This window comes from Globicephala melas, chromosome 14 (assembly GCF_963455315.2).
Source record: "Globicephala melas chromosome 14, mGloMel1.2, whole genome shotgun sequence".
Taxonomy (NCBI): domain Eukaryota; kingdom Metazoa; phylum Chordata; class Mammalia; order Artiodactyla; family Delphinidae; genus Globicephala; species Globicephala melas.
Window position 1 is genome coordinate 54,343,811 of NC_083327.1, and position 144,179 is coordinate 54,487,989.

The window sequence follows — 144,179 nt, forward strand, 5'->3', positions numbered from 1 at the left end:
CTTGGTCAATAAACTCTAGCCACACGGACCTACTTTCAATTTTCATAGCTTTCAAGTTTCATGCCGGGCTTTATGATCAATTTGCCTACAAGGCCCTTTCCCCATCAGTTTAACTAACTCCTACTTATCTTCCACCTCTCAATTAACTGACATTTTCTCAGGGAAGGCTTTTCTAATGCTGTAGTTTAGGCAAGGTCTCCTGTTATATACTCCCAACATCCTGTGTCTTTCCTTCAGAGCATTTAATAGAATATAATTAATGATCTGTGTAATTACTGGCTTAATATGTTTCCTCCCTATTGACTGTAAACATCTTTGAGGGCATTTGACATTTGTTAAATAAATTAAGGAATAACACGAAGGTATTGTACCTATTGAGACCCTTTCCTGATCCAGTAACTGTTTACTGCAGGTACTACTCATGTCTGGGAACAGATGACCCTAGATTTCCTCACAGTTGGATTTGCTAACAATGAACTTTCCAGCAGAGAGTATAACCTCTACCGTCTCCCTTGTCAAGAACAGGTTAGAGACTGAAAAAGAGATTGTTTTAATTTTTTTTATATTTTACTTTTTTGTGGTACGTGGGCCTCTCACTGTTACGGCCTCTTCCGTTGCGGAGCACAGGCTCCGGACGTGCAGGCTCAGCGGCCATGGCTCACGGGCCCAGCCGCTCCGCGGCATGTGGGATCTTCCCGGACCGGGGCACGAACCCATGTCTCCTGCATTGGCAGGCGGACTCTCAACCACTGCGCCACCAGGGAAGCCTGAGAGATTGTTTTTAGAGCACCAGGAGAAAGAGTCAACCTTTGAGAGGAGGAGGGAGTGATGGTGTGATGTGGAGAAAGGTGACACTCTTCTTGCAGAATGATTTCTATTTTTCTTTTCTTTCAGTTAAAAATAAGATAAACTGTTGAAAACAAGGAAGAAATATGAAATAGAGGGTTGTGGGAAAATGTAGGACTGAAATACCCATAAGGCAGTAGGAGAGAGATGGCTTGGGAAAAATAAAAGAGCGGCAGGCACTGAGGCCCTGATAAGCTTGATGGTTGCCCCTTGTGGCGACATACTAACTTTCAGAGGTGTAGGATTTCCTCTAGTTTGCTCAGTAGATGAGAGAAAAGAAACCAACATGTTGATATAAATCGGAGATTTTCCTAGGTGAATGTCATGGCTAGGTGCAAGAACCTCCCCGTCCTCCTAATATGTGTTACTTAAATCATAGAAGAAAGTCTAAAATTTAGAAAGCAGAGGAACGAGGGAAGAACACACCTCATCACATGAACACACATACCTGTAGCACTTTAGTATAATTATTTACGCCCTTCGAATACATGGTTTTATTGTTTATATAACGAAAATCAATGAATCTATAAAAAGGTATATTTTTTCATATGTAAGATAACCTTTACAATAATAAAACTATGTCTCAGGCATGTGAAAAATTTAGATTTACAATACTTTAGTGAAAATGATTGGTAGGTGCCCCTGATCCCTTCCCTCCTTTTGATAATATGCAGAATGCCCTGTCTTCTTAATCTCATTCCTCTCTTGCAGCCAGTTTGAAAATTAGCAAGTATCTTTGGCCCAGATATAATCTTGTAAGTAAATGCTTTTAGCACAGTTTTCAAAATTGCTCTCTTGGACTGGAAGAAAAAGCAGAGTAAATATTCTCCATGTTCAAAGCTTACAACGTGCTCATTCAAATATCACCTCTTTGAGAAATGTTTAATTAGAAGAATTATTTTAAAATTATGCCGTAAAAAGATATGAGTCCAAAAATTAGAAAGTTTCTTGTTTTCGTTTTTCACTGTGAGCTAACCAGAAGAAAAAGACCAGTGAATATTTGTCGAATAAATAATGAAAAAAGGCAAATATCAACATAGCTTAAAGATGCAAAACCCATCTGACAGACTATAAGTCACTTACAACTACTTTTCAATTTCAAGGTTATTTCTGGGAACTTCCTAAGTCCTTGATTTCACAGATACTCTTTGACTTACATAAAACATGAAATACAGTTTTCTGGGAGGTAGTTTGGATGCTATCCCTTTCCTCCTGTGACTTTAGAAAGAAATTCTTTCCAGGATTTCAAGTTTCGGTGAGGAAGGAGGTTTTTCTGGCTATGGTTTTCTGGGAGCTGTGAGAGCATGCCGTCCTCCAGGTGCTGCAGATTCTTCCTGTTCACAGAGCCGATATTATTCAGTCCTCTCCACCTTCCCTCTGCACTAATAATCAGGCTCAGAGTTACTCTCTTGTAACAGGGCATAGCATGGCCAAAGGTGGACTTGGACTGAGTCAGGTTCTTGAGCTCCAGCCCTTGTTCCTGCCGTGTTCTTCTTATGTCTGTTCAAGGAAAGGATTGAAGGAGCAATGATCACTATCATCTTCCCTGCCTCAGAAATAAAATGAAAGGGGACTTATCCCAAATTAGCGTTAGACTGCTCAGTGCCTAGTTTTATCAAAAACATTTGAAAGTCAATACGTACTATATATATATATTTTTTTTTAAAATTTCAATAGTGTTTTACTTAATCCAATTTTTACAAAATATTATATCAATATTTAATCCATACAAAAATTAATGAGATATTTTACATTCTTTTTCTGGGGTAGCAAGTCTTCAAATTCTGTGTGTATTTTATACTTCTAGCACAGCATTAGTGGTTTTCTCAAAATGAAGACAAGAAAAATAAATTTAATGGAATATATTAAGTTATTCATTAATTATGCTTGCCTTTGTTTTATTACTCATCACACCACCAGTCTATAAATAGAATCCTGGACATGTGTAACAGTAATTGAATTCAGCCAACTTTGGTGTCTCTCAGATTTTCAAGTTATATGAAAACCATAGTTTTACAGGTATTTTGCAATTTTGTTGTTATGAAGGTATGTGACACATAGAATATGGGTTTCCATTTTGTACAATTGCCCCAGGCCCCATGAGGGTTAGGGGTGGGACTAGTTTCTCTCCACCATATGACTAGGTGCAGTGGAGGAGAACATCCTTAGGCAGCCATAGACCCCTCTGTGACAGCACTTATCACTGAGCTTTCTTATTCCTAAATTCTTCCTACATTCCCTCTATTCTCTTCAATCTGTCCCCTTCAATGAAATAAATATTTACTGACTAAATAAATTCATGGGATGTTTTTATTTTATAATCTAGAAGGACTTTCACATATATCATCTAGTTGGCATATAACACACTATGTGAGGCAAATAAGGAAATGGGCTGAGGAAGTTTAAGAGACGGGGGTCAAAGTTTGATAGTTAGTCACCCAGGCTCCTCATTTTAAGTTCTTGCTCTTTCAACTTCATTTTGTAGCTTCATTTTGGATCAGGAGAAGTGGGAGTTGGGGAAGCTTTTCAGGCAGAGCAAATAACATGAGCAAAGGAGCAGAAAATGGCTGTTTGGTTTGGCTAACGCTCACTGTGTGTGTTCAGAAAAAATAGAAGATGGGAGACAGAGCAGGGCTGTGGTGATGAGGCCTTGGATGTCAGGTTTGGGATTTTGCATTTTACTCTGAGGATTGCGTGCTGTATATATATTTTTCGAGAAAGTAATTGAAGTAAAGAAACCTTATTTTTATCAGTAAAAATGCTGTTTATTTGCTCTTGAGATTAAGCTGATTTTCATCTTAGTAGGAACAGGAGGAGAGAGAGAAGTCGTTCACTTTGCACTTGCCAATGATAAGCTCCCAAGGCCCACGCCTTCCTTCATTCCCTGTGTGGGAGGAAGCACCTAATCCTGGCCAGCTGGCTCCTCTGTGTGCACTGGGCAGGAGAGTGACAGGCTTAGACAGGGTGGATGCATCAGCTCCAACTTTACCACCATTTTTCTGCCAAATGCCCAAACAAAGGATCCACATCTTTGTACAAAGGACAAGGCATTTCTTTTTTCGATTGATAGATACTTCTATGGACTCCTTGTTTTCAAGGCAATGGAGAATTATTTGTTTAGATTTTTCTTTTAAATTCTCAACACAGCATCAGAACCATGCCTTTAAAACCTGTGTAAGATCATGTCGTTCCTTTGCTTAAAGTCCTGCCAGGGCTTTCTATTTTGCTTGGAGTGGAAGTGTAAGCCTTTAAAACATCTCAGCCGGCCTTACACAACCTGGCTCCCCATGACCCTTTCAGTCTCTTCTATTTTTCTCTCTCTTGCTCGCTCTTCTCCAGCCACACTGGCCTCTTTACTGGGTCTCTCACTCACCAGACACTCCGCTGCCTCAGGACATTTGGTCTCGTTATTCCTTCTACCTAGAACACATTTCCCCCAGATACCTACAGAGTTCACTCCCTCGCCTTCTTATGATCCTGGCTCAAATATCCTCTTCCCAATGAGCCCTCATTAATCACTCTGTTTAAATTGAATCCCCATTCCAGCACATTCTGTCTTCTTTCTAGTTCATTTCTCAACCTCTTACTTCCCACCTGGCATCCAAAATCTTTTCTCTGTATGTTTTTTCTTGGTTTTTCTTCCTTCATTAAACTGTAAGCGCCAAGGGAAGGGATTTTATCAGCTTGTATTCACCCAGACCCACAACAATGCCTAATACGTAAAGGTGCTTGATAAATATTTGTTGAACGAAATAAATGAGATCTTTTATTCTCTGAATATCGTGCATAGCATTTCTTTGGGTCTTCTAGCTTATTAAAATGACCTCTAATCTTCTTATGGATTTCTATGAATCTAGAGGAATTTCTTCATCCCCCTGCGTATTTTGGGTTACAGTGTTAGAAGCTTCATTCTTGTTTTATATTCAGGACTGGCAATGTCATCAGGGTTTTAATCAGATGGAACAAAGATGACCTATTTTATGTAGGTCATAGAATGGGGTTTGGCAAATCCTGGGAACTTGAAAAAAAGTCTCCATCTGCTGAGTGGGACAGAGGCACCATATGTGGTCAGAAATACTATTACTCAATCTGTCTAGTTTGTCAGAAATATTATTACTCTGTCTAGTCTGTCATTTCTACATGTACGCATTTAATTTGTGCTATTACAGTATTGTTTTATGCTTACTGACTGCTAACTTTGGAAATGCTTCAAAGCATGTATGTTTTTCTCTATAACCATGTTTTAATACTTGAGGGCAAAGGCCCAGGTTACTATGATGTCTAAACTGGTGGTGTGTGCAGAGGCTCAATAAAATATAGGTTAACTCATATTTATGGTTCAGTGATGACTGTCTTTTAATTCTGAGAGTCAAATATGCCATAAAAATTATAATCATATTCCATGGGTATCAATTATACCAAGCTATTCAAGACATACATAAGAACAAATAAATCTTGCATGTTTTTAAAATATCAAGATATGTGGAATCAGAGAATAGAAGAAAAAGAATAAGTGAAAGAATAACTTTCCATTATGTTGCTTCAACTTTTATCTCCAGTTATTTAAGCATTGAGTACATTTTCAGAACGCTAATTAATCTTATCCATCCTGGTGTGTCTTGTTTCCATATAGCGTTATAAAATTAACAGGCATAGTATTCATAAGAACAATTTTAGTGAATCCTTCAGACTCATAGATTCTCCCTATGCTTCAGTGACAAAGAGTTTTAGAAGAGGGACAAAGTTGTGTTTGAGAAAGAACCAGTGCTATACACCTTTATTCTATTGCAAGATGGAAGCTAGTCAGCTCTGACCTGGAAAAGAAAGACAAAGAAGCAATGTCCCCTAACCCCAGACTGGAATCTATTGGCTGTCTTAAAGTCTCACCCAGTAGACTCCAAACCCATGTCACTGTTGTGCCATTCACTTCCTCTCTGCCATGCCTCTTCCCAGTTTCCTGGAATCTCAAGGATTGAGAAACAACACTGCCTCAGAATATGTTCAAAGTCCCTGAAAACAAAGTCTATTTATTAAGATAACAATGACCTAAGTTTCTTAACCAGAAAAATGGTCCTCAGAATCTTGGGGCATTTCTACAAAGAAACAGTTGACATGAATGGATATCCTTTAGCTACTATCAAATACAATAGGAGCATCTAGGAAGGGATTTTGACAGTTGATACCTATAACATTTTTGCCAAGTTTAGTGGTCCGAAAATATATACTGGCACAGTATGGCAGTTCCGAGTTCCTAGAAGAAATTTCTTAAAAATATAAAGAACGTTTTTTACTCATATACTTTATTGAAGCCTACTGTCATTTTCTTCAAAGATAAAATGTCACTGGCTTCTTTCAAAATTTTCATTAGTACCCATTGGTTTACTTAATAAAGTATAAACATTTTAGCCTTATTATTCCAGTCTCTCCTGAAGCCTCCCCTCCAGGCAACCTGGTCCACTCACTGTTTTCCAAATTCCAGTGGAGGCCTCAGGAATTCCATTTGTCATGCCTTTGCCAACAAAGTTGTCTTTCACTTAACATGACCTATGTGCTTAGGTCCAGTCAAATCCAGCATCTGTCATAAATGCTCCCCTCCAGTTTTGATTTTCTAGACATTTAATTGCCTAGAATATTCAGAATCATGAATGTGATGTCAGACTTTATCTCTTACTAGAATTGAAATCTTAGGCAGGTTCCTGTCTCCCTAAATCCCAATTTCTTCATCCATTGTATGGTGGTAATAATAATAAATTCAGAGTTTTAGTGAAGGCCAAACTTTGTACACTTTAATAAATTATAGAAATATTGAGTATATCATAATTTTTGTTTAATACCATGTATTGTTTTAGTTACAATTTTATGTATTGTATTTTTGTATTGTATTGTATTGTATTTTTTCTCCATCTACATCCTGAATTCTTGAGAATGCTGTATAGTTCTTATACTTTGTCTTCTCAATACTCCTGGCCAAGTACTTTTCTATTCTATATAAACAAAGATACTTGTCAACTGATGGGGTAGATTTGATACGGTGATAAAATGCTTCCAGAGTATCTCATGTTAAATATCTTATTAGTTGGTTAGCAATATGTGAAAATAGCGCTTAATTCTTTGTTGTTGTTACTTACAGGGGACGTGGGGTAATTTAAAACAGAATTGTGACAAAGAGGAGCTAAGTTCTGTATATTAATTAAAAAATTATATATCCCTCCATTTTATCTCTCTGCCTGAAAACCGATGCTGAATTTGATCAAATGTAACTTATTACTCACTGTTTTAACTTTAAAAGCTAGAACACTGACTTGAATCTCTGACTACAGAATGACTTGTAATTCAACCTGCTGGGGGCTGGCTGTGTATCAAAACACAGTGGCTTTAATTAGATCTTTCAAACAGCTGACAAAAGTGGAAAAGCTGGGGGTGGGGTAGGGAGAGAGAAAAGATGCTTTGTTTTAGGGACCTATTTTTTTTTAATCCATTGATCAAAGGACCTCAGTGGCTGCTTCAGAGACTCAAGTCAGTGGAGTCTCCAGGGTTTACTTTAGTCGGTCTCTAGGGTAAACAGGACAGCCTGCAGCAGAGAAAGAAAAATATGTAATGCAGCCAAATAGATTATTTCAAAGTCACCTTTCAGTTATTATTTGAAGTTGAGCAATCTGTTTTTCTATATGAGGATACAATTATCACAAGCGTTCATTAAGGCTTCAAACCATGGTCAAAGGTAACGTGAGATTCATCCAGTATTCCTTCTCCTCTTATCTTCGGTAGCTTCTATTGACTTGTCAGTGATGGCTCACTGTCAAGTGATGGCTTCCAATGAGGGCAAAACGTGTGGGCTCTCTCTATAAAGAGGAAAAAACATAACAGGACTATTTTTTTCATGATTCCCAGTAGTTCTAAATGCGTTAGAGGATTTAATTGGATTAAGGAGAAGGAATTGTTCAAGTCACTTTAAAAATCATAGGAACTGCGCAGTTGCTTGAAGAATGAGGGAGAGAAAAACTACTAGATTAAACATACTGTGTTATTTAGAAAAGTAATTTTTAGCAACTCAGCAACATCTATCAAAAGCTTTAAAAGGTTCATTCTTATTTACTTAGAAATCTTATTCCTGATAATCTTTCTTTTTAAAAAATATTTATTTATTTATTTAGGCTGCGCTGGGTGTTAGTTGTGGCATGCAGGATCTTCGTTGCAGCATGTGGGATCTTTTAGTTGCAGCATGCAGTCTTAGTTGGGGCATGCATGCTGGATCTAGTTCCCCGACCAGAGATTGAACCCGGGCCTCCTGCACTGGGAGTGCAGAGTCTTACTACTAGACCACCAGGGAAGTTCCTCTGATAATCTTTCAAAAGAAAATAATGTTAAATATGCAGGAATAAAAGTTTTATCCACCAAAATATTAACTGCTGTATAAAATGAACCATAATGTAGCAATTAAAATATTACCATTAAAAGCGATACTTGTAAATAACATAGGATAACGTTAAGAGAAAAAAGTCAGACACAAAATTATGTTTATATGGTACAATTAAAGCTATAGAAACAAAGTGACATATAAAATATTATAAAAGAAAATATACCAAAACGCTAAAGGGATTATATCTACGTATAGGTAGTATCAAGATACCTCCTTAACTTTTCTTATAATATTTAAGGGAAAATACAATTTAAAAATAAGAGGCTTATTTCTTTTTGTTGAAAATAAGGGAAGAAATCTTCCTCTCTTCCTTTTTCTCAGAGCATTTACTTTAGAAAACTTGTAACTGTAATTTCTCCTCTTTTTGAAATATATGTAAATCCTTTTGGAGACTAGATAGTCCTTTGTCAGCTTTATGAACCAGGAATGTATTCTCTCAAAGATCTGGGAACCATCTCTTTGAAATGTAAACATCAAACTTTTCTGCCCTGTGAGGACACAGTGAGCAGAATGAACCTGGAAGTCTATGAACCAGGAAGTGTCCTCACGAGACACCAAACCTGTCCAATCTGCCGGCCGCCTTGATTTTGGACTTCCTAGCCTCCAGAGCTATGAGAAGTAAATGTTTTAAGTCTTCCTGCCCCCTCCACCGCCCCATCACATACAACAGGAAACATAAACATTGAGGAAGACAGCATCCCTATCTCCCAGTCTCTGTGGATGGGCAGGAGCCTAACTTTAGTGGGCACCTGGCTCCAATTTGCAAAACTACCTTCTGTCATAAGAACGTGAGAAGTTTGTTTTCCCTCTGGATAGGTCAGTTAGCTAACACAGTTGGCCACCCCCAATTACCAGGTGAATTTAGGATGAACTCTACGTGCCAGGCGGTGCTGCCCGGTCCTCCCTTTGAGGATTAGTTATTATTACCTTGAAAATAGATGTTCTAGAGTCTGTCATACAGAGTGAAGTAAGTCAGAAAGAGAAAAACAAATACCGTATGCTAACACATATATATGGAATCTAAAAAAAAAATTAGTTCTGAAGAAACTCGGGGCAGGACAGGAATAAAGACGCAGACGTAGAGAATGGACTTGAGGACACAGGGAGGGGGAAAGGGAAGCTGGGACGAAGTGAGAGAGTGGCATGGACATATATACACTACCAAATGTAAAATAGTTAGTGGGAAGCAGCCACATAGCACAGGGAGAGCAGCTCGGTGCTTTGTGACCACCTGGAGGGGTGGGATAGGGAGGGTGGGAGGGAGAGGCAAGGGGGAGGGGATATGGGGATATATATATATATATATATATATGTATAGCTGATTCACTTTGTTATAAAGCAGAAATTAACACACCATTGTAAAGCAATTATACTCCAATAAAGATGTAAAAAAAAAAAAAGAAAATAGGTGTGCAATGGACTGTATCAGCTTGGCTATATAAGAGGGTAAGACTCCTTTCTGTCTTCGCAATCTCTTAGCAGGTTACCTGTGATGTGCGTTATAGTCTGGTTTAACACCTATTCAAAAACAAAAGTGCTGTCTTTCTCTATTACTTTTTTGGGTTGGGAAAACATAGTGTTTTTAATTATATTTCTCTAACAATTTCAAATTTTATATAATAAGCATTATTATGAATACAATGGAAAAAATAGTTTATTTTGTAATTAGCTTCTATTTTGTAATTGATTTCTTAATCTTTTTGTTAACAGTTTATAACTACTTTATTAGTGTATCCTACTCTAAGCTATAAACTCCTTTTAGCTCCAGACTGACTTTTCCAAGTCAAAAGAATTCTTTTGATTGTTCCATTTTCTTCTGAGCTGCATGTTGTAGGGTTTTAAGCTTGAGAAATACATATCTAGCAGCAACTAGGAGCTCCACCAGTCTCCCGTGGAGATCAACTTAAAACCTCCTCTGCTTTTCAAAGCAACCAGTTTATTGTTAGTCTGGTTAGCCCTTCCCTTGGTCTCTGTTTTCTGGTTTAAAAATATTTCTTTTTTCTTTCTTTCCTCTATTGAGAATCAGAAAACAACAAGAAATGTTTTAGCATGTGTGTCCCAAATATTGTGTTCTATCTACCTACCTATCTATCTATCTATCTATCTACCTATCTATCTACCTACCATCATCATCCATCATCTATTTATCTATCTTTGTGTTAACAATCGGTTCAGAGTAGAATAAACCAATAAGGTGATTATGAACCGATTGTTGTTTAGCTGAAGTTCAAATTTAATTGGGCATGCTGTATTTATAATTGTTAAGTATAGCAACCCCACATGTATGGTCATCATAAATATGCTTATTGGAACAGTTTTCCTCAGGATGGTAATTTCTTAACCCGGGTAAGGGTCATTAACTCAGTATTTTATAGTCTATTATATAAAATAAGTTAATAGATTAAACACAATTCAGCTAACAGATAATGCTTATATAATTTAAATGAATAGAAAGTGATTTATTTATAAGATAAAAATATTTTTTCTTATACTTTAGAGGAAAATTAAGTTAATTTTCTAATTAGGACACTAGAAGATAAAAATCATTTGAAAGACTAAATAAAATACATCATATTTTGTTTATATATTTTAAAATTTGTTTCTCTTTACACATATCTGTTTCTATAAAATTTTGAGTAGAAAATACAAATGTATTTGTTATATATAAGTGAAATCCCATTATATTTTTCCATTCTACGGTATAACAACATTTTTTCCTACAGTCAAAAGATTAAGTGCCTATTTGCTACTAAGTCCTCTAAACTTCTCTAAATTTTTCTTTCTCTTTCCCTGGCTGCTACAGTTCACAATTATAAGGAGAGACACCTTGAGATGGCTGGTGTCAGTAGCTCATTTCCTCCCCCTTTTGGTAGCTAGCTAGATTCTGGTCTGAGTCAGCCTGATGAAAGAACAAGCTGACAGCAGTGCCTGAGCTCTGGGGCTCCGCCTTTCCCACAAGGCTGTTTTTAATGTCCCATGACATTATTAAAATAAGCTCCCCTTGTTACACTTTCAATCAAGTGGCCATTTCCTACCCCTCTTTCTCTATTAATATGTAGAATAGTAGTATCATCTTTCTCCTAGAGCCCTTTCTATGATGAGAGAGTCCTGCTCTCCCCTCCTCAGCTTGCCTCTGTGAGCTATGCAGGGTATGCAGGTCAATGGGATCGAGTGTGCCCTGCTGTTGTTGAGTGTGCCTGACTGTATGTTTCCCCAGGACAACCACTTTACTTTTATACCTCTGGTTGCTAATGTTGTGTGTGTCTGTGCCCCCATTGCATGACATGCACTGCCTGAATTTGGGGACAGTAACAGTCATGTGATTTAGAACTAGATCTGTCTTTTCATTTAAATAATTATGGAAGTTTTGTTTAATAAGCCATGAACATTTTAGAGTGTAAATTACAGAGTTGGAGAAGAGATACCAGGTGAATGAATATATTTTCAGGTTTTGTAAATTAAATTAGGATGACCTGGGTAAGAGGTGCTTGCTTAGGGCACAAATGTGAAATGCAGTTTAAAGGCTGATCCTCAGTGATTTATTAATCTTCTCTTTTTTTGAATGGATTAAATACTTTTATGGTGTTCAATACCATAAAAGAAGAGCAGACTTATTCCTTGCTCTTCTCCTTCACACAAACAAGTTAATGTCCTGAGTACAATTTGGGAAAACCCCCCACAAATTTCTTTGTTCTCTTACTAGCAGTTTGAAATTTCTATGTGGTACTCTGTGCCAATTTAAGCCTATAAACCCTCTTTGTCACTTTTACTAAAATCTATAAGTAAATGATCCTGCTACATATTGGTGATAATTTCATTTTGCTCTAAAATATTGGGGTTAAAAAATAAAGTTTCCCGACAGGTGCCATGTACTATCATTTTTCCTGTTAAGGCACTTTAAATCAAATGTTTAATTTTATAATAAGTTCTGCAGAAGCATTTTGGATTTTCCCACTTGCCTTTGTACACTCTGCTGTGTATGGTCAGGGCTGGGAGACTACACATCTTAAGCTCCTTTGATACTGGCAGGAGATCAGGATGATAAAGGGAAAGAGAAGCTTCTAGCTCCCACCCAGTGGTAACTGCTGGTGTTATTGTAATGGTAGTGGAGGTGAGGTGATTTCAGACTCGACAGTCCAAATGGAAGCTGCACTTTTCTATATGAAATGGTCCTTATTTAACATCCTAGAATCAGCCCTGACAGAGCTTCCAACAGCGCAGCATCAAGTGTGTGCTCCAGGCTAGGAACATTAGCTCTTAATCTCTAGGTATTACATCTCCTTTCTTGCTCCTCTAGGCCCCATCATCAGTTGTTCTTCCAGAAATGCCAGTACCTTTGTTATCAATTTCCTGTTCTTTTGTGTTTAGATTCCTACCATTGTTTCTGTTTTCCTGACTGGCCCCTGACTGATAAAGTACTGATACGAAGCCACTAGAAATCCTACACTACAAACAGGACATCTGTCTTTGACACCAGAATGAAGAGGTACCTTAAGAATTATGCTCTTTTTATAGCAAGGTATATGGTTTTACAAAAGAATGATAAAGTACATTCATGCTTTGGAAATGTAAATAGAAGTTTATATTATAAACTCAACACAGCTTACTGGAATGTATATTTACTTTGAGATTTGTGTTTAAAAAGACAATATTTTCTTCAAGCTTAAAAGTTTTGGGCAGAAAATTTTATTAGTGAATTCTACCAAACACTTGAAGAAAAATTAATACCAATCCTTCACAAACTCTCCAAAAAATAAAAGGAGGAGAAACACTTCACATCACATTCTATGAGGCCAGTATTACCAATATTACCCTCATACCAAAACAATGTATAAAGATATCACAAAAAATCTACAGACCAACATCCACTATGAATATAGACGCAAAAACCCTCAATGACAAAATACTAGCAAACTGAAGCCAGTAACATATAAAAGGGATTAAACACCATGACCAAGTAGGACTTATTACAGGACTTCAAGTTTGGTTTAGCATATCAACTCAATCGATGTAGTCCACCATATCAATTGAATAAAAGACAAAAATCACATGATTATTTCAACAGATGCAGAAAAATCATTCAGCAAAAGCCAACCCCCTTTCATGATTAAAAAACAAAACAAAACACTCACCTAACAACAACAAAAAAACCCACTAAACTAAGAAATAGAAGGAAATTTTTTCAAACTGATAATGAAGAACTGTGACAAGCCTATAGCTAACATCATACTTAATAATGAAAGACTGAGGCTTTCCCCCTAAGATTAGAATAAGACAAGGCTGTCCACTCTTGCTGCTTCTATCTAACATTGTTCTGGATATTCTATCCCAGTCAATTGGTGAAGAAAAAGAAATGAAAGACTTCCTGATTAGAATGGAGGAAGTATAACTATGTCTATTTGCAGATGCTATGATCTTGTATGTAGAAAATCCTAAGGAAACACCCCACCATACACACACAAATATTAGCACTAACAAATGAATTCAGCAAGATTGCCAGACACGGGATCAATATATAAAAATAAATTGTATTTCTATACACTGTTAATGAGCAATCTGAAAATAAAAAGAAACAATTCCATGTACAATAGCATCAGAAAGAATAAAATGATTAAAACTGATTTTAACAAAAAAAGTGCAAAACTCATACCCTGGAAACTACAAAACATTATGGAAAGAAATTAAAGAAGATAGAAATAAATGAAAAGATATCACATGTTTGTGGATCAGAAGACATAATAAAGATGGCAATAGTCTCCATATTGATCTACAGATTGAATATAGTCCCTACCCAAAACCCGGCTGCATTCTTCTGTTGCAGAAAGTGATAAGTTGATCCTAAAATTTATATGGGAATGTAAGGAGCCCAGAAACTTACTCTAAAGCTACAGTAATCAAGACAATATTGTACTTGCATCAAGATAGACATACAGATTAGTGGAATAGAACTGAGAGTCCTGAAATAAATCATTTATTTTTATCAGTTATGCTGGGGAAATTGGGTATCCACATCCAAAATAATATAGTTAGAGCCTTGCTTCATGTCATATACAAAAATTGACTAAAAATCAATCATAAAACTAAAAGTAAGCTAAAAAGCAACATACTTATAGAAATATAGAAATGAATCTTGATAACCTTGCATTAGGCAATGGTTTTTTAGATATTACACCAAACGTGCAAGTGACAAAAGAAAAAATAGATAAATTGGACTTCATCAAAATTAAGAACTTTTATGCTTCAAAGGACGCCATTAAGAAAATTAAAAAAAAAACAGAATAGTAGAAAATATTTGCAAATCATGTATCTGATAAGGAACTTGTGTCCAGAATATGTAAAAAATTTCTAAAAGTCAACAAACTTAAACATTGGGAAAGAATTTGAATAGATAGTTCTCCAATGAAGACAAACACATAGCCAATAAGCACACATAAAGATGCTTAACATCATTCATCATAAGGGAGATGCAAATCAAACACACGGAGATACCACTTCACATTCAGCAGGACAGCTAACATAAAAAATCCTGACAATATAAAGTGTTACCAAGGATGTGAAGATATTGGAACCCTCGTACATTGCTAGTGAGATTGTAAAATGGAGAAGCCACTTTGGAAAATATTTGGTAGCTCCTCAAAATGTTAAACGTAGACTTACCACGTGAGTCAGAAATTCCATAAGTAGCTATCTGATCAAGAGAAATGAAGCATATATTCTCACAAAAACCTGTACCTGAATGTTCTGAGCAGCATTATTTATAATAGCCCACAAACTGAAACAACCCAAAAGTCTATCAACTAATGAATGGTTCTACATTGGTTACAATGTAACCAATGAATGGTTCTATATATGGTTAGAACACAAAATGTGTTCTAACCATACAATGGAATATTACTGGGAAACAAAAGAAGTGAAGCACTTACGCATGCTACAATGTGAAGGAACCTTGAGAAAATTATGCTAGGTAAAAGAAACCAGTTATAAAACGCCATATATCATATGATTCCATTTATATGAAATTTCCAGAAAGCCAAATCCATAAAGAAATTAGATTAGTAGTTGCCATGGGCTTGTGTGGGGCGGGGGAGGGGAAAGGGAAGTGTAAGGGATGAAATGGACAGTAACTATCACTAGTACAGGATTTCTTTTTGGGGTGATGAAAATGTTCTACAATCAGATGGTGGTGATGGCTGTATAATTCTGATAATAAACTAAAACCCACTGCATTATGCACATTAAAATGATGAACTTTATGGCTTATGAATTACATCTCAATAAAGCTTTTACAAAAAGAAATTGCTTGGGGAAGACTTCTTGTTCTAGCCAATGTGAAGTAGCCCAATTCTTCCCAGGTCGTTTTTCTTTAAACACACTGGACATAACACAGTAAACAAACATGAGAAGTCTCTGAAAGCTGGGATAAAGATGGAAGAGGGACCGGTTACCCCAGGATGTGAGGCATGGCGCGGGATTCAGTTCCTTGGTTTTTCTTTTGGCCTTTCATATAACTCAGACAGGGCACCGGGGAAGCCTGCAACCTGGACCACCAACAGGCACAGGCAAAACAAACTCCAAGCAAAGCCTATTTGTTCTGGTCAAAGGACCAGGAAAAAGGCAGCCTAACAGAACATAAAGACTTCTTGACAATACCCACTGTACTCCAGCAAAATACCACTACAGTACAATACACTGTCCACCTCACTGACTGCACACCCTCCGTGGTTTTGGCAAAGATAAGTGGGGAGCCAATCTACCTCTTACTCAGTAGAGGAAGGTGGCAATCCTCTGGTGTTTCTTCCTGGGTAGTAGTGTTAGTGGAGTCCAGCTGGAAGCTGAGCCTCTACCCCACTACGGCATCAATGAAGTAGAATGAGGAGGTGCAAGGTGCGCTAGTCTTTAGTCTGCATACCTGTTGTCTCCAGGGCCAAGTGGAGAGCCAAGTCTCCATCCTTGTCTGGCATCAAGATGGACAGGTGGTATGAAGTGGGCTGGATGGCACTCTGGTTTCCTCCACTCTGGTGGAGGAAAATGCAAACAAAAACCACAGGGAAATGCAAACAAAAACCACAATGAGATATTACTACCTATTAGAACATTTAAAATAAAAAATATAATAATAACAAATATTGGGGAGGGTGAAAAGAAACTGGATTTCGGATACATTGTTTTTGGGAATGTAAAACAGTACATCCACTCTGGAAAATGGTTTTCCGGATTTTATAAAACTAAAAATACACTATTGTACTACCCAGCAATTGTACTCTTTTTGGACATTTACCCCAGTGAAATGAAAACTTATTTCACACAAAAACCTGTGAATGTTTAGATCAGTTTATATAGCATAATACTGAAAACTACTCAATGTCTTTAAGTTGATGTATGGTTGAACAAACTCTGGTACATCCATGCAGTGGAATACTACTCAGCAATAAAAAGTAGTGAACTAATGATATACGCAACAAACCAAGTGGACCCCCAAGGACATTACGTTTAGTGAAAGAAGTTAATTTCACAACATTTCATTGTATATGATTCCATTCATATAGTGTCTTTGAACTGATAAAACTAGAGAAATGGAGAACAGGTTAGTGGCTGCCAGGGCGCAAGGATGGGTGTAGTGCAGGAAGGAGGGAGACACAAACACGCAGAGGCAGCAAAGGATGTTCTTTTGTGATGATAGAACAAGCAATTATTTTGATTGCGGTGGTAATTATACAAATTTGTACATGAAAAAAAGTGCATAAAACTACACACACACACACACAAATGAATGCAGGTTTTAAAACGGTAATATCCTAATGTCAATTTCCTGGTTTGATTTTACACTAGAGCTTTATAAGATGTCATCATCAGGGGAGGCTGGGTAAAAAAGGATGCATGGGGGATTCTTTGTTCTATTTTCTCAACTGCCTATGAGTCTATTATTACTTCAAAGTAAAAAGTGTAAAAAGCTGTGTTTAGTACATGCCAACTCAATGAAAAGTAGATAATATGATTTTCTTTGTTGGTGAATATTTCGCTGCTTTTATGTAAGCCTAGAAAGCATAACCTGCTTAGGCACGATTGTTGATTGGAAAATTTGGTACTCCCGTGCTGAGGGAATAAAGGGCTGATAACATTACCGTCCCAAGAAATTAATCTGAACATGCTACTAGGGGAAGAACAGAGTGTGCTAAGGCACTGGCTGCTAGAGCAGAAAAGCTGAAAAGCGAGATTTCGTCACGTGTCTTCAGAGACCTGCACAGCCAGTCTTTAGAGAAATTATTTAGTTACTGCAAGTCAGTGTTTTCAAACTTTAGATTACATGCCACGTAAAGTCATTGATTCCAAAATGGAATTTAAGAATTTCTAACAATTACTGTCATTGTGTATTTTGTTTACAAGTGCTTGATTCCTTCTAAGTTCTACTTTCTGCCAATAGCAAATATATATACTAAAAAAATCTGTACTGTGTGTTATCATTTTTTCTCTTATATATTTAAAATGTAGTAATTTTAAAATTGTATTCCCTACAGGAAATACACTTTGTGATTTAATACAGGAAGTTTGGATCACAAGCTGAATATTGAGTAAAATAAAACAGATGATTTAAAATTTAGTACATCCAGAAATCACCAAAGTTCAGATAGATGAGTTTTTCCAGTGAAAATGATGGTGAAAAGGTCATAGACCATTCTCTTTACTGCTGAACTAGTACTAGGTAGCTGCCATCTAAAAATAGTAGGATGTACTTAGAGGCACATTTGAAATAGGAGCTATAATATCGTGGACCTGCCAAAGGTCTAGTCCTTTATATCTTTCAGTGGATAAAACCCTGAGAATAATTGCATAAACCATCACTATTCTTGTGGTTAATATTAAAATGAACTGTTCAAACAACCAGAAAATGTCACACCAACAGAGAAAAAAAGTATTAGGTAGGAATGAAAAGCACAATTGAAAAGTCAAGATTTCCTGATGATTAAAGTCTATTTAAAGAAAAAAATCCGCAACCTTGGTGAAGCTCCATGCTATAGCTATGGTTATACCTGTTTGGGGCTTAAAAAGAAACTGACAAGGTGAAAAAGGTACAATTATTAAATGATGTTCAATAGTTCTAACACACCAGAAGTATATCCTGGAATGACTGATTGAGAGACGAACATTAACTTTGCTCTTTATTTTAACTGAAATCATGGACACTAATAATTTGGCAATTTAATTAATCCTTGCCCATTAATATTATATGGATGATTTAGAGTAAAATAACAGTAAAAATAAATTTTAAACTATATATGAGATTTATTTTTAATGAATGAAAATACACATTGATGAGTGTATGCAGAGAAACGAATCTATGATGTTGACATTGATGGGGAAGGTCACTTTTTACATCCTGCATGAATCAGCAGCCCTGAAGCCGTGCATCAATAATATCTCCTTTCAAAGAGTTTGTTTTTTGCTTTTCTTTGTGTATTAGTGGGTTGGAAATAAATGCTGAATTTTGTTGAAAATTAACAAAACTAATTATTTAGATGCTTATCTTTTAGATAAATTTATAAGGAAATGGGAAATGAGTCTGAAAACTTGCACTTTGACATGTATATGTGCTGGTTTAGACAGAGAAAAATGCTGATCAGATTTTCAATTTAGTAGAATTACTCTTTTTTAAATGGAGAATTAAAAACTTGTAAAAATGGCTAAAATATGGGTTAAAATGATGAATCACAGCTTTGGCTAATGATAAACAGCAGTTCTCAGAGTTGGCTTATTTAGCAAAAACTTGTTAAGACTGAATTCTTTGTGAAAGTGAAATTGTGAAAGCTTTCACTGGGCGTGATAAGACTGCAGCAGAATTAAAGTGTGAGAGTTGTAAAGAGTTGACCTTATCGACAATGAAATTTTGGAAATTTTAATTCAATGACCTGTGATAAAAGTTAGTCCATATACTGTTTTTTTTTTTCCCTTCACAAAGGCCCTTCAACTGTTTTTCTCCTAAGACAATAAAAGAGACAGCCTTACAATATTTCATATAACATGTCAACTTTTCAGCTAAAAGATACTTAAAATTTCTACCAGCAGTCAATTCAAACATAGAGGAATACTATCTCTTTGGTAGTGATTTTGTATCTTGCCTCAATGATTATGCTTATAAAGTTTACAAAAGAGTGAAAAAAATGATCTCAATTTGTATGCACATTTTAAGTGCTAAAAATATGGTGACACTATGACAAGAAGAGAAATGAATATACAATGTAAATTCAGGTGGCTCAATTTTAGGAAATAAATAAATTCAGTCCAGTGGTAATTAAATAAGGAAGCAGACAGGAAAACCTATTTTGAAGTTCCTGATAGGAGGTGATTAAAACACTTCATTCTGTTATTGTTAAACAGTTAACAAAAATTTTTTGTTAATTTATTCAACAAACATTTATTGAGCTTACTCTCTGCTGGCACCTTCCTAAGCGCTTGGCAAAGGCAAGCAAACAAAATTCCTGTTTGTTCAAGGACTGTAAAAATTTTCAAGTTACAACCCCCCCAAATTAAATTTTAGACAACGTCAGAGACCTTTGGGTAGTGATTTCTTTTCTCTGCTCTTAGAGAAGACTTCCTGGAAATAGTCAAAGAACACCAGTCTAGATGCTCTCTTACTTCTCTCAATATCTAGGTCGTTAATTTGAGAATCAGAAGGGTGCTTGAGTTAGTGTGGAAAAGTGAGCTGATGGCATTGGGTGACCTCGTGGCACAGATCAGTGTGTGGGAACCTCTTCCTCCCGACACAGAATGGAATAATCCTGTGGTCAGAAACTTCATGTTCTCAGACCCTGGCCTTTTTTTTTAACTGGACAGCAGTGGATCAACACTGGATACTCTTGCTCTCAGGTACCTTTGCCTCTGCTCCATGAAATCTACCTCCTTTCCATTCAGAGAGAGCTCAGAGAAGTTGATTACGTTTCACCTTCTTTAGTTATAATAACATTGCATTTCTTTTTCTCTAAGACTGTATTCTATTCTCAGATGCAATCTGGGTGTTACCTATGCTGATCCACTTCATATATACAGTAATTTTCTAAGAAGTTCTTCTAAAAATGGTGTTACTCTTTGATGATGTGCCTATTTTTATTTTTTATTGAAGAAAAATGTCACTTTCAATTTCTGGGGTATCTAGTTTTGCTCTTATGGTCTATTATGTGCAGATACAGATGGCTTATTTTATTTATGAGATAATCTAGGTAAATTTTTAGATTCTGGCAGCAGAGTCACAGGAAAATGACAATAAAAGGAAGGTGAAAAGAAGAGAACATCAGTCCATACCTCATCACCTTCACTTGTCTTGCAAAATCAGAGCTCAAGTTGCACTGATCCTCCATTTATTTTAGTTTCTGGTGGTTACACTCTTAATTCCCTACAAATGGGTCCTTCACTTGCTACGCAAGTCTTCTTGGCTCCCAACTTCAGTAAAGATCTGGTACACTGGTGAAAACCTCTCCATTCTTATTTCCAATGGAAATTTCCCTCCAAACATCTAGTTTTATCTCTCAAATTTCCTACATGCTGGTTCCCAGGACTAGGCTTCTTGATCGAGTATCTTGCTCTTGCTATTTGCCTTCTCTGGACACTTCATTCCTACCCTGGCCCTGGACTCAGTGTCAGGTCTCTGATGCTTTATGAGGAATCTCCATGAAGATGAACACCTGTCTGACTCCTGAGCACATCCACCCTGGAGTCCTTGATATTGTACTTTTCCCAGGCCCTCAGTTTGCCTGGGAAAGCCTAGTGGTTGCTTTTGCTGTGTTGAAAATGTCATGAGTTCATTTAGCTTTGGCTCACTGGGCTACACCACTACCAGTTTCCGTCATAATGAAATGGTGACAAGCCTGGTCTCAGCTCCTCTCTCCTTGCCTGGGATTTCCCTGGAAGAATCTTTATCCTCAATGATTTACCTCCTGAATTTAAATGTATAAGAGACGGAATATTGTCCCCTTTTACTCCTTTATATAACTTCCTTTTAAAAATAAGTTTTTCTGGCTTTCATTGCAAATTAACTCTTTTACTCTAGGTATCATTAACTCAGAGAATCCTTTACTGGGTTAGTTTTAACACAAAAATTTTTTGCAAAGACTGAAATAAAAAATTTTATAGTTCAGGTTGTATAATTTGGTGCTACTTTGAGGCTGAATAGCATTATGTGGAAAAAAAAATGCAGATCCCAAATAGCTAGATTAAATTTGTTGTGATTTTTATAAAATTACATGAGTAAATAATTTAATTGGAGAATAAGGCCTCAAAAATAAATTGATGGGACACAAGTAATTTTAGAGTGAAATTATAAATTGGAAATAACTCCATGCAGCAAGGGAAATGCATGCATTTATCCTGGAGTACACATAAGTCATGTAGAGTGAACATTTTCTGTGATTCTTTTGAAGATTGAAGAGGTCAGGATTCAATTGTTGCTATAGATGAGAATTGCTTTGGATAGTTATTGGGATACTTACTGGTTTTTACCTTTAACATTTTGACTTACATATAAAAGTTATACAATATCAGAGCATAAGAATCAAAAGTTAAATTATTTTCATAAAGTGAGATTTCATGACCTCTTGAATAATATCTCTTGGAAGAACTGAAACCATACATATCATGAATGATGAATTTTGGTTAAGATCACTGGAAGACAAAATTAAGAGAAATTCTCAGTCACCATTAAAATCCAAAAGGAGGGGTTTCAGAGAGCTTCCAGATTGGTGCAGCAGAATGCCTCCACAGGCCACAATTCTGGGCTCCAAACTACAAGAGGACTGAAGTTTCTTTTTTCTCGACCTCACCCTATGAATCTCTTCATCTGGCTGTTGGTTCCTGTGCTTCAGTATCCTCGGTAATAAACCATTCATCTGCCGTGTGGTTGACAGGGTCTTGGTACTCTGGCCGGGTGTCAGGCCTGTGCCTCTGAGGTGGGAGAGCCGAGTTCAGGACATTGGTCCACCAGAGACCTCCTGGCTCCATGAAATATCAAACAGTGAAAGTTCTCCCAGAGATCTCCATCTAAATGCTAAGACCCAACTTCACTCAACAACCAGCAAGCTCCAGTGCTGGACACCCTATGCCAAACAACTAGCAAGACAAGAACACAACCCCATTCATTAGTAGAGAGGCTGCCTAAAATCATACTAAGTTCACAAACACCCCAAAACACACCACTGGATGCAGTCCTGCCCACCAGAAAGACAAGATCCAGCCTCATCAACTGGAACACAGGCACCAGTCGCCTCCACCAGGAAGCCTACACAACCCACTGAACCAAACTTACCCACTGGGGGGAGACACCAAAAACAATGCGAACTACGAACCTGCAGCCTGCGAAAAGAAGACTCCAAACACAGTAAATTAAGCAAACTGAGAAGACAGAGAAATACTCAGCAGATGAAGGAGCAAGGTAAAAACATACCAGACCAAACAAATGAAGAGGAAAGAGGCAGTCTACCTGAAAAAGAATTCAGAGTAATAATAGTAAAGATGATCCAAAATCTTGGAAATAGAATGGAGAAACATTTAACAAGGATCTAGAAGAACTAAAAAGCAAACAAACAGTGATGAACAACACAATAAATGAAATTAAAAATACTCTAGAAGGAATCAATAGCAGAATAACTGAGGCAGAAGAACGGATATGTGACCTGGAAAGTAAAATAGTGGAAATAACTACCGCAGAGCAGAATAAACAAAAAAGCATGAAAATAATTGAGGACAGTCTCAGAGACCTCTGAGACAGCATTAAATGCACCAATGTTCGAATTATAGGGGTCCCAGAAGAAGAAGAGAAAAAAAAAAAGAGAAAAGAAAAAAAAAGGGATGAGAAAGTATTTGAAGAGATTATAGTTTAAAACTTCCTTAATATGGGTAAGGAAATAGTCAAGTCCAAGAAGCGCAGAGAGTCCCATACAGGATAAATCCAAGGAGAAACATGCCAAGACACATATTAATCAGACTATGAAAAATTAAATACAAAGAAAAAATATTAAAAGCAGCAAAGGAAAAACAACAAATAACATACAAGGGAATACCCATAAGGTTAACAGCTGATCTTTCAGCAGAAACTCTTCAAGCCAGAAGGGAGTGGCAGGACATATTTAAAGTGATAAAAGGGAAAAACCTACAACCAAGATTACTCTACGCAGCAAGGAACTCATTCAGATTTGACAGAGAAATTAAAACCTCTACAGACAAGCAAAAGCTAAGAGAATTCAGCACCACCAAACCAGCTTTATAACAAATGCTAAAGGAACTTCTTTAGGCAGGAAACACAAGAGAAGGAAAAGACCTACAAAAACAAACCCAAAACAATTAAGAAAATGGTAATAGGAACATACATATCGATAACTACCTTAAATGTAAATGGATTAAATGCTCCAGCCAAAAGACATAGACTGGCTGAATGGATACAAAATCAAGACCTGTATATATGGTGTCTACAAGAGACACACTTTAGACATAGGGACACATATAGACTGAAAGTGAGGGGAAGGAAAAAGATATTCAATGCAAATGGAAATCAAAAGATAGCTCGAGTGGCAATTCTCATATCAGACAAAATAGTCTTTAAAATAAAGACTATTACAAGAGACAAAGAAGGACACAATATAATGATCAAGGGATCAATCCAGAAGAAGATATAGCAATTCTAAATATTTATGCACGATATCAAAGTAGGAGCACCTCAGTACATAAGGCAAATGCTACCAGCCATAAGAGAGGAAATTGACAGTAACACAATCAGAGTGGGGGACTTTAACACCCCAGTCTCACCAATGGACAGATCATCCAAAATGAAAATAAATAAGGAAACACAAGCTTTAAATGATACATTAAACAAGATGGGCTTAATTGATATTTATAGGACATTCCATCCAAAAACAACAGAATACACTTTCTTCTTAAGTGCTCGAGGAACATTGTCCAGGATAGATCATATCTTGGCTCACAAAACAAGCCTTGGTAAATTTAAGAAAATTGAAATTGTATCAAGTACCTTTTCCAATCACAAAACTATGAGACTAGACATCAACTACTGGAAAAACAATCTGTAAAAACTACAAACACATGGAGGCTAAACAATACACTACTAAATAACCAAGAGATCACTGAAGAAATCAAAGAGGATATCAAAAAATACCTGGAAACAAATGACAATGAAAACACGACGACCCAAAACCTATGGGATGCAGAAAAAGCAGTTCTAAGAGGGAAGTTTATAGCAGTACAAACCTACCTCAAGAAACAAGAAAAATCTCAAATAACCAACCTAAACTTACACCTAAAGCAATTAGAGAAAGAAGAACAAAAAAAACCCAAAGTTAGCAGAAGGAAAGAAATCATAAATATCAGATCAGAAATAGATGAAAAAGAAATGAAGGAAATAATAGCAAAAATCAATAAAACTAAGAGCTGGTTCTTTGAGAAGATAAACAAAATTGATAAACCATTAGCCAGACTCATCAAGAAAAAACAGTAGAAGACTCAAATCAATAGAATTAGAAATGAAAAAGGAGAAGTAACAAATGACACTGCAGAAATACAAAGGATCATGAGAGATTACTACAAGCAGCTATATGCCAATAAAATGGACAACCTGGAAAAAATGGACAAATTCTTAGAAATGCACAACCTTCCAAGACTGAACCAGGAAGAAATAGAAAATATAAACAGACCAATCACAAGCACTGAAATTGAAACTGTGATTAAAAATCTTCCAACAAACAAAAGCCCAGGACCAGATGGCTTCACAGACGAATTCTATCAAACATTTAGAGAAGAGCTAGCACGTACCCTTTTCAAACTCTTCCAAAATATAGCAGAGGGAGGAACACTTCCAAACTCATTCTACGAGGCCACCATCACCCTGATACCAAAACCAGACAATGATGTCACAAAGAAAGAAAACTACAGGCCAATATCACTGATGAACAAAAATGCATAAATCCTCAATAAAATACTAGCAAACAGAACCGAACAGCACATGAAAAGGATCATACACCATGGTCAAGTGGGGTTTATCCCAGGAGTGCAAGGATCCTACAATATGCGCAAATCAATCAATGTTATAAATCATATTAACAAATTGAAGAAGAAAAGCCATATGATCATCTCAATCGATGCAGAAAAAGCTTTCCACAAAATTCGGCACCCATTTATAATAAAAACCCTCCAGAAAGTAGGCATAGAGGGAACTTACCTCAACATAATAAAGGCCATATATGACAAAGCCACAGCCAACATTGTTCTCAATGGTGAAAAACTGAAACCATTTCCACTAAGATCAGGAACAAGACAAGGTTGCCCACTCTCACCACTATTATTCAACATAGTTTTGGTAGTTTTAGCCACAGCAATTAGAGAAGAAAAAGAAATACAAATTGGAAAAGAAGAGTAAAACTGTCACTGTTTGCAGATGACATGGTAACTATACATACAGAATCCTAAAGATGCTACCAGAAAACTACCAGAGCTAATGAATGAATTTGGTAAAGTAGCAGGTTACAAAATTAATGCACAGAAATCTCTTGTATTCCTATACACTAATGATGAAAGATCTGAAAGAGAAATTAAGGAAACACTCCCATTTACCATCGCAACAAAAAGAATAAAATACCTAGGAATAAACCTACATAAGGAGACAAAAGACCTGTATGCAGAAAACTATAGGACACTGATGAAAGAAAGTAAAGATGATATAAACAGATGGAGAGATATACCATGTTCTTAGAGTGGAAGAATCAGCATTGTGAAAATGACTATACTACCCAAAGCAATCTACAGATTCAGTGCCATCTCTATCAAACTACCAATGGCATTTTTCACAGAACTAGAACAAAAAATTTCACAATTTATATGGAAACACAAAAGACCCCAAATAGCCAAAGCAATCTTGAGAAAGAAAAATGGAGCTGGAAGTTCAGGCTCCCGGACTTCACACTATACTACAAAACGACAGTAATCAAGACAGTATGGCACTGGCACAAAAACAGAAATATAGATCAACGGAACAGGATAGAAAGCCCAGAGATAAACCCAAGCACATATGGTCACCTTATCTTTAATAAAGCAGGGAAGAATGTACAATGGAGAAAAGACTTTCTCTTCAATAAGTGGTGCTGGGAAAACTGGACAGCTACATGTAAAAGAATGAAATTAGAACATTCCCTAACACTATACACAAAAATAAACTCAAAATGGATTAGACCTAAATGTAAGGCTAGACACTATAAAACTCTTAGAGGAAAACATAGGCAGAACACTCTATGACATAAATCACAGCAAGATCCTTTTTGACCCACCTCCTGAAGAAATGGAAATAAAAACAAAAATAAACAAATGGGACCTAATGAAACTTCAAAACTTTTGCACAGCAAAGGAAAACATAAATGAGACGAAAAGACAACCCTCAGAATGGGAGAAAATATTTGCAAATGAAGCAACTGACAAAGGATTAATCTCCAAAGTATACACGCAGCTCATGCAGCTCAATATCAGAAAAACAAACAATCCAATCCAAAACTGGGCAGAACACCTAAATAGACATTTCTCCAATGAAGATATACAGATTGCCAACCAACACATGAAAGGATGCTCAACATCACTAATCATTAGAGAAATGCAAGTCAAAACTACAATGAGGTATCACCTCACACCGGTCAGAATGGCCATCATCAAAAAATCTACAAACAATAAACACTGGAGAGGGTGTGGAGAAAAGGGAACCCTCTTGCACTGTTGGTGGGAATGTAAATTGATACAGCCACTATGGACAACAGTAAGGAGGTTCCTTAAAAAACTAAAAATAGGGCTTCCCTGGTGGCGCAGTTGTTGAGAGTCTGCCTGCCAATGCAGGGGACACGGGTTCGTGCCCCAGTCCGGGAAGATCCCATATGCCGCAGAGCGGCTGGGCCCATGAGCCATGGCCGCTGAGCCCGCGCGTCCGGAGCCTGTGCTCCGCAACGGGAGAGGATACAACAGTGAGAGGCCCACGTACCGCAAAAAAAAAAAACAAAAAAAAAAACTAAAAATAGGACTACCATACGACCCAGCAATCCCACTACTGGGCATATACCCTGAGAAAACCATAATTCAAAAAGAGTCATGTACCATAATGCTCATTGCAGCTCTATTTACGATAGCCAGGACATGGAAGCAATTTAAATGTCCATCGACAGATGAATGGATAAAGAAGGTGTGGCACATATATACAATGGAATATTACTCAGCCATAAAAAGAAATGAAACTGAGTTATTTGTAGTGATGTGGATGGACCTAGAGACTGTCATACAGAGTGAATTAAGTCAGAAAGAGAAAAACAAATACCGTATGCTAACACATATATGTAGAATCTAACAAACAAACAAAAATGGTTCTGAAGAACCTAGGGGCAGGATCAGAATAAAGGCGCAGAAGTAGAGAATGGACTTGAGGACACGGGGAGGGGGAAGGGTAAGCTGGGACAAAGTGAGAGACGGGCATGGAAATATATACACTACCAAATATAAAACAGCTAGCGAGTGGGAAGTAGCCGCATAGCACAGGGAGATCAGCTCGGTGCTTTGTGAACACATAGAGGGGTGGGATAGGGAAGGTGGGAGGGAAACGCAAGAAGGAGGAGATATGGGTATATATGTATATGTATAGCTGATTCACTTTGTTATAAAGCTGAAACTAACAGACCCTTGTAAAGCAATTATACTCCGATAAAGATGTTAATAAAAAAAATTAAGAGAAATTCTCAATGAAAGCAAAATAAACAATTCCATTGTCATGCATAAAACATAAGTGAAAAGGAACTATTCACTCTTTGCCTTCCTCTTCTCTTCTTTGGGAAAAGAACCTGAACTAAGAGTCGAAGAGCCACCTATTTATTTCTAAACATTATCTTGGGAAATATTTATTCTATTATCTTGGCTATTTAATTTTTCCTTCTGTAATGAGAAATCACAATGGCTGCCTTGAAGCTTGTTGTTAAGAAGTAAATAAGTCAAGGCATATGAATGTGCTTTGCAAACCATCAAGTCCCAGATGCACATGGGTGTACAAGGAGGCAAACCACTGGTGTTTGAATCTGGCTGGGTTCCTGGCCCTATAACCCTGGCAGCCATGGAGACCTCTCCAAGTTTCGGGTTTCTCTCCTCTAGATGAGAATGCTCTGTGTGGTTTCTAAGGTCCTTCCTATTCTAGATTCTTCTCTCATTTCTAGACTCCATCACAGCTTCATATAAGCAGAATTTTTTTTTTTCAGAATTTGCTGGTCTTACCTGTTGGATTCATGAGATCATTGTAATATATGTCGGATTTTAAGTCTTATGATTTTTTTTCCCACTGAGACAAAGATGAAAAAATGTTGAGTAGACACTTGCCTTAAAACTCCTCCCCCAAGTTTTTTTTCTTTGCTTTGATTTTTTTGCTTCATGAAGCTCATTTTTTGAAGGAGCATATCTTCTGAGCTATAGTAAAATGAGTAAGTCATGGTTCTAGATTCTGATAAAGGTACTTGTTATTTAAGAAGAAATGTGCAGAATTTGAAGTAAAATCGTACTATATTAGAAATTGTAATATGCCTAAAAATAATTTAACTAATTTCATCACATAAAAGAAAATTTCAGAGGAGTATTCCTTTTTCAAACAAAACTTAATCGGATTCAATAAGCAGAAAAATGGGCACAAAATGGTGTCAGTACATGAGAAACTAGATGTGTTGGCCTACGGCCGGGTGTAGGAATCAGGCAGGCTTTGTCTTTAGACTCTACTATCTAGAAACATTTTAGGAGAAGCTAGGTTGAACTGTGTACATATTTGAATTTAGACTTTAAAAAACTCTCAGCTGGAGTTTCACCAGAAAAGGAGGAAAATAAAAATGTTCCTCACGTACACCGATGCCACAGCAAGTGTTTCCCCACCTATTTTACTTGATAGCTTCCAATGACTGAAGAGATTTTAGTATCAAGTAGTTGTTTGTCAGCAACTGTGCCTCAAAATAATTTAAAAAATCTTTGTAGGAAAGCAGATTCTCCTTTTTTAGGTCCAGATGTTTTCTCAGGATGACATGGAGTCTGGCTAAATCCTCTATGTAGAGGTAAATCACTTTTTGTGCATGTTAATATCTCATCATCTTCGTTGTCTATGTCAAAATAAATGAAAGTTACAGATAATTTTTGATCAAATGAATTATGCAACATCATTTATATTTGGCTTTGGGCATAAGGGAATATGGAGAACTCGGGCAAGGGTTGTGCACGCGTGTGCACACACGCACACCCACAGAAACTCAAGCACTCTTCTCTGCCTCATTCTTATTCCTTTCTGAGATCAACCTATAATATCAATAACCCTCTATTGAAATAATATAAGATATCCCACCCCCAAAAAGTCTGCCAGGGAAAACTTCTAATCAAGTGCTCCTGAAATGTTTACAAATCCCTTAAATCCAGCAATGATGGCATAATAAAGGGTATGTTGAGAAGAAAGTGCCCATCCAAAGTAGAAAAACCACTGGTTAAAAATCACGATACATCAAACATGTATTTTCAAGGATAATTTCCATTTAACTCGTAGGTTTTTCCATAAAAATTGTAAAATATTTAAAGAGAGAAAACAGAACATTCAAATAATCTTTGTTTTAGTTTTTCCGTCTTTACAATCAAGGAGTTGGACTAGATGCTAAGTTTTTTTCAGCTCTAATATTCTATGATTTTTGTCAACACAAGATGTTAAAACGTGTTCCCCTCTTTCATTCAAATGGTTAGAACAAGTGGCATAAAATTGTGATGCCTGACAATATTACCCTTTTAATTTACAGATAACAAAGGCAAGTTCCAGAGAAGTAACATGACTACCCAATGGTGCCCATCCACTGGGGTATGAATCAATGTCACTGCTTCCAAATCTCCCTAATCATCAAATATTTTGCTTTGTTTCATTAAGGACTCAAGATTCCCTCCCCACCCTTGGAAATTCTGCTTTAGTAATTATGGGGTGAGGTCAGGATCTAATTTAAAAAACAATCTTCAATATTCTGACTTGTAATTCAAGTTAGGAACCACAGATCCACATCAGACTACCTGGAATGCAGTGAAGGAGAGGAGCAGCTATGTCACACAGCCCTTGGGCAGGCTCTCCAGTGTTACACAGCAGAATCTTCCTACCAGGTCCATCATTTTATGCCATAGGCTACCACCTCCCCAGTGTTTTCTCCCTTCTAGATGAAAAGCATATTATATGAGTGACATCATTTGACGTCCAGGTTACTTTTCTCTGATAGTCTTCCTATGGAAAAGGATATTCCTGAAAGAAACAAGAATTAAAAGACTGGATCTATAGCCTTTACTTATCATCTGCTCCAACCTCACATTCTAGAAGTTTAATTCTGCTCAACTCCTGGAAGCTCTCCTATTGGTAAGTATGAATCTGTCCATCATCATGCAACAGTCTTGAGCCTTTAAGGCAGTCTGGGATTTGAAAATTAATTACTTTACCTCAAGTCATGGTATAATGAAGTGAATCTCTCTAAATTGTTAGAATGTATCACAAGGAGAAGGTTCTTTGAATACTTTTGCCGTAAGAATTCCTTAACCTTTTTGCTAGTAAAAGAAAAGCTTAAATAGACTTACTATCTAATAATGTAGCTGGTTTTACAGAGACAATGGAGAGCAAAGTTGCTTCTAAGACCTTTCATGTAGAATTCCAAGCACCTCAACATTCATATTTCTGTCAGTTCTCAATATAGATATAATATGCTCACTCTTCATGAACCGTGGCCCAAAAAAAGCTTCTGCCCCTTATGCTGCCCCATGGATGCCAAAGGTTAGTTTAAGGCTTTTTTAATGTAGTACACTATAAGAAATATAATTCAGCTCTCAATGAAATATCATTCCTGATTTTCTTTGTTAATAAAAAATTGAATTAGTCTCTTATCTACTAATTTTAGGGGAAAGGTTAGAAAAAGGAAGAAGTGAATAACTTACCTCTCAATATGTAGGACTCCAAATAAAGTAGCTGAACAAAAATTTACTATAATTTTACCAAAGAGTAGAATTCAGCATAATTGAATTTCTTTTAATATCCTATTTAAGGTATTTTGTTACTGAAGTTGCCAAAATGAATTCACGGTTTAGTCACGTCGTTTATAAAGCAGTCTTAGGATGCTGGCTCTGAGGATCAAGTATACAGGGAAAGCCGCAATAGACTGCTGAATGATATATCAAAGCTTTTGTGAACATTTTATGTTTGCTTTAGAAGGTTAATCTGTTTAAACCTGTGACACTTTTATTTATTTAAAAGAGTAAACAAGGAGATCAATGGTATTAGTCTATCTTTATATGGGTTAAGGAACTATGAGTCGTCTGTAGAAATCTACTAACGTTAGATATATGTATAATTAGTTTTGTATGTAGTTGAGACCAAGGAAGTGGTTAGTTAATATAGGTACCTCAAGAGCCTTAAGTGGATACCTATTAAAAGGTATAAAAAATATAAATAATACTGTATATTCTTAAAAATTTTAAATAAACACAAAGAATATATAGGTATACATGTTATAATTTCAAAGTCAACACTAGCACATAAGTTTTTCTTATCTAAATACATACTGATACTTCCTATATCAACACATGCACCTACAAAACACACGGCCATGCAAATAACCTTGCTTTCTGCCACTTGCAAGAAAGTTGGAATATACAATATAGTACATTGTTTCAACTTAAATCATATTGGCAAATTAATGAGGATGGCATTAAAAAATTCTGATCTAAAAAATCAAAATACAGGAGGATAATTGTTCCATAGATTAAAAACACTGAAGACTGATGGGAAGTTAAGATTTCAATTGTCCCAGTAATCTTGAAAAATACAGAAGAGACAGAATTGGTTGTAAACACTCAGAATACTCTGTTTGGCAACTGGGACTTTTGTAATCCAGCAATCCAGGCCAGAGACTCAGACCATCGATGCTTCTGATCGCAGAGAAATGGGAAAGTTGTGGACAGTTTTCCGCAAGGCAGGGGGTGCCGATGGAGATCTGGATGCCCACCTGGACGGGAGACGGCGATTTGCTGGTCTAGCAGGTCGGGAAAATCCTTTTCCATGTGAGCATTTCACTGCCACGGACTCCTTAAGACACAAATGAAGACATTCATCTCACTATTCAGGCACCAACGATGAGCTTAATATATTATGGATCCCAACTACAGGATTAATGTATTGTATTACCGTGTTTACAAGCAAGAAAAAGCATTGAAAATTAAAGAAGCTATTCCTGGTCTTGAATGTTTTAATCAAAACAATTCACTTTTAATATGAATATGGCATCTGATAATCTTGTAGATCTCCACACTGACAAGTTTTAATACAACTGATTTCTTTTTAGAACTAACTATGAGTTAATGTTATGTTAGAACTCAAAAGTTCATGTTAGATAAAATTGATATGATACAACTAAAGTTTTTCTTAGTGGAGTGTTAGGATATTTTACTGGGTTTTTTTTAAAGATAATAATTTAAAGAAGAATTAATTTATGTCCAGTTATTTTATGTCAAGTTGATATTTTTAGAGATCATAAGCAAAAGACACACAAACCACCAAATGAGTTGTCTGATGCTATCTTTTTTTTTCACTAAGAACCACTGTTACTATCTCTAAAAACTTTCAAAATTATCATCAAAATACTTTAAAATATAACTACATTCTATTTGCTAAGAAAGAGTTGCGATCTATCTTGGGTATCTTCCGAAGACTGAAAACTTTTCCCTTCTCTTCCCTTCGCTTTCTTTCATTTCTTCCTACTTCTCTTTCTTTTTATTTTAATAAAAGAAAGCATTCTAGGAAGAAAAGCATTCTAGGACTCTTGCCATTAAGAAACAGTTAAAAAGCTTTCATGACACATTTTGTACTTTGATTCTTATTGACCTTCTTAACAAAGCCTGTGCTCTTTCACCTGAGACGGGCAGTAAGGACAACCTTTATTTCTATGAAAGTAACATGCATTTGCTTTTTCTCTCCTTGGAGTCTTATTTCCTGGGGGTTCCTGGGGGGGAGGGATGTGTTCCTGGGGGGGAGGGATGGAGAACTACTCTTAACGATCGACAGCAGAGAACCCTTCCCAAACCTCCTATCAGTACAAAAATAGGAGATATTTAGTAATATTTGTTCATGAGAATTTTGGCTGATTATTGTATATGTGGTTTCATTTCCCATCTGAAGCCACAGGACCTTACAGGTATTTATAGGCTCAACTAAAAAAAACAGAAATAGAAAAGCAGGATTAATTATTTGTACTTTGGGCAAACAGGCAAAGTTTCTGATAAACTATATGTAAACTGATACTTTTGTAGGGCTTGAAAGCCTCATAAAAATAATTTCTTACACAAGAAGGAGGCAACCTGCCTCGTTTAAAACAATGGTGCATATACATCGCACTACGTAAAACCAGGATTTTCAAAGCACTGGCTAATTATAACAGTATGTCACCTTGTAACTTTTTATAAATCATGCATAAAATGTGCTGATGGATAGCTCTTCATTGTAAATACAAATCTCTTCAACCTCTTTTTCTCCTCTAAAATTATACTCTTTTGCAAGCAAACTGGAATAAAGAAAGGATAACAGTTTATTTAAATACCCATTTTTTTTGGGGGGGCAGGCAATTTCCACACAAAGAATTTATACAAATAATAATGACCTTAAATTTTTTTACGCTATACTATCATTTTTCTTTCCACATACTGCCTTTTAGCTCCACAATAAGAGAACTGCATAAGGCACTATTTTAAATGATTTTTTTTCACCCAAACTCATATTCATGTGACTAATCCCCTGAGGAAGAACATGAATCAAATTCTGGGAATGACTGAACCAACCATAGCTAATAACCGAAAAGTGCAAGTTATTTATAAATACCTCCCATGTACTTTTAAAAATATAAACACTTTAACAGGATAAGATTCTATAAATGAACAGATGCACATTCAGAATGTTTTTTCAAGAAAGAAACACAGCAAACATTTGATCTTTTTGAGGTTCTTAAGAATTTAATTTATTAGATTGTGTTGTGCCATTTCAGAATTTAAATAAAAGTTATAATGTGCTAAACCCAGACTTAAGAACTGTGCTTTTAAAAGTTCATGTTGAGTTACAACTCTAAGGTTTATATTTATTCACAAATGAAGGGTCAAGGAACTAAGAAGATGTCAAAACACGTGCCTACCTTCTATTTATATGAATGGGCAACTGACTGAACTCTGAGCCATTGCTAAATATGGAAGCAGTTCTACCAAAATATGTTAAATTTCTTTCTCACCTCAGTTACCTTTTTCCGATCTGCTCCTTGCCTCACTTGCTGTGCTCCACACACAGCTGGCTTTTGCTGAAGCTCTTGTTCTATTTGGAGCTTTTTAAAATGCTGACTTAATGTGGCTCCACCACTGACCTCAGAATTACATTTGGTCCAATTAGCCTGGAAGCATTTAGAATTTTGCAATGTGGACCCCGCTGATGTCTCATAGGTTTTCAGCAGCTTTTCCACCACACCATAATTTGACCTGGGATCAGCTGACCTTGGTCGGCCAGACAAATTACTTGGTCTCCAATCATGCTCGTGGAGCATATTCCGGTAACTGCTAGGGCTTATGTGTTCCTGCATTTGTCTGAATAGGCCTGTTGTGGGTTTTTTGGTGGAATTATCATGCACATTTTCCCTGGGCACAGGCATGGGGGCACTGGTTTTCAGAATGTCAGAAACACAGTCACTTTCTGAGATGTTATCTGTGCAAGAAATTAAAGTATCACAGGGCTGAAGATCTTCAGATGGTTCTGAGTAGCTTTGACTTTGCTGTACTGCATGACAATTTCTATTTGTTCTAAATACGATTCTGTTAAATTCATCAGTCTTTGCTGCCAGCTTTTCATTCCTAGTAGTCCTTTCAAAGCCACAACTGAAACTTCTCAGCGGGCTGCTGCTCTGTGTCACCAAGGAGCTACAGACATTGCTTATGTGAAGATCAGGATGACATTTAGCAGGGTGATCTGGAATCACCTTTTCATATTTTGGCTTATTGGGAATAGAGCAGGTTTTCTGAAACCATGGTGTAGAGGGGCTATTTTTTGCACCAATCCCAGTGTCGCATGACCACACGGTAAGTCCAACATTTTCATTACATGAAGGCTTTTTATCTATTTTGGTTTCTGGTGCCAAAGAAGAAACTGTGATACCATCTTTCAAAGTCTTCCTTTCATTTAGACACAGCGTAGGCATCTCGTCGTGCCTCCACAGGAAATGAGGGTTGCAGTTCTTTTTGCCTTGACCTTCTTGGGCCACCCAGCCATTGTGGTCTGAACTTTCCTTCAAACTTTCATGGGCTTGTGCAGAACATGAGCTGGGAAAATTTCGAGATGTACTTCTTGGAGGAGGAACTGGTGGGGTTTCATTTCTTTGCAGATCAGTTTTATCAATTCCACCTTTTTTCTTAGAATTGTTTTGGAAAACATCAGTACAGCTCAGATTCTTTCTATTTTTCTTTTTCTCTTTTTCTAAACTGGTTGGAGTAATGCACTGGTTGTTGTTGATTGTGTGATCTCCATAAGGCATATTAGTTACAACTGGTGTTTCCTGGAGAAAAGAATCTGACTTCATCCTAGACAATTATAAAACAGGGTATATTAGTGATGACTTTATTTATGCTAAGCTTTTTTTTTTTTTTTTTGCAGTACGCGGGCCTCTCACTGTTGTGGCCTCTCCCTTTGCGGAGCACAGGCTCCGGATGCGCAGGCTCAGCGGCCATGGCTCACAGGCCCAGCCGCTCCGCGGCATGTGGGATCTTCCCAGACTGGGGCACGAACCCGCGTCCCCTGCATTGGCAGGCGGACTCTCAACCACTGCGCCACCAGGGAAGCCCTACGATAAACTCTTAAAAGACACTGGGGCTAAAGCAATGGATTCTGTTATAGGAAAAGGAGTCACAACTTCCTTAAACATTATTTTTATATAAATCCCGTAGTACAAAACTTCAAGTCCCTTTACTGCAGCATAAAGGCCACCTCTCAGTGTTGTATGCAACACTATATACATAGTCTGACCCAAGCTACCTTTTTAACTGTGTCTCTCATTTTTTTCTATTACCTAAACTTCACCTACACTCAGACTCGACTGTGTGTAGTCTCTTGGGTGTCTGCTATTGGCGTTCCCACTTCTATAGGTTTTCTCTTGCCATTTCCTTATATCCACTTTGCCTACTGAATTCCTATTTATAACGTCTTCTGAGCTCAAACTCCTCCCCTTGAATTTGAAATAACATTCTAAGTAGTGTGACAGAAATCTGAATCAAAGTGCAAATAGACATGAGCAATACCAAATGGAAGGTGTTATTTGGGCATAAAAGAAAAGTGATCATCTTTTTTTTAAATTTTATGAGTAAAGGACATATAAGCAAAAGAGAGCTGCAGTACAAATAGTGTGGCTATTCAAGGAACAGTGAGTACTCTGGTGTGGATGGAATATAAAAAAGTGGGAAAGATGACGGCAAATAAAAGAGAAATATTAGGTCAAACTGTAATGACTTTGAATTACATACTAAGGATTTTGAGCTTGTCTCGAAAGGCAATAATTGGCAGTGAGAACTTTATACCGGGTGTGGTTTGTAAAAACAAATGGGCAAGTAAGAACTATTGAAACAAAAACCTAAATATTGCAAGAATGTGGGTTCACAAATTAACATTAATTAATCATATTGATACATATAAATCATATTTATATCTCTTCAACTTATATTACGAGATAGCTTACAATAAAGCGCAGACAAATACCCATTAGCAGAGAGTAGCAGGCAAAAGCTCAGTGGAAAAGTGGAAGGCAAAATTATGTAAAAATCATGGTTGGGTAAGAAAATCTGTTGTAAGTCAGTACAAAAATTCTCTCTGAGCTTCCAAAAAACTAAAGAAAAATAAGGGTCCACATTCCTATAGCTTCTAAGAGAAGTATACTGCCCCACTAGGAGATCAATGGTGATCTTAGAACAATCCATCTTTACTTAACTTGTAGAGAATTCCAATTTATTTTTCAATTTGGCTAAAACCTACCCTTACAGTTATAAGGGTGCTTCTGAACTGAAAGAGCATGTTTTACAGCACTGTATAAATATGTATGTGTGTACATACTTATAATATGTTATTCTGAAAATTATGAATGCTTCCATTATATATATAATAAATGTAGAAAAATAAATGGCTCAAAATGTTTCAGTAGAACATCATTATATAATTAAGACACCATTGTTAAATTTGACATAGTTTAAAGATGTATTTAACTAGATTAACCCAGGATACTCTTCCACTGGCCAAATACTCAAAATAAAAAAGAACTCCATTGGAGTATACTTGTTAATTTATTATGGTTAGTATAACTTCACTAAACACCAAAAAAGTAAAGTACGCCTAAGAGTCAAACTACAAAGAGAACTAGAAGATTTGCTTTAAGAATTAGTGAACAGAGAAACATACAATTTAAGTTTTTATCTCCTAAGATAACGTATTTTAACAGCATTATTAATTCTCACTAACAAAGTGTTAGATGCTAAAGGAAGTTTGGATTCATTAACTAAAAACAACATTCTTTTTGATTTTCCAACATAAAAATCATCATAGATGTACCAGCCTACCTTCTGTGGTTAGAACGCTTTCGAATTTCCTCTTGAAAGCTGCATAATTCTTCACTAACTTTGGCAAGTTCTTCAAGAGCCTTTATACATATAAGCAATAGCATGTTAGCCCTTTGAAATGTAAATATGTCTTTAGAAACAGTTCTAGGCCAATCCTGGCTTACTTACTGTGTTGAGGGCACCAGAGCACCTCTTGTTCTCTTCCTCAGAAGTCCTCAGGTCAGGCGGGGTCTCACATTCCTTTTGGTTGTCTGCGGCCACAGAATCCATTAACCCTACTTTTGATTTTTTGATTGTTTTTTGTTCCTTACACATTTGATTTCTTTCACTGAGTAAGCTCTGCTCTGTTTTACCTTTCTTCCCCAGACCATCCCTGTGATTCATCCCTGTAAATTCACATTGTCTTGAATTGGGATAATTTGGAGAAGATTCCATCATTTTGTCTTGAATGGCCTTTTCACGATCAAGATCAATAATCGCACGTTCACTCATGTTGATTTTCCTCCGAAGCTTTACTTCATGGCAGAGCTGTAAAGAAAGCAAAGATAAAAATTTCCCCCTAATCCGCTCTCTCAATATTTTTGATACTAAGCATATTGTTCTGAGTTCTCTTTGCCATATTACTATATACTACCCCATGGTATTAATGCTTATGCTTCCAAATAACATTTCTAAAGTCTGGATTAGCTGGAACAACTTTGAGGAACCATAAAGACTACTTTCAGTAGGTCAAAGCATGGATGGTAATTTCTATTCTTCTGAGTAGAAATCAACCCATTCAAAAATGAAACAAACCTGTGTTTATATATAGATATCATGATGATACAGAAGCACTGTTAACAAAATTGGAATGACTCGAATCAATTACTGGCAATGCTCTCTAACTGCTTTCAGAGAGAAGCAAGAGTTTAACTAACATTAAGGTCATATTTTAAAAATATATGATCCTATATGCCAACATTTAACTATCTAAATAGGTGACAATCTCATATAGTAACTCAGCTAATTCTGTCCCTAAGTAGACATTTTGCAATCAAAATATGTTACTTTTGGAAGTTACATTGTTGAGGGACAGGTAATTCTGAGACTTTTTTTTTTTCCGAAGGCTACATACATTCAAAAAATGTTTCCTGTCGTAATTAAAACAAATGTGACCCTGTCCTAGGTAATACAATAGAACTCTAAGGCGTTGATCATCTATTAGTCTATGCTAAAGTGGGCCCCAAATTAGTTCTTGAGAGTTCAGTTTAACATGCAGGCTATTACTGGCTTTCTCTTCAGGCTTGTGTTCTGGGAAAGCTTGTCAAATTCCAAAGACATTCAGAGAACTATTAAAGCAAATGACTCTACGTTTTACAATCACAACGTATATCTGCACTACATCTAATATTCAAAGAATAACAGAGAACTTCTGCTCCCAGATCCTTGTCCTGGCCGTGAGCCCCAGCCGAGCCCTAGCCATCCCCCGCCTCTGCAGGATACCCTCCAGCTTTAGCAGCCGAGTGGCTTACAGGGTCTTGGTGCTCCGGCCAGGAGTCAGGCCTGAGCCCCTGAGGTGGGAGAGCCGAGTTCAGGACATTGGTCCACCAGAGACCTCCCGGCTCCATGAAATATCGAACAGCGAAAGCTCTCCCAGAGATCTCCATCGCAACACTAAGACCCAGCTCCACTCAACAACCAGCAAGATACTGTGCTGGACACTCCATTCCAAACAACTAGCAAGACAGGAACACAACCCCACCCATTAGCAGAGAGGATGCCTAAAATCATACTAAGTTCACAGACACCCTAAAACACACCACCGGATGCGGTCCTGCCCACCAGAAAACCAAGATCCAGCATCATCCACCAAAACACAGGCACCAGTCGCCTCCACCAGGAAGCCTACACAACCCACTGAACCAAACTTACCCAGTGGGGGGAGACACCAAAAACAATGCGAACTACGAACCTGCAGCCTGCGAAAAGGAGACTCTAAACACAATAAATTAAGCAAAATGAGAAGACAGAGAAATACACAGCAGATGAAGGAGCAAGGTAAAAACCCACCACATCAAACAAATGAAGAGGAAATAGGCAGTGTACCTGAAAAAGAATTCAGAGTAATAATAGTAAAGATAATCCAAAATCTTGGAAATAGAATGGAGAAAATACAAGAAACGTTTAACAAGGACCTAGAAGAACTAAAGACCAAACAAACAATGATGAACAACATAATAAATGAAATTAAAAATTCTCTGTAAGGAACCAATAGCAGAATAACTGAGGCAGAAGAACGGATAAGTGACCGGGAAGGTAAAATAGTGGAGATAACTACCACAGAGCAGAAAAAAGAAAAAAGAATGAAAAGAATTGAGGACAGTCTCAGAGACCTCTGAGACAACATTAAACACACCAACATGAGAATTGTAGGGGTCCCAGAAGGAGAAGAGAAAAAGAAAGGGACTGAGAAAATATTTGAAGAGATTGTTTCCTATATTCCTTCCCTAATATAGGAAAGGAAAGAGTCAGTCAAGTCCAGGAAGGGCAGAGAGGCCCATACAGGATAAATCCAAGGAGAAACATGCCAAGACACATATTAATCAAACTATCAAAAATTAAATACAAAGAAAAAATATTAAAAGCAGCAAGGGAAAAACAACAAATAAAATACAAGGGAATCCCTATAAGTTTAACAGGTAATCTTTCAGCAGAAACTCTGCAAGCCAGAAGGGACTGGAAGGGCATATTTAAAGTGATGAAAGGGAAAAACCTACAACCAAGATTACCCAGCAAGGATGTCATTCAGGTTCCACGGAGAAATTAAAACTTCTACAGACAAGCAAAAGCTAAGAGAATTCAGCACCACCAAACCCGCTTTACAACAAATACTAAAGGAACTTCTTTAGGCAGGAAACACAAGAGAAGGAAAAGACTTACAATAACAAACCCCAAACAATTAAGAAAATGGTAATAGGAACATACATATCAATAACTACCTTAAATGTAAATGGATTAAATGCTCCAACCAAAAGACATAGACTGGCTGAATGGATACGAAAACAAGACCCGCATATATGCTGTTTACAAGAGACCCACTTTAGACCTAGGGACACATACAGACTGAAAGTGAGGGGATGGAAAAAGATATTCCATGGAAATGGAAATCAAAAGATAGCTAGAATGGCAATTCTCATATCAGACAAAATAGACTTTAAAATAAAGACTATTACAAGAGACAAAGAAGGACACTACAAAATGATCAAGGGATCAACCAAAGAATAAGATATAGCAATTGTAAATATTTATGCATCCAAAATAGGAGCACCTCAGTACATAAGGCAATGCTAACAGCCATAAAAGGGGAAATTGACAGTAACACAATCATAAAAGGGGACTTTAACACCCTACTTTCACCAATGGACAGATCATCCAAAATGAAAGTAAATAAGGAAATACAAGCTTTAAATGATACATTAAAAAAGATGGGCTTAATTGATTTTTATAGGACATTCCATCCAAAAACAACAGAATACACTTTCTTCTTAAGTGCTCGAGGAACATTGTCCAGGATAGATCATATCTTGGGTCACAAATCAAGCCTTCATAAATTTAAGAAAATTGAAATCATATCAAGTATCTTTTCTGACAACGCTATGAGCCTAGATATCAATTATAGGAAAAAATTTGCAAAAAATACAAACACAGGGAGGCTAAACAATACACTACTAAATAACCAAGAGATCACTGAAGAAATCAAAGAGGAAATCAAAAAATACCTAGAAACAAATGACAATGAAAACATGATGAAGTTTACAGCAATACAATCCTACCTCAAGAAACGAGAAATCTCAAATAAACAACCTAAACTTACACCTAAAGCAATTAGAGAAAGAACAACAAAATAACCCCAAAGTTAGCAGAAGGAAAGAAATCATAAAGATCAGATCAGAAATAGATGAAAAAGAAATGAAGGAAATGATAGAAAAGCTGGTTCTTTGAGAAGATAAACAAAATTGATAAACCATTAGCCAGGCTCATCAGGAAAAAAAGGGGAAGACTCAAATCACTAGAATTAGAAATGAAAAAGGAGAAGTAACAAATGACACTGCAGACATACGAAGGATCATGAGAGATTACTACAAGCAACTATATGGCAATAAAATGGACAACCTGGAAGAAATGGACAAATTCTTAGAAAAGCACAACCTTCCGTGACTGAACCAGGAAGAAATAGAAAATATAAACAGACCAATCACAAGCACTGAAATTGAAACTGTGATTAAAAATCTTCCAACAAACAAAAGCTCAGGATCAGATGGCTTCACAGGTGAATTCTATCAAACATCTAGAGAAGAGCTAGCACCTATCCTTCTGAAACTCTTCCAAAGTATGGCAGAGGGAGGAACACTCCCAAACTCATTCTACGAGGCCACCATCACCCTGATACCAAAATCAGACAAAGATATCACAAAGAAAGAAAACTACAGGTCAATATCACTGATGAACACAGATGCAAAAATCCTCAACAAAATACTAGCAAACAGAATCCAACAGCACATTAAAAGGAACATATGGGGCTTCCCTGGTGGCACAGTGGTTGAGAGTCTGCCTGCCAATGCAGGAGACACGGGTTCATGCCCCAGTCCAGGAAGATCCCATATGCCGCGGACGGGCTGGGCCTGTGAGCCATGGCCATTGAGCCTGCGCATCCGGAGCCTGTGCTCCGCAATGGGAGAGGCCACAACAGTGAGAGGTCCGCATACCACGAAAAAAAAAAGGGAACATACACCATGATCAAGTGGGGTTTATCCCAGGAATGCAAGGATTCTTCAATATATGCAAATCAATCAACGTGATCAACCATATTAACAAATTGAAGAATAAAAATCATATGATCATCTCAATAGATGTAGAAAAAGCTTTTGACAAAATTCATCACCCATTTTGATAAAAACCCTCCAGAAAGTAGGCATAGAGGGAACTTACCTCAACATAATAAAGGCCATAGATGACAAATCCACAGCCAACATTGTTCTCAATGGTGAAAAACTGAAATCATTTCCACTAAGATCAGGAACAAAACAAGGTTGCCCACTCTCACCACTGTTATTCAACATAGTTTTGGAACTTTTAGCCACAGCAATCAGAGAAGAAAAAAAACAAAAGGAATCCAAATTGGAAAAGAAGAGTAAAACTGTCACTGTTTGCAGATGACATGATACTATACATAGGGAATCCTAAAGATGCTACCAGAAAACTACCAGAGCTAATGAATGAATTTGGTGGTGTAGCAGGATACAAACTTAATGCACAGAAATCTCTTGCATTCCTATACACTAATGATGAAAAATCTGAAAGAGAAATTAAGGAAACACTCCCATTTACCATTTCAACAAAAAGAATAAAATACCTAGAAATAAACCGACCTAAGGAGACAAAAGACCTGTATGCAGAAAACTATAAGACACTGATGAAAGAAATTAAAGATGATGTAAACAGATGGAGAGATATACCATGTACTTGCATTGGAACAATCAACATTGTGAAAATGACTATACTACCCAGAGCAATCTACAGATTCCATGCAAACTACTCTCAAACTGCCAATGGCATTTTTCACAGAACTAGAACAAAAAATTTCACAATTTGTATGGAAACACAAAAGACCCTGAATAGCCAAAGCAATCTTGAGAAAGAAAAACTGATGGTGGAGGAATCAGGCTCCGGGACTTCACACTATACTACAAAGCTACAGTAATCAAGACAGTATGGTACTGGCACAAAAACAGAAATATAGATCAACGGAACAGGATAGAAAGCCCAGAGATAAACCCAAGCACATATGGTCACCTTATCTTTGATAAAGGAAGCAAGAATGTACAATGGAGAAAAGACATCCTCTTCAATACGTGGTGCTGGGAAAATTGGACAGCTACATGTAATAGAATGAAATTAGAACACTCCCTAACACCATACACAAAAATAAACTCAAAGTGGATTAGACCTAAATGTAAGGCCAGACACTATAAAACTGTTAGAGGAAAACACAGGCAGAACACTCTATGACATAAATCAAAAGCAAGATCCTTTTTGACCCATCTCCTAGAAAAATGGAAATAAAAACAAAAATAAACAAATGGGACCTAATGAAACTTCAAAGCTTTTGCACAGCAAAGGAAACCATAAAAGATACGAGAAGACAACCCTCAGAATGGGAGAAAATATTTACAAACAAAGCAACTAGCAAAGGATTAATCTCCAAAATTTACAAGCAGCCCATGCAGCTCAATATCAGAAAGACAAACAACCCAATCCACAAATGGGCAGAAGACCTAAATAGACATTTCTCCAAAGAAGATATACAGATTGCCAACAAACACATGAAAGGATGCTCAAAATCACTAACCATTAGAGAAATGCAAATCAAAACTACAATGAGGTTATCAACTCACACCAGTCAGAATGGCCATCATCAAAAAATCTACAAACAATAAATGCTGGAGAGGGTGTGGAGAAAAGGGAACCCTCTTGCACTGTTGGTGGGAATGTAAATTAATTCAGCCACTACGGAGAACAGTATGGAGTCTCCTTAAAAAACTAAAAATACAAGTATCATATGACCCAGCAATCCCACTACTGGGCATATACCCTGAGAAAACCATAATTCAAAAAGAGTCGTGCCCCACAATGTTCATTGCAGCTCTATTTACAATAGCCAGGACATGGAAGCAACCTAAGTGTCCATCAACAGGTAAATAGATAAAGAGGGTGTGGCACATATATACAATGGAATATTACTCAGCCATAAAAAGAAATGAAATTGAGTCATTTGTAGTGAGCTGGATGGACCTAGAGACTGTCATACAGAGTGAAGTAAGTCAGAAAGAGAAAAACAAGTACTGTATGCTAACAGATATATATGGAATCTAAAAAAAAAAAAAATATATATATATGTGTGTGTGTGTATATATATATATATATATATATATATATATAGTTCTGAAAAACCTAGGGGCAGGACCAGAATAAAGACACAGACATAGAGAATGGACTTGAGGACACAGGGAGGGGGAAGGGTAAGCTGGGATGAAGTGAGAGAGTGGCATGGACGTATATACACTACCAAACGTAAAATAGCTAGCTAGTGGGAAGCAGCCGCATAGCACAGGGAGATCAGCTCGGTGCTTTGTGTCCACCTAGAGGGGTGGGATAGGGAAGGTGGGAGGGAGACACAAGAGGGAGGAGATATGGGGATATATGTATACGTATAGCTGATTCACTTTGTTATACAGGAGAAACTAACACACCATTGTGAAGCAATTATACTCCAATAAAGATGTTAAAGGAAAAAAAAAGAATAACAGATTTACTGCTGCTCGATACTTACCCAAATCTCAGATGAGTGAAGCACTATAGCATAGTTAATGCCTGAAGGATATGCCATGCATTTATGCCCTAAATACTTATAAATCTGTAGTTGGATGAAGTCACGATAGCATCAAATTGCAGCCATGAATCAACTGCTTTGGCCCCTGTAAAATTATCTGTACTGAACAGTTGTGGCCATTATAATTTTGGCAGAATTTGAGGGACATCATAAGAAGCAACCCTCAAAACACCATGCTAAATCTAAGGATGCTATTGGTAGCACTGTCCTCTTTTAGAGGAGTCATGGGTGGACACAAAATTGCTTTAGTTGCAAAATCAGGGACGAAAGTGCTATTTCTGGGAAATAGGTTTGCTTTTGTTTTCTGAATACTGAGAAATATGCATTTGATCATTTTTTGTTACTTACTAGAAAGACAGATTTGCTGCATGCATTTCACAAAGGATCCTTCCTCTTGTCTTCATCTCATCTTTCTCTTCTAGTTTTGGAATACTTTACCTTACATAGAATTTTATTTGACATCCTAAATTCTCTTGGGGACTTAGGTGAAGTATGAATAAACAAATATCATTATATTATTGATGGAAAACCATTTATTTTGTAAAAGGAAATCTGTGTTACTTGGTACCTAGCTGTTTTCAATGGTTATCTGATCAAAGGAGACAATCAGGAAAGATGGCAATGTGATAAAAAAAAAATTGCCAGGCATCTATTAACTCTATTAAGGGCATCTATCTGGATTAGTCCAGGTTTCAAAGATCCAAGTACGTACATCTTTGTTTTGTAATAGCAAATGCAATGATTGTGGATAGTCGCTGAACAAAGAATCATTAGCATCTTAATACCCAACATTGATCCTCTCACTAAGGACATTTTTACTTGGAATCACAGAAGTTATATGCATGCACCGGGAAATGTATAATTTTCTAATATATGGCTTAATAAGTTGTGTCTGATTTAATACACAGAGCTTAGTGATAAATACGAAAGAAATACAGTCTATTATGCTTGTGGCATGTTACATTTTTTCCAAGTGTTGATTTTTAATTTTAGTTAAAAATATTGTCTTGATTTTCTGTGATATGTGAAGACAATTTCCTCCTGTTCTCTACTCCCAGCTTTGTAGCCTCTAAGAAGGTACATTCTTACAGGTACAAAGCTGGGAGTGGGAAAAAATACATACATACTATGCCATTTTATATAAGAAACTTGAGAGCATCCATGAATTTTGGTATCTACGGGGGCTCCTGGAACCAATCTCCCATGTATACTGAGCGACAAGTATATTAGTATGATAAGGGGAGCACAATGCTAGTATTCAGGTATTGAACAGCATCATCTCTGGGTTGGTAGTTTGGGTAAGCACATTATCTAAACATATTCCCAGGTATGGTGTTGTATACTGCAGGCAGAATGACATAAACAGCAGAACAGCTACTATCCAAGATAAAGAAAAAAATATTCCAGCCCTTCTGTCAGTATTTCTATGGACTATCACCTATGTTTAACGCCTGCTAATTGATAAGGCTAATATTTTCCATAGATGGAATCTACAGAGCTGTCAGAATAATTATTTGACAATAACAAATTTAACCAGACAGCAGAACATCTTAGCTACATGGCTTAAACAACTGGCTAGACTAATCCTGACTCCCTTAATTATTTTGCTTGGATGCTAGAATTATCTGAGATTGTTATTAACTGGACCTTCCAAACCTTTGGAAGCCAATGAGCTCAGGTTTCGAATTGGAGTTGTGGATTTTGATTTGACCTAGCCATCTCCCTGTTGATCCAATCTGAGCCTCTGGGTGGAGAAGTTAAGAGAGCAAGCAAAACGCATTTTCCAAACTATAGAAGGATGAGAAGTAAATTCTCCTTTCAATCTGTAATCATCTGCTACATGCCTGCCTTCTCAGCTCTATTTTAGAAGAGTCACATGGCTATTCTTTTTTGTTTTTCCTTTTAGCATGCCAATTTGTATTTTATTTATAACCAATTATAGGGCTGTTAATAAGAAAAATATTTGCACTATAAACACATAAAGCACCAGCTTTGATTGTCTGTGAATAAAGGCCAAGGAGTCTGTTAAAATAACTGTCTTGGCAATGTGCACAAAACCATATAAGTCAACAGCAGGGAATGTTACAAGAAAGCAAGATAAGTATAAATAATTTTCAGTTGGAACAAGCTTGAATATACATCAATGCAGATACTTAAAGGAAATATTCTGGGCCAAACAGCGTGAAGGAATAAAATTATTATTTGTATCAGAGTCTCGGCATGTCATTTTTTATAAATTCTTTCCAAATAAATGTGCCAATAAATGTGTCACACATTGCCAGGATAAATACCATGTCCACCTCCATTTTCTTTTTGATATATGATGCTCTTTTTGATTATACTGAATTATCTAATACATAACTGCCTTTAGTAGACATTATTCATAAGTCATCTCTGAAAAGATCTGTGTTTTAATGCCCAGTTATAATTTTACTAAAATATGTTCCACCAATTATGTTTTTCTTCTGTTTTCATCCTGGGCCCGGAATTTGAAAACTTATGCAAAATACATACCTCACTTTTGATACCACAGCACTCTAGTCAGAAAATAATAAATTGATACACTTTAGAAAGACATTTCAAGTTCCAATTTGCATGCAAAGCTATAAATTAGCATAGTCTCTACAGTAACATTGGGTTAGGTTATGCTATTTTTGGTCTAGTAAATATCACTGAGACATGCATCTTTTAGGTGAAATTGGAAAGTAAAAATAGTTTCCAATACAAAACAAACCAACAGAATTTTCATTCTGAGTTTTAAGTTTCCAGTGCATTCAAAACAAATCAACCTGTACCTCTTCTATCTTCTTCTGCATGATCTTCCATTGACTTTCCCATTCCTTTCTTTCATTGTCAAACTGGTCCAGTAATTCCATCTTTTCCTTGCGCCAGTTAGTCTCTGTGTTCTCCCACTGCTTATGTAGGTCCATGGCAACCGTGTGAGTGTTAGTGAAGGGGTGTTTCTGCCCGTCTCTGCCTTCTCTTCACTGTTTCTTGGAAGCTTGGCGTTGTTTTATTTGAAGCAGTCTCACTTGCCTTTAAAACAAAGCCTAATATAAACATAACAAGAGAGAGTTCCAAATCCATGTGCTTTCTGGAAACATTTTATCAGTTTGTCAAGAGCCATTGACATAAACAAACTTTAGGAAAATTGGACTCAAAAGAAGAGATGACAAAAATATCTGCCTAAGGAGAAACTAACAGTCAAAGAAAAAAGTATCATCCAAACTTTTTTTCTGCCCCTTTCTGAGACCAGACAGTAAAATTACAGTGGACAGGATGGTTAAATGCATGTGTGAGATATAAGTATTCCTTTAACTAACCACCTAATCTAAACATAGAATTTTTCATGAATATCTAAGAGTGGAAATATGAAATTCAACTGTTTCGTCACGTCTACACAACTGTGGTAGATTCTGCTGCAATGGAATTACTCCTTCTGTTCTGATGCAACCAGATTATACATTTCTGTGACTTAAAGTCCTGAGGTGGTGTTGGGCTACAATCTCAATTTTACACTCATAGAGTTCAAGCTTGTGGCAAACATGATTGCTGTATCAATAAGACCCCAATGTTGGTAGTAAGTCTGGGACTGATGTATCAGTAAGAAACCAAACTAAAGCATAAAAAAAAATTGTCATTATTTTATTTCATCAAGTAAAATGTAAAAGCAGCAAAATTATCCTGAAAGCCATATGTTAACACTTATCCATGCTCTTTTTTCCTTCTAATAGACTATATATCAGAACCTATCTTCTGATACTGAATACAGAGAAATGAAAAAAATGTTTTCATCAGTTTGCAGGGAAATTCTTGATCATATTAAGGAGTGACTGAAATAATTAGATTTCTAGCATTTAGGGCATGTGTTCATTCAGGATCTGAAGAGGCACTTTAAAATACCCGATTGGTAACTCTGTTATAAATCACCTAAAATTTCTGAGATTTATTTATATTAAAATGGGGGATATCCACAGGGTTATTACGAAGATTAAATGACATATGGACTGCAAATTGGTTTGAGAAATATAAAATTTCCCCTATTTTTTGCTTTAAAAAAATCTTGTGCTGACATCCACTGAAAATATTTTTATTACTAAAGTCAGATACATTTTTTAATGGGTAGAAAAGCACATTTAAAATGTCTGAATCTCCTAAGATAATCACGCCTATAAGAAGTCTTAACTTTTTAGCTTTTAAAAAGCTGAAGAGTTGGCCCAAAAAAAGCCAATTTGGCCATGACCAAAATGCCTTAACTTACCAGGTGGTAGCTGATGCTAATTTTGAGCAAAGTTCTCGAGACTCAGTAGCTGCCTGGGTTCTGGGATTGTCTAATGAAGCCCACATAACCAGGAAGCAAGCCCCATTCTGCAGGCATAGAAGACGGCCGCATATTTTATATCCCAAATATAAGATAAACATAGAAGACATTAGATTTTTGTCAGACTGCTCTGAACATGCATATCCAAGTGGTAAACTGTTCCAAACATGTATTTTTGAGTTGCAATCTATTAATGAATTATAATAGACTAATAAGGATTTTAAAATGTCAGTGCTGTATGCAGGGCTCCACCCTCAAAACCACCCTAATATTGGGATCTATATGGTTACTCTTCTCTCAAAAATTTTGCTACAGATACTTTGATCATCCCTACCTATTCCTTTGGCACTCACAAAACTATGACTAATTCAGCCAAGAAAAACAAGTCATTACAGATTTAGCCATTAAAAACAGTATCACGTCTCATTTTATCCACTCAGCCGTGTCTTTTTTCTAATCTCATTTTCCATCCTCTGTCATCCTTCCTTCCTTTTGCTACCCTCCAATCCTGTGAGACAGTGACCACAAGTACCTGCCACAGCAAATGCAAGTTGCCCCCAAATAAATGTGTCGATGGAGACATAACAAAATGAAGATTGTAAAGAAAGTACAGAATTTTGTGTTTTGGTGAAGCTGTTATTGATCTTGATTACCTATTAATTTCTAGGTTCATCTAATAACTATTCACAGGCAATGCAGACGGTGCTAATTTTCAGAGACTGCAGACTGCTTTAAACTATATGTAATTAACTGTGAGCTGAAACTATCTTGCTGACTAGCAGGTATTTAACATTGAAACTTCTTAGGAAGAGTGAAGTGGTTTAAGACGTCAAGAGGTAGTTGCAGATAACAAAGGGTGTTACAGAAAGAGAGCAGACTAATTTCAAGCTACCTGGAGAAGAGGTGCTATGATACTCCATGTTTCATTCTGTCTTTAAACACTAAATGTTCAGAAATCATCATGAAGTTTCTCCTACAATTATGTAGCAAAGGGCTCCAATTTTTCTTTTTATTTCTAACTCTTCTTGAACCACTTCCAGGTCCAGGTGAAAGGGCACCAGACCCTTTTCTTTTTTACCTACCTGAAGAATATCATTCAGGAAAACCCTCAATCAGGCTTGCTCCTGGTAACAGGACTATACATGAACCCAGATAATGTTCCCGAAGCAGACAGAATCCTGCACTTAATTGCAAAGCGCCAAATTCATCACTTAATACGGAGAAGGGCCAATCTACAGGGCTTCCCCTTTCCAGGACCAGAGCAATATCTAGTGCCTTAAAATGTAATGGTTATGGATAAAAAACAAGCCTTGGAAGAAAATTCCTATAGGGCAATATCTGTGCCAGTTTCTGTGGGAGGGTTTATTTCACCTTTCTAGTATCTATGTCTTGTCATAAATGTCAAATGTAATACGGTTGAATATATTGCTTTCTCCTCTAAAAATAAAGTGGGGTCCATAGAGTTTTGGGAGAATTAAATGTGCATGAAAGAGAATGCTTAATCAAAGCGACTAACACTGTTTTGGATCATAATGCTCAATAAATGCCTGTTTCTTGGTTTCTTCCTTCTGTCCTTGTCTCCCTCCCGTTTTGTGTTCCCCCTACCCTCCTTCCTTTTATTTTGTGTTCCCCCTACCCTCCTTCCTTTTATTTATCTTCCTCTAGAATAAAACTGATTTTGATTTCATTAGAAAATTCATAGAAGCAAGTGTAATTGTGTGAACTCATATTTTTAACAGTTTTCCTTTGTCCTCAGTATTTTTCAAGTATTTTAAGAATACAAGGCAGGTTAAATATTTAGGAAATGTTTTTATTGTTAGCAAAAATTTGAATAGACAAATCTTATATAAAACTGCTTTTGTTATAATTCTCCCTAAATGTTAAAAAAAAATCCAACTAATAGAGCAATCTTGTAGGGACATAACGTTCTGTAATGAAAAGTTATGGGGTAAAATGGCTCAGCCGTTCAAAAACTCAATTTCAGTGCTTTCTGCTGAGGCAAATATAAAAGTTCTCTTTGTTCCTAGTTGTCACTTGTTTTCGCCCACAGATATTGGTATCTCTGTGGGAGATAAGGAAGAATTTCTGCAATGCACCCTTCACTCTCCATTTCATTTCACTCCCTCCAGAATTTCATTCAGAATAAAATTTGATTAGAGCAAATATAAAAGGACAGAGGGAGCTGCACTACTTAGTCATGCACACGTTCTTCCCCCAACAACTCTAAGTGAGCATTACATAATCCATTTTAACCTACTTCCCCCTCCCCAAGGCCGGAAGCCAGAATTGTAGAGGGTTGTGAGTGGGTTGCATAAGTATGGTGATGGGAGGAAAACAGTTCTGCTAACCTTCCGGCCCTACTAGGAAGCAAAATTTAAGATTAACACAGGAGTTTCACAATAAATCATTTCTATTTCCCATGTTAGCCTCAAGTAGGTCACGGTAACACTTCTTCGTCTGAGGGGTGCTCCCTTCTTACTACACCTTGGTTGTTACCATTTCAACCTTCATCTCCCCCATTGAAAACTGGACTTTAGCCAAACAAATGAAACAGCGTTAGGGGAGTTGACTCGATTGCAACTTCTCTCTTCTGAGAGTTTTGTTCAGAGTGTTTGTTTCTTGCTCTCTGCTTTCCTTTTTACAAACATACTGCTTTTCATATAATTGAAAAATTTTCACTTGTAGGAGGTTACATATTCCAATAGGAATGCCACACACAGTAGGTACTGCCAATCTCACAATTCCTAGAACCATCATTTGCCCTGGAGATGCTTTGCTTCCTCTTAACTTTGAAGAATTAGGAATCCCCAGGTCTATACCCATCAAAGTTATGCACCATTTGCCTCCAAGATTCTCTAGCCCTTTCTCTAGGCTATTATGAATCACTTGCATCATTTCAACTGATTATAAGACCTTATTCCTCCCCTACTGTTCACTGGCGAATGCATTTTTGCAAAGAAAACTATGACTTGATTTTGTTACAATGCAAAAGGGAATTTTGAGAAATTGCTATTTCTTGCTACTTCAGCATCGTTCCTCATGTTCCAATAAGGTCAAAGGAATACTACCTCGTGCAATTCTGAAGAAATCAATTTTGCCTTTTCATTTTATTATCTTCTCCTTGTTTTCTCTCCAGTTATATATTCAAACTAGAAAATATCCAACATACAGGGGCACCGATTTTACTTCTCTTAGCTCATAAAAGCTTTGAAAGACGCATTTGGCTTGGATAAACAAAACACCTAAACTTAACCAGCTTAAAGAGTAGAAGCTGTAGTGCTAAGGTTCCCTCCTAACTGCAGATTAACCCATTATGAATGGCATGCACTTCAACTCAAACCACAGAAGCACTTATCATGCAGTAAGCAAACCATCAACTTGGATGAAATTTCACTGACTTATTTTTCACTGCAATTTTCAAATACCAGCAATTTCAAGGGTTGTGAACTTTACTTTGCAAATGTTAAAAAGTCTTCATCCTAATGAAAATAGTGTTCTAAAAAATAAATTCAGTGAAATCTTATGGTAGGGAAAGTGGTGTTCAAAGTACTGAGAAGCAGTGTTTCAAAAACCGTCTCAGAGAGCATATGGTACCATCAGTCCGGAGTCAGGAAATCCACTCACAGCAGCTGGACCTTCTCTTCCCTGGGAGTCAGTAAAATCCATTACACACCCTGCCCCACTGTTTTTAAGCCAAGACACAGACACTGAATCAGGCAGATGTTGAAATCACCCTCCACTTAAACAAGTATCTACAGTTTCAAATATGTCAACAGCGGCCCCTCTATATTTTGCCACAATTAGTCACTTGCTTTCAAACTGCCAGAAAGAAACATACCTTTTTGCTCCGGGGAGAAATCCTATGGATGTCCGACCACTGGTCAATCTAGCAATGGGAGGACAGCCGGTTGTTTTAAAAGAGAAAAGTCTCAGCACGGTGACTCTTGCTTCTTTGCACAAAATGGGGATGCAAAATGAGTCCAACCATTCAACAGAGAGATACTGACAAGTCCCTTTGAAACCTCCACCATCTCACAGATCAAAAAGCTGCTCAGCTAATGTCACAGCAGCAGCTGAGGCTACTGTGACGTCAGTTTCTCGGAGGCGGCCTTCAAGCCATCTCTTCCAACCAGAGCTCTGTAACTTTAGAGCAGCTCCCACTCTGGGTAAACAACTCCAGGTCCAGGACATTTTTAACTTTTATAAGGGAGCCCAGTATTTCCAAACTTGCCAAAAGAGCTGGTGTTAATATCACACAATGACAATGGCCAATTTTACATTCCATTTATTTGGAAAAGTTAACTCCTTTTTTACAGGCAAGAATCATCTCTTTGCCTACCTCTCTCTTTCCCCTTTTCAAAATGTACTTTGCGGTGCCTTTGGAAGTTGGTCTCTGGATGTGGCAGAATATGTGTAGAAATTTTATGTATATAATGGCAAAAGATTTGTGAAAAGGTATCAAACTTCTGTCTTGAAATAAAGTAGAAATGGCATATATGAAGACCAGCCTTCTAGTTCTTTGTGATTCTGTGGCAGTTTGCTGCTTGTATCTATAGTGATGGTGATGTCTTTCTGCTAGTGGAAATCAGAGCCCGTGGGAAAGGATGATACGTATTGTGGTAAGGAAAAAACCAATGAGATCCCCATGTAGTTGTTTTCAGTGAAGGTGTGCTGCAACCTAATTCAGCAAATAAGCTACATAAAAGTTTAAATAATAAGGGCTTATCCTCAAGTCTAAAGTCTGTGTGGTCATTAAAGCATTTAATAATCCCTGTCACATTATTTTTGCCTGCTTCCAGATTCCAGATAAATATTTCATGGGGAGTTAAAAAGTTTACTAAGAATAACCTGCTCATAGTAGAACTTTAGTACATGTAGGACAATTGAATGAAATCATACTCTGTGTTTTGAAAGCCTGGCATCAAAAGCAAAAAAAAAAAAAAAAAGCAACCCCCACCCCCCGTCCCCAAATCTCAAAAGCAATAACAACAACAATAATAGTTAGAGTAATAATAGTGATGACTCATGGAGAGACAGCTCTCTGCAAGGCTCTGTGCTAAGTACTTCTAATATCTAATGTACCTTTATCTTAGCTCACTCTCACAGAAAATGTGTCTGTAGATATTAACCCAAGTTTACTGATAAAACCAAGGTTCAAAGAGGCAGAGTATCTTGCCAAAATTCACAGAAACTCGACCACGCAGAGAAGTAGGTCTTGGAACCGGTTTCTCTAACTGAAGACCCTGGAATTTTGTCACAGAGATATTGGTTTCAAATTACTGCCACTACTTATCAGTGTGAACTTCGAGTTTGTTACTTCTGTAAGGGGATAATTATATTTACTTTGTAAGGAGGTTGTAAGAGTATGAGGGGGTACTTACAGTGCCAGGCACTTAAGAAATGTTAGTTCATTCTGCCTTTGCCCTTATCAGGACACTCCAGACCTCTCTTCCGCTCCAGACCTCTTAATTTCCATGTGTCATTGGTAAATCAAATTAAGACTGTTTTCTACACCCCATCAGAACTTCAGATAATCTGTAGCTAATTACAGGAGGAATTATGCTGTGCTGTCCTCTATACTATCCCTCAATAGTACCTGTTTCAATGCCCTTTTTCATGGATGTCCCAGTAATTATTTATTGCAGGTGCTTCATCTGCTTCTTGTCATGGTAAAGTTGACCTCAAATTATATCAAAAATAGAATAAAAAACTAGGCACAAAAAACTTTGACAGAATTTCTCCCAAGTCTACCATTAACTGTAGTTACCAACCCTTTCTGTTGAACAATTTTTATGTATATTAGCTAAAATTTCCATGCTATATTTCATACCCCAGAGAAATAAAGCAATGCAATTAGATGACTGCATACAAAGGCAATAAATACTCAGCTCAGGTATTTCTGAACCTTTCCACTAAAAACTTCTAAGAAAGCTTTGTTTTAAAAAGTTCCTGCTGTTATGTACATAAAACGAATGGATTTTGAAAACAGATGCTGGTATACCCAGCCCTATAGTGATATTCAGACATCTTGAAGCGTCTGACATTTTCAAGCAGGTGTCAAATGGCTGAAAGCCTTATGGAAAAAAATGCAATTTGTTGCACAATCCAGGTCACTTTTAATCCATTTAAATATTTAAACCTTCAAATATGAAAGTGACTCAAATTATTGCTCTATATATTAGAGAGAATTTGGAGGAATCATTCTTATCTGATGTCATACTAATCCTATTTCAGTGTATAACAAATATGTAAAGAAATGCATGTAACAATTCTTAATGTAAAGTAAATGCAGAAACACGAGCTGCTATCAAGAAACAAAAAAAGAAAATCCTGGAAAGGGTTTGAAAAGATCTATATAAATGATGCTATTAAGCCACAAACTAAAACATTTTGGAAAGGGGGAAAGAGCAATGAGTGCATAAATGTCACTAGCAGGTGTTTCCAGACTTACAGAATTTTAGAGCCAGAAAGAACGCCTGAAATCATCTAGCCACGCTTCTAATTTTACAGCTGAGGAAAGAGGCCCTGATGTTAAGCCATTTGCTCAAGGTCACAAAGGCACTAACTAGCAATGCCAGGAATAGAATCCAGGTCTTCTAATTCTTGGAGGAGTGCCTTAAAGTTTAAAATTCCAAGGAGCTCAAGGAAGGGAATAGAACCCAGGGATAAGAGTTTGGGGTGTGAGACATTTATTTCTGGCTTTATTAAATCTTAAATTCAGTTCTCTTCTAAGTCCCAAATGAGGGAGCTAATACTTCATCTTCCAAGTATAACATAGGAGTCATATAACAGAGTATTTATCTTCATGGCCATTTATTTAAAGAGGTTTGTATCCTTCAAAAATGTAAATCCTCGGTCGGAATACGAAGACAAAAGAATTTTAAATTAGTGATGGAAGAAAATCTAGGGATAAATGCACCAACTTTGCCTTTAGTATCCCACTGCACATTTAATTTACAGTTTTCTGTCTGAAGGATGATCTTGAAGCACCACGAAGCAGTTATTTATTTAATCTCTTTACACTGGGTGGCTTCTGATTTCTTGCTTGTATAGTTTTTCAGCCCCTTCTTCTTTTACTCTTTAAACATATTTACCAGTTAAAGGGGTATTGTATTTCTATTTTCATTGTGAACGATATGGAAAAAATTGGAAAAGAGATTACTTTGAAATATGGAACTCATTCTTATAGCATATTATAACTTAGAAGCTAGGGGACTTCGCTGGTGGCGCAGTGGTTAAGAATCGCCTGCCACTGTAGGGGACACGGGTTTGATCCCTGGTCCGGGAAGATCCCACATGCCGCGGAGCAGCTAAGTCCGTGTGCCACAACTACTACGCCCGTGCGTTCTAGGGCTCGTGCTCCGCAACGAGAAGCCACTGCAGAGGAGCCCGCGCACCGCAACAAAGGGTAGCCCCTGCTCGCTGCAACTAGAGAAAGCCCGTGCAGCAACGAAGACCCAACACAGCCAAAAAAAAGAAGCTATTGCATGTGGCATTTACAATTTTCAAAGCGCTTTACGATACATCTCAGTTGTTTAGCAGAACTCTCTTGAACATTAAACGATCTTCCATTCTTAGGTAGAGGTCTTGGGCATTCCAATTAACATTCCACTTAACAAATATTTGTGAGCACCAGCTCTGGGCCAGCTGTAGCGTTAGATCCTGAGGACCGTTAGAAGAATAAGACAAATCTTTGATCTCAACAAGCTCCATCAACTCTGAAGATCCCTGAAATGTGACCTGCAGCATGACTGTCCACTTCCTGAGTATTCCTTGAAACAAATTTATAAGCAAATGTGGGGTGCTTCTCCTGGTCATCTCCATAGCGTTCCACCAACGGGACCACAGTTCCGTGTTGTGTTACTCTCAGGCCTTGCTGCACCCTGCAATCGCTCAAAGAATTATTTAAAAGTTCCTAAAGCTGGAACTTTCCTCCACTTTCTGAACTAGACCATCCAGGGGTGAGGCCCAGTTTTCTTAATTTTTATAAAGTTCTACAGCTGAGTCTGTGAAACTTGGTCCTGTGTTATTTGAGTCCTAGAATGACAGAGTTCGGACTCTGTGTTAGTAAAAGAAATAGGTTGACACTTATCAGAATCTGTTTTAGATTATAAAATGATGAGAGTCACACACAAAGTATTTATTATCCATGGAAGTTACATGCTTAGGTTGTTGTGTTTCAGCTAATGTGCTCTTTTCCCAGTGCTGAATGTTTTTCCTTAGAATCACGGGATGCTGGCTGTCTCTCCTATTCTGAGGGATGGTGACATGTCAACAGATTTTTTAGCCAAGCAAATCTGTCATGGGGATTATGTACAGGCATTTCCAGATGACAGAAATATTCAAAAGAAACAGTTTCAAACTATCTGTTTTATTTTATTTTTTAAAGTACTTGTCTATATTTTGAAGAAACAAAACAATAAAACATTTTTTAAACGTGAGCTATTTAAGACTAGAGACAGATCTTCCTTACAGTTTTCAAATTTGTTTTTAGCATCTCACTATATTATTTCCAGATTCTTTACTTGGGAGATATTGATAATGATGACAACAAAAGCTAAGTGATACAGGAACTGTTCTAGGGCTACCTCTCATTTCATTCCAGAAAAGGGCCTTGGGAATGCCTTTCCACCACAAGAGGGCCACCCTGAGTCACTTCTGTTAGGAAGTTCTAGCAGGAAAGCAGGGCTGAGAGAGGCCATTTAGGGAGTATAATTTGAAGGACAAAGGAACTGATCTGTATTCTCCCCGTCCTGCCCCATCCCAGGGTGTTGCTACCCCACCTATATCTTCTACATTATATTATATTTTTAGTAATTGTCTAATCAAATGCCATTGACAAAGGAAGCGATTACTGGCTAGTCACAACTTTGCTCAGAAAAGGAGAGCTGCTACTCCCAATTAAAAGAACAAGAGAAATCCCCTGAAACAACAAACAGTGAAACATCTCTCCAGACTACTAGACCCCTAGTTCAAAGAGGAGGTAATAAAAATGCTAAAGGAGTAAGAAAGATGATTGATAGAAGTGCAGAGCAGTGTAACAAGGAACTAGAAACTCTAAAGAGGAACCAATTGAAGTTTAGATAACTCAGTTGCTGTGATTACAAACCCATCTAAAAGAAAAAAAGGAACAGCTAACACACAAAAGGGCTGGAAGGAACAGTCAATATAGGTAAGCTTTGATCGGCGGAGCCCGGTGGGCCGTGGAGCAGGGAGAGAGACGGAAGATCAAAAAGAGGAACTGTTATGAGTGGTGCTAGATTTTGAGGTGCTAATGTGAGAGGTCTTGGTGCCCAGGTGCAAAGGAATATGGCATCATGATGTGAGAAGGCTACGGTAAAGGATCTGGAGATGAGGGTCCAGGAAGGGAGGCCCACAGTCACACTTCAGTGTAGCCTTGGGTCCACTCCAATCAGAGGACTTCTGCAGAGACAGCTGGACCCACTCTCTACACCAAGATCTCTTTTTTAAGTCCACAGAGACTCTAACAATGCCCTGACGCCTATGCTTGGCCCTTACACTATATTCTTTTGTTGTCGTTGCCACTGAAATACTTTGCACAGTAAGATTCTTTCGTTCTTTCTTTTCCAATTATTTTGCATCTACCCTACTGTTTTTAATCCATCTACTTTCCACAAATATGAGTACTTCAAACAAATAGCTACTTGGGAATAAATCACATTCCCTCGAAAGTGACAAGTGTGACCAGAGGCATGAGTTTCTCTTCCTGGAGAGCTTTCTCACTCCAAGATTTGAAGGTCCATTGCTGGGGGATCCTCATTTTCCTTCAACTACCTCCTCTGGCTGCTTTCCTGGGGCTTTTTCCACTACATGGAGTCTAAGCAGGTAGAATAATGCTAAGACCTTCCATACAGTGGTTCTGGTGCTTCTGCAGATACACATTTCCTTTCAGGTAAAGGAGCTCAGATTCCAAAATCCAGAATAAATTAATTTTGCTGACTCATTATGTTAACCACCATCCCCTCCCCCCTTCAAAGTTCTAAACAACTGATCTAGGCTGACACATAGGATGTCTATTTAAATAGTCTAAGTCTGTTTTATCTGTCCAGGAGTTAATAATACAGAGGGAATGACAAAGGGAATGGATTGTACAAAAATCGCACATGTTCATGAAAAAGAAGGGAATTACAAACTAGATGCTAAACTGAGTTTTCTGACATTAACAAATAAAAGACACTATTTTTTTTTAAAAAGCTCTTAAATTCTCTTTCCTTACTAAGCCATTTGAGGCAAGTGGACAAACTGATGAGCTTCTCTCTGCCCCTCAGTCTCTTTAAATTTTCAAACACGTAGGTTAAGGCAGGAACTTTCAACATGGACTCAAAGAGCTGACTTGCTGACTTCACAGGTACATTATGAAGAATCTCAGAAAGGAACAAATGTTTGTCAGCCTTCAATGATCACTCATGCCTCTTGCTTGTTAACACAGATTTTATAAGCAGCTCAACCCAAAACACTCAGAAGAGACTACAGAAAAAAAACATGTAAAGACACTTTTTCAGAATCAATGATTTCCAGAGTTCCATCTTTGGAGTCAGCAGTATAACAAAGCTCCTGAAATAGTCATATAATTCCTCAATACTTCAGGGTCCCTTCCCATTTTGTGAAATGAGTAACTCTTCTAAACGTTTCTGAAAGGCTCTAGTTTTTCAATTAGTGCAATCCTCCAACATACTGTTTATTTAATATCTATCTTGGTACAAGATAAAACTTTTAAATTATTTACCTAATATGCCTAAAAATGTTCTGATAATTTAAAAGAAAAAGAATCAAAACAAAAGCAAAATATTATGAACTGAACTTGAAATACCCTAAACAGAAATTTTGGTTTAGACAACATTCAAAGAAATATTCTCGTCCACAAGTCAAAACAGTTACATGAATATTTTTTGAAAGGCTGAAAAACTGCTGAACACCACTGATTATATACTCTTATAGTAAATTTTATGAATTTATAAAATCTTACAATTTTATCTTCAGATGTTGGATTTTCATGGTATTTGATTTAGCTATAGGAAAACTCAGATAACTATGAACTAAAAAAACCTTTTATAATTGTAACAATGAAATTGAATAATCAAGAAATGTCACATTTAAGCTTAGTAAACATAAACATCTGAGTCATAAGATAAGATGAGGTTCTTTGAGACATCACAGCCTGGTCTGACAGTGGAAAGTGAAAGGTGGAGATTTTTCCTTATTTTTAACAGGCAAGTGTTGCCTTTGCTGCTCCTGTTCTCTGATCAAGCGAGATGATAACAGCACTCTACTTGAAAATTGTTCCTAAAAGTGCTGTCAACTTTTCCCACTTTCTGATATTACCCTCTACCACTTTCTCTTCAACCCTTATATTCAATTAGAGCACCTCACCCAAAGCATGACTCTACCAGAGGAAAGTGGGCTGTGGTTCTATAAGAATATAGCTACCAACACTGCATGAATATTTAGAGTTAAGGCTTAGCTACCAAATTGACATTCCAAACTTCAATGGCAACTGATGAAATAACCGCATCCCACTCTACCACACAGATTGAAATGAAGGCTGGAGAATGCAAGCCAATACACATTCCAGGCTGAGCACTGGATTTTCCCTTGTTTTATGAGTTTGAGCCTGTTCTGCTTAAAAGTAGCCAATTGAATTTTTTTTTCTTAAATCTAGGCCAAATTACCAAAGACACTCCTTCCTACACCCAAGAATGTGCACACAAAGGAATTTTTTGTTTGTTTGAACTTATTTTCAGTGTGATGTTTAAATAGCACAGATTCACAGATTCAAAGGTGCAAATATGAGAAGATTCCTTGTCTCAATAATTGGAGGATTTTGTTTTCTTCATGAACAAAGAAGCCTGGGTGTTCCTCTTTTAGAGCTAGCTGTATACAACAAAGATAATGCAAGGAACAGGATCAAAGGGGAGGGGAAGGAGATATTGGGGACTCTCTTTCTGAGGTCTTGGGTGCCATCTTTGTTAACTTTTCTTCCCGTGACTATGCCCTGTGGTGTAAGGGAGAGATGCACCCTAGATCCTTGGTGCTCACACAACAGCCTGAAGTGCCAGGGAGAAGAAAGCAAGGGACAAGGTCACCTTGTGCCCACTGGCAGTCTGCTGAGACCACCTTCCAACTACCAGCCCCCAGCAGGCCCCTAAGATAGATGCAGGTCTGAATTCTCTGACACTAGGTGCATTTCCTATTGTACACCACAGTGTGTAGAGGTGTGTGCACACACACAGGCACAAACTGAGAAGCCGGCTTTGCAGTGGGTAGAGCACAGTTGGAAAGAGCCTCCAAGTCTGTCCTGTTTCCCCTCATCATTATCTTACTGGGGTTGCATATATGAAGAGCCTGGGTGGAATTCAAAATTGTCATGAAATTCTTCTTTAAAGTCAATGCCTTAGGAAGCCATAGGTAAGATTAATACCCTTGTTGCCAGGATGACTTTAATTCCTCACAAGAGATCTGAGGGCAAGGCTGGTGTTTTGGTTAGCCCAGCCATCCCTCGGTTAGCATCTCCTTTCTTGTCCAGGTCACAAGATATTGTTGAGGTATATGTACCAGCCCTGCATTGATTTATGGTATTATTCCATCCAAGAATGCCTAGGGATTTTATTGTGCTCTCTTAGGGAAATCTAACATGCTCTCAGGTATGCAATGAACAATAAATTGCAACCACAAACCTTTTCTTGCACTTCAATAATAGTACCTGTCAGAGTTAGCTGTTTACATGTCTGTCCTGGTCAATCAATCAATTGAAAGCTGTGAAAAAGTAGAAACTGAACCTCAATTTCCTCTATACCTAACATAGGGACACTTCAAAATGTTTGTTAAGTAGGGGCTTTCCTGGTGGCGCAGTGGTTGAGAGTCCGCCTGCCGATGCAGGGGACGCGGGTTCGTGCCCCGGTCCAGGAAGATCACACATGCTGCGGAGCGGCTGGGCCCGTGAGCCATGGCCGCTGAGCCTGCGCGTCCGGAGCCTGTGCTCTGCAAGGGGAGAGGCCATAACAGTGAGGGGCCCGCATACCGCAAAAAAAAAAAAATGTTTGTTAAGTAGACAAAGGATCCATGCTCTATCTTTTTGCTCCGTTCTCACATCTCTTTGTGTATGCTTTCTCGTCTGGGTTTGGAGGGCAGAATCAGTTGGCATCCATCATTCTTGCTGGGACACCATATCCTCTCTGTGGATCACATGGGGAAGCTTTGTAGCAGAGATGACTGTATAATGACAAAGTGGTGGTTTGTTAGGGTGCGTGTGAGATCATCTTGAGGCTTTAATTCAGCATTCACATGTGTCTGTATCTCCAAGTGTGTGTGTGACCCTGCACATACACAATATTGACCTCGGTTCTCCTTTCTGTCATGTATTATTCCTATTCGTCTTCTCTGATATTGTTTGCTTTAAACACCTGTATGAATTCAAGGGGAGTTTTCTAACACTATCACCAGTGTGGAAAGAGAACTGCTTTGTCATTAGAGGACTTGTGACAAAGGCCATATGACGAAGGTGGAAATGCCTTAGAGAGGATGTGGATATCCAATGAATGCCTGGAACTTTAAGGTCTACTAAAACCTAGACAACTGATGATTCTATACAGCTATTATCACATGGTTTACTATATAACCTTGGTATAAGCTGTATCTACATATTTTTGATAATTCAAACATCTTAAGAATTAGTTCTTGGGAGTTTAAAAAAATATATATATAAATGCTTGGGCTCATACATTCAGTTTCAATTAGTGTGAAGTAGGGTCTCAATTCTAAAAGCATGCCAGGAATTCTGATGCATGGCTAAGGTTGAAAACCACTGATGTAGATATTTAGTTCTTGATTCTCCTTGTGGTAAAGAAAGTTTCAATTCTAAAGCCAGTTTCTTAAAGCCACACAGGGTACTGAACATCCACGATCCTTCTGAAGTGAACAAGCGCACCGCATGCCATGCTTCCCCACAGGGATAATGTTAGGAATCTGGGCAGGACAATTATTTGAAATTCTGAGCCCTTTCCTCTAAATGCCAATGAGCTTCCAGTCATTGTGACTGGAACTGGCAACACCTCCATAAGCTACCAAATGCTCCATAGGTAGCTGAGAGTCATCGCTTAGCTGGCTGTATCTGGCTCCCAAGGCAATCAATATTTCAGATAAATTTCAGCCTCAAACATTTACCTTCAGTTCCACTTCCATTGCCAAAATGGTTCCTCTGAGATGGTGGTCTAGGGGTTGACCAAGGATCTAACAGACAACTTTTGATTTTTAAAGTGGTTGCTTTTCCTAAGATGAAAATTTTTAAAATGTAACACTTGAATAATTAAGTATAGCATTTATGTTATTTCATTTGTTCTTGTCATGACGTTCTATCTAGCCATTTGAATCTCTAAGACAAAAAGCCGCAAGTATGTAGTGACAGATTTGAACTGTTGGTCAACCACTCCTCACTCCCGGTCTCTCTTCCCCTCAAAACAAAACAAAATGAAAACCAAAATTAAACTGAAAACCATGGAGATTAAGAGCAGGTATTATAAACTAAATTTTAAACTATTATGTAGTTTTTCTTTTTATTAAATTAATACTCAAAGGGAAACTGACGTGCTGGGGGATGAGGACTCAAAAGACTGTTGCCAGTACCAAATTTTGTATTAGAGCCAAGATTTTCCATATATTATTTTTTATGCTGAGGGCAAGACACTTCACTTTACTACAGATTTTCATATCCACCAACCAACATACAAGTATCTCTACGTCTGTGACGTCAACGAGTGCTAGTATTTCTGAATCTTGGTGACAGTAGTGCAGTCCAGCTTTCCACTCTGTAAATTGCCAATTGACAGGTTGACAGAATAGGACCTTCTGGGTACAGGAAACCTATCCAGGCCACTTTAGGTAGGAGGAGAAAGGGTAATGTTGAGGTTCATCAAAGTAAGTTTGTCTAGAGAGCAACTCTCACTGGAACTATGCTACTGGCTTTGGACTGTGATTTAATGAAATTCTACAGAATGACTATTCTTTTCCCTACTCAAAATATTTAATATACTGTATTTCTAGCATATTTCCTGCCCCAGAAGCAATTCTGTGTGGTAACGTATTATAGAGGACAGGACTCCAGGCAAAAACTTGACTGGCAATCTATGGCTCCAGGTATAACAGGTAAACGCAGAAGTGGTTGGTTTGGTTGGAATGGTTGAAGCTGGTCAAATGTAGCAGGATGAAGATAATTACTTTCTCAATGGACTAAGGCCTAATCCACTCTCATGCTTCCAAACACATCTTTTTAGACAGAACACCATCAGTATCACAATAAATAGTTTAGTTCCCATGATGGTCACATTTCATTTGTTCACCATAATTTTCATTGGTATTTATTGGTTATCAAAATTATGCTGTTAGTCTGTTGCAACCTAGCAAAAGTACTTTATAAGTCTATATATTTTCTAAGATGTGACCAACTTGTGAATGTCCAGCTTTTGAATTATCATAGTAGTCAAATACTGAGAAATAATTGAGAGACCTAGGCAATTTTTACAGTCATTCTTACAGTGATTTAAGAAGAGTGCAAATCAAGATGTAAAAGAAAGAAGTAAAAATTAAAATGATTTATAAAAAGAGAAGTCATACTTACTCCCTTACCTGAAACATTTAATGCTCAGGCTTCTTATTGAATTTAGTAGTGGTAAGATGTGTCTTTTTAAAGAAACAAGCAGTCTTCAGTGTTTTTACAGCATTGGTTACTACAGAAATTATACTTCTTTTACTTCTTGTCTTGAAGGGTGAACAAAACAAACAAACTGAAAATACTACAATGAATGGTAAATGATGAGAGATTTACAGTACAAAAAACAGTGTAAAAAGGAAGACAAGTTTAAATATTGTTGTGTAAGAAAGTGATGAAAATAATACAAGAATGAGAATAAGTAAAATGATAGGCTGGAACATCTGGGAAGGTAAATGCAAAGACAAAAAGAAGAATTCATTAATAATAATTTTTAAAACTTAAGTTTATATCAACTAATCTAAGCATTCATTCAACTTACAATAGAGAACCCTCCCTTATATACATTTCCAAAGTCTGAAAACCTACTATTATGTACAGTACTTTCTCTCACTCTGATTTCTATCTCTTCACCCTGAGAGTATAATTGAAAAGTCACATACTCAAAGTATTCAAAAATCTGAAACTAGAAAACTAAAAACCAGCTATGTGATATAATACATAGAGGAAAAAAATCTTTAATATTTTGAAATTCAACAAGTTTTATTATAAAAGTTTGTTTTTTTTTTTTAAATAGCAAAGCAAAGCAGCATGCGAGATAAATAAGCGATAGGGTTGCAATTTTTCTAGTTGTGACTAACAGGCAGTTAATCTAATATCATGCTTCTGTGTATAAACTGATTTTTAAGTTTAACCCTCTTGCGTGTTTTAAAAGCCATGCATGCTGTTGTTCTTCCGTGGGTTCTCCAACGGATACAAGATACCAGCCTTGCTAGAGGAGTGGCACTGCCTGTTTGTTTTACAAACTCCCTTCCGTGCTTAACCCTGACAAAATGCATCAGTCTTTGGCTACCATACCTGGCTAGAGCAGATCAGTCCAACTCATCGGGTGTGCCTCTACAATTAGGATGAAGGAAAAATGCTGGTTTTCCCTGTTCGGGAATAGTTATTACTATTTCTCTGAATTAGTGTTGCCTTAAAGCTAAGGTATAACACTCCTTCCCCAGTCCTGAGATTCTCCGTTATAGAGCCGACAGTGATTTTCTCTAGAAATAAAGATCATGTTACTTCGACGTGTGGTAGGTACATCAGCGGCTCCTATTTGCTCCTCTTGGTAGGGATCCAGACACAATATCATCTCTCTTTACCTCTGGTTTCTACATTCTTTCCAGGAGTTATGCATCAATCCTGATCATTTAGTGATTTGAAAATATTTTAAGCTTAATTTGAATCTCGGCTTGAAAACCACAGATGAGCAACTGAAGATTTCTATTCGGAATCTTCTTGCAGCTCAATCTATTAGAATCAGTAGAGTAATATTGAAAATGTCGACCTTCAATAATCATATATTTTAGAAATCCTTTCATCTTTACACAAAAACTGGGGGTGGGGGGTGGAGAGAGGGGGAGGCGGGTAAATTTCCCTTTTAAGCAAAACAGAGGGAGAATAGTTGCTAAGTGATTGGATTACGAAAACCTCAGGCCTGAAGAAGGACAGTGTAAAAGAACAAGTGCGCCATGGGGCTTCCAAGCCCAGAGAGGCTCTGAGCTGGGACTTCCCTAAAGCGGGGCTTGGAGGTCGGTGCGCGGAGTCGCCCCTCCAGGGACCGCGGCTCCGCGGACCGGCCTCGCCATCGCCGTGGCTCGCAATAGGCAGAACTGTACCTGACTCACGGATAGGGGCTCCTCGGCGCCGGCGTCGTCCGTGGACTTGGGCACCTCGAGGCGGTCGATGAAGGTCTGCAGCTCCTTGCGGAAGGCCTTCATCTGCGCGTTGATGCGGTAGAGCAGCTCGTGCTCGCGGATGCGGCTGCCATCGTCCTCCTCGTCCATCAGTCCGAACAGGTCCCCATTGGCCACGTAGATGCGCGCCTCGGTGATGATGGTGCTGGTGTCAGCGATAAGCCGGTCGATGGTCTTGCCCAGGCGCTCGGCCTCCGAGCGGATGTCCTTCATCTGCTGCCGGTCTGAGAAGCTCTTGGGCCAGGGCCCGGGCGCGGGGTAGAAGGAGCGGGTGGGCGTGAGGCAGCGGATGTTGCGCACCTCCTCCGAGTCGCTCTCGCCGCCGATGGGCCCTTCGCGCTTGCGGTGTGGCGGCCGCGAGTCGTCGTCGCTCTCCTTCTTGCCCGCATCGCTCTCAGCGTCGCTGTCGCGGGGGCTGCCGCGGATACCCAGGTGCGAGGCCAGGTCGTAGCGCTGCATGTTGGACATGAGCACGCGGTTCTCGTACTGCAGCTGCATGACCTTGCCGCTGAGCTCGTTGATCTGCAGGCGAGCCGCCTTCAGCTCCTCCTGCAGGGCCTCGGTCTTGGCGCTGTCGTGGTGCCGCGCGCTCTCGTGGCCGCCCGACTTGTACTTGTACTTGTTGAGCTCCGCCGTGATGCGCTTGTTCTGCTCCTCCAGGTCGGCCACGTTCCTCCGCAGCAGCTCCGTCTCGTCTTCCACCAGCTGCAGGTGCTGCCGCAGCTCCGACAGGGATTCGCTCTGCTCCCGCAGGAGGGGGTTGGCCGAGCCGTTAAAGTCGTCGCCCTTCAGGTCATCCAGTTCCGCCTTCAGGCCTCTGTTCTCCACCTCCAGTTCGACGATTTTTCTGCCGAGGATGTTGGCTTCTTCCTCCACCAGCCTCAGCCGCAGCTTGAGCTCAGCCTCTCTGGTGCTGGGAGGCCCCCCGGCTTCTCCTTTAGGCAAAGGACTGTCCAGATCCCCATAAAAGGATCTGTACTTCTGGAGCTCGTGTTCGAATCTGTCCTTTTCTTTATCAATCTTGGCCATTTTCTTTCTCATCAAAGCAGCTTCTTCCTTCACGAACTGCAGCTGGCATTTCAGATCTTCATTGTCCTCCTCATTTGGGGAAAAAAAAAAGGGAAGCGGACAGGAGATCATTTTTATGTAAATAAAACAACCAAAAAGGGACACCTGCAAAAATAACTCCTTTTTCTTGTAAATAAGATTTAATGAGACAGAGAGACAGAGAAGTAGATGCTGTACATTTTTTCCAAATCATTTAAATTCTTTGGCAGAGAAAAGACTAGGACAATATTACATCCTGGAAACCAAAAGAGAAGGGAATATAAAAAGAAAAAGTGTGGTCATCACTATTCAGAGAATTATACGTTCTCACTGCATACAACTGTTTGGCTGTCATTTTCAACAATGTTCATTTTGTTTGTTTTGTTTTTCTCATGGTTTGAGTTCCCCTGACTGTAGTAAATATGAAACCTCTTCCCTGGAAGGAGCATGTGGCTTAATATGTACTCACTGCCATTTATTGAGCTCTGACTCTCAGCCAGATACTGTAAAGTTCTTCACACGTATGACCTAATTTAACGTGCAGAGTAAGCTTATGAGTAGGTATTAAAATTCCTGGTTTAAAGCTGTTCGATAGCTTGTTCAAGGTTACATAGCTCATAAGTGGCAAAGGACAAAGATGAAACTGGAATTCGGTTCTGACACTAAAGCTTAGTTTGGTACATGATCACTCGGCCATACAGCAAGTAATTTGTCCCCCATCTTTATTCAAGGGAGAATTGTTTTTAAAGGGCTTTAAAGTAGGGAAAGTTTAACACTGGAACGGTCCATCCAAGAAGAAATTGGTAAGTGTTCCATCTAGATCACTTTTAAAATTGGATTTATTTCCATCAGTCTGAAATGGATAGAACTGGTTCTGCCTGGTAAAAGGATGATGGCGTAGACCCTGTAGAAGTTCTTCTCACACATTCTTAGGACAACCTTCAAACCCTAATCATTAACTAAATGGAAAACTACAAACAGAAAAATGGAAATCAACTCTTTCTCAGAGAGCTAATATAAAAACACGTTATTATATCCAAGGACATATTTCCCAAAACTCTCTTTTAAGTATGCACTTTGGGCATACCATGTAACTTCTGTGGACTTTGGTTTCCTCATTTTAAAAAATGGGAAGGAATAAAAATGCCTTTCTTTTCCAGCACTGAGTCAGCTGTGTTTGAGATGAATTCTGGTAAAAAAGTAGCAACCACTGATGGTGAAGGTGAGGAGAATAATGAGCTCCTGCCAGAGATGCTCAATAAATGTGGCCCAGAGCTTTTGCGAGAGAAGAGGTGGAGAGCAGGGCACTGGGCTCCTATGCTCCCATCCACTAATAAGAATTAGATGGGGACTCCTATGCTCCCATCCACTAATAAGAATTAGTATGAGAGTTGCTGAGTGTGCAGAGCCTGAATATCACATTCCTTATATCATTATATCCTCACATGAGCCCCACGAGGGAGATGATATACTATGTCTACTTTGCAGATAAGGCAGCTACATGGTAGAGGGCAAATTAATGTGACAGAGCACATCTGTATTCAGACTGATTCCAAAAATCATATTTTTTCCACTGCACATGTTGCATGAAAAGATGCATGAGAGGAAAAAAGTAGGGCAATGAGGTAAAATAACAAAATCAGATGTGCTGGCTTGTATGCTTCCCTTTAGAAGGAGTTTAGAAGAAAAGAGAGAAGCACAGAGAACTGAGAGAACTCCAGGAGCATAGTGAAAAAGGATAAGAATATATGTCACAGATAGATTCGATGTGAGAATCCGTTTCACAAGCAAAGAAAGAAGCTGCCCTGCAAGAGACTATGTGTTCGGGTCCCTGAACTAATTCTGTGAGGATGAAACCAAGGACGTATTACAATGTCTAACATCACATCAGCAGAAGAGTCAAAGATAACCCCAATGTTTTGAGCTTGGGTGTCTTGATGGATGTGTTGCCAATAATAGAGACAGAGACTGAACAAAGAGGATCAAGTTTTATGGGAAGAATATGGATTTAAGTACATTAAAATGCTGCCTTTGAGGTGTGTCGGTGGAGGGATACCCAGTGGAAACATCTATCAACAGGCATGTGGAATCTCAGGCCCAAGGTTACCAAGATTACAGCGCTGGACCTAGAGGACAGCTCAGGCCCAGAGGGGAGGACATGAGGATGAGATGCATAGAGGTGATGATTGAAGCTATTGCAATGGCTTCAGAGGCAATCAAAGAGGAGAAAAAAAGAAAGGGAGACTGAGAAGAAATGATTAAAAGTTGGAGCACAGAGCAGGAGAGTCAAAGGTCACTAAAGCCAGAATTAGAAATAATGTTTGAATAGAAAGTTGACCAACAATATGCATATCAAATATGCTTTTATCTAGACTCGGCTCTGTTGGGAAGTAAGAGCAGGTGAGACTGGGAAGCTAGCTGGGCTGCATGGTCTATCAAAGTCCTTGATCGCAAGGCAAGGCCTTTATTTGCTAGTAAGAAGAAAAAATGTTATAATACTGCACTTTGAATCTAACCAAAATGGCAATGGATGTGATATAAATCACAGACTGGAACAGAATAACACTTCGCTGGACTATGTGAAGCAAATATAAAAGAGGAGGATATTTGATTTGTGTATGTGTAAGCTCTCCTGCCCAAAGGGATGAAAACATGAAAAGTATTTTAAGAGTTGGACCTATATGGCATGTAACAAAGTCATGATAAAGAAGGAAGGAGAATGATGGGCATGATGATTATTTTATTTATTTTAAGAGAAGTCTTTTCAAGATACCACGTATGGTAGTTTCTGCAATGACCAAGGTTTAAGAATCCTGTATGCCAATGTGCCTTGCATCCTCATCCTATAACCTAACTATTGTAGGTTCCGTTTGGAACTGGGCAGGGAAATCCCATATATAAATGTGAAATCATTAAAATCAGAGATTGTATGGAAAGTGCCTGGTTGAAATGTAACTGATCAGAAACGCTTGCTCCTGTTTTCACAGTGAATGCCAGTCAAGAAACATAACAAAGCTTTGAGATGTGAAGCAAGCTGTCTCTTATTTTTGTGTATGTTAAAGACTCAGTCTTGAGAAGATACAGATGACGGAAGAGGAAGGGGAACATAAAGATGATGAGGGCCCAAAGAAGTGAACTGAGCTTGGCTTTAACCTAGCCACTACTGGAAGCTAAGTTGCACTCTGATAAATTACATATACTAACTCATTTAATCTGTACAACTCTCTATTATGACCCCATTTTAAGGATGAGGAAACAGCTTGTCTAAGGCCATGCAGCTGGTATGTGGCAGAGAGTTCCATGTAGGCAACCTGACCCTAAAGTTACTGTTTTTAACTGCTACGCAATACCATTTCTCAGTATATAAAGTCACTGTGCTGCTGGAGGAACATGTAAGGAATACATAGAAGAAACTGAACAAAATGAAATAAAAAGCTATATAAATAATAGCAGGTTGAACCATATGAAATTGCCATTCGTGCAGGTCAGAACAACAGCATTGGCAATTTCATATGGCTCGTCTAGAAAAGGGGGACATGGGAGTATTCAAAAGTGCATATTGATCCCGCTGCAGAGTGCCAGACACTAGACACTGATGAGTGCAAGCTGGATAAGATGGCCCCTGCCTACAATATGCCCTGGCTAAGCACGGGAGATGAATATGTAAATATGAATTACAACAATATAGGATGCTTGCCCTAACGTAAGTATGTGACTCAATGGTCCTCAACCTTGACTGAGCAATAGAATCAACTATGGACTATTTTATAATTGAGATCTCCCATCTGAGACAGTCCAATCAATCTTCTGGGGTGGGTTTTTGAAAAAAGACAGGTAATAACCTCTGAAAATAAATGAATTGAAAATGATAGCAGGGACTTCAAAGGCCATAATAGCGTCCTTGTAAATTTCCCAGGACATTTATGTGCATGAAATAAAAACTGGTGGATTGCAACATGTCTTGACTGCTTTAAGGCCCCAGGTCCCACTGAGAAGTTGATGAAAGCTGCATATGTCTTTGGCAGAAAAGTGCCCCTGTACACATGGAGTGGGGGTCCACAGAGCCAGGAACAAACAGTTAAGAATTCCTGGATTAGAGAATGTTGTTGAAAAAAATAAATAAGCTTTACCATGGGAAGTATAAGAATAGGACAAACATGAGTTAAAAAAAATAAACTGTTGATTAAAGCTGACTTAAGATTTTTAGAACAGGGAGCATATAGCACCTCTCCCTCAGTGAGGTGGGGAAGAGAACTGATGCATAAAATTATGGCAAAGACACAGTGGGAGAGTTGTGGTGACAGAGCATATATGAACTTATTAAGGGGATGATGGGAAAGGTGCAAAAAGGAGACGACTTTGGTAGGAGACTCTGGGATTCTAGAACTGCTGAGGTCTATAAATGTTCATGTCCAGCACCAGGGGAAAAATTAACCAAGGACAGAGCAGGGAGAGGAGGGAAAGGAAAATGAACAATTAATATGTTATGCTTTTAAAAAAATGAGTGAGATCAACTTTTTCAAATTTTGAATATTTAAGTATTGCTTTAGTTAAAATTATTATCTAATGAGAAAACCCCTTGTAAGAATAAAAAAAAGTACATATGCTACAGTCCTATAGATCCCAACATTTAAAAATCAATATCTAGCCAAGTATTTTTTTTTTTTTTGCGGTACGTGGGCCTCTCACTGTTGTGGCCTCTCCCGTTGCGAAGCACAGGCTCCGGACGCGCAGGCTCAGCGGCCATGGCTCACGGGCCCAGACGCTCCGCAGCATGTGGAATCTTCCCGGACCGGGGCACGAACCCGTGTCCCCTGCATCGGCAGGCGGACTCTCAACCACTGCGCCACCAGGGAAGCCCTAGCCAAATATTTTTAACGAGCCATGATATCATAGCTGTCCCTAAATATTTCCTCTTCTGTTTTAAAATCTCCTTTATTACATCCACCAGCACCTCTGCTCACCCTAAAAGTAGACCTAGTCTTTACTGTGGCTGTGTTTCTAAGTCTCTTAACAAGCCCATGTTGAAGACATGTTTTAAGTTTTATTTTTATTCCTTAATTTCCTTTCTTTTGCTTCCCCAGTCATTGGTAGAGAGAACTACTTCATTCTAGGACTCTCCAAAGCCATCAGGAGTCTCTCTCTCCCCTCTGCCACCCTTCCGACAACATTCCTTTCTTTACTCTCTCCTGATACTATAGGAATAGCTATTTTATTGTCCTTATTAATTATGAGTGAACAAGATCAGCACCATGGGTACAGTTCTTAAGTGTAGCAACACATAAAGTACTAATGACATTCTGCTGTGTGCTTACAATGCAAAAGCAATAACAACAGGGATGTTAGGGCTAGCTTTAAAGAAAAGATACTGAATCTTTATATTGTCTCCTGCATCTACAGCTACATAATTGATATGCATAATTTAACTCTGTTTTACATGAGTGTATCTGGTTACTATGTCTACTTATAGATGTAGCTTATTATTATATACATTTAGAGATGTCTGATGTACTAGCTGAAATTTTATTTCCACATACCTCTGTGGGAGTCTGTTGAGCCTTCTTTTCAGATTTTGGCAAATCTTTGCTTCCTCTTCTCTTTAAAGATAGCTGAAATAAAGCATGAGTAGATTTAGTTTGGTAAACTACAATTTTAATTCAATTTTATATTTTTAAGTATCCTAATTTCCTACGATAAAACCAAGCCAAATGAAAAGTGTTAGTTTAATAGCCATAAGGGAGGGAAAAAAAACCCAAACCAGATAGATTTAGATATATTTTACTTTGGATGGGGATACATATCACAATAGAAGAGTAGCTGGCAATTGTCAAGGTGATTTGAGAAATACAGGAAACCTACTATAAAAACGCAGAAAAGCAATTTGGAGAAAATTTAGATCGATAACTCAATATATTATATTATTCAAATGAAAGAAATCCTTGTTAGCATTCTACATCATTAAAGAAAAGAAAGGAATACGGTATTATTTGCAGTTGGACTTAGGTTGTTATAAGCTTATAAAGACAAACTTTCAGTGGATTTATGTAGAATTCGAAGAATTTCCTCACCACATATGCATGTAGACAAACATGATACACATGTTCATATACACTCTTCCACACACATGTAATACAGTAGGGAATAGTAGGGGTTATAGTAAAATGGAGATGGCATGCTCCATCTAAAGGAGCCAGCTGAGAGGGAATTAGGAATGTAGGCTTTTTCAAAAGAAGCCGGAGATCTGGATTTTTATGTAAAATCTCCCCCATTTTATTGGCTGGCTCTAATTGAAATTCAAACAAATAACACTTTGTAGGTCAAAAAATACACATCTAGTGTCAAATCCTTTCATGGACCAGCAGTATTGATCTCTGGTGCTCAGTTCCATTTCTCACCACCGTTAAAATAAAGTTCCTCTGTATGAACAGTAACTGTATGTATGAGTATCTACCATGTACCAAATACTGAGCTGGATACACAATTAAATAATGCACCTACCATTAGTAAGCTCACAATTTAGCGTGGGAGACAGGGATGCAAACAAAGTACAAGTTGGCAAATGCCGTGCTTTAGGTTCTGTAAAGAAGCGACTTTGTCCTAGTGTAGCATCACCACCATGAGAGTAAGAGCTGCCACACAGCAGACGTTGAAAACAATATTTGCTGAACTAATGAGTGAATATGAAATATGAGATTCTGAGGTCAAAGAGGAGGACGGCGGTACAGGCTGACAGGAAAAGGAGGCACGGTTTCTCTGAAGAGCAGGCTTCATGAATTTGCCAAGAACTGCAAATTAAATTCTTCACATGTTAATTTCTAACCCAGTTCCAGTGTTAAAGGCTGGCATACGTTCGTGCTGCAACTGCTTTCATTCAGCATAAAAAGGAAACTACAGAGCCAAATGAATAGTCTACGTGGTTATTTATTTCTAGTTCACAGACATTCTCCATGTTGCTTGTATAATTTTCTTAGAAACAGAAGCTGTGGGGACTGATTCACCATAACCAAAAGTGATTTAGGAACCAAGCAGCAAAAACAGTCTCAAGAAAACCAAGAATATAGTGAGAGCTGAACTAGGGAATCCTGGAACATTCTGTATAGGGGCTACCTACAAAGAATCACCTAAGTTTATTTTGTTAAATATTTATGGAATGCTCTTACTTTGAATTTACTCCATTATATGTTTATTTAGCACCTACTAATGCACTTCATAAGGTACCATAATAAAAACAGCACAGTCTCTGCTCATTATGAGGTTCCTGATTTACTTGGCAAATGGTCACTTCAGTGGGCAATTTAATACAGTGCGATGAAAGCAATGATAATGCAGAAGCAATATTAACTGGCATTGATTGAGGACTAATTCATGTCAAACACTTTATATACATTACCCCAACTAATTCTTAAAACACCCCTTTAGGCTCCTTTTGCAGATGGTAACACTAAAGCTTAGAGAGGTTAACTAGATTATTTAAATCAGTGGTTCTCAAAGTATGATCCCCAGAACAACATCATCAGTGTCACTTGGTAACTTGTGATACATGCAAATTCTCGGGACCCATCCCAGAACTACTGAATCAGAAACTCTGGAGATGGGGCCTAGTGAGCCACAATTTAACCAGCTCTCCAGGTGATTCTGATGCATGATAAACTGTGAGAAGCATTGGTCTAAAGTCACTGCTTGGTAAGTAGCAAAGTCAGATCTTGACCCAAGGCTTTCTGATCCTTATTATTTACTAGATCACAAAGAAGAAAGGCTTAATCCAGTCTAGGGCTGGAGATGGTATGGGGAACTAGAGATGATTTCCAGAAAGAAGTAACAGCTTATCTTGAATCTGGTAGACGAGGACTAACCCAGCTAAAGATGGAGAGGAGGGCGAAGGGAAGAACAAAGCATTCCATGTAGAAAGACCATTTCTGGAACACAAAGAAATTTGGGATGGCTGTAACAAAGTGTGAGGAGAGGGTGACATGGGATTTACTATCAGATCTTGAAGGACATTGAATAAAGTTTGGATTTTTACCTCATCAAGTCAAATTATTGTTCTAAGGTCAATTAGAAGTATTAAGAGGTTTAATTACTAAATTATTAATTTACTAAATTTAATTATCCAATTAATTAGAATTAAATAATTAAATCATAATGATTAAATTACATTATTAGATTAGTTAAATTTAATTATTAAGTTATTATTAAAGGAGTATCCATAATCAGATTGCCATAGAAGAAATACAAAGACACAAAGGTTGCAGTGCAAATGACCATGAGGTAAAGGGATGACATGCAAGTGAAATGAGGGAAAGTGTGCTCTGGTTCTGAGAACTTTTGGGGGGGGGTTGTTTTTCATTCATTCCACATATATTTGTTGAGTTCTGGCATATATACGGTACAGTATGGTTATACAAATATGAGAAATATTTTACTCTCCTCCCAAAGAGATAACTGTTTATGATGGTAAAAAGAATGCAGATAATTAGTTAAAAGAGTAGACAGAATTAACTGCATTTATGAATAAAGAACAAACAAACGATTGAGAGAGCAAAGAAACAGCTATGGTTCCAGATGTGGGGAAATCAGAGAAAATCACCCAAGAGCGCTGACCTTTGAAGGACGTGCAACATTTCAACAGAAATAAAACCAAGTCAACAGCAAGGGCAAAGGTGTGGACGAAGAAGCATGGCTTACAGATGAATGGAGACAGAGACACTATAGAGACGAGATAGAAGAAGATGCTTCAGGGACTGAGGTCAGCTTGTGGAGATGAGAAATTTAGATTTTATCCTGTGGGCAATGTAAAAATGAGTCCTCTAAATTAATACAGGAGAAATGCTGAAACTAGGCCATCCTTTCTTAAGAGGCATTTTCTATTTTACTTTTATTTAAACATCACTTAAGTGGTGGGTCAAACTCAAATAAAGCTCTGAGAGAAGGTTTCCCCCTAAATAAAAATATATTGCCTTTAAGGAACCCCCAGGACTACCTGTACCTTTAGGTATCACATTTAAATTTTCAATAAATATTTAATCATCTTTTCATATTCCTGTAAGTTTTTATTAACTTTCTGACCCCAATGAAACAAGGATGAGAGATTCATTTGGGAAGAGAAAGCTGGAGAAATAAGGTAAGTCTAAACAGTCTCTCTTTCCCATGAGGATAACATTTTGTCACCGCCCCCCCAATCATACCATCCCACATTCATGCACTAAATCTAGGAACCTCTATAAGGGGACCAGTTTAGGAGGCTAGAACTAAGTCTCACATTTTCATCTTTGTTCTCAAAGTAGGCGCTTCAGGTGGCTCTCTAGATAAATATGTTGAAAACATGTCTTGTCCACATCTTAATCCTTTGCATTCCCATCCTCAGCTATCCAAAAGAGACTGCTGCTCTTTTTATCCACGTGAAGGCCAGGAATTAGAAAGTTTTACCAAAAATTGTTTGCACAGCAATTATATAAATTGGATTTGTGTTCTAAAATGTTTTGAGACTGACTTTCTTCCTCGATTAAAATTTGGTACACTTCTTAATATGTGATCTCTTTGTGTTTTTAGCAATTCAACAACAGAGAAGAACCTGTCTAAAATGTTATTTTTATACATATTATTTGTACAAAAATCTCCTATGTTTTTAATAAAATTAAAGAGGGATCCATTTGTACGGTGATTAAATCAAGTAGGAAACTATAACTGTATTAATATAGGGTTTATGGAGCACTAAATGTGTGCCGTGTACTTCCCTAAGTACTTAATATGTATCCATTCATTTCATCTTACCAGTCTTAGGAGTTTGCCACCATTATCCAAAGCACACAAAGGATAAACCACTTAGCTAGCAAGTGTTCGAGCCAGGATGTAAGTTATCCAGCTTCACAGCTTTTGCTCTGAACAATTACATCCCACTGCTACTCCAAAAGAAGTAAAGTAGAGGGTTATATTATTTCTGGGCATATCCTTCTGTATGCTATTACATCATAGCTGCATGGGTTTGAGGCACTAGTTTACATATATTACACATGAGCAATGTATTTTTCTATTGTCAACAGAGAAGTCAGCAGAAGTGACATATACACTCACTGGTTCTCACAGTCATCCTGTGAATGCTTGTGACTTCAGGGTGACATTGGAAGTGACGCATGGGGATTTCTGACTGAAGGCTGGAGGAAAACTGAAAGAGCCAGGAACTCTGGCTCTGCTACCGTCTGAATGTTTGTGTCTCCTCAAAGTTCATATGTTGAAATCCTAATGCCTAAGATGGTGGTAACAGGAGGTAGGACCTTCGGGAGGTGCTGAGATCATGAGAGTGGAGCCCTCAACAATGGGATTAGCGCCCTTTTAAAAGAGACCCCACGGAGCTCTTGAGCCTCTTCTGCCATATAAGTATACAAGTTTGTGACCTGGAAGAGGGCTCTCACTTGGCCATGCTGGCATGCTGAGCTGGGACTTCCCAAACTGTGAGAAATAAATTTCTGTTGTTTATAAGCCAACCAGTCGGTGGGATTTTGTTATAGCAACCCAGTTTGAAAGGGAACAGGAGAGGCTCTTGTCCCTAGAAGTCTTCCTCCTTGCCTTGTGTGTTACATCCTTGACACCTGGCAGAGGAGGGGCAGGTAAGAGCACCCAGAGATCTTGCCCACAACGACATTCTCCACTCTCTCCCCTCAACGTATGAGGCAGGGTCCCAAGCTTTATACAAGACATGATCTTGAGAAGCAAAGGGAATGTGGGTGAAGGAGGCATGCTAAGATGATCAGGTCTTGTTACTCTTCTCTGGCAAATCTTCCAGTGGTTTTCCAGCTCGCTCAGTCAGAGCCATGCTTTACTAAGGCACAGGAGACCTTGACTACACACTGGATTTGTCCTGGTAACATTTTAAAAAGACATGACCAGGCTTCAACCCAGACAAATTTCAACAGATTCTGGGGTTGGGCTCAGGAATTTCTTTCAAGCTCCCACAGTGAGTAAAATGTACAGCTGGCTCTGAACCACAACCCTGCGCTATGTGGTCAGCCCTGCCCCCCGCCCCAAACAAGCTCTCCAACCTCATCCCCACCTCACGCCTCCTCTGCTTTCCCGGCTCCAGTGTCACCAACATCCCTGTGGTTCCTCAAACATGCCAAGCACGCTCCAGGTCGGGCCTTTCCTCTGCCTGCAACACTCTTCCTTCATACACTCTCACCACCCACTCCCATAGCTCATTCAGGGTCCCTAATTAGAGAGGCCTTCCCAGACCACTTGGTATAAAAAAACAGGGAAGCCCCTATAAAATACCTCCTCTACTCTCTTCTCCACACATTCCTTGTCTTCCTAACTCCGCTTTATTTTTCTCCAGACCTCCTCTCACCCTCTGACGTGTGTATCTGTTTCATGTCTGTCTCATTCTGGGATGCGAGTTCCACCCATGCAGGGCCTTTGTAATGTTCTGTGATAGCTCTGGCTCTTAGAAATATACCTGGCACAAAGTAGTTGCTCAGACAATGTCAGTTGAATGAGAAAACAGCTACTTCGACCTTATTTTTTACGTAGCTTTGTTTTTGAAGCATCTTAATCCAAGAAATTGGTAGGTTAAAACAAACAAATAAGTCCATTTTAAAAGTTCCATTTAAAGCTTAGAAAAACAAAGTGTCTCAACCTTTTCAACAAAAAAAGAGTAAAAAATGTATGAGCTGAAAAGTATTTAAAATGGGACATATGATACACCTTTGTTCTGTTCTAATACTTTTTTTGATTTTTACAAATTCACTTTCCCAGCGCGATAAATTAAGATTCTAGGTCTCAAAATCATTTTGTAAAGGATATTTGGTACCAACACTCTTTGATGGCCTATCTGCCTTTGTGGCTTCTTCTCATCAGCACCTCTACAACAGTTTCTCTTCTGCCCCTGGCCCTGGAAGTCTACAGAGTCTCTGCTTCTCTTCCTGCCCTCAAGCCCGGATCAAGACACTCTACACCAAAGTGCATTCTTAAGTGACCTCTTCTTAGCTCTCAGTCGTGGAAGGAACCAAGTCAATGACTCTCCATACTCTTTCACTTTCCCTAGCCTTGGAGAAACATCAATGTGATAATTCTTATGTGAACTAAGTTACTTTCCATGTAATATAATTCACCAAGGATTTACAAAACATAATCTGGAAATTATGGGCATAAAGGAACCTAACCTTTGGGTTCCTACCAGTGTCTCTTATACATTAGACTTAAGACTTTATTAGCGATAAAGGCTTTCCACAGTAAAACTGTTTACAAAACTGGCTGTATTTTTCCCCTCCCAGTAAATAGTCCATTTACAATGTGCCCCATTAAGAGGCAGAGTCTTTTTCTGCACCTCTTCAAACTGGGCTGGCCTTCTGACCTGCTTTGACCAATAAAATACAGTAGGAGTAAAATGTGGTAGGAAAGATGACATGCTAGTTCTGACTCTATCCTCAAGAGATGGTGCAGATTTCTGCTCATTCCCTCTTGGAAACATGCTGCCCCGTGTGACAAGTCTGGGATAGCCTGCTTGATGAAAAGAGTCACATGGCCTAGTTATTCCCATTGTCCTAGCCAGCAGCCAGCCAACTCCCAGAAGCAGAGCTTCCCAACTGACTGTCAGCTGACCACAAATATATTCGGGGACCCAACTGAGACCAGAATAATCCATACAGAGGGCAAAAGAATTAGGCAAATAAATGATAGTTTAATGCCACTAAGTTTTGTGATAGTTTGTTGCACATAAACAGCTATTACATTTACCAAATATTTTTCATCATTGAGTTTGAAAAATATTCAGTTGATATTTATTCAAAAAAATCCTTTATTCAAATCCCAGAAAAACAAAAGACATACATAAAAGGCTAGTAGAAGAGCTGAAGGGAGGATCAAAAAACAGGAAAAAAAGAAAATCAATGTACTTTCTTTGTTTTTATTTTTCCCCTACTTTTGTCAATATTTTGATTCCATAAAATATTTTTTTAATAAAACTGAGCTTTAAATAAGTTATCACAAAAGCTTACCTTTCAGTTCTAAAAAGTAGATGCTTCTCTTAAGATACTTCTTTTAATAGAAGAAGGTGTTTAATTAGCACCGAAGGCGTGATACAAGTTAAATGCTAATAAAGTTCATCCTAACAGTCAAGCTTAATACAGGGTCTGGCTCAGCACATTTTTGAAATACTACTATTTGAACTTAGCTTTTATTCTTCCCTTTTCAGAAGAAGTGATGTATACATCTTTACAGTGCTTCCCTTGATCTAGGTTTCTAATTTATATCTGTCAATTTTATTTGTCCTTTTGTTTCTATAGTTTTCTTAGGCAAGGGAAGAAAAATAATTTTACAAAACTTCCTAATTAAGTCAATTTACAGAGTTGAAACATAAAAAATTCAAAGAAAGCTGTATTGAGAAAATTCTCAGTTGCATTTTAAGGACTAGATTTCCCAAACTCCTACTGATTGTTAGTTTAAAAGGCCAGAATTTAGAAAAGAATATTATAGAGAAGAGAGGAAAAGAAAGCTGTCATTAATAAATCTATTCCAAGAAACAACTTTGGAAGATTTGGGGAAGAAAATTAATCAACAATTTAAATCTGGGATTTGTTCCCAGAAAATACTAATATTTATTAGTATTAGTATTTATTTAAAAAACTGCATTTTTCATTCTTGGGGAGGATGGGGATCCCCTTCTGAATATTATCACAGAGGTACATGTCACACACGTAGAGGTGTATCTGGCATACAGAGTGTGTGTCATGGAGGTGGAGACCCACATCTGCAAGAATAAATCAACCCTCTTCTGCCAGAAGGTTATCTTCTCCTTCTGTCCCATAAGCCCAGGCCTCTTCTGAGTTATGAGGCTTCAAAACTTATTTTTTTTAACCTACAGTGAATGCCTAAGTAAACACTTTTAAAAGCTGGAAAAGCTAGATTTCTGCTCTACTTCGAACCAATGCCAAATTGAAATAGCTGGGATCATATTCTTTGTTATTTAAAGGGTTTTTTTTAAAATAAAAGAATCCTATGAATTTTCCTTTTCTTGGCTCCTTCAGCCTTCTCCCTTTGTGCTGATGTAGATATCCACAGCAGAGGTCAGACTGAATATAGAGTTGTATAAATTCTTTATTGCTAAAGAATATTAATGTGTGGATTCTGTAGAGCATGCTATCAAACCAAACCACCAATGAAAGAGAAAACATTAGAACTTTTGCCTATGTGGGAGTCAGGATTATCTCCTCAGGGCCACATGGCTTTGAATGGCTCTAGAGTTGCATAGTGTCTTTCCTTTTTAAAAGTCGTTCTTTGGTGCCAGTCATTATTTTAGATCTCTTCTGCTCTCTTCCTAGAATATTACTTGTTACTAGTGCTTAAATGTTGTTAGATTGGAACTCATTTTCCATAATTAGTACAGTGAAATTTAGGTAAGCCAGAAACTTGAAAAGCAAAATACTGAACTTAACTCCAGAAAATCCAAAAGGTCTGAAGGACCATGTGATGTCAGAAGGGAAAAAAATGAAGGTTTCTCCCATTAATGGGATGTGGTTGCTATAGAACTAGAGGAAATGAAATTGGGAGGAAACTGGAGATAATACTATAATAGTTGGGGCTTATAAAATCTTTGTAAAAAACATCCCTTTTAAAAGTTAGGTTTGGACCTAATAATTCCCTGCCTTCCATTGTGTGCCTTCCATTGTGTGCCTTATACTATACGACCAAACACCTCCTGTTCCTTAGACAGAATTAGTCTCTGTATTCTCTAAGCTACTTGAAGATATTCAAAGGGTTCAAGGCTACTGGTGAGAGAGTTTCTGATACAAGAATCTCTTACATCATTTTAGAAATCCTCTATTGGAGTAGGGTGTAGGTTGTTAGAAGGTCTTCCAAATTATCAATAATAAACTGATCCCCAAACAAGACCACCTTGCTTTAAAAAAGCAAAGGCAACATGATAAGAGTGCTTCTCTGATATTCATATCACATATTACACTTGGATAGGTAAATCCTGAAAAGGCCTCAGAAAGTCCCACACAAATGAATAGACACAGGACTGGAAGCTTTCTCAGTTGAGACTATTTTTTTTAAACCTGAGAGCCTGGTTAATGACTTTTGAAGTAATAATCATTAAAAAATTATTTTATGTCTTACATACTTGATCCACAGTAAATGTACACTTACTAAGCGATGAACGTCATCGGCAAATGCAGAGATTTACATTCCCTTCTAATTTGCTCTAGTTAATGAATTGAGTTCTAAGCACCACTGCGTTTAGTAATTAAAATGCATTTAGAAATTAATGCATTTAGAAAATTATGGCTGGGCAGTGAAAGCAGTTTCTTATGGTTTTTCTCTATAATAAGGCAAAGAAAACAATCGCGGCCAGCATTTGTACGTTAAAATAATGATTTGTCCAGTTTTTATATTGTGTATCGACCAGCTTCTACTTAATTAATGCAGTGATATTAACATCATTTTTGTATCGACTTTAGAATCTTGTAAGAAATAGGTTTGAAGTGCCATTAAAGATGACAGGATGCTAAGGGGTGGGTATTACAGGTGCTTTAAAATTATTCTTTACACAGTCACACATTTAGATATTTCGTGATAAAATTTCAAAGGTCAGAGTATTCAGTAATTCCCAAAATGCACTTCGGAGGCGGGGGAGTAGAAGCAAGTTTCTGGGATAATTCCTAAACTAAGTTAAAAAGTGATAGCCCATAATTGTGCTTTAAAAATTTTGGAATTAGTTGCTAAATTTTAAAATGTGGACAGTTTACATTTTAAAAATTAAGATTTCTAGTTTCAGTTGAAAAACTGGAAGACCTGGTAAAGTTGGGTCCTGATTATGGCGTGGCAACCTTAGATTGGAACTGACTACTGAGACATACACAATATCCACTTAGCCCCATCACTCAACACAGATAGCCTCACTCATTCATATAACCTGTTTGACCCCTGAGTGACAGCAGAATGATCAAACTCTGCTCTGGACTGCTAAGCTCACATATGTGGAAGGAGCCCAGGAAACTCAATCTTCCATTCAGTACCTTACAGGAATGCTTTCTATACCACCTAGACCCTGCCTGTGCTCTTCCAGGAGCTTGCTTCAGTAGGAGGCAGGCAATACAATCCCTTTACAAATGGCTCTAATGGATAAGATGTCTTTATTTTCATCTCAAATCCACTTAAAGTAGAAATCACTTAAAGTGATTCAAAGAATAAATCTACTTTATCTTCTATATTAAATCCTTTCATTTAGAAGGGAGTGATCACATCTGTATATAATACCCAGTACTGTATATAATACCCAGTACTTTTAAGCATTCATCATGTGACATGGTTTCATGTCTAGCTTACAGTCAGCTTAACTCCCTAAGCCTATTTTGTGTAAATAGCTATGAATATATTTCTTTCCTTTTTGTATTTCTGTAAATTTTAAAAAATTAAATTGTAAGACATCACATTTATTCATATTAAATTTCATTATTAATTTGGGTTTACTGGTCTAGTATGCTAACAATTTTTTTTTGTTCTGTCCTTGCCTGTATTTTTCTTGATTGCTACAAGAAGATTCTGCCTACATATTCTTTTATTAGAGTATAATAGGTATGTACTAGACATGTAGTTGAAATAACATGAAAACATTTATAAATACAGCATGCCAATCAAAATCTCTGTAACCTCAATACATGCATCAAGTAAAAATCATGAATAAAGTATAATCATAGACTATTTTCTCCACAACTCTTAAATAGATTGGAAAAAAATCTTGTTTCCATGGTTTAATTCAATGATAATCAACTTATTCCTGGGAAATTGGCCTTTTACCATTTTTAAAGATAGAGAAAGTAGAGGCAGAAGTAATTGGTTTTAAAAAAATTCACAGAGTATATTTAAAAGCACAAAGAACTAAATCCAAACTTTTAAAAGCAAATAATACATCCACAGACTGTATTTTGTTTGCATGTATATATGCACATTCATAGAGCAAGTGAGTATGAGTGTATGTCTATGTGCATACATGCATATGTAAATATGTGTGTGTATGCATCGGACCATGTGAGAGTATGCACATGTGTACACATGTATGTGTTTTAGGTCCTGGAAAGAATTTCTACACATCTTAAAAATTGCTCAGTGAATTCTAAAACACAAAGATAGTCAGAATCTCTGTAACCTCTATCCATATACCAAACACATAGTTTGAAGTCTATTAGAGATATGAGAACACACGCTCACTGAAATAAGTTATAATCTTATTTTACTTTATATTAAGGGATATCTTGATATCCTTTGGAAGTGTACTGTTTTTGATCAAATCAGCTCATTTCAAAGTTACTTTGGAATAAATGGAAAATCACTAAATTTCTGAAATTTTAATTTGAACAAAAACAAGTACCATATTTTAGGCTAAATAAATTTACTTAATTCCTTAATACAATGTTAAAGAATGCACACATATTCACACACATCTTCTTTAGACAGGAGAGCAACTTAACAGCTACACATACATTAGTCCCTTTATAAATAATAAATAAGTACCTGGAAGATACATGCATGAACATAGAGCACGAGCTATCACCGGAATAGGAAGAAAATATTCCATATATTAAGGAAGTTATGGAAAGTAATCACAGATGAACCAGATTCATTTCCTAACTTATTATTTTTTAAAGAAAATCTACCCTGTTCACATTGTTACTCTAATTAAAAGAATTTGGGATAACATGACACGAAGCTATCTCTTTCTTCCTATTAAAATATACTTGAAGGCAAAGATTAAAATGTACATGCAGTAAGACTGGAAACTAAGATTAATGGTCAAGCATTTGTCAGAATCTGAGAAAATTTTCCTTCAGTGATCGCATCAGTGGAATTCAACAAAGAAATACTGTATCTTATATGTAGTCTTTACGGTCTGAAACAAAAGAATTGGAGCTGCAAATGAACCAGGACTAGACATCCCTGTTTCTTAAAAGTTAAACACAAATTTGCCATATGGCTCAGCAATTCCACTCTTAAGTATATATCCAAGAAAAATGAAAACTTATATTCACCAAGGACTTGCACAAGAATAATGTTAAGCATTATTCATAATAGCTCAAATGGGAACAACCTAGATGTCCACCTACTGATGAGTAGATACATAGTGTAGTATCCATGTAATAGAATACTATTCAGCCATAAAAAATGAACTACTGATACATGATATGACACAGATGAGCCTCAAAAACATTATGTTAAGTGAAAGAAGCCAGGCAGAAATCATACACTGTATGATTTCGTTTATGTGAAATGTCTAGAAAAGGGAAATCAATAGATATAGAAAGTAGTTTAGTGTTGGGGATTAACAGTAAATGGGCACGTGGGATCTTACCGAGGTGATAAAACTGTTCTAACACCGATTTATTGTAATAATTGTACAACTTGGAAAATGTGTTAAAGAAAAAAACATTGAATTGTACAGCTGTAACGGGTTAATTATATCAGGGGTCCCCAATACCCGGGCCACAGACTGATACAGGTCTGTAGCCTGTTAGGAACCGGGCTGCACAGCAGGAGGTGGGCAGCAGACGAGCGAGCGAAGCTTCATCTGTATTTACAGCCGCTCCCCATCGCTCGCATTACCGCCTGAGCTCCACCTCCTGTCAGATCAGTGGGGGCATTAGATTCTCATAGGGCCGCGAACCCTACTGCAAACTGTGCATGCGAGGGATCTAGGCTGCACGCTCCTTAAGAGAATCTAATGCCTGATGATCTGAGGTGGAGCTGAGGCAGTGACGCTAGCACTGGGGAGCAGATGCAAATACAGGTTATCATTAGCAGAGAGGTTTGACTGCACAGAGACCATAATAAATCAGCTGTTTGCAGACTCACATCAAAGCCCTAACAGTGAGTGGCAAGTGACAATGAAGCTGCATCTTACGGAGTAGACTGGACATAAGCAACATGCTTTGGGTGTCACTGTCTCGCATCACCCCCAGATGGGACCATCTAGTTGCAGGAAAACAAGCTCAGGGCTCCCACTGATTCTGCATTATGATGAGTTACATAATTATTTCATTATATATTACAAGGTAATAATAATAGAAATAAAGTGCACAATAAATGTAATGTGCTTGAATTATCCCAAAACCATCCCCCCCTACCCTGGTCCATGGAAAAATTGTCTTCCACGAAACCAGTCCCTGGTGCCAAAAAGGTTGGGGACCACTGAACTATACGATATATAAAACATACCTCAATAAAGTTATTAAAAAAACCCCAAACAACTAGGCAGCCAACACTTCTACATCCCTACTTTCCCCAATACATGCAAAAATATTGCACAAGCTCTACTTTACCATGTATCTGGAGAAATGGCCTGGCCCCTTTGCGATCAGCAGCTCTCTGGTTATTAAAATTCCAAAACAAGTAGGAACCAAGTAGGGAAGGAGTTAGATAATTAATTGTGCAATGAATCAAGAGATATACTCTTTCCTTATCCAGGGCATCATGGGTAGAAGCATAGACAGAAAAGCCTTGGGGGCACCTATATTGGGGTTTATTGTTTTTCTTATACTAAAGTAGGCAAAGAACAACTACAAGCTGCTTCGAATGTTTCTAAGATTCAAATTCTCCTCATGGTCAGTGTGCCTGAGTGCTGCAGTAGTAGACTTTCCTATGTTCTTTCAGAATAGGCCAAAAAGATGAATGTCTACTAGCCAACAGAAATTGGGTTGGAGTTGTGCATATCAAGTTGCACCACAGCTTTGGATCTGAGAACAGGCACCAAGGGGGACTAAGAAAAAGTTACACAGTGAGTGTCTTGAGCCAAGATTGAATTTAAAAAGAAAATCTGACATTCAATGATAACAGTTTCTAAAAAGAAACAAAAATTAGAAAAAGGGACGAAAGTGCATTGGACAAAGACACTTCAATAGGGAAAGGATAGTCTTTTCCCCAAATGGTGCTGGGGCAACTGGAACTCCACATGCAAAAAGGTGAATTTAGAAACCTAACTCACACCATACACATAAATTAATTCAAAACTGATCGTAGACCTGAGTGTAATTTCTAAAACTAGGAAACTCTTAGAAAAAAAAAAACAAAACCAGAATGATTTTCCGGTGGGTTAGGTGAAGATGTCTTAGATGTGACACCAAAAGCACAAGTGATAAAAGAAAATACTTTTATAAATCGGACTTCATCAAAATGTAAAACTTCTGCATTTTAAAAAGCACCATTAAAAAAGTGAAGACAATCCACAGAAGAAAACATTGCAAATCATACATCTGATAAAAGGTTTGCATCCAGAATATATAAAGAGCTTAAATTCGAACTGAAGAATATGTAGACTAATAATCCAATTCAAAATAAGCAGAAAACTGAATAGACATTGCACAAAAGATATATGAATGGAAAATAAGCACATGAAAAGATGTTCAGCATCATTGGGGAAACACAAATTTAAACCACAAAGGTATCCCGCTCAACGTTCAATAAAATAGCTATAATAAAAAAGGTAGGTAATAAGTGTTGACAAGGATGTTGATAAATTGGAACCCTCCTCTCCATTGCCGGTGAGAATGTAAAGTGGTTGGTAGAGACACTTTGAAAAGAAGTTTGGCAGCTTCTTTAAAAAGTTAAACATAAATACATCGTATGACCCATAAATTCTACTCTTAGATATCTATTTAAAGATATTGAAACACAGGTCCACACAAAAACTTATATGTGAAGGCTCATAGCAGCATTATTAATAAAAATGGAAAAAATCCAATGTCCATCAACTAATGAATGGGTAAACAATGTGATGTGTGTGTATATATATATATATATACACACACACACACACACACACACACACACAATTGAGTATTATTTGGAAATAAAAAGGAATGAGGTATTGATACACGCTACAACAAGAATCAAGCTCAAAAACATTAGGCTAATTTGCAGCAACATGGATGGACCTAGAGATTAGCATACTATGTGAAGTAACTCAGAAAGACAAAGACAAATGCCATATGATATCACTTATTTGTGGAATATAAAATATGACACAAATGAACTATTTAAGAAACAGAAACAGACTTAGGGTTACCAAAGAGAAAAGGGGTGGGGGAGGGATAAATTAGGAGTTTGGGATTAGCAGATACAAACTACTATAGATAAACAAGGTCCTATTGTATTGCATAGGGAACTATATTCAATATCCTGTAATAAACCACAATGGAAAAGAATATGTATATATATGTATAACTGAATCACTTTGCTGTACAGCAGAAACTAACACATTGTAAATAAACTATACTTTAATAAAAAATAAAACAAATCAAAACATTAGGCTAAGTGAAAGGAGCCAGATGCAAAAGGCCACATATGGTATGATTACAATTATATGAAATATTCAGAAAATACAAAGCTATAGATGTAGAAAACATATTAGTGCTCGACTGAGGTCAGGGGTGAGAAGAGAAGGTGACTGCAAATGGCCACTAGGAATCTCTGTGCAGTGACAAAAATATTCAAAAACTGATTAAGGAGATGGTTGCACAATTCTGCACATTTACTAAAAAACATTAAATTGTACACTTAAAACAAGCAGATTTATGATATGTAAATTACACCTTAATAAAGCTGTTAAAATAAAATGTATTGGGTCAATTTTAAACAACTATTCAGGGAATTCCCTGGCGGTCCAGTGGTTAAGACTCAGTGCTTTCACTGCTATGGGCCTGGGTTCCATCCCTGGTGGGGAACTAAGATCCTGGAAGCCATGCGGCATGGCCAAAAATAAAGAAAGAAAGAAAGAAAAGAAAAGAAAAAAGTTCAGAAAGAAAGAAAGGAAAAAAACAAAAAAAAGGCCTGAATATTATTTTGAAATAATTTTCAAAGTACAGAAAGCAGCTTTGAAAACTGCTTAATATGATAATAAATTCTTAATAATCTTACTCTTAATAAGATAATAAATATGGCCTCTATGAACCAAAAATAGAACGTCATAGAAGAGATTAATCTCTGAAATAGGGAACTGTTGGGAATAAGAAAATTCACAAAGGACACTAAAATTCAATGCAAAAATTAAATTTTGCACTGGAATCTTTAAAGAGCATGACGTGATGAACACAGCAATTAACTCAGTGATATTAAGAACAAACTTGAGAAATCATCCAACACAGGTGGAAAGGATAAAAAAGGTGAAAGGATGAGAAAAATAGGTATAAGAAGTACAAAGTGAAGAAAATCCTAGGGAAAAAATAGAGCATATGTGATTATCAAGCCTAGACCACAAGAAAGTTCCTCTGAAATAATTAATAAATAGATGTTAATTTTCCAATTAAAGGGTCTATACATTTTGCGTATATTACAAAGACCATCACCTAGATATATGCCCTGGCAGTGTTTTTAAACTGGTTATTCTCCTTCAGCTGTCCAGATTCATTCTTGCCCCTTCTCTGCCCTGCTCTGCACTTTCAGAAGTTGACCTTTGCAGACCATTTTACCCAGGCTCCCTCCCCTATCAATTACCTTCTATTTGGGTTTGGCCAATTGAAGGCACTGGCAGAAATGCTGAGGGATAGAGGGCAGGAAGAGAGAGAGTTCAGGGGGATTCTCCTTGCTCCCTCACTTTTTTCAACACCACATCTTAGTAGTAGATAAGACCCCTCCAGATGACAGCTCCCACTAGGTGGATCCTCTCCACAGTTCCAGCTTTCACTGGCCCCTGTAACACTATTTCCTCAGCAATGTCCTCATCTCTAGAGGTATTGATGGCTTCCAAGTGTTGTTGCTAGTCTTCTCTGAATGCCTCATCAGCTCAAATTAAGAGTTTGTTCCCTTAATCCTACCTACACCACTGTGAATAATCCTATTCATTTGAGCCATCTAGGGTGAATTTTACTTCCTACTGAAGGACACTGATTTATACAAAGGGTAAAGAAAAATAAACATGCAGAGAGAAAATAATTTGATATACAAAGGACTCAAAGTCAGACCAATCACACGCTTCTCCACTGCAAAACAAATGCCAGAAGCTAATGGAAAAAATACATATAATATGAGAAGAAAAAACTTTGACTCAAAAATTTCATTCTGCGTTCCTATGTGAAGTCAACCAAATGCTAACTGGTTGTATTAAAGCTGTTTGCTATGTATTAAAAACAAAAAACAAAACTCAAAGTTAACACTAGTAGAATTAAAAATGTCTTTAAAACTTTTTAAAAATTTATCTTCTGAATCACTGTAGAACATAATTATTCTAATTTAGCCTTATCTCTAAGTCAATGAATTTGATAATTGCATTTTATCCTTGAAGGACAATACTTTCCATATAACAGATCCTCCTAAATACAAACAGATGGCTACCGTTTCATAAAGTTCTATGAAAACCCTTTTTCCATGTGCAAGGAGGCAGTGGATATAATCACATACCAACATATTAGTCACTCATTATGCACTTGAATGCAATAATCAGTTGGGTTGTCTAATTATTTCTACTATTATTCAAGGCTCTTGGCCAATGTAAGAATGCTTACTTTGTGAAGGAAAGAAAAAATAATGTACTTAATTTTATTTACCACTATGATTGATGGGCTAGACAAATTAGAAATAACTGAGCTAGCCAGAAGATGAAGATAGAACACTTTGGATTTTTAATTTTAAGCGCTTCTGAGTTGTCATGCTGAATATGGATGGCTCCATTAAGTAAAATATATAAGTATAAAATGGAAAATGTCAGGAGAGCAGCTAAATGACATCTTTAAATGTCATCTTCAAATGTCATTTACCATCTGGATAAAGATCACTTTAACTGACCCTGAAATGTAAAAATCAGAATCAGAACAGACATCAAATAAGTGACTGTATTTCCATTAAAATGCAATCAAGTATAAAATACTCAATATATGACTGAATTTTAAATTTGGAAAATACTTCCTAATATACAGTGAAATTGCATGTTATATTTACTCAAACGTAACACAAGTATTGGAAAACAGAGGAACCAAGTAAATTCTAACTTTAGGAGCTAAAGCTGGGCTCTTCTGACAGCAATCATGTCTTCTGAAACACTGCTTCTCTTGCCTGTGCATTTATTGATAGCTTTTGTATGTATAACGGTGTGTGTGTGTGAATTAAATGAAATAGGGTTCTTAAATTCAGAGAGCATAGAATTTAGCTGTGGAGTCAACAAAAGCTACAAAACAATCTAAAGTATCTTGTGCTTGAATACAAGAGCCCTCTACTCCCTGCTAAGATGTTTCTTTTTAAGAAGAATGTTTATAGGGCAGCAAAGGTAGGAGAGAAACATTTATCCAGACAAATTAGTGCTGTGAGCCCCTTTGATGGATGCAGGGGCAGACAGTGCAGCCTTGTTGTAAGCATGTCCCCAAAACCATTGCAAATGTGAGCTAATGGATGGTGAAGCAGCAAGGACTCAGGACATGCCCCATGCCTCATACCTCAGGACAGACAGAAGTTAGAATGGTTCCATAGTGAAGCTAGATGTAAGGGGGAACTTCAGAAAGTAGCAGACATTCACGGGAAAAGAGAAAGCAAAAGTGTTTCAAAGGCCTGTATAAAAGAATAAGCACCCTAGATAGATCTAAAGTTTCAACGTCATGGACTTAAAATTTCTTTCTAGGAGCTGTCTTAATCAGCTAATCTAGAGCTATGTGATAATAATAACATTATTAACACATATTCTTATACTAACAACAACACAATCTGATGTCTATATCATACCTTACAGTTTTTCAGGCACTTTCACCCATGTTACCTCCTGTTATGCTTGTGAATAGACTGGATAGGGAAAATATTTATTTTCCTTTAAGAGGTGATTAAATTGAGAATCAGCCATTAAATAACCTATCTGAAGTAACACAGGTATTAAATCTGTAAAAAGAAGAGCCAGGATCAACAGACCTGAAAACATTTTTCTAGCTTTATGTTCTTAGTTGTTTGTTTTTGGTTTTTTTCCTCCAAAGACTCCCTTTTTGTGAGATAAAATAGATTTTTCCTATAGACACACCTTGGAAGTATTCTCTCAAAGCCTGCCCAGAGCAATCCCTAAATGTGTGCTACAGGTACAGAACTTAAAGATTCTAGGAGTACTGAGGTCCCTACCGAGGGCAGGTCATGTGTGGGTCAGGAAGAAGACGGAAGGGGCAGCCTGAGTCCCTGCAGTGAGGCCAAGCTGGCTAGTGGAGACCATGGGCTTGGAGGCAGATGGACTAGTGTGGACCTGGCCTGCTTTCTGAGCATTGAGTGTTCAGCTCTAAAATGAAACTATTAACCACACAATGATACATAAAGTGACTGGCTTATAATTAGTACTCAACACTGGCAGCTATTGAACAACTGCAGCCCTGGGGTAATTTTCCACATCTCCCCAGACAAATTAACTGCTGAATTGACTGTCCCAAACATTGAAAATTGAAAGCAAATTTAGGCAGTTTTTGGGAGTGAAAGGATCTGCAGCCTTCTCCCATTCTCTAAACATGCAGTTCACACTTTCTCACCAGAGAACACAGAAGTTAAACTGCAGAACTGATACCCCAGATATCAGGGTTGTCCTCTTGTTTTTGAACTCCCGTCCTCATTCCCCTTCCCAAGAAGCCTATGAGATCTTGTTTCAGGGAAGACTTGCTGCTTCTGGAGAATAACTGGGGTTTGCGAGAAGCAAGGTAGAAGCCTGGAAATTTCTAGGAGGTAGCAAAAATCTCAAGAGACCTCTAATTCTGGAAGTGGGGTGAGGCTGGAGTTAGTCATCTGCTTCCTTCTCATCTTATTTGTAGAGCCTCAGCACCATGGAAAGAGCCCTGATTCTGAGTCACATTTTTTGTTCTCTCTGCAAAATAGGGCCTGAAACACCTCTCCTAATTTCCATTCACTCTCTCATTCAAAATTATTTATTGTTTGTCAAATTTTGTCAACAACTTCTGGTTGTTGTGGATACAATGATGAATAAGACAGATTTAGTCCTTAACCTCAGGGAATTTACACTCTAGTGCAGGAAAAAGTTCTAGACAAATTCAATATGAAATAGAAGTTGTTATAATATTACAGAATATATGGTCTAACTGACTACAAGCCAGGCACTGAACTGGATGCTGAAAGTGCCACAGTGATCAAAATAGGTAGGGCCCTGTCTTCATAGTGTTCACCACACTGAGACAACGAACATCAAAGTATTCAGTACTCAGTATTCAGTATTCAGCAAATACTTTGCTGTCAAATACAACCTCTACAAGCTTGTCTTTTCTATCAGAAAGTAATTAACTTTCTGATAGGAAAGACTACTACTCTCATGGCGACATTAACTGTTACTCCCTTATACACACTATACACATACTCAGTAAATGTTTGTTTAAAAATATTTGCTAAACTAAAGTCAGATCAAAGTCTTGGGATTTTAGCCTCATGGAAAAGGCTGAGACAGAGAGTAGATGCTATTTTCTGCCACTGCTAGAGGCAGGGCCGTTCTCAGGCAGCCAAGGGTGGCCGTGGGTAGAGGGCAGTGGTAGAGAACAGTGTTGATAATTACTGCCCCAAAGCCTAAAAGCACCACAGGGACAAGTTAGGTCACAACTACACCCCTGAGTAAGGAAGGGACTAGGTTGTTTAATGGGGGCTGGTTCTACATGAGGTTTTTGTGTCATACACACAACGAAGGCCAAAGGACCTCAAAAAGATTCTTATTATGCTCTTGGAAACATAAAGACTTCCACCTTCAAAAAACATCAGAGAAGTCTCATATTATTTTAATAATAGCTAAAGACAAATGTTTGGATGTTTAACTGATGACCAGCACTCATTAACTTGTGCCACACACCATAGGGTGAGAACCTGGCAGCCTTCCAGTGGCAGATTTCACTGCAGAGAATTATACATTTAAAGAACTCACCTCAGAGACTTTCCGCACAACTTAGAATGTCTAGGTACCATCATTCAATACTCTGGTTTATTTCTTATTGGAAAAGATGGTGAATTCTTTGGTCATCATGATGTCTTATTGGCCTCCTGGGTTGGAGAACTAAGACTACATACAAAGTGGGGCTCAGATTATTCAGAAAGCTTCACTTCTTCTCAGCCCTGTACATCGGGTCTTCAGTTCTGATTTCGACACTAAACCAGGTCCTTGAATGCTGAATAGTAGCAATAACCAGAGAGAGTGTTGTAGGTCTTGGTCTCTGTGGTTGAAAACCCTTCAGCAGAGACCTCAGTGAGTGCAAACTCTCAGTTTAATGCAACATTCTGATATCTCTGTGTGTGTGTGTGTGTGTGTGTGTGTGTGTGTGTGTGTGTATGTGTACATATACTGCCCAGTGTATATATTCTGCCCAGTGTATATATTCCACTGCAGTGGAAGCACAGAGTCTTAACCACTGGACCACCAAGGAAATCCCCTGATATCTGTATATTTGTAGCCTCCATGGTATCCATATGGCCACATTCTAGCAGATAATAAATTACTGTTCAATAAATACCTGTTGATTGAATATACAAAAAATTACAGTAATAAAATAACAGTAGTGATATGAAGTGGCATCCTGACTATGAACAGAACTTTCAGGAAGCACAGAGATGGATAACTGATAATGTCGAAAATGACATTTTCATAGAGACCTTTGAGAGCATTCAGTTTAATTTCTGCATTTATGGATAAAGAAACTGAGGCCTAAAAATTTCAAATTATTTGCTCAACATAACAGGGAATGAGAGGTGAGACTTCAAAGCCAGTTTCTAGACTCCATGACATACGTGATTTTTAATGTCACCCTCAAATTCACAGCTAATGACAAAATGTCTTAACTTTATTTTCTGCAAAATTTGAATTCCTAATTTATTAAGTGTATAGGTGAGAACTGACAATTTTTACAAAGGCTCATCCATCCATTGGTTGCCATCCATCCTCACATAAAGTCTGTTTATAATTGTCAGCATTCTGCTGTACTGTAATTGATTTTCTTCACGGTTATTCTGGAGACCTCTCACGAAACCTGGTGTTACCTCCATATTAGGTCACAGCTAGGTAAGAATTTCATTCAATATTTCTCTCCCTGACTTGACTGCTACTAAACTTGGATTAACAGTGTACATCCCCTGGACTAAGTTTTCCTTCATGTTCCCAGAATTCTTCTGTGACCAAAGTTTTAAACCCTTATTTCAATGGTTATGATTTACTAAGAACCATTTCAAACCCCTTTTTAAAGTAGGTTGGAGGGCTTCCCTGGTGGCACAGTGAGAGTCCACCTGCCGATGCAGGGGACACGGATTTGTGCCCCGGTCCGGGAAGATCCCACATGTCACGGAGCGGCAGGGCCCGTGAGCCATGGCCGCTGAGCCTGCGCGTCCGGAGGCTGTGCTCCGCAACGGGAGAGGCCACAACAGTGAGAGGCCCGCGTACCGCAAAAATAAATAAATAAATAAAGTAGGTTGGATAGAGAAGTCAGAGAAGTAAACAACTCTTCAATAACTATGTGGCAACATGCTTCCACGAAGATACCGAAACACAGGTCAGCTGCTCAGTTTTCAGAGGCAGATCACTCAAAGTTCGGCCTAAAGCCCCAGGTCCTCTGTTAAACTGGCAGAGTCCAGGGTGAGAGACTTAGCGCCCATGGATATGGTTTATCAGCAAGTGCAACAACCATTTCAAAATACATTTTTCATTTATTAAACAATTTCTATGAAGCCATGGGAACTGCATGTGTACTCAATGGGAAGTGCTTAGTCCATTATTGTACAAGTTCATCATTTGTACAGTGCCTTACTGTTTCAAGAATATAAAGTTTGAAATTCCAGCCAAGAAAAGAACTGAAATCTGATCCATTGCACAGGGTGTGTAATGCTGATGTGTACTTTTACGTAAAACAAAACCCAGAAATTTGAGGTTTATAATAAAAAAATCAATATTTTTCACAAAATAAGCCACCAACAGGGATTTTCTGGTCTGTGCACTACTTCACTTTTACTGAGAACTCGGCATCAGGGTAAAAGAAAAGTGCCATTTACCCAAATGAGTCTTGGGACTCACTTCAAAATGCATATAATTGCGTATGTAATTTCGTTTAAAAAATCCAATAAGGTTTATAATTCCGAAATCAATATATCTTTAAAAATGCAACAGTCGGTAAAACCTGGAAGACAAGCTTTTCTATGCTTACCTGGCACATTATTCTTTGCTTTTAATTTAGTTTCTTTTATTCCTGCCTATGTTATTCAACAAACTACTGCCTCTGAGAAGATGTGACTAAAGTCATAGTGTTTAATTGATGCATTTCAAAATATTTACAGTAATTTCATCAAAAATATCAATGATTACTGTTCCATTTTTTCAAATTATAAGTTAACTACCAGAACCAGGGGAAAATACTTGAATGCCAAAGAAATTCCCCATTTAAACTGTCTTTTGGGCTGCTTCTTTGCTGATTTATCACTCAGTATTTCTTTTTGCACTTTATAACTTAAACATGCCCTATCAAAACCAAGTATGGTTACAATCAGTTCTTTATTTTATATAAGAAAATAAGTAGGGTGGGAGGGAGGGAGACGTAAGAGGGAAGAGATATGGGAACATATGTATATGTGTAACTGATTCACTTTGTTATAAAGCAGAAACTAACACACCATTGTAAAGCAATTATACCCCAATAAAGATGTTAAAAAAAAAAAAGAAAAGAAAGTAAGTAGGTAGTTGTAAACAGTCAGGACAAGCATTTGTTTATTAAAGTGTTCTGCCTGTACAGAGTCTGAGTAAACAGATATATTCTCTATGTACTCGATAAAATTTTTTTTAAAACAGAGGCACTACTGTTGAAATTTATAGTACTAATTATTTTTGTGTTCTAGAATGAAAGTTCATTGTAATAGATAGGATATATTAAACAAGTGCACAGAAAATAGAAGTCCCAAGATAGATGGTGCTATTGCAGTAGGCCAGTTAACAGCCCCCTAGAGCAGAGGCCAGTAAAAGCTAAGAAAATTATTTTCTTTTAAGATTTTTGGGTCAGGGTGAGGGATGAGACGACACAAAGAGATTCTGAACTGAAAAAGATCTAACAAAGAGTTCTCATCATCATCATCTCAGTTACTGTTACTCTTTTTTCCTTTTCCATCTTTAAAGATCCTCTGTTGGTTCATTCTTTTCTCAAATATCTGTCAGCAGTGCTTCTCCAAGTACCAGACTTTAAAGGTGACATGAGAAGACACCTTCCTCCTGAAGAGCACAGGGCTTTCAAAGCTTTGAAAATAAAGGTTGTTCCCACAGCAGTAGGACTTCAGAAAGGGAAGTGATCCTCAATTAACTGTAGCAGAGACTCACCCCTCATAGAACCTCCTCCATACTGTATATAGCCTACTCTATATTCTCACTATGTGTGCATTAACCCATCCTGGCATTCAAAGAGCTAGTTGTAGTTTCCATAAAATAAATTTTACAAAAACCTCTGTCTCACTGTTTGTGATGCTGAAAGATAGAAAAGTATTTTTCCCAGGTTACATAAAGGTAAAGGCATTTTTCTACTGCAAGAAAGCATAATGCCAGTAGTAATCAATGTTTTATAAGTGGGATGAGAATGCCATTAAGATTCTAAGGCAGCATCCTAAGAGATCCCTCTTGTTTACAGGTGGCAGAACATCAGCTGTTCAACACAAGCAAGTAGTAGTAGAGTCAACTAATTACCTCCATCCTGCCTCTGCTCAACTCTTCTTTCCCCCAGTACCGACTCCCTACTCTCAGGGGGAGAAGATAAGCAGATGGATGTGAGCAGGTGCACAGGACCTTGTGCAGCCACCAGCCCTGAGAGCAATTGGGCAACACCCTTGAAGCCAGTTAAACTCTTAGAAAATGGTTTCCAAACTCCAGCAGATGGCCTACTGTTCCCAGTTGTGCTGTTCTACATCTATATGACTCCATATAGGAAACTAAAATCTGCGAGTTGGAGGATTGCTTCTCTGTAGTGTATTCTATTGGGCATTTTATGATTTTACTCCATAACTAGTGCATTTTCTTCATAATGGAAAGCTTGGCCTGGTTATGTTTTCTCCACTGGTGGAACGCCTCAAAGTGATAAAAGTTGTGTGGTTAACACTCACCAAGGACTTGAATATATTTTCATTTTACAAACAAGAAAGCAGATGATTAACTGAAGTTGGTGAAGTTAGATGGGGACAAGTCAGGCTTCAAACTCACAACCTCTACCGCACAAAGTAAGCCAGTTATGATTGCAATTCAGTTTTTATATTTATTTTTTTGGAGAATAACAAAATCACCATTACAAAAATCTTAATTTTAATGAAACATTTCTGATTTCTAAACTACTTTTAAACTACTTTTTCTATTTCTGACACTCTTCTGAACACTATGAAGGTCAACCTCTAGTGAATGATTATGGAACTTTTCTGCCAAAATATATTTCATTTTCTTTTTATTGTACCATTTAGAATCCTTCAGATATTTAACTTCTGCTTTCTCTCCCTTCTTCTCTATTTCCATTTCTTTTCCCTATCACCACTCACCTACTCAAACTGTGAATGCTATTTTAGAGTCCATTTTAAAAATAAAAGGTCACTTTAAAAGCCAATGTCCTGCATACCTGCTCCTAAATTTTTTACACTTTTATTGTTGTAGTCTCTAATTAGGGATTGGAGTTTGGCTTTTGTAAGTCCAAGGAGGATGAGAATTTCTTCTTTGGCATGAACATATACCCACACTGCCTAATGCAGCAAGAGTATCTTCCTAATTCAGAGTTAGAATCCTGACGGGGGAAACAGTTATAAGAAAAAGTGTGGAAAACAAATGGAAAAGCATTTTTACAATGATTCTCCTGAGGACGTCCCCAGATTCCAGTCATTTTTTTCTAGTAGCCAGATTATCTTGGCTTTTATTTTAAGATGGGAAAAGTCTCATCTCTCTGGCTAATGGACAGCCAGTCTATAGGAATTTCCCCCTTTCCTGGACACAGGATGAAAATCAGAAAGCTCTTATGCCATTCTTAAATCCAACTTTCCAGACATCCACTTGAAAAACGTTGATATAATGCCAAATCACGAGGCATTTTTTTATCCCTTATAATCAGTGAAGTTTGTTTTTACTTGAATTTTTTTTTTTTTTTTTTTTTTTGCGGTGCGCGGGCCTCTCACCGCTGTGGCCTCCCCAGTTGCGGAGTACAAGCTCCGGACGTGCAGGCTCAGCGGCCATGGCTCACAGGCCCAGCCGCTCCGCGGCATGTGGGATCTTCCCAGACTGGGGCACGAACCCGTGTCCCCTGCATCGGCAGGCGGACTCTCAACCACCGTGCCACCAGGGAAGCCCTGAATATTTTAAATTGGATAAACAAAGAGTATGGAAGAAGGCAAGTGAGGTCTGAATATGGAATGGAGCCTTATGGAACTGACAATGAGCTTTCTTTTTGCTTGTCCATAAGAAGGTATTTAAGAGCTATTCTTATAGGTTGAATTGTGCCCCTGCCCCAATTTACATGTTGAAGTCCTAACACCAAGCAAGTACCTCAGAATGTGACCTTATTTGGAGAGAGGGTCTTTACTGAGACAATCAAGCTACAATAAAGCCATTACAGCAGGTCCTAATCTAATTTGACTGGTGTCTTACAAGAAGGGGAAATTTGGTCATAGACAGCTATGGGGAGAATGCCATGTGAGTGTGAAGATGCATATATATATAAGCCAAGGAGAGAGGCCTGGAATAGATCCTTCCTTCACAGCCCTCAGAAGAAACCAACCCTGCCAACACCTTGATTTTGGACTTTTAGCCTCCAGAACTGTGTAATTTATTTAATTAACATCCATTTAGATATCACACACGAAGCATCCGTCACAGCTCATATATGTCAAGTCAGAGGCAGGGTAGAGGTCAGAGTTTCTTCTTTGCTACTTATTTATTAGTATGAAACCACGTATCTGTTACTATATTGGGTGAGAACAACAAACTGTCCTATAATCATAAAAAATTTAATTATTTTAACAGTCATATTAGTCTTTGGTACGCTCTATGAAGAGCTAAATATATATAGCACGCCATGAGATAACTGATTACTAACCTCCTTCATTTTTTCCAGTTCATTCTGCAGAGCTTGCTTTGCTATCTCAACTTCTATAAGCTGTTGCCTCAGTTTCTCATTTTCATCTTCTGTTGTTGTTCGCTTTTCTTCCACATTTTCCAATTCATGGTGAAGTCTCACAGATACATCCTTTGCTACCTAAATTAAAGTGTTTTTAACAATAAAATGTAATTAAAGACAATACAACAAATGGGCTAAAGTTATATTAAAAGTACTAGAACCAATATGTATATAGTGTCTACCATATGCCAGACATCATTCCAGATGCATTACATATAAGCCATTTCACATACATAAACCATTTAACTCAACAATCTCATGAAATAGATCCTATTATTATTCCTGTTTTATAGATGAGGAAAACTGAGTCTCATGGAGGTAAAGTAATATGCTCAAGGTGACACAGCTAACAAGTGGCCAGGTAGTCTGGCTCTCCACTCTGTTCCCTTAATGTCTACATGACATCATGGTTATAAATGTTCAATTGTGTTTTATCATGTGTAGAGATTTCACAAGTCTCTAATTCCACAACAAAACTATGAGGTAGATGCCGCCATTATCACTTATTTTAAAGACTAGAAAATAAAATATTCCCAGGTAGGGTCTGGGGCTTGAATTTTGATCCTAACATTCCAGGTGCTTAGTTTTAAGAAATACTTTAGTCTTTGAGAATTTTGTTTGTTTAAATTAGTGTGTGCATTTTTGCCTCCTGTTTTAAGATTACCTCAGAAATTTTAGGGTTTGGAAGAAAAGTGGGGCAGTCTGGTGCTGTAGCTCAGGACACAGGCTGTGGTTTTGGACTGAGTGGGGAGCCAGCCTGACCAACTACTAGCCAAGTCCCAGGGCTAGGGGCTGGGCACTTAACTTTCATAAAAGGTTCATTGTGGGCACCTGTAAAATGATGCTATTCATAATCCCTTCCTTACAGGTTTTTCTCCTTGAGAACTAAATGAAATAATAATATGAGTAACAATGGTTGCCACAGTGCCTGGTGCCTAGTCAACACTTGACAAATGTCAGAAAAAGGAAAAAAAGAGAAATGATACAACGGCTTTCATAAAATGTTTTCCCATGGCTTTCTTTTTAAAAAAAAAACAAGATAATTACACTCGGCTTTTAAATCTTCATGAAATTAATACAATTAAAATTATATTTCGTTTGCTGTCCCAGACCATGAAGATAACATCTGATTTGCGTTGTCAGTGAATCTGCCTTCAGTAAAACCGAACGAACAGACCACACCTATCTAAAAAACGCACTTCAAAGTTGAAATTTCTCCACTGGGGGAGACTCTGAAGAAGAAACCTCCCTAAGAACATGGTTCTTTCATTTAGCGCACTCTCCCTTTACTTTTCCAAAAGGGACCACAAGCTGGACAGTTTTCCTTTCTGGGAGTTATCTAAGTGGTAATTACAGAAAGGAAGGAGTTCTGGAAGAAGGCGTTGGGGACGGGGGCGGCTTTCAGAGAGAAATCTTAACTCTAATATCTTTCCAGTGCTGTTCCTATTCTGGGCTTCAACTCCACTGAAGGAGTCTTCACCGCGCTGCTCCAGAGGGCCTGACTCCATCTGGCCTGCGCTTGGAGGACTGTCTCTGGAAGTCAAATCAAGGCCGGCGCTCGGCCACGCCGTTTCCGCCGCGGAAGGAGGCGCCCTCCTCCCACCACCTCTGTAATCGTCACCGTGGCTCCCAGGGCAGCCCGCAGAGCTCGCTCTCTGCAAGACCCTCCCCCCACACAGGACTCTTCAGACCCACCTGTCCGTTTTTCCTCTTCCCTTTCCGGGACCTTGACATTCTGTGATTGGCGCTGCGAAACTCCGTGTCCCTAGAGCTCTTTGCCAATCACCACTGAAGGCCTTTCAACGCAAAGCGCCCGTGACCTGAGTCCCCACCCACCGCCCCTGCCGCGCGCCCCCCGGGCCCCGGCGCCGCAGACCTTGAGGTCCTGCTCCAGGCTGCGCAACAGCTCCCCGTCGATCTCCCCGGTCTGCGCGTAGCGGAGCCTTTTGCGCTCGGCTTTGCGGAGGCGGTACTGCAGGATCCGGCAGTTTTTGTTGGCTCTCTCCAACTCGTGGCGCATTTCCTGCAGTTGGCAGGCATCCTCCTCGAAGAAAGTGTCCCTCATCTCGTCCATCTCGGTCCTCAGTTCATCGATCTCGTTCTGAGGCGGTGACAGGCCGCGGGTCAAAATTAGCTTCGCCTCCCACCCCTCGGACATACACCGTCTACACCCCATCCCAGCTCCAAATTCTCAGCTTTACTGCTCCCTCTCCATGAGACAGGAATGACCCGGAGCTGAATGAACAAGAAGAAACTAGAAAAAATGGACCCTCTTTAGGCCTTCCCTCGCTCTCCTACTCCAGCTCTGTCCGTGAAAAAGTGAGCCAAACCATAATAATAGGAGAAACGAAGGCCCAGATTTGGATCTAAATAAAAACCTAACGCTGCTGATCGCAAAGCCCTTTTAGATGCGGAAAGGGCCTAGGGACCCCCTCCCCTCATTTCCTGTTCCCCTCCCTCTTGAAGGCTCCCTAACAGGTTAGCAGCCTCTCACTCCCGCCAGGACACGCCCTAATGCTCCGAGGCCCACACCTCCCCTCCTCCAACCCCTCCCCCACACCCTCCTCACCTTGAGAGTCTCGTTTTCCTCCCGCAGCTTCTCCATCTCCTCCTGCATTTCCTCCTGCTCCTGGAGCTGCTGCGGGTGCGGCTGCGACGAAGGGGGCGCCGCTGCCTGCATGCCGCCGCCGCCGCTCGCGCTGCCCTCTGCGCCCTGTTGGGGGCCCTCTGCTGCCGCCGCCATTGGGGAGGTGGGAGGGACTGCGAGGGGCTCACAAATGGCAGGGGCGCCAGCGACCGGAGAGCTGCGGTTGCTGCCGCCGCCGCCGTTCTTACTGTGCATCTGAGCCGCGGCCGCCGCCGCCGCCGCCCGCTCTTTCTTGAGATGGAACTGGATGAGCTCAGACTGCAGACATCCTTCCTTCCAGTAGCTCCCTCCGCCACCGCTGCCAGGCCCCACAACGCCAATCCCAGAGTTTCTGCTGCCGGAGCCTGGGGTTTTGCCCGCAGAGGAGGTGGATGGCGAGGGGGAGGCCCCCTCCGCGCCGCTGCCGCCCCTCGGCTGAGCGCGTACGCTTTTCCCTCGCCAGCCCCTGGGCGGCGGCGGCGGCTGCGGAGCGCCCCCCTCCCTTTCCCCAGAGCCGCTGCCGGCTCCTCCTCCTTCCCCACCCCCTCCTCCTCCTTCTCCGAGAGGAGGGGGTTCCCCGAGTTTAGAGGACGCGGGCTCTAGCTCCCGGGGCGGCTCCTCCGACGCGCCAGGCCTCCTGACACCCACCGGGGCCAGGGTCGCCACGGGGGCCACTTCAGCACCAGCCAAGGACTGGACAGCTCCCGGCGCGGCCCCCTTGGGCGCCAGGGGCGCGGCCTTCTCCGCCCCTCCTCCGCTTCCTCGGGCGCTGGCCGGAGGCGCCGTGCGGCTCCCGGTCTTGTTGCCCTGCTGCTGCTGCAGTTGCTGCTGTCGAATAGAATTGAGTTTAGTGCCAGCCCCTACCGGGGACCGGGTGGCCGCGGTGGTCTGTCGGACCGAATTGTCTCTCGGTCTAGCGGGTGACTGAGCACGCTGCTGCTTTCTGCTGCTGCCCTCCGGGTGCAAGCGAGCCTCAGTGACAGCTGTGGCGGCAGAAGCTGCGGCTGTGGCAGGGGCAGCGCCCCCCGTCGGTGGCTGACTCATTGCGGTCTAGGAAGAATCTATCAGAGGCGATTTACAATAGTCTATCACCAGGTCACTCTCTTCCCTCCTCACTGCCAGCAACCTTCCTTTCTAATCTGGGACAGAAACAAAAGAAGGAAAGCACACAGCGTGTCTGCATTGTTACAGAGCAAAGAGTGATTTTCCGTAACAAGAGAAGCCCTAGAAAATGAGATTTGGACGGCGCTTAATAGAAGACTAGACTTTAGAACTAGGATGTAGAATTGTCAATTCTCATTTTGCCCAGGGAGGCGCTATCTCCATCTCACGCCACCTCAGTAAAATGAAGATCTGAAAGCCGCTGAACCTCCCATTCTCACGGTAGCAGGTTATGGCAAGGATGGAATCAGAAAGGAACTGAAGGGAAGGGAGTTTTTTGTTTGTTTGTTTGTTTAAGAAGATAAGGTCAAGAAGCTTCAGAAGGAAAAGAAGTCCAAAGGCTAGAACTGTCAATACCCTGATTTTTCAGCTTTGGTTTCCTCACTATCAAATCTGCGTTTCAAAGCCTAATTTCATGGAGAAAGTTTTAATTGATATTCCCAAGTGTCAATTAGATGAAAAGAGTTATGAAAGGGTTTTTCTTAGAGAACACGTGTTATGGATAAATGATATTTTTCTCAAACAGCTCTAGCCCTTAATGTTGCATTTTGTGAGAGAAATACACCCAATTTCCTTTAGACTAGAATTAAAAGAAAATATAAATAATGAATGACTTTAAGCCAACTTCAGTTTCAAGAAAATATGGCATTAAAAATCATCTATGTGGTTTAGTCATTAGCAGCGCTGAAGGGATTTTAATTTATTTATTTTTTAGTTTTGAGAAATAAATTAAAAATCATTTGGAAAAATTTATTGGTGGCTCTGCACAATTTCTTAAATTACAGGTGATAACTTTTTCTACACTTATCTAAATTTCAATGTTCTTGTGAATTGCTTTAGTTTTAAGTGTAATTGCTAAACAAAGTATTTTCATTTATTAAGCACCTTCTCAGATGGTACATAACAGGCAAAGGTGTACTTTTAAAGTGCCCAGTCCTTTCCATGAAGCCAAATGCTAAAACAGAATGACCCTGCACCCAAGAAGGCTGGTGCATCCTCACTCACGGTGGTAAGATCAACTTCTGTTTTGTATTTTTTCCAAGATAAATCCATCACTGGCTTTTAAAATCTGGAAAATAGCAACTCAAAACCCACTGCCTCCTGGTTTTTTCTCCCTAGTGATCCAGCTGCTTAGCTAGTCAGTTAGGTGCGTTTTCCTTAGAAATATAATTTCTCTCTAAAGGGCATGACTGAAAAGGGCATGACTAGGCAGAAAGTTCTGCTTAAAAAAAAATCCTCCTATTAGGGGAGGAGATACTTGCTAGTTACTTTACTAGCATTAGTCCTGTTATTGTCTAAGTATCATAGCTTAGTCAATGTGTAGTAACCCCTCATTTTATAAAGAAATATTACTGGAAGGCTCCTCCACCTCCCTTTCTCTTTCTGGGATCTCCTTCCAACTCAATTTGGAAAATAACAGTGAACAAAGAAGACATGGGGAGGGAGAGGGAGGAGTCATCCATCAACTTATTTTCTACGTGTTCTCCCAGAGCAACATGCTCCTAGAATATCTGGTCTAGTTCACTAGCAGGTCACACTAACCGGGATCACCCAAATAAGTTATATTGCCAATGCAAACTTATTTTTGTTTCGAATTAGGCAGAACCACTCTGAAGCTGAGAGCCACCAGAGAACGCTTAATTCGGCCCCCATACAGCTCTATCGCAAGAGAAAGCTCGAGTTCCAGGAACTCGGCTCCCACAATCAAAGGTACCTGGCTGCTGTCACGTGGTTCTCACAAAGTACCAGGATGCTGTGTCTCTTTGAAGCTTCTCCTATGAAATTCGCCAACCCAGCAACCCCAGCACGGCCTAAACCAACAATTTTAATCTCAAGTTTTATCTGCCCACTCACCCTCCCCATCCCTTTAGAAAATCCAGAACTGCTCACTTCTTGGCAGAGGCGATGTTTTGAGGCTGGAGCAAATCAACAGCGCTTTCCTTCTGATCTTCCGGGGACCTCAGGGTTCTTACTGTGTCTTTTCGGAGACGAGGAGAGTTTAACTTCGTAGTTTTATATATGCGACTATCTGGCTGAGCACTTTTGACTTTGGACCGGTTCGCCCCAGTTCCACACCCACTCTGTTTCTCCAAACAATGGCGTTAACGTGGAGGCTCAACGGCCGGAAGAACGGATTACTCCTTGGCGGCCCGCGGCTGGGCTGGAGATGCGGCTCTGAGCAGGCGAACACGCAAGGTACCAAGCCGTGCCAGACGCTCCCCGGGAAGTGCACTGATATTCGTGAGCTGGCCTCACCGGACTGGGCAGGGGAGGGGGCGGGATTGCAAGGGAGGACTGCGTAGAAGTAACCAAAGAGAGGCTACTTTCAAAAGGGAAGAGAAGAAGGCGGAGTGCGGAGGCGGAGGGGCGGGCGGCAAGAAGACAAAAAGGCCAGAGCCACGCCCGCGATGGAAGACCGGTAGCCAAGCTCACAGTCCTCGCTGCACTCGCATACCCCTTACTCGGCGGAAGATTCCCAAACCGCTCGAAATCGGATGCACTGGCTTTCCTCAAAGCTTTGTCCTGGACCGCGTCAATCGCCATCAATTATTTACTTGAGCTTTTCGCAGGGAGGCGGATTCCAACAGCCTTCCGGGCTTGACTGACGTCTCCTGATGCAGCGGCAAGGCGCTGGCGGGCGGCTGCTGGGAGTTCTCTTTGTTCGCTCCCTTTAATTCTCAGTCGAGCTCTCCACGCGGCGCGCCTTCCCCACCCCCAGCCCGGGCGGAGTCTTCAGACGTCTTTTCCACGGGTAGATGATGGTTGCCAGACCAACGGTCCCACAGACAAAGGGTTCTTGTCATGCCACGACTAATTTAGTACAAACCGAATAAATACCGGTTTACAGCGATCCTTTACAGATGGGTTTGCCTTCGGTACATTTCCTTCTCTCCTTTATTAAGTTCCAGTTTCCACTGTGAATACAAGGAACAATTACCAGGATCCATAATCTTTATAGTAGTGCATGCGGGTAACAGGAATCATCTAATATATTTATTATAAGATAGGCATTTAAAGGAAATTCAGGGGGAAAAGGGAATTCAGAATATGTGCCTTTACGATGTACAAGAATCCATAATACTTCCCAGTAATAGTATTTTTAAATGACCGGAAAATTCTCTTTTCCCTTCTAGTTTTGTTTATTTTTATTTTTTGGTGGTGATGGGAGGGGGAGTGGTGTGGAGGAAAGTATGAAGTTCTTCTTACCTTTAAGAATTCCTTGGTGAACTTGAAGACAAGAATGAAAATAAACACTGTTTTAGAAAGGGCATTTTATTTATTTTAAATTTCTCTTACATTAATATTGTGGTTTTGTATGTAAAATGAGGTCAATATCTTGAATAATTTTTTATATTAATATGAATTTAAGTGTAACAGATTTTATTTTCCAGGTGTAATATCTTGCATTAAAAATGAAATAACACAATTTAGGAGTGTTTTGCATTCAAACAATATCATTACAGCAAAATAAAAAGATGTTCAAGCCCTGGTGATTAGTATCTCCAGCAATATATAAGACAAATATAGCAGCAGGACAAAATCATTCACGTACTCATATGCTCCCAAATAGATAAATGCCTAGTTTATGCCTGGCACTGTCCAAGGTCCTGGGTATGCAAAGATAAGAAATAGTTCCTGTCTGGGAAGGCTTAAGCATATTGATGAGAATTGGGATAATTTCCATATAATCCTTTAAATACTTTTGGAAGGTGGAAATGTGATGTCTGTGACTCTATAATGAATAGCTCAGACTTTGGCTAGCATACCAAAAATACAGAGAAAAAGGCAAAGTAAAATGTAATCACAGTTTACTTGGAATTTATGCTAAATAATAAATTGTCATTATGTACTCAAATTTGAGTTGCGATTTCCTTAAGAAATACTAAGATTCATTTAACCAAAATGGATAAAAAAATTTTCAGGTTAATCTTTACAAATCAAATAATATTATAAACATAGTCTGTGGACAGAAAACCTACCTGGTCCTGCTTCTTTAAGAACTTGTACTCTGTTCAGGCATCTATGTTTCAATTTTTCCTAAGGCAGTATTATTTATTTCAATGCAATTAGTAACTTTAAGTCTAATAAAAATCAAGAATTCATTATCATGCATTCTTAAGCACATTCTTAAGCACATTATCATGTGCTTAAGTGTGTCATTTTATAATATAATATTATGCAATTTCAAGGTTTAAAACTTTTTAATAATAAAGATTAAGTATGAGCAATATTTAGGATGCTTCTTTACTCATGTAAATATGCCATAAGAAGAACTTTTGAATTGGAAATTTCTCTGATTTATTTTATTTTCTAGTTAAAGAAAATTATTTCTCCAATTAAGCAAGCACCAAAGATGATTATTCAAAGATTTTGTCAGAATTTAGAAAGGCTTAGGTATTATTTTTACTGTGTTTCAGAAGCAGACTGGCCAACTGACCTTTTAATGTGTGTAATAATAAATCATCCACTCTGTAGCACAGTAATGTGGATCTTTGATCAAGGGAAGGCTAAGGTCTCAACTTCGAAGCCCTTAAGAAATACGTAGCTTAAAATATCTACCTTTTGATTCTCATGACTTTAACTATATAACAGCTCTTTACCTACATAGCTTTACAGTTTGCAAGGGCATTTCACTTTGTATGCTCAAAATACTGTGAAGTAAATACTATTTTCTCCATTTAAAATGTGGAGTAACTGAGTTTCAGTGATGTTAAGTGACTTACTCAAGTTCAGTTTCACAATCAGAACTTGAACTTAGGTCCTCTTCCATTGTCTCCTTTTTCATATTTTTCCCACATGTTTTTCATACCATAACTTAAAAATCTTAATCTCTAAGCCTGATTTTTCACCGGTATCCTAGTCTGATCTTTTCACATATGCACAGGCTCTCTACATGTGGAAATAATACTATCACCTCAAATGTCATGTGAATTTTTCCTCTTTCCCCTAACTAGCATCGATTTCTATTCTATTTTTCTTTTAGTTGAGAAAAACTGTATTCTATATCTTTTTTCTTTTAGTGAAATCATCATTTTATATACTTTCCCACTAAACACTGAGTTCTTCATTGCTTAATATTTTTCCTTTGCTTCTATATCCATTTTTTTCTTTCAAACTATTTCCTAGGCTTATCTTTTTAATTAAACTTCCTGTGCAATCACTATCAAAACCCAGATCCTAAACTACTGCAAATACTTTCTATATTAGATAGATTCTTTTTTTTTTTTTTTCCGGTACGCGGGCCTCTCACTGTTGTGGCCTCTCCTGTTGCGGAGCACAGGCTCCGGACGCGCAGGCTCTGCGGCCACGGCTCACGGGCCCAGCCGCTCCGTGGCATGTGGGATCTTCCCGGACCGGGGCACGAACCCGTGTCCCCTGTATCGGCAGGCGGACTCTCAACCTCTGCGCCACCAGGGAAGCCCTAGATAGATTCTTTCTGCTAAATCCACACTGTCCAATGCTGCCAGTTTACACCTTTATTAAACAAAATTTTCCTCATGTCACTCTTATAGTCACTGCGTCATGTTCAAACTCTTCTTCTTAGACTTTAAGGGGCTGCACTGTCCCCATCCTATGCCAAAATGTATTCCCTAATACATATTCTCTGTCTTCTTAGATTTATAGTCTCTTTTCCCCATAAGTATGTGGTCTTGTTTTGCTTGTGTACTTTTCCTCTTGTCATTTTCCATACTTGGTATGTCTGTCTTCCTTTCCTGTCCAAAAGTTACCCATGTTTTAAGGTTTAGTTTAAGTTTCAAATCCTTCTTTCATATGAATTTAGGCAAGTTATTTAAAATTTCTGAACCTCAGTTTTTTTCACACTAACTCATTCATTCATCTATTTATAAATTTAACATATATTATTGAATTTATTTTAATAGACCTAATTTATGTGATAATTAATACAATGGTGAAAGTAATTCATATCGCAGTGCATGAAACATGCACTAATTATAGCTAATGATCAGTGATAATTACTATGTGCCTGGCACTGTAAGCTATCAATAAATGTTAGCTATTATTGTCAATTAATACTTTAGGAATATAATTATATTATACCAAATTCTACTATTCTTGAATTTCCACAGAACTAATAAACAGTGTGACACTGTTAGAAAGGCTTGGTTAATCTTGGATTATTTTATAATTGTCCACTCAGATAGTAAATATCTTAAAATTATACTCTTGTTTCCCTCATTGTCTTCAGCAGAGAGCTGGGCACATTGAGGCTGGTTAGTATAGAGATTGGATTGGTTGGTAAATTTCTAGTGACGGAGAAAAGCTGATATTTTCAGATCCATCCTCTGTTTTTGGAGAGTAATTTAGCTTGGATATGTGCCATTGTCTTGACCTTTACTGACATAGGTATGCAGCCACCTACCACATTTGTTATCTGGATTACATTTTAGATAATAATTTAAGAATCATAGACTCTTTGGGTTGTAAACACCATGATTTATCTTTTTATCTCTAAGCAGGCTACCTACACCATATAATACTTTGGGTTTAGCCTAATTTCAGCCCTCTCAATAAGGTCTGTTCTACAATCTCTTGGACTAAATGTACACATATTTTAATTTAACATTAGGACCAAAAACCTATGGTTTAATTCGTATACTGGATTAAGATTGCTACTTGTGAATGGCAGAAATTGCTACTCTACCACAGATGTTTTATTCACTCTTGCTTTTGCTGTTGTGGAAGTTTGCAGTTGGGTATTGCATAGCCAACGTTCTGTTGCATTACTTCTATAAATGCTCATGAATATCAACCCTTGCTAATTCAATTTAATGTCATTATAGCCAAAATATTATCAGGCATCTGATTTCAATCCCATTCCATATTCAGTCTTAATCTTACTGGAGATTTTTAACAAGTCTAGTAGTTATTATGTAAATGTTATACACATTTAAGTTTGTTATTAAATTTCCCCTAATTCTACTAGTTTAATAGCTCAGAACTGTCAAATTTCATATAGCAGTGCTTTAATAAATTTTTATCTTCTTACCCTAAATCCTCCTTCATCAATAATTAAATTTCCCTAATATGAGTATAGTAGCCATCCTAAGTTACTCTATACTTCACTGGGAAATCTGAGTACAACTTTTTCTATATTCTATTTGTAAATACTGTCTCCAGAATGTCTTTTGTCTTTTGACTTTATGGTGTTTTGCACAAAATTTTTAATTAATATGTGGATACATTTTTCAATCATTATATTTATAGCTGTTAGTCTTTATATCTAGCTTAGAAAGGTCTTCCCATTACAAAATTATAATTATATTTTATGCATAGCTTTAATTCAGATATCATTTTAAAAATTTTTAAAATTAGTTGTTTCAAATAAATCTGGAAATTATTTTTGTGAATGATGTGATATAGTAATTTAAGTCTGGTTTAAGTAAACGAATAATCAGTTATCCTTTCTCCACTGATAATCGTACTAGTTGTTGTTGTTCTTTGTCTTACTGTGATGATGAATGTTATAAATAACATCTTTTGATTGCTGATGAGGGTAGTCCAACCTTTTAAGTATTTTATATGATTTATCAATTTAATCTTAAAAATACATAGGTACTGATACTACCCCCATTTTATACATTAGGATATCAAGGTTCAGTGAGATTAAATAATTTTCCCAAGGTCACAGTTTAGTGTCAGACTCAGACTTGAAACCAGCCATGCTAGATCCAGAATGCATGCTGTTAATTATCATACTATTTTTATAATATTCTATATTCCGATAATAATGTTGTCTTTTCTGCATACCCAGTCTGTTCATTGATCTATTCCTATGCTGATATATGCTACTTTAATTATAATAAATTCATAAACCATGTTGCTTTCTGGTGGGGCTTGTCCCCTCTTATTCGTTTAAATCTTTTCTTGTTTCCTTATTTCCATTTTCTCTCTCATGTGAACTTTAGAATTAGCTTATCAAGTTTTATGGAAATCCTGCTGTGATTATCTAGCTTTATACATTTACTTGGGAAAATTCATGTCTTTATAATATTAGAGTATTTTTGCTAGGAACATAATCTACCTGTTGATTTTGATTATTTTAAGTGGTCCTTAATAATGTTTCTTTTTTGTCGTTGTTATATAGTCTTGCACTTATGTATTGGCCTTATTTTCAGGTATTCCAAAATATCTGTTTCAATTGTAAACAGGATATTTCTCAACTATATTTTCCAATTATTTGTTGCTATGTATGAAAACTATAATTAGTTGATTTTTGTCTCTGCCATGTAGCTGAATGATGTTGTAAATTTCGTTTTTCATTCACTATTTTAAATGTTTTGTAGAAATGAAGAATATGAAAACCTTTTGAATTGCCTTTAGAAATGAAGAATGTAAAATTGTTACACAAACGAATAAACATTCCCTGAATCTACCCACTAAAAGTTAGTAAATTTTATGGATTTTGAGCTAGTCAATGTGCGTGTGAACAAATTTTCTTCACTTGAATGATTTTTTCTTTGCTGTCTTTTTTTTTCACTTTTTGTTTTTCTTTTGCATAAAGAAGTCTAAGAAAAAATGATATGCCTGTTTACATTATTAAGATAATCTCAAGTCTTGCTTAACCAACTACAGAGTGCCTGACAAAGTGAAAATATCAGTATTGTGCAGTGATTTCTTTCACTACGTTTTGTCAATCTCAGCACTTTTAAAAGGCAAAAACTTCATACTATGAAGGTCATTGATGGTCTGAGACAACCTGAAGAAAATTTTGTTTAAAGAACAAACACACACACACACACCACATAAAAGTATACACCTCTGAAGTGTAAAAAAAATCATCAACGCAACAAACTAGTGTCAACCATTCTAGATGAAAATCCCCATTTTGACCAAAAGCATCTTGCCAAAGATGGACAGAACTAGCATAATAGCAGGTTTTAGTAGTTTAGAAAAATATGCTACCTTTACAGAATGCTTCAAACTCTATAGTGTTTCCATACATTATTTCTTTTAATCTTTATCACAAAGTCATAGTGCTTTAAATCAGAAATATTTCAGAGAAGTTAAAGTAACATGCAATGCCTGATGAAAGGAACCTTTAAATCACACATCTCATGATTGTAGCCATTGTACGGAATATGCGGAATAGTGCAGTTGCTTGATTTAAAGTCTAAGAACTAAAATTAGGGAACAAGCATTGTACTAAGTCTTTCAACATTTAGTGGATTCCTGTTTGGGATGATATATATATATTTGTATATATAGACACATATATATATATATATATATATATATTCAAAAGGTGGAAGTTTTCTGGACTTTTGGGAAGACTCTCCTACCCTTCCATACTCCTTTTCCAAAAGCATTTTAAAGCAATATAAGACATTTTATAATATTCAGGTATATTTTGTAATGTTTTTACAATATTTAGTGTTCACAAATTTCAAAGGAAACTAAATAAGATGAAGTTCCTGCTTTCATGTTTACATTCAAGAGTATAACTTATGGATACTTCTAAGAAAATATAAACCTAAGCAAAAATCGATGAGTGCTGATTTTATGTAGGTGTTCAGGAAACTTATTAGAGAGACATTTAGTTAGGGAAAACCTCATGGAAGGATAAAACTCAAGCTGGCCTTGAGAGAACTGCAGGTTTGACCCATTTACTGAATTCCCCTGGCTGACAGTGATCTATTTCTGCCTTAATTCTGTTTCATTCTTTCCATATTTTTCATTGAACTTTCACTGAACTTTCAGCATGTTATAAGCTTCTTGAAAACGGGGGCCATGTCTTGCTCATAGTTACATCCCTACTGCATATGTACCTATTCACTGTTCTTTGCTCACAGAAGTTTATTTATCCATAAAAATGTGAATATTTGAATGATATTGCTGTATTATCACAAATGCATGTAATATTCCTCTCATATGGATTGGGATGTGTGAAGCCACATCTTACATATTTTATACCCTTCCCAGCTTTTAGACCAGGGTTTTGCCAATTATGAGTGCTTCATAAATATTCTCAATTGAATGGGAATGTTGCGAAAGGGAAGAGGAATCTAAGCAAAGAAAATGAAACATATAGACTAAGGCAAGGAAGGAGGCCAAAGTGAAAGACGTAGAATCTTTCTGTTAATGACTACTCAGGTATCTTCAGCAGTTTTCCAACAACAGTAATAACTCCACCTTTCCAGTTATTTAATTCAAAATTCTTGACTCCTTTCTTCTTCCCTACACAACCCCTTGAGCAATCAGGTAGTCTCGTCAGCTGTAAATACAAAATAATTTCCATATAGTCTCATTTCTCACTATTCTCACTGCTACCACCACGGTCCAAGGGAAAACGATCACTTCCCTAAGAGCATCTCCCTGCTTCTACACTTGCTCTCTTTCCTATGTAAGTAATGTCCACAGGGTGACCAGAGTGATATTTTCAACTGCATGTCAGAACATGTTGCTCTTCTGCTCAAACCTTAAAACGACTTGCCATCTCTCCCAGGGCAAAACCTATGGTACACGTATGGCTCACGGAGGACGGGGGTCTGGCTCCCTCACTCTCTCTGCCCTGGTCCTGTCCCACTCTCCCCTTTCACACTGGACTCCTTGCTTTTTCCTCAAACACTACATGCACACTCATGACTCAGGATTTTTGAAGCATTGTTTCCCTTCCGTTAAGAATGTTCTTCTCTAAAATAGTCACTTGCCTCACCTCCACACCTCCTCTGGTCTTTTTTCAAATGTCACCTTCTCTGACTGTCCCAATATCGTAATTTCTTTGTACAAACTTGTGCCCATTCAACAATCTCTATCTTTCTTACCATGCTTTTTTCCCCCTTCATAGCACTTATCTGCATTTAACATACTCTATAGTAATTGATTTTTCCTGTCTAAAATGGGAGCTACAAGATGGTAGAGCTTTGGTTTTTTTCATTGCTCTATCTCTAGGACCCCAAACACAGGACATTAGTAAGCCCTCAAAAATGTTTTTATTTATTTGAACAAATGAACGAATAAATACAAAGTCAGTGCGTAAGTAAATAAGAATTCATGGAGGTTTCAAATGTCAAAACAGAGTTTTGCTTTGATATACAAAGAAACAGAGATATACTATGGATACTAGAAGAAAAGATTAAAGATTACTTGCAGTCAGAGAGAGAATAAATCTCAGGAAGACAAAGAGAGTAAGGAATAGATTACTGTAATTCAATCTGAGATCGCTGGAATGTGGTTTAGGAATGGTTATAGAACTGGAGCAAAAGTAATGAATTCAAAAGGGACAAAAAATGAATTGGCTGAAATAACTACAGTGGGTGGAGGGAAGTGGCATTTCACAGATATTCTTAATAATACTGCGATCTTCAAGAGCTGGAAACTGTTGGGCCACTTTCAACAAGAAAGAAGGTGGGAAAGTTTGGAAGAATGACACTGCTGTTACAGAGGAAGAGTGATGGTTTATTGAGTTTTTTTTTTTTAATCGTTTTGAACCCACAGTGTTCTTTATTGCAATGATGTAGAGGATGAATGAAAACAAACTTTTTAAAGTCATAAAACACTTTTTTAAAAGCATGTTTTTACTTTTTATGTTTTACATTGCTCCTCCATACATCAGACAGCTGTATTTGACCTGCATACTAATCAACAGAGGAGTGATTCTGTACTGCTCCAAGTTAATTTAGGGTATGTTCCTGCTGGGTCTGAAAAAGGCATGAAACAATAGATGAGTCCCCAGGTTCTTTCTGATCCTGTCCCCCAGCAGTGTCCCCATCTTAAGACTCTGCTTTCAAAGACATTAATAGATCGCAAGATACTACATTCTTCTGCCGAGACAGAGAGAGCTGGAGAAAAAGGGAGAGGGAGAGGAAAGAGAGAAAGAGAAAGAGAGAGAGATCTACATTGGTTTATTGCTTTGAGGTTCTGCACCAGAACCCTAGTATCTTTTACTATTTCCTTTAGTCTTGAATGTCTGAGAATGTAAGTACTGCGAAATATATATTTATTCCATTAGTTTTTAAGAGTAGAATCAGGACCACTATAAGTTAACAGAATAAAGTTATGCCACTTACCTACCCTCCAAAACTATTGATCCTCCCAGTAGCAGAATATTTGGGAAAGCTGAGCCATCCAGGCTTTTAGGACTGAAGTGATGGTTGTAAGAGTTAACATCCATTTGCAAAGTGCTTGGTATTTCTGGGGAGGCACTTCCTTTCAAGGTTCTACTCATATCTAATGGGTCACAAGCTTGGAACTTATTCTCCTTATTTTGCCTTTTGACGTCTTTGCACTTTTTCTCTTTTGGTATTATTAAATACGATGGGAGTTAGACTTGAACAGATTATGGGGTTCTTAAGGACTTAAACTGCTCGCTATACTTTTTTTTTTTTTTTTCCTGCGGTACGTGGGCCTCTCACTGCTGTGGCCTCTCCCGTTGCAGAGCACAGGGTCCGGACGCGCAGGCTCAGCGGCCATGGCTCACGGGCCCAGCTGCTCCACGGCATGTGGGATCTTCCCGGACCGGGGCACGAACCCGTGTCCCCTGCATCGGCAGGCGGACTCTCAACCACTGCGCCACCAGGGAAGCCCTCGCTATACTTTTTAATGAACAGAATGAGTGACCACCTGGATTAGTAAGAATTCCTCTGGCTAAAGTGATGATAACCCAAATCAAACTTCTAAGGAGGCACTGGCTGGCTTTTCCTAATTCTAGTTTGAAAAAAACCCAGGGAAGGATTCTGAATCACTCTTTTTAGGTCATAGGCTCACCCTTGGTGTATTCTGCCACGACCAAGAGGCCATGACGTGGGGTCCTGCACGAGGAAAGACTCTTCTGCCCATTTCATGGATGAGGAAACTGAGGCACAGGGAGGATAACTGACTTGTCCAAGGTCATTCAACTAGTACAATGCCATTTGATCACTATCTATAGAAGTCGTTAAATAAATATTAGTTAAAATTGGACTTGCAATCATTAAAAAGCCATCTGGAAGGAGCCTAAAACAGAGAACGGTGAAAACAAGGTGGTAGGCTATATTTAATAGGTTATATAGCACCATCTAGTGGTTATCCAGAGAATTTCATTATTCACATTTCACTGTAATAACTGAGGAAGTTTTGTTTACTGTCATCTTTAAAAAGGGATAATAAATTAGAAATATATTTACATTCACAAATTTACATACTTTATGGGCCTAGTCATAAAACAGTGCACATTTAAAGGATCATTCCAATTAATATTTAAGAAACCAGTCTTGTAATACTGATATTAACAATAACTTTGAATTGAAAAACAAATTAGAATGAATTCTCTTTCAGAAAATAGTCATTTGTTATCAAATGCAGTCTAAAATGAGTCAGATTTCAAGGCTGGCAACCAACAGTCTAGTAAAACAGATAGCCTTCTTTCTGGGAAACAAACAGTTGCTACTATGAATGAAGTTAAAAAGTAAGTGCTAGAGGCCTTTCCGGAGATGTGCCTGCTTATCCTAGAAGCGAGCACTGGCCCTGCTCTACAGTTTGCTGCTAGGATAGGAGAGGAGGAGCTGTAGGGTGCTGAGCTGGCCAGTCAGCCAGGTTCTGAATCCATGTATCCACTCTGGTGCAACCAAATGTGTGATTTACAAAGCAGGATTCTGGCATTTATCATTTCTACATAGTACAGCACAATTTTCAGGTAAGGGAAAAGTGATTTCCTTACACAAAAAAACTGACCACTTGACCGAATATTTTTAAGGTTACATTTAATTCAACATCATTTGATAATTTTTTAGTATAAACTCACATTTCTATTGCAGAAATGATATTTCATAGTGTTTCTGAAATACCAGCTTTCCTGTGCACCAAGGCCAAACAGAAATACGGAGACAGGGATTTTGGAGGAAGAGAGAGATGGCTTTATTTTTCTGCTAGGCAGAAGGGAAGACACAGCAGGCTAGCACCTCAAGAACTGTGCCCTCCCACCTTGGAAATCACGGAAGATTTTATATGTGGGGATCGCAGTCCGGGTGGGGTATATGATAATGATCAAAGCAGTGGAGGTCTTGCATTCTTCCTTTCCTTTGCATTATTTCAAAACAGTCATCGCTGGCGTCAGGCCACCCGGTAATTGGGGTCCTGCAGTCTGGTAATTGCATCCGTTTGCCTCTGGTTTATCGGCCCGTGACCTTGTTTCTGAAATGCAAAAGCTATAGGGGGTGACTTGTTAGGAGGGGCATATAGAATGTAAGTGCCGGGACATAATAAGGTTTCGAAGTGAGAGACACGGGATGTAACTCACACAGTTAGGGGTGATAGGTGCCGAATGTAAATTACATAGTGTAATTTACGGAATAATTTACATAGTAAGGTTAGCTTTGTAAAGTACAAATCTAGTTACTACAAATTAGTGACAGTTAAAGTAAAACAAGGAGTGATTAACTCTTTCAGGCCAGGTTATGTTTCTTCTCTAGCCTGTTCACTGTTCCCTTTATTTTCCTTGTTCTCAGGGGATGGAAAACTTCATTTCTATTTTTGCTGCAACAATAGTACATGTGATCAATAAGTTTGTTCCTGGAGCACTAGATGTGTAATAAGAGATTTTATATATCTTTAGAAGATTCACCATACCATGCTCTATAAGACTGGAATCAGGCTAATATTTATAACCCTCCAGTTATTTGATGAGGTCGTTCAAATTATGATATGATCCACAAAGGGAAAAGAAAAAATCATGAGTAAGAGGTAACTTGAACGTGATATTTTCTTCCCTTGAGGCAACTAGATTTCATGATGTGTGGAAACATCACTCCATCCTTCCCTTAGTTAAAAAAAGAGCTGCCATTCCAGCTTGTTAATTAGTCTAATTTTCAATTTCTGTATCTACTGCCATCATGAGAGCAGTTTCCAGGGCCCTGGTATACTAAGGTTTGGGCAAATGCAAGGAATTGAGGAGTAAGATATAAAACTAGACACGTTTTGCATATAAATCTCTTTTATGTAGAAGCAAAGTTGTCTTTCCTTTTTAACGGAGTCTTAAAATAATAAAATATATATCTGTAGTCATTACTATATTTTATTTGGAATTAATGAGTGGGTAATTTTTTTTTTTTTTTTTGCTGTACGCGGGCCTCTCACTGTTGTGGCCTCTCCCGTTGCGGCGGAGCACAGGCTCCGGACGCGCAGGCTCAGCGGCCATGGCTCACAGGCCCAGCCACTCCGCAGCATGTGGGACCTTCCCGGACTGGGGCACGAACCCGTGTCCCCTGCATCGGCAGGCGGACTCTCAACCACTGCGCCACCAGGGAAGCCCGGGGATAATATATTTTACTAAGTATATCTGGAATATTTATTGAAACCATCTGGATTCCTAGTAGTTATTTTAAGTATCATGTTAACCACAATTTAAAAAATGTTTTACAAAGCTATAGAAAGCAGCATGCCCTGCAGTAGCTCCTCCTCTACCTGATTCCTTCCTTGTAGGGAAATTTGGAGGTGACATAGGAATTGCCTGGGATTCCTCCGGAATCAACACTGGTATACACACTCAGGGCTCAGAACCTCGGGGATCGGCATTCGGTCATGTTCCCCAGACTGGGAAAGTGTACTGGAGAGCATTTCTGTATCCAAGCAGGATGCAGGATTCCTGGCCATCCTCTAGGCATGGTCCACAGCCTTGCACATTAAAACGAAGCGAACGCTATTAATCACCAATTCTCCACGATAAGGCATAACTTAGCCTGTTCTTGGCAGTGACCAGCAACAGTTTTGCAAATTATTCAGTGACACTAAGAGACAAGTCAGCTCAGGTGTGGCTAGAATGGGATCCAGGCAGGTGTGTTTAAGGGCTAGGGAGTGTCTGTGCATCTTCAGCACACTGTCGGAGGTCCTTCTCCAAGGCCTAGTGCAGTGGACTTGTCCTTGCCTGGGTCAGCTGTGCCTGGCCCTGCCTCTAACCTGACCCAAGGATTTAGAAGCACAACTGCCTCCATGACTCTTCCTAAGGTCAATCTTTTTTTTTTTTTTAAGAAGATGTTGGGGGTAGGAGTTTATTAATTAATTTATTTATTTATTTTGCTGTGTTGGGTCTTCGTTTCTGTGCGAGGGCTTTCTCTAGTTATGGCAAGTGGGGGCCACTCTTCATCGCGGTGTGCGGGCCTCTCACTATCGCGGCCTCTCTTGTTGCGGGGCACAGGCTCCAGAGGCGCAGGCTCGGTAGTTGTGGCTCACGGGCCTAGTTGCTCCACGGCATGTGGGATCTTCCCAGACCAGGGCTCGAACCCGTGTCCCCTGCATTAGCAGGCAGACTCTCAACCACTGCGCCACCAGGGAAGCCCCTAAGGTCAATCTTTAAAAGGAGAGGTTCGTTGGGCCCATCACTAATGCTGACAGGACTTCAGGCTTTAGCTGAGTTGGTTTATGATGGAAACCAGATGAAAAAAGAAGTCTCTTCCCTGGAGCCTCTGAAGGATTATTCAAAGAGGGGGAATGGGGCTCCAAAGAAGGTGTGTTTTAATCGATTTTGTGACCAAGTCTCTGGTTCCATGTGGTCTTTTTAGCCCCTCCAGGTAGGACCATCCCAAGTGAGCTGATTCTCAAAATGGGTCCCTTCCGATGAGGGCCCTAATATTGATGAAATCCTTCCCCTTCCTTCCGTGGGCCTTGAATGAGAATCAACTCCAAATTGCTATGTTCTCTACAAATATTTCCCACATTCTCCTCAGTCCTCAGTCCTCAGTTTCCTGCTCACAGGTCCAGGAAACTCACAGGTCCAAAACCCCCAGGAGAACTTGCAAATATTCTTTTGCCTACATCCGCCATGATTCCTGCAGGCCCACAATTTTCTATCCCACCTCACTACTCATTTCCCCTCTTCCCTCATATTAGGCACCTGGGTGCCTTTCTAAGCATACCATTTACCAAGGGGTGGGAAACTTTTCCTCACCCAGGGGGTGTGCAATAGGGAGGCCAGCCCTCTATTAGACTGTTGTTCTCACTCCCTGAGCCTGAGATTGGGGCTTTTGCAACAGTTGGTGACCATGGTTCCTATACCTACCCTTCTTTCCAGGACAAAGTATGAGGCAAATCTTGGATACAAAGTCACCTTTTGGAAATGCAATGTAAAGTAAGGGAAGGGGGAGAGACAAATTCAGCAAAATAATCCTAAGGAGACATGCAAGGAAGGGGCCCTTCTTGGTTCTTAAATGCTTCCCACTGCTCCACTCATTACTCCAGGTCCTTAGAAATGGATGAAACGGAGCACGTGACAACCTGTACCAGGGCAGGATGAAGAGAAGAGGCATGAACCTAGGTGAGAGCAAAAGGATCCCCCCCTCCTCCCTTTTTCCTTCTTTTATTTCCTTCTTCCTTCTTTTCTGTCCTTCCTTTCTTTCTCCCTTCCTCCTTCCTTCCTGATTGCGTTTTCAAATCTTTCTGAAAACTGTCCGTCGACTCTCCAGGTAAGCTAGAGAACTGCTGGGTGGTTTGTCTTCACCAAGTCCAATCTCACTGTAATCATGTCTTCCAGAAATTGCTGGAAGTTATTTTACTCTGATTGCTCTTAATTTAAAAAAAAAATTTCTTTACAATGTCAATGGGTATAATGTAAATAAATCAGCTCAGCCAACAAACGTGAAATGGTAAATGGCTCTTTCAAAAATAAAATCTACTATTTTCAATTCTTAAGTGTCAAAATGTAAGTGAATCTTCCTTTAAGTATTAAAGACGGATGGAAATAATATATTAAAACTCAGCTCCAACCACACACCAGTGGTGGTAGCTGTCTACAAAGTGTTATCCTGGGCTTCCCTGGTGGCGCAGTGGTTGAGAGTCCGCCTGCCGATGCAGGGGACACGGGTTCGTGCCCCGGTCCGGGAAGATCCCACATGCTGCGGAGCGGCTGGGCCCGTGAGCCATGGCCGCTGAGCCTGCGCGTCCAGAACCTGTGCTCCGCAACGGGAGAGGCCACAACAGTGAGAAGCCTGTGTACCGCAAAATAATAATAATAATAATAAAATAAAAAGTGTTATCCTGATTAACTTAATTAACACTGCATTAAGAACTGTGGTTCCAAAGTGAAAATATGAATATAAATAGGTGTCTCTTTCCAAAAGAAGTGAAAACTAAGCACATGTGTTGAAAACATGTTTTTTATTTAAATTATTCTATGAAATATTTTCCTTTTTTATATTGGCAAAGAACCTTCATAGGAAATAAGGCTGAATTTTAGATCAACACTGTGTACTAATCAGGGGAAAAAAAAACTACTCTCTTATTATTCTCTCTGAATAACAAGTATTTTTCCAGTGGGGCCACTATAGGTTTGAGCATATCAATGCCTGATTTTTCAAAAGACTTACTACTCCAATCAGTTGATCGATGTTTTTTGCAGTGGTAGGTTTTATTGCGTCTTTCACAGTGAAATGTCGTCATTGTTTGAATCACACTTTTTGGCAGGATGGTGTTCTGTTACAGTCCATGGGGAAAAAAACCTTCTGTGGTATATATATATACACAATGGAAGATAATTCAGCCATAAAAAAAGAATGAAAGAATGCCATTTGCAGCAACATTGATGGACCTAGAGATTATCATACTAAGGGAAGTAAGTCAGAAGGAGAAAGACAAATACCATAGGATATCACTTATGTGTGGAATCTAAACTACAACACAAATGAACCTATCTACAAAACGAAAACGGACTCACAGACGTAGAGAACAGAATTGTGGTTGTCAAGGGGGAGGGGGGTGGGGTAGGGAAAGACTGGAAGTTTGGGATTAACAGATGCAAACTATTATATAGAGAATGGATAGAAAACAAAGTCCTACTGTATAGCACAGGGAACTATATTCAATATCCTGGGCTAAACCACAATGGAAAAAAATATGATAAAGAGTATATATGTGTAACTGAACCACTTTGCTGTACAGCAGAAATTAACACAACATTGTAAATCACCTATACTTCAATTAAAAAAAAAAACTTCTGTGATGCTTGATTTAAAAAATTAGTTTCTTGCAACAAAGGGATGCCACTTAACAACAAAGCTCTTTTCTCAGTTGTTTGTATGCTTTTAAACTTAGTTCACAATTCAGAATGAGTGTTAGTGCCGCCTCCAGTCTATGCCACTGTACCTCACCTTCATTCTCATACCCAGACATCTTCAGACAATTTACATCCTCATTTTATTTCTTCAGTGGAAAACAGCACTTTGGTCCCAAATCAAACCTGTTCTCTCTGTCCGCACTCCATGCTTGGGTTCTCTTCTGTTTCTTAATTTAACTCAACTAGATCTCTGACGTCTATAATCCAGTTCGCTGGCTGATCTGTCAAACTAATTCTAAATCTAGCCGTAGTTGTCTTCATTTTCTCTAAGATGTAATCTCATATTAACTCATTATTGTGACTCTATTAAAGATACCACAGGACCAAGGGCTTGTGTTATTTTTTTCAGGGACTGAATACTTGGCTTGACAACTCTCTGCCCTCAGCCTGGATATTTACAATAATTCCCATGCTCTCAATCATACTGAAGTTGATCCACAACTAAGGTGTCCTTAAAAAAAATGTCATCTCGCTCTTCCATAGCTGTCAGATTGACGTAAGTTAACATCTCAAAATTCTACAAAGTCCCGAAACAAGTTGTCTTCAATGACACAAACTGTGGATGGTAAGATTTATCTTCTTGGTAACTTCTTAGGAGGATTGAAATTTTTTTCAAGAAGGTGGCCGTGTGCCCCTTGCTGGCAAGCTGTCTCATTGGTATGGCAAGCCTGCGGAAACGCTCCCCTGTTCCCAAGAACTGTTTGTTCTTCCATGTGGCCAGAATCATCTCCAGCTCACTCTCTTGACTGGTCCATTGTTACAACCTTCGAAATGTAGGGCACACCTCTTGCAAATAAATGTGCCAGACGGAAGAATCGTAATAGCTGCGTTGTAGGCCTGTTTCTATTCCTGATGCAATACGTGATTTGGGACAAATCAATGTCTCTGGACGGGACCTCAGTTCCTTAGGACATAAAATGAGTGTTTTGGATTATATGATTTTTCATGTTTCTTCCTGTTCTAAAGTTTAAAACTCTCACCCATCTCAAGGTGCCACCCCTACTTATTTATTACTTACTATCACGGTCCACTGGCTCCTGAGAGGGAGAATGAGGCAGGTATGGTAACTGTTAACTCAAAACTGCTAGGAAATTAAATCCTAGCCCATACATGTGTTTTATTTTTCTCTTCTACAGACCTTATAATTTATCGCCACATCGTAGTTAAAAGTTAAAATAGAGATCCATCCTTCCTTCAAGAGGATTTTATTAATCAAACCCAAATGATAAATTTCCCTAAGAGAAATGATACACGATCTATGCATGTTTCCTAACATCAGATTCTGGACGGTGGTTAGCACGTTTGAACCGTAGGACCATCCTCTTCTTATTGATCCTGCATGGGAACAAGGCCTGGAGTTACCAGTGAACCTGTTGGCTTTCCTTCATCTAGATCAGGGTTTCTCAACCTTGGCATTAATTTACATTTCTGGGCACATAATTATTGAAGTGGCTGGCATGTGCGTTGTGGGATTCGTAGCAGCATGTCTGGCCTCTGCCCACTAGATGTCAGTAGCATGCTCTCTTCCAGGTATGACAACAAAAATGTTTCCAGACAGTGCCAAATGTCCCCCAGTTGGCAAAATCGCACCCAGTTGAGAACCACTGGTTTAGATCAACACAGGGCCTGAAGCGCTCGTGATCGGATCTCTTGAGTCTATGTTGCTGGGGAACACAGTGGTGAGTAACTATGACAGCACAGTATTTAATGCTCTTACTGAGTTTTGGGTTGTGTCCTGGCCAGCAATCTTCTGTGAGTGGCACATAATGTCACTATGTTGTGACTTTAGAGTTTGTTCATGGAACACCCATCGTTGGTTTATGGTCTGTTTGTCCATTAAATTTCTACAAAGAGAAATGTTTGTCACCAGGATTTGGAATACATCATTAGTGCCTCGTCTATTTGCTCTTTGTATCTTCTCCCTATCTCCTTCACCATATAGACCATCATTAGCCAAAACATCGACCAAAACTCTGTTGCCCTGTGTCATTCCTTGTATATTACCTTTGTTATATTTTGCTACTCTCCTCTTGATTCTGTTAAACAGGGGTTCCCTGAGTTTGAGAGTCAACAATCCCTTGAAGGAAATCCCAGTTCCTAAGAGCAATATGTATTGTAATTTTAATTTCTGTGCTGATTGATACATAATGACTAAGGCATTGCTAAAATCATTTTGAAAAAAAGGGCAATTGAAGGATTTCTAGAGAAAATATTATTCCCAATTTTAAAATGTCGATTCCTTAAGAAAAAACTTTTCTGCTATAATTTATCATACAAATAAAAGGACTTTAACTTTGAATCAAGTTAATGGCCATGCTTACAATGTTACTATATAAGAATTTATAACACAAATTGATACATATCAGAACTATAGGTTTTTAACCAATGTAAAAGTAAATGGGATAAAATGTAAAAATAGTTCAAGTAATATCCTAAAATTTGATAAATACTTAGAACCTTAGACTGGGTTGATACTATCTTCTGGATTTTATCATAGTTTTACAATAATGCTAACATAATGTTATTGTTTTTAGGTTACAGTTTTACAGACATAAAGTTATATTTTTATAGACAGCTGACCATCAAAGGCTAACATTACTTCAGCAAAATCTTAGGATTACAAACATATAAACATATATGTTCAAGGAAATTGAATTGTAATAGCTGGGGTTGATTCTTGTAATTCTTTTTTAATATGTTAAAAATAGCAATTATTCTGTTATTTTCTGACCATCTTAATTCTAAAAGAAACTCTTTATACACTCAACTCATATATTAGATCCAATAAAGACATAATTGTATCAGAAAAATTAATAATCTTTGTATTTATTTAAGCCAACATAATCAGAGTTGGAATATATGCCTCACATTACAGAAAAAAAATTAATATCCAGTCCATATTATATAATTAGATTATATAAATCATTAAGAAAAAGAAATATCCCAACACAAAAATAGATAAGAAAGTGATGAGGCAATTAATTCAAGAAGGAGGAACTGGTTAAAAATTATTTGCAAAGGTTCTTGATCTTACAAAAAGAAAAAGAAAAGAATTAAAATTTTATTTTATCAGTTATATTGGCAAAAATTACAGCAATTTATAATAGCATTGCTGAGAGTTGTTGGGATGTGCACATTAATAAGATTAATAGTGTAAATCAATATTATATATCCTTCCTGAAGTTCCATATGATAACATCTTTCAAAATTTAAATTTATGTATATTTTGATCTACAGGAAAAGGTTTCCTACTGCAGGTATACTTTAAAAATATTTTTTTTATTGAAATATAGTTGATTTACAATGTTGTGTTAGTTTCAGGTGTACAGCAAAGTGATTCAGTTGTACATATATATATATAGTTTTTTAGATTCTTTTCCATTATAGGTTATTACAAGATATTGTAAGTATAGTTCCCTGTGCTATACAGTAGGTCCTTGTTGGTTATCTATTTTATATATAGTAGTGTGTATATATTAATCCCAAACTCCTAATTTATCCCTCCCCCATTCCCTTTCCCCTTTGGTAACCATAAGTTTGTTTCCTATGTCTGTGAGTCTATTTCTGTTTTTTAAATAAGTTCATTTATATCATTTTTTTAGATTCCACATATAAGTGACATCATATAATATTTGTCTTTGTCTGACTTACTTCTCTTAGTGTGATAATCTCTAGGTCCATCCATGTTGCTGCAAACGTCATTATTCCATTCTTTTTTATGGCTGAGTAATATTCCATTGTGTATATACACCACATCTTTTTTATTCATTCACCTGTTGATGGACACTTAGGTTGCTTCCATGTCTTGACTATTGTAAGTATGCTTCCATAAACATTGAGGTGCATGTACCTTTTTGAATTATAGTTTTCTCTGGATATATACCCAGAAGTGGGATCGCTGGGCCATATGGTACTCTATTTTTAGCTTTTTAAGGACCCTCCATACTGTTCTCCATAATGGTTGTACCAATTTACACTCCCACCAAGAGTGTAGGAGGGTTCCTTTTTCTCCACACCCTTTCCAGCATTTATTACTTGTAGACTTTTTGAAGATGGCCATTCTGACTGGTATGAGGTGATACCTCAATGTAGCTTTGATTTGCATTTCTCTAATAATTAGCAATGTTGAGCATCTTTTCATGTGCCCGTTGGCCATCTGTATGCTTCTTTGGAGAAATGTCTATTTAGATCTTCTGCCCATTTTGTTTTAAATTTGTTGTTTGTTTTTTTGATGTTGAGCTGTATGTGCTGTTTGTATATTTTGGAAATTAATCCCTTGTTGGTAGCATTGTTTGCACATATTTTCTCCCATTCTGTAGGCTGTCTTTTCATTTTGTTTATGGTTTCCTTTGCTGTGCAAAAGCTTTTAAGTTTAATTAGGTTCCATTTGTTTATTTTTATTTCCATTACTCTAGGAGACAGACCTAAAACATTTCTGCTGCAATTTATGTCAAAGAGTGTTCTGCCTATGTTTTCCTCTAGGAGTTTAATAGTATCTGGTCTTACATTTAGGTCTGCAATCCATTTTGAATTTATTTTTGTATATGGTGTTAGAGAATGTTCTAATTTCATTCTTTTACATGTGTCCAGTTTTCCCAACACCACTTGTTGAAGAGACTACCTTTTCTCCATTGTGTATTGTTGCCTCCATTGCCTGGATCATATGGTAAGTCTATTGTAACATTTTGAAGAAACTCCATATCGTTTTCCATAGTGGCTGCACCACTTACATTCTGGTGGGTGTCTCATATGGGAGTGAGTTTACTGCCTCTCTCCAGCAGCAGTGGTCCTTTCCTTGGTATCAGTACAGCATCTTGGATATGAGGAGGCTTCTGCCCCTTGCAGTAGCAGATGTCCTTTACTTCTATTTCTCCCTCAGCAGCAAGTAACCTTTTCCTGGGACCAGGAAACAACAGGGTTTTCTGTCCTCCTGAAGCATCAGAGAGCTTTTTGTTTCATATGAGAGAATGGTCCAAATATTGCACCTGTCTCTTAGCAGCAATCATCTATGGAGGGAACTCCTGCAGGTCTCCTGACCTGTACCAAATCTTTTTCATGAGCCGTATGATGCAGCAGGAAGAAGAGCTGCTGAGTAAATCTGTATTCCTATTATGTCTTGGGATCCCAGGGATTCTAAACTGTCATATTAGCCCACACACAGCTTTTAAGAATCTGTCAGAATTTCAGTTGCTTTCCTCTTACCCATATTATGGCTGCCACCTCTTTCCCTGTGCTTTGCCAAAAGCAAAACTTCTTAGGGCTCATCTCTCTTGGAAGGGCTTGATGTTCTCTAGAATTCAGCTCACCTTTTTGCCTTTGATTGCATTTCTCCACGGGCTGAAATAAATTTATGATTTTGAATATTACATGACTTTTTTTTTCTCAGTATGAGAGTGATATTCTCCCACGGCTTCTGCTTAAGCAGAACTCCTTCATTTTTATATATGAAGTGCCTTGATCACCTCTGTTCATTGAGTTGCTAAGTAGTGTAGAAAGGACACCTCTTTTGCCATGTTATCTAGGCTATAACAGCACACAATGTAGAAAAAGTAAAAATCCTGTAGGCTTTTTTTTTTACTTACCCCAATGTGTGTTTGGAAAAGAAAAGCATAGCAATAGGAAATCATATGCCCTAATTCTTGTTTTCCCTAACTTTTATGTTTTTAAGGTCTATTGAAATATTCAGTAGACCTGGGCAACCAAAGAAACTCAGAAGGAGAGCCCTCTCTAACACTTCAGGAAAACTGACTGCAAGTTCTGGAGGAAACCTCATCAAGGGCCCTTCCAACATGGTGTGGTGTGAATGAGGCTAAAGACATGAGCCTGAGGCAGCAGTCATGCTTCCCACTGGGAACAGAAAGAACGATTACTGGATGAGGAGACATCCAGCAATAAGATAAATCATCCATAGTATGGAATTACATAACTCCTAAAGGTCAGACAGCTTCCTGGCATTCACTGATATGGAAAGGAAGGCCTGCTGGCTACTCTGGCAGAACCAATGACTATCTCTGGGCAAGTAGGGAGGTGAGGACCCTTTGCCATCCTACTTCTTTCAAGAAAGAAAAGTGTAATTTCAAATAGATGCTAACAGCTTATTTCTCTACAAAATACTTTATTTTCTGACTCATAGGTAGGTGTAGTAAGGTCCAAAAAAATGTCTCACAGCTGTAATAATTTTAAAATAAAGGCATTCTTACTTAGGCCTTATGCATGAAAAAGGCATTTTGGGCAGGATTTAGTTGAAATAAGTACCCTCTACAGATGGAGTAATTTGAAACTATTTGGAGATCTTGGGTAATTCAGAGCAAATAGCACACTCTTTTACTGATGCATAAGCTGAAAAATAATCACTTCTAAAATAAGCTCATGCACATATTCAGACCAGACATCAATGACATTGTGCTCTCAATATTATTTATGACCCACAATATAGTCTTCTGAGTTTGAGCAGTAATGACAGTAGGAAAAATGAGAAAATAAACCAAAGGCTGTAGAGAAGTTACTGAACCAGAAACAAAGATGGCTCTTTTTGGCAGATTTTATGTAAAAACTGAGCCCCACTGAAGCTGAAGAACAGGTGGGATGACTTTAAAAAAGGAAACCATCGATACAATAAAGAAACAAACATAGAGTGGTATATTTTAAAATGAGAGTTTAAGTGTAGTGCCAGCTTATAGTAGAAGTGAGAAAAAATTAAAAATAATAAATACAGTACAGCTGAGAGAGGACAGCTGATAATCAGAGGTGATACAAAGTGGGGGTCTGAGGATGCACAAAGGATAAGGACTCAGAGTAACATAGCAGCCTGGGTGTAATCAGTGAAAGATCTGAAAAGTTTGTCATAACATTTAAATAGTCCTGGTCTGAAAATGTGCCATCACTACCCCATGCTTGAGGCATCAGTAAACAAGCAGAATAAATTGTTCTCCATATAATAGTTCCTCACATCAACAAGATATTTCAGGTAGTGCAGGCTATGAAACTGTGAACACTACAACAGGCCATGGAAGCATTTCCTGTGACACAAGGAAAACAGGGCAAAATACAGTGAGGCCTGTTGCCTGGGCAGTAGGGTGTATAGAAAATGATAGAACGTAATAATGTAAGGTAAAGTTACAATTAACTTAAGCAAGAGAAAAAAAATCTATGCTCAATTTCAAAGTCAAGCAGAGAATATTTCCAATGGGTCAATTCATATATTTTTTATAAATTAAGACTTAATAGGGTATCTGGTAAAATCTATTTATAGAACATGAACAAATGTTTTAAAAAGAGAAAATATTAAAAAAACATTAAAAAATATGTTTCTATTTAAGATGAAGGACATTTCAAAGTATTAGACGTTCTCGATGTTGCCATATGTATTTTGCTGCTAGAGAGTTGTAGAGATAAATCTGAAGAAGCAGAGAAATTATCAAGTAATATTACTACTTTTAAATTTATTAATTAGAAATTAATATTAATTAATTCATAAATTAATACTATTAATTCAATAAGAAAAAGGTAATACACCCAAAGAAAAAGTGGGCAAAAGATGTGATGGGAAAATGCAATAATAAAGAAATACAGATGGCTAATAAATTTATAAAAATATTTATCATCACAAAGATAAAGCTTAAAATTAAAACTATGACTTATCAAATCAGAAAAAAAAATGTAGATACTATCAGTCCAGTGTTAGCCCTAGACGGAAAATAGACTCTCATTAGCAGCTATATCATAAATTATTGTAAATTTTTCATCGTAATTTGGCAGTATGTATCAAAAGTCTTAAAAATGTTCATATCCTTGGGTTCAGAAATCCCAATTATAAAAATATATTTAAGAAACATAATTGAGCAAGAGTGGTAATATAGAATGACATGGAGGAAAACTGGAGAAAGTTCCAATTGGATTTCAGTTTTGTTTCCTCTTTCTATCAAAATGCTGATTTAGAATAATTCCTCATTCCCTCCTCCAAGATTAGCCCATAGGAAAAGTACCAAGAAAAAAACCAGAAAATTACAGAAATCCCTGAAGTGACTGTGTGAAGATGGTGGTGGCTTTCACCTGGAACAGGATGCAGCCAGGCAGTGAGAAAAAAAAAAAAATAAAACGACCGCATTTCCTGCTGCTTTTAAAGGAAGAAAATCAGGGCAGTATAAAAGACCCCTGTTTAGAAGTAGTTAAGGAAAACAGGAGATGAATTAACTTCTGGAAGTCACATCCTCACCTTTCCTCTTCCAAACTACCAGGGTTGATGAACTACAATTGCCCATTTGGAAGGTTGGTGTCCCAACCAGTCTTAACCTACTCAAGCTCAAAATGGACACAGCTGATTCCAAGTTCCTGAAAAACAGCTCAGATAAACATCTTATTGTTTAGGCTGTGAGATGCTTGGAGGACATCTAAGTTTTTGTAAAAACAGTAAGAGTGAGCTTGATCAGTGAAAGCAAGTTACAGTTCATTATCTATTAAGCAAGTCATAGTTGAATGGATCTAACTGATGACTACCCTCGATTTTACAATACATGTACTTTACATTTGGTATTTTTCTAAGACGAAAAGAAATTTTATCAAGGTGTTTAGTTTTATTCATTTGACTGCATAAACTTCATAGATCTCTTGCAAGATCTCGTAGACTTCTTTCTCTTGTTTAGAATACTTCATTCAAAATTCATTCAGTCTTCTGAAATCTAGGGCCTCAGGTTGCAGTGAATAAACTTTAATGTGTTTGATTATGGGATTTGGTTCAGACTCTACTTGAGGTTATTTAACTGCATATATTTTCTTATGTCCTGAAACGTAAATGACAGTTTGATAGGATATAAAATCCTCGGATCTAAGGTTTTTTTCCTTCAATGCTTTGAAAATTCTACTCCATTGTCTTTTTGCAGTTACTGGTGGAATATCTAAGTCATTTGATTATTATGTTTCTCTCTGCAAGTTTTTAGAATGTATCATGATTTTTTATATTCTCAAACTTACTTACCTTTCTAAAACCTGAAAAACTTTTGCATTCTAAATTACTAGTGTATTTGTATCAGTTGTCTATTTGCTATGCTACAAATCACCCCCAAACTTAGCAGCTTATAACAACATTCATGCATGAACTCACCGTCTGTGGGTCAGCAATTTGGGTTAGGCTCTGCTGGCAGATTTTCTGTTGCTCTTGCCTTGGCTCACTAATGTGATTTTTTAGTAATCTCGGGGCTGGATTGAAGCTGTATGATATAGAACAACCTCAACTTTGGTGATTGGCTTCCTGTCATCTGATTCTCCACCATGTACCTCTTCAGCAAGCTAGATGGAGCTTGTTCACATGGTGTGTGCTTTCTAAAAGGGCAAGAGCTTCCCTGGTGGCACAGTGGTTGAGAGTCCACCTGCCGATGCGGGGGACACGGGTTCGTGCCCCGGTCTGGGAAGATCCCACGTGCCGCAGAGCGGCTGGGCGCGTGAGCCATGGCCGCTGAGGCTGCGCGTCCGGAGCCTGGCTCCGCGGCGGGAGGGGCCACAGCAGTAAGAGGCCCGCGTGCCGCGAAAAAAAAAAAATTACTATAAGGGCAAGAGCAGAAACAGCAAGGCATCTTAACGTCTAGGCTGGCAAGTTGCTCAGCATCACTTTCACTGCATTCTATGGGCAAAGCAAATCACCAATCATCTCAGTTGAAGTGGAGAAATACACTCTATCCCTTCATGGGTGGAACTGCACAGATTTTGTGGCCATTATATCTAACACAGTGATATTATCCATACAGGATTATGGACCTACTTTATCACAGGAGGGTGAGTGTCAAAACTATCAAGGAAAATATTCCTGTTTCTACCGGAGTGTCTAATTCTGAGAATTCATTTTGACATAATGAATGATAGAAAATAAGGAGAAACACAACAGGTAAGGTTTTAAATAGAACATTTAAACACGGAAGAATTATTGTTAAAAATCCACAGCAATCACCAAAAGAATGGAGAAATGGAAGTGAAAGTAAATGAAATGATGATGTTATAGGGATGTGTCCGTATGGTGTTCAGTGGGGTAGTTTCCATCTTGGTGAGTCTGCCTGGTAGTTACGAGCTGTAAGTGAATAAGGATGCCCAGGAACTATTCTCCACGGAAGACAAGTGTTGAAGGAAAGACAAGTGCCAGTAAAGACAAAGCAATGGAAATGGAGGGAATGTCTACGAAGGGAGTGAGGATTATATTTGTCAATTATTTAAAATGGAGCAACTACCAAATGTAAAAGAGATAGCTAGTGGGAAGCAGCTGCATAGCACAGGGAGATCAGCTCAGTGCTTTGTGACCACCTAGAGGGGTGGGATAGGGAGGGTGGGAGGGAGATGCAAGAGGGAGGGGATATGGGGACATATGTATACCTATAGCTGGTTCACTTTGTTATACAGCAGAAACTAATACAACAATGTAAAGCAATTATACTCCAATAAAGATATTAAAAATAAATAAAATAAAATAAAATGGAGCAGAGGACACAATGGAAACAGCTCAAAGAGGATTCAGTGTAGCAAAAGAAAGGTGAGCCTAGGTTCAAGTATTTTGAAGGAAACTATTTGTGCTTGAGAATATTTGCTACAGCTAACCCCCAACATCTCATTTTTCTGACAGAATGACATGTCTCTAGCTGTTGATCGTGATCAACAAAGGATGTGAAGGCCTTGGGAAAAATTTTTATTTGGATAATAAAGAAAGGACAGTCAAAGCCTCACTGTACATAAATAAATCAACTCAATGACCTGGCAACTTAGAACTGGCAACATATCAAAAAGGAATAATAAATATTAATCTATCTTTGTACAAAGATGAGTTGCATTGAATTCTGAGTTATTGTGGTTTAGGTAATCTCAAGGCAAGAACACACTGAAGCTGGAAAAAGACTTAAGTTCAAGTCTTCCATTCCAAGGGTGAGTCTGGAAAGAGTTAAACCTCTCGCCTAAGACTGGATGGATATACAGTGGCCTTGGGGATTCTACCCGTATGTGTCTCAGGCCAAGCCAAATATCTGGGAGTCCCCTTTCAGATTCCTCTTTCCTTTCACATCCCATGCACTTCAGCAAAAGACAATATTATTTCTTACAAGGAAGACCACAGAGAGTCTTGAGAAAGGTTCCTCCATGTGCAAACAGAGAGGGGGAGTAGCTGCTTCTGGAGAAGGGACAAAAAAACTCCTTTTGGCCCCTTCTCTCTTATTATTTCATGGAACAAAAGCCCTAATCTCTGTGTGTGGAAATAATATGTCAACAAACTGTCACTCTGAGAACACTGGGAGAAGGTAAGATATAAACTGTGTAAACATGGGGAAAGGGGAATACATGGCAGAAGGCCTAAAACTAGAACGAGAGAAGGGTGAATAGCACTTTTCCACCTAGATGACCTAAGTTCCAATAGCTCAGAATTCAAGGTAGCCTGTCTTTGTACAAAAATAAATTAATATTTATTATTCCTCTTTGGTACGTTGCCATGTTCAAAAAATTTTTTGAAGCATATGAAGTCAAAGAAATGAATGTACTTCCAAGCTGGAAAGAAATTAGCACCAGACTCAGATATCGAAGATTGATATGTTAAAGTCCCTAATGGAAGAGGTGGTCAACATACAAGATCATACAGCTAATTTCAGCAAAGGGATAGAAACCTTAAGAAATAAGAAATGGAAATGTTAACAGAGATGAGGAATGTCTATGAAAGGTATATCAATATCTCATTAATATACCTTGCTGAGGCAAAAAAATATTGGTGAACTTGAAAATAGGCGAATAGAAATTACCAAAACATAAATGAATAAAAGATAGGGAAAAATAGAAAAGAAAAAAGAGAATGGGCAGAAGAAATATTTGAAATATTAATGACTCAGAATTTTCCAAAATTAATGAGACACATAAAACTACAAACCCATGAAGTACAGAAAACACCAAACAGGATGCATAAATTTAAAAAAATAATCAGCATATTATATGCAAACAGCTGAAAACAAAGAAAACTCCTGAAAGTATCCAGAGGAAAAAAAGAAACATTTCGTACTGTACTCTTCAGAGTAACTGAACTCTTTTTACATTGGCCTATTCAGAATATATTCAGAATACATCTCATTTCTTAAAGGCAAATGAAATTAAGTCCACTGAAAGTGTATCTATTGCATGCAAAGCAAGTTGCTGAATCATGGAAGATTTGTGAGAATAGAACTTGAGATGATTGAGTTAGGTAATCAAAATCATGTGTAGATGTGATTTATCTCGCACTTTCTTCTCTTCTGGGGTTTCAAACAGGGTGTCTAGTGATATTCTCCTCTTGTGGCTCTAGATCTCACAAGAAGTTAATGTTTAACCTGCATACCAGGTCAAGGAGTTCAGGGTACATCTTTGTTTTAAATATGTTTCTAGTGTAAAATTTTCAAGTATATCCATGTCCTTGTTCCAATGAAGATGCAGTTTTGGTGTTTTTTTTTTTTTTTTTGGTTTTGGTTTTTGCTTTTTTCCCTTTATATTTCATTCCATAGTAGAGGGAATAAAGATAATTTTACAAAGGAGTTAATAATAATCCATTTCAGACAAAAAGTATAACCAAGGAATATTTAATCAGGAAAAATATAGCCTATCTGCTATACTATTACACTTGTATAAATATATCACCTGTAATTAAAATATTAACTATAAAAGTATTTTACATGCTCTTAAGTATAAACCAGTTAAATATTTAGGGATACCTTATTTTATTTGTTTTTTAAAATTAATTTTTATTGGAGTAGGGATAGTTTATTTTAGAAACCTTGACTATACCTTCTGTTTCTGACAGCTCAAAAAATTTTATTGATTACTAGGACTCTTCATTTGTGAGCATAAAGCCATGTGCTTTGCATACAAAAAACTCTAAATCTTTTTACTCTTCGACCAAGGGTGGGGAATAGAAGAAGGATGAAAGTATGGCTCCATAGTTCTCTGGCATCTAGCTTTGCATTCTACCATTCCCAAGATAGTATCATTGTCCTTAAGCGTCGAGATGGAATTTTAGCCATCACTTTCACAATCCAACCCACAACACAGATGAAGGGATAAGGAAGTGGCATGTCCTCTTCTTGTAAGGGACATGTGGGCACCATTTCCATTTATGTTCCAGTGGCCAGCAATTAGTAATGTGGTTGCTTGGGCCAGGGATACTGGAAATGTAGTCTTAATTCTGGTTGTCCATGTTCCTAACTAAAATTCTAAGGAAGAGGAAAATTGGAAATTGACTAGGAATTTTTGCCAACAAACTGGCTTGGTCTGTTGGATACACAGGCACACTTCAAGCTTCTCCCTTGCAACAGAAACTTCTATTAAGTGGATCTTTCATATACTTTTCATAAATTCTAGTATATCAACATTCATATTTACTGTGCAATATATTAAAGCTTTTTTTTTTGAGAAGGAAGTACTCTAATATCATATGTGATATATTTTTAAATCATAATTTAGGCTTGGGAACTCCTGGAAGGTGTCTGTAGCTTTATCTATAATATTATAGGCCATCCTAACCTAAGCTATTCTTTAGGTTCTGATGCAGGAGTTCCAAAATTCAACTATTTTATATGTTAGCCAATATATCAATTTCACGTACTTTACCCCCGCCCCCGCCGGCAAACACTAGTTGAATAGCTTTTGCATGGAGAAAACTCAGCCCTTTTAGAGGATTCCATTCCTTTATAATGAAATTGTAGTCACCAGGAATTTTTTTTTATATTAGTTGAAAATTACACCTGAAATTAGAATCGGTTAGACTTTGTCTTTCCCTCTGGAATCTAGAGATATGTGATTCAGTATGGGAGCTAGTAGTTTTCATATTCAATAAATATACTAACTAAATGTATAAAAAGTTTTTTCTTAGTCTTTGGTGAGAGATAAACTAATGGGCATCTGAAGGTTTTCCATCAGGGACCTATAATCAAACATTCTCTAGAAGTACTCACAGGACTCAGCATGTAGTTATACTCATAGATAAGATTCTCTACAGTGATGTAGTAGGATATGCAGCTGAACCCTAAGGGAAAAGACGCAGGCAGAGTCTAGAGGAATGCATGTGTAGGTTTCCAGATATGCTCTCTCCCTCCCGTGAGAAGTCACACAGGGCACACTTTCCCCACAGCAACAAACGTGCAGCAACATATGTGTGATGTTTCCACCCAGGGATGCCCATTCAAAGCTCAGTGCCCAAGATGTTTATGGGGGGCTAGTCACATAGGCATCCTCTGGTTTACTAGGGGGCTGGTCACATATGAAAATTCCAGACTCTACTAGGAAGCAGGTGTTTCACACATACCTTATTGTTTGCACAGTCTAGGTAGAGTTAATCAGCTTGTCACTTAGCTGTAGATTGGGAACTTTGAGAGCTAAGTACACAAATGCCAGCCAAGGTCAACCTTGCCAGCAGGTTTTTCTTATAATAGCAATCTCAGGTTTGCTATGTAAACTCTTTTCTGCAAAGATAAGTAAATTCCATGTCTTTATATTTCCAGATGAATAAGGTCAAGACAGATGTGTAGGAGTGTGCTTAACTTCATAGGCATTAAAGGACAATGTAAATACAGTAGCAGTTTCCTAAAAGTGTTTAAAATATTGACTCATTCAACATTAAAATTTTCAACAGCTTTTTTCAACTGTCATGTGAATAATATATTGATGATGTTATTAAACAAGGGAAGCCCCCGATTTGCTTCATTTCCTTTTTTTAAATTGAAGTATAGTTGATGTACAATGTTATATTAGTTTCAGGTATACAACATAGTGATTCAACATTTTTATAGATTATACTCACTTTAAATTTATTACAAAATAATAGCTATATGTATATTGTGCTGTATAATATGATCTTGTTGATTATTTATTTTATACATAGTAGTTTGTATCTCTTAATTCCCTACCTCCAACTGCCCCCCTTCCCTTCCCTCTCTCTTCTGGTATCGTCTAGTTTGTTCTCTTTACCTGGGGAAGCAACCTGTTTTCACTGGTAAGACTTTCCCAGGGAAGGACTGTGATCTCTGGGAAAAAGAACAGAGATTTGATATGCTAGGATGTAAGCAAATACCATGACTCCTTCCTCCACTTCCCAATAAAAGCTCTGCCACAATCTCCACCCCCAGCTCGGGAGTGATGGCTTTCCTTCCTCCTTGGGCCTGTGCACTAGTTGGTTGCATTTCTGTTTCTTTAGCAGGAGCTTTCAGTCTCTCAGATCTGTATCCCCCCCTGTGGAATGAGAGTCCTGGTCAGTTCAGTGACTACAGGGTGGAGAATGGAAAGTATGTTATTGATCCCTGGGTATACTCTAAGAGAATGGGGATGTATAAAATCCTCATGAACAAAACAGCCAGTTATTTTGAAAAATTTGCACCAGATAATGAACAAAATTTTTTATGGGGATTACCTTTACAGCATGGCTGGCAATATACTACAGGTAAGAATGACCCTTGTTTTTATTCTAATGATCTTCCAATCTAACCATGTTGTAATTGGGAAGTGGAACTCTGTATACACCAAAGCATGTCTTTGAAAATTGATTCTTTTCTTTTTCCTCTTTTCCCCTCATAACCATTATTTTTCTACTGCTTCTCCTTCTCCTCCATCAATCTTTCTGTGTTGCCTGATTTGACTAGAAACTGCAATGGGGCATATGGCATAGTTGCCAAACACAAAAAAGACTTCATATCCAACCTATTGGCCATTCTACAAATATTTATTGAAGTCCTACTAGGTGCCAGACTCTATTCTAAGCACTGGGATGAAGAAAACAGTCATGGAGATATGGACTAAAAGCAGAAGGTGATGTCAAATTAGTTTGAATTTTGTAAAGTTCTAACTATGATAACCTATATATGGAGATGGAGAGAACAGGAGTGGCACCTTGTTCATGAGGATGTTTCTCTGCAAAAGATTGATTCCTTTCAAAAATAAAATACATTCTAGTGTTTAGTTAGAAGATATGTTTGGGCCAAAGACTCCAAATGATAAGATATTTTGGCTGACGGAGAAGCTCATGAAACAGAGTGGGTGCTTCCTTCACTCCATACTGATAACACCACCAATAAGGAATTTTGTTCTGTTCTGATGGAAAAAATATAGAGAGAAGATTAAGGTTTATCTAAGATCTGAGGGAGAGTCACATACAGGAGCTACCGAAGTTGCCAATTCATGCACCTTTGTCAGGTGATGTCTTGAGACTCAAACCAACTCCTATTTATCTGGCTTTCCTCAGAGTCCAAAAGATAGAGATCCAGGAGAAATTATTAGCACGTAGTCCACCATGGGAGGCATGCCAGACTCCGGGGCCTTGGGGGCCAGCGGTAGATGGAGGCTGAATGCTTTTCTTATTCTTTCATTACATTCACATATTATGATCAAGCCTGACTAAACTCATCCAATGATGGGCTTATACGTCTCCAGCATTTTCTAAAAGCAGCTGTGGGGTGCAGGTAAGTAAGTATTGCAGACAGTTTCCCTGCCGTCAAAGACCTTACAACACAATTGAAACAGGAAAGGTATTAGAAATTAAACAGAGAACAATAAATAACAACGCTTTGTTAAAAATTAAAGTGCAAAACAAGGGACACAGTGGAGTCAGCTGGAGTAATCAGAAGAAAAAAATGCATTTGAACTGAGATTTGAAATGTGGACAGAATTTCACTGTGGAAAAAGAAACAAAATCTACTAGGGAATAAAAGAATGAACAAAAGCAGAGGTTCTCGCATGTAGCTGCACGTTGAAAAGAAATACCTAGTTTTTAAAAATATCAATGCCTAGGTCCACCACCAGAAATTCTATTCTGATTTAATAATATGGAAAATTAAGCTACAGAAAAGAGCCTGGAAATAGCATGGCATAGGTATACGTGACTGAGTGCAGGTGTGTGTGCACGCTCACGTGCCTGTGCAGTCTGAGGAATAATCAATTAGGAAAACTCACACTTGTAATATTCATGCAGGTTAACAGCATTAACAAGTTCTTTATCAATCATTGCTTTGAGAAGGATTACGTTAGGAAAAGGAGAATAATTACAAAAGCAAATAATATTCAAAACAGATAATCCAAAAGTGGAATACTGTGGTGATGTTAGATCAAGGAATAGAAATTGGTTCTGAGATGGGAAATGAAGGGTAAAGAGTGATAGGAAGATAAACACAAGTCATCAAAAGAGAAATGTTTGTGCATCTTTGCAAACAAACTGCGCCTAGGTAAGAAACAGTTATTACCAGCTTCAAAATGTGCATAATAAATAATCCGTGCATCCTCTCTCTTCTAGGAAGATTAGTTGATCCCAGCCGAAGGACAGACTGTGGCTATGAATATGGAGATCGTTTGTGCATCTCTGTGGACAGCTGGTGGGCTGGTATGTTCATTTAATAGAAAAATAGGTAATAACCTTCCCGCAAAGAAAATATTCAACCTAAAATCTGAGGGACAGAGACAAAACAAAAACAGCACTATTCCTCTGTAAAAAGGAATTTACTTCATCATGTACCTTGTGGCCTTTATGTCACATTCTAGGATTTATGGCCACAATTTTAATAATGATTCCTTAGGACATATTTCACATGGGGACTGAATTGAGGAACAGCAAAGGACGATGGCCTTTGAACGACCAGCATTGGCAGTTAGATGGGAGGTCCCACTAGCCAGAGGGTCTCCAAGGACAAGGAAGGATGAGAAAGGAGAGGACAAGAAAATAATGCTTTCTTCTCATTTTGCTCAGATAAAATGTGTTTAACTTTGAAACTCATAAAAATGTCAGAGATTAATCTACCACAAATTGTTCTATCAATCAGTAATCTAAGGCCTCTGTCAGATATTTAATACTAAAATAATTAGAAGGTAGTTTCTAATTCTTTAGCTTTATTTTGTATTTTAGTAGTGAAATTAATTTACACTCACTTTCTTAGAGATATTTCCCAATAATTAGAAACAAGGTCACATTAAATTTCACTTTCTTGCAGTGACACACATCATATACACCTTTACCTATTTTTCTCATAGGATACCAATGGAGTCTTTTCAGACTCACAAATAGTCATGACTACGGATCTAGAATTCAGGCTTCTTTTGTCTCACATGGACTCCATAGTTTGGAGTATAAGCCTGCTACCCTGGGGCGTAGGACTGCATTCAAAATACATGTCTATGATGAAAAATGTTCTGCATCACCAGTGGGAATCAGTACAACAAGCTTTACAGTCAACTATATCATGATGTCTAAATTTGCTGGAATAGGTTCCATTTAGAGAGAAATTTTAAAAATCTTAATTCAGTGTTAATTTAATTATCCAAAGATCTATTGCCAACACTTACCCAACATTTTTGCTTTAAAGAGCTAATGTAAGACAAAGACTTTGTGATGTCATGGTTGCACATTAAACTTGGTTAAATAAAATACAAAATATCAATACTATAACCATATTAAGATAATTTAGGGAAAAAATCACATTTCATGGTAAAACCCCAGCTAGAGGTGTTGTATCATTCTTTGCACAAGTAGATATCTTTCTTTCATTTTTACATAATGCTTTGAAAAATGAATGGTACCAAATTCATGAAAATTACTTTTTGTTTTAAAATATTGTAGTCAACTATTTTAACCCATATTCATTTCTAATTGTAGGGTTATTAACAGAAACATGTTAAAGTTATGTATAGGATCCTTAGGGAGATTTTCAATATTTTGCAGTGACTTTTTTTCATGTTCCTGGATCTGTGAGTTTTTGCTTAATGGTTTACAGATTACTTTAAAATATCCTCTATCACATTTATTAGTGCTTGTGGTAATAACAAGTACTTTGCAATTACAGATATAAATTACTTTCTATGTGCACTACCCTTCCTTGCTGCGGTTGATTCTGGCATAATGGGGATATCATCAGATCAAGTCCTGCTTTTGCCACCACCCAAGGACCAGACAAAGTTTTGTCTTAATATTTCTAGTTGTCAGTCATCCTTTCCTAAGACAATGAAGAAGTGGAATGCCCTTTACAAGGTGCCTTTATTAAGTTTTATAATTTATTCTCTTAGGAGGTGGTAAGGTAATTTCTTTTCTTTTTTTTTGTATAATGCTTTCTGTTTAGGTTTTTGTGTGCATTATATGCTATAAAAATGTAAAATTTTATGCCAGCTATATTAATGTCATTACATTACAGGAGGGCATTACATGTCATTTACACCCTCTGAACCAATGCAGCATTAACAGAAAATCTATCCACTTTCTCACACTAAATAAGCCATACATAAATGTGAGAGCACATAGGATATCTCACTGAATGAAAGGATTATTCTGGTAAATTGAACCTTCAAGTCAACTGAGCAATAACACTTGGGAGAAATATGATTATGGAGTTGGTTTTAGAATAGTCAATTAACTTATTTTAAGTGATTTGATAATCGGTCACAAATAGGTATATCTAAACAATTACGTGGCAATCAAAACCAAATATTCAGTGACCAAAATAAAATACATTGGTTAAGCACACTCATGAACCAAAATCAATGCTAAAAGATAGATTTACTAGTTCTATAGATTATTAGTTCATTTTTAAAGATGTGATTAAATTAAATATTCTGGTAACTTCCCCCTTTTCTTAATGTTAAACTTTTGTGGTAATTTCAACTATGGTAGCAGAAAAACAACTGCTAATCAAAAAGTAAAGTTCTCTAGGTCAGTATAAAATGCTGACTTTCGGGAAAACACATGCAGTTCATCTCTTATAGATGCACTCAATATTACTACTAATAATAGATAATTATTATAGTCTTTACAGAGTGTTAGTCACTAATGGCTTACACAAATTAATCCATAGAAACAAAATTTTCCTGTCATGTAGAATATTGCTAAATTGTAAACGTGAACAAAATTAAATTGTAGAGAATTGTTATAGTTGCTCAAATATGAATACATTTCTTCTCTTTACTATAGCGTTTGCAGTCACCTTCTAGTAGCTTTGATGACTTGTTGAAGTACTTGTGGGATGCACATCTCTCATCCTTGAAAGATGCTTACAAAATTTTTGAAGATAGGTAAGAATGGATCCCAAGTTATTTCTACTTAATACGGCAAATAATTTTTCATCTTACT

At 38.0% G+C, this 144,179-nt stretch overlaps 3 protein-coding genes across 4 annotated transcripts in view; 1 reads left to right on the top strand and 2 right to left on the bottom strand.

Moving 5' to 3' along the window:
- Positions 1–31,760: 31,760 nt before the first annotated feature.
- On the bottom strand, positions 31,761–65,463 carry KIAA0408 (KIAA0408 ortholog). Of its 2 annotated transcripts, none has more exons than XM_030853504.2 (6): positions 65,326–65,463; positions 48,161–48,415; positions 38,105–38,464; positions 37,937–38,016; positions 34,585–35,917; positions 31,761–32,399 (listed from the first exon to the last, which is right to left on the bottom strand). In XM_030853504.2, exons 2-6 carry the CDS (start codon positions 48,293–48,295, stop codon positions 32,226–32,228), a joined length of 2,082 nt encoding a protein of 693 aa, XP_030709364.2. In that variant the 5' UTR covers positions 48,296–48,415; positions 65,326–65,463; the 3' UTR covers positions 31,761–32,225. The 2 variants fall into 2 exon arrangements, with proteins under 2 accessions (XP_030709364.2, XP_060139857.1); XM_060283874.1 differs by lacking the exon at positions 65,326–65,463 and adding an exon at positions 53,525–53,752.
- A 30-nt stretch (positions 65,464–65,493) lies between these two features.
- On the bottom strand, positions 65,494–107,734 carry MTCL3 (MTCL family member 3). Its single transcript, XM_060283872.2, has 7 exons — positions 106,957–107,734; positions 103,849–105,044; positions 103,156–103,380; positions 101,199–101,357; positions 73,734–73,805; positions 67,072–68,247; positions 65,494–65,631 (listed from the first exon to the last, which is right to left on the bottom strand). The coding sequence occupies exons 2-7, from the start codon at positions 104,947–104,949 to the stop codon at positions 65,521–65,523; spliced, it is 2,844 nt and encodes a 947-aa protein (XP_060139855.1). The 5' UTR covers positions 104,950–105,044; positions 106,957–107,734; the 3' UTR covers positions 65,494–65,520.
- A 31,485-nt stretch (positions 107,735–139,219) lies between these two features.
- C14H6orf58 (chromosome 14 C6orf58 homolog) overlaps positions 139,220–144,179 on the top strand; it is a 16,725-nt gene continuing 11,765 nt past the window's right edge. Inside the window, exons 1-4 of the mRNA XM_060283516.1 lie at positions 139,220–139,520; positions 141,363–141,449; positions 142,903–143,087; positions 144,021–144,121. Of these exons, the coding sequence (XP_060139499.1) occupies positions 139,220–139,520; positions 141,363–141,449; positions 142,903–143,087; positions 144,021–144,121 (674 nt within the window). The remainder of the gene's footprint in view (positions 139,521–141,362; positions 141,450–142,902; positions 143,088–144,020; positions 144,122–144,179) is intronic.

Excerpts from the sequence above, each read along its gene's own strand:
- KIAA0408 (XM_030853504.2), bottom strand. The coding sequence starts at position 48,295 with ATGGACCTACATAAGCAGTGGGAGAACACAGAGACTAACTGGCGCAAG. Across the intron at positions 38,017-38,104 it reads GCTCTGGTGCCCTCAACACA|GCTCTTGAAGAACTTGCCAA; the intron begins GTAAGTAAGCCA and ends ATATGTATAAAG. Across the intron at positions 35,918-37,936 it reads AAGCGTTCTAACCACAGAAG|GATGAAGTCAGATTCTTTTC; the intron begins GTAGGCTGGTAC and ends ATAATTGTCTAG.
- MTCL3 (XM_060283872.2), bottom strand. The coding sequence starts at position 104,949 with ATGAGTCAGCCACCGACGGGGGGCGCTGCCCCTGCCACAGCCGCAGCT. Across the intron at positions 68,248-73,733 it reads CTCAACAGACTCCCACAGAG|GAGGACAATGAAGATCTGAA; the intron begins GTATGTGGAAAT and ends TCCCCAAATGAG. Across the intron at positions 65,632-67,071 it reads AGCCCCTATCCGTGAGTCAG|ATGTTCCAGCCTATCATTTT; the intron begins GTACAGTTCTGC and ends TTACCTTCCCAG.